The 125,457-nt window shown below is 47.3% G+C and overlaps 1 protein-coding gene across 1 annotated transcript; it reads left to right on the forward strand.

Annotated features, from left to right (window-relative positions):
• Window positions 1-30,946: 30,946 nt before the first annotated feature.
• Window positions 30,947-107,191, forward strand: LOC138520542 (E3 ubiquitin-protein ligase TRIM11-like). Its single transcript, XM_069632886.1, has 4 exons — window positions 30,947-31,670; window positions 73,902-73,997; window positions 105,961-106,299; window positions 106,973-107,191. Exons 1-4 carry the CDS (start codon window positions 31,257-31,259, stop codon window positions 107,189-107,191), a joined length of 1,068 nt encoding a protein of 355 aa, XP_069488987.1. The 5' UTR covers window positions 30,947-31,256.
• Window positions 107,192-125,457: the final 18,266 nt, after the last annotated feature.

Below are 125,457 nucleotides of genomic sequence, written 5' to 3' on the forward strand. Positions count from 1 at the left end.
TGGAGGGCTGAGAGGGTGTAAGAGAAGGTGTACGGCACACGTGTAAGCAATGATGATGGAAGGTTGAGAGGGTGTAAGGCATGTGTGTAAGCAATGATGATGGAGGGTTTAGAGGGTGCAAGGCACACATGTAAGCACTGATGATAGAAGGTTGAGAGGGAGTAAGGCACGCGTGTAAGCACTGATGATTGAGGGTTGAGAGGGTGTAAGGCACGCGTGTAAGCACTGATGATGGAGGGTTGAGAGGGTGTAAGGCACGCGTGCAAGCACTGATGATGGAGGGTTGAGGTGCTCTGGGCCTCTTTAGGCCACGGGCCACTGGTATCATTGTATGGGGGCAGTGAGGGAGGAGGCGGGAGTTGTGGCCTTTGCTCCCCTGCTTAGCAGACATTGGAAGGGCACTTTCGACAAAACTGCTCAGTCCTTTGTCATTTGTGGCGCAGAGCTGCCATCTAGTGGCTCTTTTACAGATGGCTGGATCCTTGAGTCTAACCGGAAGAAAATGTGCTTTAAAAACGATCTACTTTTTCTGAGTTTTAGTTTGGATTTGACATGGTCTGGGATTTTAGGGGGGCGGTGCATGGGTGTGGTTTCTGCCGGCTATTATGCCCAGCAATCATGCTTGCCTAATGTTTCTAGTGTAGTTCTTTGCCTAATGTTTCTAGTGTATTTCAAGTTGAAAATATCATCAACAATCTCAAACCCTCCAACTGCCAGGGTGATTTATGTCCAGCCCCAATCATCAAGGAGGCCTCACATAACTTAGCCCCATTCATCAACACCTTTATAAACTAATCATTTAGCTCAGGTATTGTCCCAAATAACTTGAAGTATGCGTGGGCCATCCTGGACCTTCTCAAAAAACCTACATTAGATGCAAGCATACCTACAAACTACAGGCCTATCACCACTGTGCCTTTCCTGCTAAAAATCTTGGATCGAGCAGCCTACCTGCAGATCCAAGACTATCTGGAAACTAACAAACTCTTGGGCCTCAGACAATCTGGCTTCCGTCCCCGTCCCGGTACCGAAACCGCCCTTATTGACCTAAAAACCCAGATTGAAGACCTAAAAGACAAGGGCAAGTTGGCCATTCTACTCCTTGATTTATCAGCAGCATTCAACCTGGTAAATCACCAAATCCTCTGTCGACACCTCAAATTAGCTGCCCACTTCTCAGACAAAGCTACTGCATGGATCAGTTAAATCCTGGATAACAGATCCATGAGGGCCTTCTGCCCCACTGCTGCTGAACCTTCACCGGTTCCTTGCGGGGTACCACAAGGATCGTGCGTTTTCCCCTACACTCTACAATGTGTTTTCGAAACCACTGTTCGATATATTGGATTATCTGGGTGTCACCTACATGAATTACGCGGATGACACCCAGATCCTCATCCCCCTTACCGGTGACCACACAGCTGCCACACTAGCCGTAAATACTATCTACCAAGTCATCCAACACCAACTCTGTCTCAATGACAAAAAGACAGAGCTTCTCATCTTGGGCTCTCATCAGAGACTCAACAAACTAGACCCCTCTTTCAAATAATTCGTCATTGATGGTAACATCATTAAAGTTACGAACAACACCAAAACATTAGGTATATATCTCGACTCCACCCTATCCCTCTCTAGACAAACTAATGCAGTATCCTCGGCCGCAGCTTACACCTGCAAGCCAATCACAGCCTGCCGACTCTTCCTCACACCTGCCAACTGTACTACCCTAGCCACTACCCTGGTTATGTCCATAATCGATTACTGTAACGCCCTCTATTTAGGCACAAACCAATGTAATCTCAACAAATTACAGATTATCCAAAATAATGCCATTAGAGCCGCATTAAACATCCCCAGGAACCATCACATTTCTTCGTTGGCTTCCAGTATCACAAAGAGCCTCACTCAAAACACTCACTTTGATGCACAAATGCCTTGCTAACCAAGCTCCCAACTACCTGGCCTGCAGATTTGCTTACAATACTTCCAACAGACCTCTCAGAACTGCCCAGGCCAATTGCCTCTCCCTACCTCGCTTTAAATGACAAAGATCAGGTGGGGTTAGCTTCCCAGTCCTTGCTGCAAAACTATGGAGCTCACTTCCAAACCCTCTTAGAGCTGAACCTTCGTTCCTTGCTTTCAAGAGCAAGGCCAAAGCATGGCTGTCTTGTCTGTATGCAATCCAGGAGTGTTGTGCCGCCAACAACCTCTGTCTTAATGCCAGTAAGACAGAGATGCTCCTCATCGGCACACACCTGCACCTTCCTTTCTTGTCACTCTCTGGCCGGCCTCCCTTGGCACTCTTCCTGCTCCCGCCTGTGAGGCTAAGAACCTCAGGGTCATCTTCCACTCCACACTTTCCTTTTCTCCTCACATCTCTGACGTCTCAAAGAAGTCAAACTACCAACGGCACCTCCTCAGAGGTATTCTTCCTTTCCTCACCTTCCCCCAGAAGCTCACTGTCTCCAGTGCTCTGGTTCGCTCTAGGCTGGACTACTACAACAGCCTCTTTCTAAAACTGCCTGCTTACACTCTCTGACCTTTGCAACTCATCCAAAACGGGACTGCAAGACTTGTCCTTGTCCTTAAACCCAGGTATCGTATCTCTCCAGCCCTGAAATCTCTTCATTGGCTCCCAGTGGCTGCAAGGACCAAGTTCATGACCCTCTGCATTGTCCACAAGGCCTTCTGGGGCCTGGGTCCGCAATACCTTCAACTCTCCCTTCAGAAATACCTTCCTACTCAAACTCTTCGCTTCAGGGTCAGTCGCTTCTCCAAGCAACGAGTTGGTGGCAGATCTCTCTCTTCGGCTGGGGTCTCCCTCTGGAACAGCCTCCCTGCCTCTCTGAAACTTGAGAAAAACCATCTCCGGTTCCGGAAGCACCTCAAGACCTTCCTCTTTGGGAAGGGAAAGGGATCTACACATGGGGAGATGTATATGAGGAGGGGGCCTTCTGGGAATTTAGCTCAATACAGGAGAAAGAAGGGATCCCGGGTGGACAGTTCCTCTGGTACCAACAAATCCAGAAGGTGGCAAAGGGCAGATGGCAGGGCTGGCTGGAAGAACCACAACCGGAACCAATGCTCATGCTAATGTACAACTTGGGCGATGGCTGGCAACCTGTTTCAAGGCTGTACAGCATGTTAATAGATACACCCAAACAGCACAAAATTAAAACAGCAGTGGGAGGCAGACCCGGGCACGGTACTAACTGAAAAGGAATGGTAAAGGATACTGGGTTACCCCAAGGCACTTTCGCGAAATCATTGCTTCAAACTGATACAACTAAATGTCCTATATCGCACCTTCATGACTCCGCAAAGGGTAGCCGCATTCAACAAGAATGCCAGGTCACTGTACCCATGGCGTGGAGGCGATGGAGCCGACATGATACACATGTTCTGGGAGTGTGGGCATGTGCAGGGTCTCTGGGCAAGCGTAGAACAAGCCTGCAGAGCGGCTGGTGTGGTGAGTTTTGAATGGTCGCCAAAGAAATGCCTGCTCGGTGCCTACCCCAGGGACAGCAAACACAAACATGTGTTTAAATTCATGGACCTGGCATGTGTCCTGGCAAAAAGAACCATCGCCATGATCTGGAAGAAGGCTGGGGGGCCACAATACACACAATGGCACAGGGAATTTGAGAGGTGGGCGGAGGCGGAAACCAAGGTGTGGATGGATGGGGTTAACAGAACGGAACCGGATGGCAATGACAAATGGGCCACATTGAAGGCACTGGTGTGTGACATGTTGCACCCATCTGATGATAAAGCCCCCTGAATGAGTTGCACATACGGATCTATCCGCCGCATAAAGCGCGACCCCCCAACCACACCTAATCATAAAGACCGCTGGTGACACCTGGAGAGCGTGTGTATGGACTGGACCCCGGGCACCTGAGTGCCTACCCCGACGAACTATGCATCACATCGTAAACTTGTGTGGGAAAATGTTTGTTTGTTGTTTATAAGTTAAAGTTAAAATTGGGCATAAACGCGTGACTTGTTCAGAAGGCGAAATACTGAGATGCTTGGTTGTACTGAATGAAATGCCAATAAAAATAACTAAAAATAAATAAGACCTTCCTCTTTGCTTCTGCCTTCTCTCTTCCTCTCCCCTGCTGATCTCTTTCTGCTACTGCACTGGTCACCTGGCTACCTTCTGAATTCGGGCCCAGGTCCCTGCCCACCCAGCTGCATACCCGCACTACCTCTTGGCAACCCCTGCACTTGGGTCTGTATCTATCTGCAACACTACAGTCCCCTTACCTGCACTTATAGACACGCATTGTCTGCACTTAAATCTTGCACTTGTCACCTGTTGGCCGCACTACTTGTTGTTTGATCCCATTTTCAGCACTTTCACTCCTCCCCTGCCCTCTGCACTTTCTCCCTTTCCTCTCATCTGCACTTGCGCGATCTCAATGTCACTGGGCCTAGAAAGATTGTTGTCTTGTCCTTCCTTGTTCCCCTCCCTTGCCTCGTTGTGCCTTGAAACACTTGTGTATGGGCGCTATAAATAAAATATCATATCATATCAATAAGTGGGTCACGTTTCAAATGGGACTGTAGGGAAGGGAGCACTGGAGAGTCGGTGCAATATCAACCCTCAAATTGAGCAAATCTCACACTACAAACCACCCCTTGAAGTAGATCTTTTGATCACCCCGGAGTATTTCTTTGTTTCTCTCCTCTGAATCCAGCTCCAGAAAAGGAAGTCTGGGGCCACCAAGCCCTTTGGCCAAGAGTAGCCGAGACAAGGCTAGTGTACCCAGCAAGGGATGACCCAGAGGCTACCCCCCTTGTGGGCAGTGGTCTGGTCCTCTCGTCTGGCTGGTACTAAGGGCACAAGCGCATCTTTAGCTTCGCTTTGAAACCTCCTGACCTGGCAGGGGTCACTGTGCGCCTGGGTGAATTAATATATGCCCAAGGGAACTTGTGACCAAACCCCCTTCCACTTACTAGGCCGCAGACTAGAGAGTGTCCCTGGAGGCCCTACAGAAAGTTTTAATGAGGGTGTTTTGGTGACTCCCGGGGGACAGCCCTGGGCCGAGCTTCCTGGCAGCCCTTGAGGCTTGCTCGAAGAAAGTCCTTGGAGAAGCCCACCTAAATTATTTGGGATTAACCAAACTCGGCACTGGACAAGACGAGTTGGAAGTATTGGGCCATGGAATGGTCCCCTTTGAACCAAAGTGAGTCCTTTGCTTAATTTCCCCGGCTGTTTTTAAGGAGCAGTTTCTTTCATGGCAGTGGACTCCACCTTCCTGAAATGGTGGCACTTGTCTCGCTAAAATGGCTGCCGCAGATATAGAGTGATGGAGCAGCTGTGTAGTTTGGGCTGACTGGTGGCGTAACCACATCTGGTCTTGTAGCTGGTGGAGGGTTAAAGGGATGGACTGGAGGCTGCGCTGCATGGCGGAGGTAGGTGCATGCCTCGGCAATACCTGTTTCTAATCTGCTGTTAACCCTTTCCTTCTAGGCCGACGTGTAAGCCTTTTCTCACTTAACTTGCTGCATATCGTGCTTCATAGACATGGATAGTGCATAGAAAATGAAAGATTAATGTGAGAAGCGCTAAGAATGCAGAGTTACAGAACCCAGGAAAACATGACGACAGAACCCTTTTTTTCACAACCTATGTGATATGCAGGAGATGGCTACACTGCCACTGTAGTGGCTTACCTGAATTCTTTCTTATAGGTGTCGCTGTCATTCGTGTGGCCCTTGGCAAATTGCAGCACAAAATGAAGGCAACATCCTGCACCAATAACAGTTGGAAAAACCTCAAATTAATTGATGAAAATATAAACTTAGATTTCTACAGCTCCACCTGAAATATAAAGAAAGATTAAACCAACAGGAAAGCAGAGACTCTGGTGCAAATAATACTAATAACACATGTAGATTTTAAGCACCCCCAAAAAAGGGGATCCTTTGTATATTGCATATTAACCAACCACATCATACTTCAACTAGGAACATTTACATGAACAAAAAAAATCTCTCCATCGTCATCATTTTTAACTTTCCCAAACAACCTCCCAGTAATAATGGACTTTGTCTGAAAATACAACTGTGTTGAACATACAGCCTTTAGAACCATTGCTAATCAGTCAGTTCAAAACATAACATGAGTACTTGCCCACCTGACTCATATAATGCAGCAAACCTATGGCAGCTGCAGTCTGCCAAGAATATAAACCAATGTGGGGCCCTGATAAGACAAACATGAGTTTTCGTGCTTACTGGTGTCCCTTCCACATATCCCAGTCACTGAATGCTTCTTTTTTTGAATAATTTCTTTGCACCCGCTCTGCCGCGGGTGGCTCTGATGATAGGGTTTCCTCTCATGATCTCATGATGGAGGAGAATGAGGCAGGTCTCCCAGAATGTGAGGCGTTGAACTTATTTTAGGTTCCTTTTGAATGTGGACACCAGCTGACTGCAGATGGCTTTGATAGGGTTTCTCGCAGGCTCTCTTGAGGGAGGGCCTAGAAACAGATCTCCCTGAGGGGGAGAGGAAGAGCAAAGAATTCTAAACCTCTGTACTTGGTTAGATACCCATTGCAGTGGTCGGCGTTGAGCATCCTGGGGTCTCACTGTGGGGGAGCTGAAGAACACATACTGCGTTGCTTTATTTTGAGGGAAGCAACTATGGGCCACCTTGGTTCTTCTTCTTTTGTCACCTTTTTGCTTCCTTGCTTTCTGTGTTTGTCTTCATTTAACATATCCCCGCAAACCGCAGGTGGAATTGGGTCACATTAGGATTCCTGTGGCTGTGTATGGTCCAATCTCTTTCTTCACTTTTACTGCTGCATAGGAGGTGCTGCATGAGCCTAGATCAGGCCCCTTCACTTCCTTCTAAGCACACATTGTCCCAACAGACACACCAGGGATCGTTAACTCCGTCTTTGCTTTTATTCATAACACTTGGGAGATACTCAACAAGTTCCATTTCAGATTTTTTCTTGCATTGGCATCTAGTACTTTTCTTCAGCTCAGAAAGTTCTCTTCCTGAGTTAAATGACGTTTTTTTTTCATACTCTCTTTCACCTTTCATTAATTATTTTCTTCCTGTAGGGCGTATGTGGCACAAAGGGCTCTGTTTTCTTATTGACATGTCTTTTTCATGTGGGAAAGGCAGAACGCATGGGGTCTCTTTTCTCTCCCTAGCCACACAAGATCACGCAGCTATAGAAACGTAGTGGCCCTCTTTTTTCAAGCATCGGTTCACTGCACAGCCAGGAAACTCACATACAGGGTTAGAAAGGGTTTACTTTTGGTGGTTCTCTTTTTGGTGAGCTGCTTGCCTTGCATTGTCCATGCCCCGAAGCTAGACGTTTTATTTCTTACTGTCCCCACATATAATAACTAATCCCCCTCACTAGCGTGAAAAGGGGGTTTAGATTCTATTAAAGACAAGGAGGCGAGTATTATGCATTACAATCTTTACCCTGAAACCACAGCAGCAAAGAAAAAACTTTTAAAAACAAAAACGTTTGAAACACAGAACTGAATAGAGTTCATGTCAATGTAAGGGGAAACTCCCCAATCCATCAATGAGGACAGGTCATGCCCTGCAGGAGACCAATGGGCAGGGACCCTCCTCTATATAAGTCCTTTACTCCAATCCCAACTCCTCTTTCTGTAGCTGTCTTGAACCAGACATCCAATGCACAGACCAGATGATAACACAATCCAGCGAAGCTCTCGGATCACGCACTCTCCACATCTTGCAACTGTTAGTAACGTTCCTCAACAGAACATCTCAGCCCGAAGCTGTAAGAACAACAAACAAAGAAGGGTGGGTGGATGAGAAGAACAACAAACTAAAGAATGTTCTCTCTTGAAACACCTGTGTATAGGCGCGCTATAAATGCCATATCATATCAAGGGTGGGTGGGTGGGATAATACTCGCCTCCTTGTCTTTAATAGAATCTAAACCCCCTTCTCACGCTAGTGAGGGGCATTAGTTATTCTATGGCAAGACAGGAGGCTCCTATTATGCAAGTGTGAAGCCCTTGCATCAAATTAATTACAACATGATCAATACAATAGTGACAATACCATAATAATACTAATAGGAGAAGAAGTGTTTTAAATGTTTCTATTTTGACCAATCAACTGATTGCAAAAGTATTCCCCCAGGCAAAGCTGCCTCAATAACTGTCCTAAGGCAGAGCAGTCTTAACTGCAAAGAACTAGGAAGATGTGCCAATTCCAGCGTTCCTCACCGGCCACCAAAACCAACTGGTTAAAAAGAGGGGGTGGGGAGGGGGCACCAGACAAAAGTCTTCCTATAGTAATAGGCAGGAGAAAACATAGGACTAATAAGCTCCTTTGTCTTCAACATCAAACATTTAAAACACTTAAAGTCATACCAATTCATGGTACCTAGACAATAAACAAAAGAAGTTAAACACTTAATTCTCCTGAGATAAAAAATGTTACCCCCCACCCCCCACCAGAGGGGTGAAAGGATTGTTGGTTCCATCCCATGTGTAGATGAAAGGAATCATAATAGAAACAAAACACATCACATCACTACTCTGGAGAAACAGAATTGGAACAGCAAACCTTTGGTAGAAGACCCAAGCGGAAGTCAAAGGGACACCCTATTAAGATGTTATAGGACCACCTAGCTTAGGTGGAGCTAAAAAGCAAAAGACTTGAGGGCCTTGTGCACCCAGAAGAGTGTACCCCAAGTCCTGTCCTTAAGTACACCATTGTATACCAATAAATCTTTCTAAACCCAGAAAAGATTATGTCTTCTGGAGGCAGAAGCAGGATTGAAGAGAGGGGCCACACCTGAAACCCAGCAGGTAGGTGTTAAATAACATCCTTACTAAGAAGAGCCCAACCAGGTGACACTGATGACAGAGATATTCCCCAAATCCTTGAAGAAACCCTAGGAAGAGCTAAATTAGTCAAACAAACAACGTAGACCCTCAGACCCACTGAACTCCTGAAAAAAGGAACTCTGCTATCATGACCATAGGGAGATATTTACATAAACCTGACCCTTAAGAGACAAATTTGGCAAAGAGAAACTTATCTTACATCCAATTGCTCCCATCCTAGTGATGCCTCAACTCCCTGCTAGAAGCGCTAGGTGCTTGGACCTATCCCCTCACCCATGGTTGATAAAACCCGTAGGGGAACATAAAGCAACAGAAGGAGGACCCACTAAACACCAAGTCTTGAGAAAGACTCTAGACTGCAAAGAAAACTGATCACTAAACAGTTAATATGAAGATGCTTTACGGAGGAGGACTAGCCTTCGTCTTAGTAAATCTGAACTATCTAGACACCCCTATCACTGTGCTAGCACGTTATTGCAGAACAATCTCCAGAGGGAACCAAAAAAGGTCTACCTGCTATGCAGACGGCTAAGTGAACCCAGTCACTAACGAAGTGTCTCCTTGAGCAATCGTACTGACAGACACTTGCGGGGATGGCTAATGCTGAGTTGCTGAAACGCCCAGTGACAGAGAGGCCGTAATAACATGAATGGAAAAGAACACCCCTCCCAGACCCCTCTATGCCACTGAGGGAGATTCTCCCTTCCTAGGGAAAAGATAAACTTCCTCCACTTACCTAGGAAAACCCCCCCAGAAGAGAGACCTTACCTCTCTTCAATATATAATCTTGCACATAAAACCAACCCCCATGACTGTAAGAGAGGGGCCCCATTAACTCCACTGGACACTGGAAAAACGGAGAAAACTTAACCAGAAACAAAAACAAGCATCATCCGGACCTCTTAGGACCTGAGGTGAGCCTGCAGTGGCTCTGCTAAGTTAGTGAAATAACAGGAAACTGGTGAAGTGGAAAGGGAACAGACGGGAAGCAAATTGTCCAGCGCGAGCTCCACACTGGTCATGAACGAGAACCTCTGCTAAAGGGAAAACAGAAAAACCATCAGGAGTTTCTCCCAGAGGTGTAACCTTAGTAGGCAATCCCCCCCTAAATAGGTAGCGGGGGAGGGGGTGTGGACGAGGGGCAGGGGCATGGGAAAATTATTGAGCTCAGTAATTGAAACTGGGAAGGAATACTGGGACCACCGTCCCTTCCAAATTGAGGTCTGGACCTCTGCGTGCCTGAAAGTCTGAACAGCTTCTCCAGAGATCAGGGGAAAGGATCAAGGAGAAAAACTGTCAAGGGAAAGAGAATGAAAATAAACAGCCATCTATAAACTGCAACGAGAAACACCCACCTTGAGATCACCAATTATTTGTATAAGGAAATGGGGACTGAGCTGGCAATTATTATTGTGAAAGAAATGCCTAAGGAAAAAGGACTGAGTTGTCCTGTAACTAAACTATGGGCCGACAGAATTTTACTAAAAGACTTAGGTTAGCACGTGAGGGTAAAAAACTGTGCTTGAACTCCTCGAGCAGAGGAGAATCTCTATACACCGCTAGACAAATTAGCGGAATAGGCAAAGTCTTGGGGGAAAAAAGGCTATAGGGGCGGTGCTATAACTTTATTATTATTAGGTCATCTTACCTCCCATATCAGCCAGTGTTTCCTAAACACTGCATCAGGGTAAGACCCTGGGTTGCTCCACATTGTGTTGCTTACAAGACTAAACAGTTGCCTTTGAGCTGACCTTGTCCCCGCCAACATTTTTTAATATTGGCTCGTTTAATGACATATTGGGACAAATAGAAAGGGAAAACACGCCACCCTTTAAGGACTGGAAACGGTGTTGCCGAGCAGGCAAGCCCCATGCGCACATCATGCCCCACAGCCTGTGCACATCATTAGGGAAATTAGTGGGTATTTCTCTCTGCAGCTAGTCAAGAGAAAAAACTCAGTAACCCAAAACAACACACGGTACAATCCTTCTAGACTTCATCTATCCCCCTTTTGGGGGTCTTTCCCTTTTCTGGGCAAAGAAGGATACCATGACTGTCTAATATTTTAATGCCTTATGAAGGCGAGTAGGTGATGGCTAGAGAGGAAGGTAGGCCCCCCTATAGGTCTGTTAACGACCCTCCAAACACTCTTTTCTTTGAAGAACTAAATAAATAAATAAATAAACATAAAAATAAATATAAAATACAAGCTAATACCCCTAGAAAATGGTGTTACGTTCCAACAGGGGTCCGAACTCAGGCCCCTTATAAAAGCTGATGCTTATTGAGCCATTCGGGCTACTGCCAATAGGAACGTTAATGTGCTTCATGCACAGCTTAAAATATTGTTTATCAAAAGAGTACACTGAGCAAGTGTACCTCAAACTGCTCACCCTAGCAGGGTGTGGCAACCAGCAGTACACGAGGGGCAACCTCGCAGTAGAACACAGGCAAAGCCTGCCAACGAGCAGGTTATGGCACACCTACAGTGAAGGAAATCACCAACGCAATATGCAGCACTTAAACCAAGCTGCCGACTGGCAGTGCATTAGGTGCTGGTATTTTAATATTTCTTAGCAGTATTCAAACCCCTGTTCCTCTGCGTGGTCTTGCTTCAAAGAAAGGCGTATTGCCAATAAGCCACTTACAAAATTCTTATTAAAATATTAAATTTAAATATATTATTTTCTTTTAAAACATATATAAATAAATATGTAATGAACATGAGGGGAAACAAACCCAGGTTTTCCTGCCTGGTAACCATGATGCTCTATTATTGAGCCACCCTGTCTCTGTAGTGTAGTGCAGAAGGTTTGTTACATAAACTATTCACTTGAAAACACAGGGCCCGTGCGCAATAAAGGGCAGGCAAGCCCACTACAGCACCTGGAATCCCAGGCATTTTAAAAATAAACAAACACATATGCTCCTGCGTCCCGGGGCTGAAGATTTAGCAGCTTTCTTCATACCGGCGCGCACCGCCCTGAAAACCAATTATTCATTTTAAGCATGTTTGCCCTTTTATACAGGGATTAAAAGGTAACACTTCACAAGGCTGGGAAGTAAGAGGAAGGAGTACGGCACTGGCCATGGGGGAGTCTAGCAGCACACACAATTCTCGCTGGGAGCCAAGCAACAAGACTGTTTTAGTCAAGATTTATGGAAGTGAGGTTTGAAGGGGTACTGATGATCATGTATATTTTTTGTTTAAAATAATATAAACACAGAGGAACATGCACCGAACCATCACAGGGAAGGCAAGCCCTGCCAGGCGACCTCTAAATCAAAGAGAGACCTGTGGTTAAAGAAAACAAACAGTAAACGCTCACCAGAAGCTCCATGCGAACAGCTGCTACCATAATGACACAAACACATTAATTAAAGCAAAGGCTGCACGCGGCCACCCAGATACAGTGTTAAAGCAGAACAACTTCCCTTATACAATAAAGGAACCAATATATATATTAACTTTACACAATTTACGGCCTTAATGTACTGATAAGGCCTAGCACTACTGACTAACATGCCAGACACAACGAAAGGAGTTACTTAGCTGTGGTGTCAGCAGCAAAGAAAGAGGAGTTAGGATTGGAGTAAAGGACTTATATAGAGGAGGGTCGCTGCCCATTGGTCTCCTGCAGGGCATGACCTGTCCTCCATGATGGATTGGGGAGTTTCCCCTTACATTGACATGAACTCTAGTTCAGTGTTTCAAACTTTTTTGTTTGTAAAAGTTTTTTTCTTTGCTGCTGTGGTTTCAGAGTAAAGATTGTAATGCATAATAGGAGCCTCCTGTCTTGACATAGAATTTGTTTCTAGTGTAGTTCACCACCATAGTAGTTGCCGAGCACCGAGACTTGTCTGAAAAGTGGTGTATTGTGCCCCCTGCCAGGACTTTCCAGGCCGTAGTTTGGAGGAATGGGACCAGGGATTGTAGGAAAGGAATGTGAGGGGGGTGGAGGGAGGTGGGGGAATGGACTGATGAACAGGTAAAGGCATATATAGCAGTATATTAGGCTGACCAGATTTAAAAAGTGAAACACCGGGACAGGGCAGCTAACAAAAGTTGGTCTAACTCTTGAAAGTGGCTTTCAAGGCACTACACTTCAATAGCGGTTGGAGGAGAAGGGGGTTTAAGTGTTACTGTTCAAATAAACACATATTGTCATTAATGTATCACTTATCACAAACTAACACTATCTAAGTAATGCAGCATTTCTTCTGTGCGGATTGTGCATTCCTGGCTGCCAGCTATGAAGATCTATGTAACAAAGTGGAAGTCCGGATACCAAAGGTAAGTTTATGGAGCTTTATTGTCCTTGTCCTGTACTCCATCAGTAACACGGGGATTGTAGGGGACACAGATGACACAACATCATTAGGGAAACACCGGGCTCACCCCCCACACCCATATTCTCAGCTCTCTGCTTTCTCTCTCTGTCACTAATGTCCCCAGTAGAACCTTCAACACTAACATTCCACAAGCTCATGACATCACACCCAGCTGCTCTCTAAGCCAGATTACAACAATCTACTCCCAAAAACCGGGACCGCTGCAGGTTCCAATGGGAACATAATCTCGAGAAAGGGGTAACAGAGCACCAAATACCGGGACAGTCCCGGGAAACACGGGACCTCTGGTCACCCTACACCTACAGTATGTGGAGTGGGTGAAGTGTTGCAGTTTTAGGGCATAATGCGCCAATAGCGGCTCACATTTTATATGGGACTATAGGGAAGGGAGCACTGGAGGGCTGGTGTAATAACGCTCATTAAGCAGATCTCGCACTTCAACATCCCTTGAAGTAGAGCTTTTGATCACCCCGGGGTATTTTTTGGTTTCTCTCCCCTGAATCCAGCTCCAGAACAGGAAGTCTGGGGCCACCAAGCCCTTTGGCCAAGAGTAGCCAAGATCAGGGTAGTGTACCCAGCAAGGGATGGCCCAGAGGCCGGCCCCCTTGTGTGCAGGGGTCTGGTCCTCTCGTCGGGCTGGTACTACACGAGTGCATTTTTGGCTTGGCTTTTAAACCTCCCGGCTTGGCTGGGGCATCACTGTGCACCGGGGTGTATTAATACATGCACGAGGGAACTGGTGCGCAAACCCCCTTCCACTTACTAGGCTGTGCAGACAAGTGTTATAGAGCGAATCCCTGGAGGTGTTACAGCAACGAGGGTGTGTTAGTGACTCCGGGGGAACAGCCCTGGGCCGAGCTTCCTGGCAGCCCGTGAGGCTGGCTTGCAGAAAGTCCTTGGAGCAGCCCACCTAAATAACTTGGAATGAACCGAACTAGGCACTGGACTGGGGAGTTGGAAGTATTAGGCCATGGAATGCCCCCCCCCCCTTTGAACCAAAGTGAGTCCTTTGCTTAATTTACCCAGCTGTTTTTTAGGAGCAGTTTCTTTCATGGCAGTGCATGGACTCCACCTTCCTGAAATGGCGGCACATATCTCGCTAAAATGGCGGCCGCAGGTATAGAGTGATAGGGCAGCTGTGTGGTTTCGGGTTGACTGGTGGCGTAATCACATCTGGTCTTGTAGCTGGTGGAGGGTTCAGGAGATGGACTGGGGGTGGGTGCAAGCCTCGCCAATGCTTGTTCCTAATTTGCTGTTAACCCTTTCCTTCTCGTCCCTTTTCTATAGGATAGGATTCCCTCTGGGCCATACCCGCCTAAGCTCCGGATTTTTCCCAGAGACTCAGGAATTTTAACCATTTCTCCGGGTCTCCGGGAAAGATCCTGGAATCTCAGAAATGTTGGTGGGGGACACATTTCACTGATTGTTTTTTTTTGTTTTGTTATTCTTGCAGGACTGCGCCGCCTCGGACTCCCTGCCCCAGTGTGGGTTTATCTGCAGCAATGACTGTAAGGCTTCCAGCACATTGGCAAAAAGAATGCAGGTGAAGCAAAATAATGCGTGTTTATTTTGCTTCACCTTTCATTCTTTTTTGCCGACTTTCAAGGCGAACGCGCGTTACTTTTGCTTTTGTTCTTTTTGCCCAGGTTAGGGTGGACTCTGCCCCATTGAACCACAGCCATCAGGTTTGCAGGCTGGACAACTCACCACTGCACTAAATAACCTGATGAAAAACTACTAAGGTGAAATGTCCAATTTCGGTACTGCAAAATTCATGGAAAACCTTTGTATTGGTTCTTGGAGTTTACATGTGCACATTTTAACGTGTTGATTTTATGGAAGGCGAATGCCTTTTGTCCTATGCAATGTGGGTGGTTGTGAAAAGGCAATTTAATGAAATGTGCATATTTCAATTTGAACTGCACATTTCTGACGTCACATCACATTACAACAGAGTTTACCTTTTTGACATGTGGGCGGAGTCAGGGACGTCATTTAGGGGTCGCCAGAGGTCCCAACTGCGACCTCTGAGGTCTGCCTTGCGACCTCTGTGGTCTCTCCTGCGACCTCTAAAAAAAAGAAACATTTTTTTGTTTGTTGTTGTTGTAATGCAAGTTCCTGGCCTGTGGTCTTTACTTCTGCGGGTGGCTGGCTTTCTTGTTCAGGCCCCTTAATAAAAGAAGAAAAATAAGAACAGGAGTGCCACAAGTCTAACACTTTCAGCACTGACCCTAAATAAGAAAGAATAGGAATACAAATAATGTGTCTTTCTGGAATTCTGTACAATAACTGCTAGACTCATTAAAGGTTTATTTTGGGCACACTTCAGGGGGTGAGTCACTGATTTAGTCTGTTCTTAAACGCCTCAGTCAGCCTTTCATCCTTCTCAGGTCGATAAATGAGTACCAACACAGGTTGAGTGATATTGGGTGTATATTTTTTCTATATAAAGCGCCTAAGCGTAAGTGCTATATAATAACACATCATTATCATTTGGTCATGGACGTCTGCTTGCATTCACAGTAATTTGGTATTATGGGCCTATACACTGATCTTAATGATACATATGGCAATCCATTCTTGTATGAAATGTACATCACATTATACTGATATCGTAACTATATTTTTCGTAGTGTACAATGCTATGTGATGCCACTTCCTGTTTTGTCAGGGTGAAATGTCGTGTTCCATCACTACCCGGGGTATCACTTTGGGGTGGGGGTCAAATGACATCACTTCCTGTGATGTCATCAGGGGTCAAGGGTTGTGTGATGTCACTTCCACTACCCCTGGCATTTTGGTGAAATGAAGTCCCTGGGCGGAGTCATGTAAAAATGGGCGGAGTTTTGTGTGACTGTGGGCGGAGCATAAATCTCACGAATTTGGATTTTTAAATGTAGGCAGGTATGCTCTGGGCAGATGGGTCTGAACAAAACAATGTGCAACACCCAGCACAACAAAACCGTAGCCTTTGTCGAGTATCAGGTGAAGTACACCTGCTGTGACACAGACCTGTGCGAGGCTGCGAGCCTGGCTCCGCGACCTCCGCCTGGCTCTCCTTGCTGGCCGGCCTGTCTGCTGTGGCCGTGCTGTGCTTCGCCATCTAAACCGGCTGCCTGGGTGGGGATGGAGCGTTAGGGGGCATCTTTTGACTAGGCACAGGAATAGTGTGAATGTTCCTTCTCTTGCCAGCTGGGGGAGGGGGGGACTGGCCCCAGGTCTCTAGGTCTTTCGAAGGCACAGGCCTGTCTGGGAATGGTCCCAGGCCAGTCCACCGAGTATAGGCCTAGTATGGAAGGGCAGGGTAGGTGGGCTGGGTAAGTGCTCCAGGCGCCTGTATGCAATGGCCTCATTCCCCAGCTGGAAAGTTCCAGAGGGTGGAAGTCAAACAAATTAATATTTTGTTATGTCTTGTTAAATTACAATGCAGTTTTTTCCCCCCTGAACTGCTGCCAGGCCTTACCCGATGGCCACTCTGTGATTGGCGCAGTTGGGTGCTGAGGGCATCGTAGGACTGGCGCCATGAGGACTGCCCAGTGGCCTGGCTGTGCTGGGAGAGGAAAGGCCTGCATCTGTGAGGAGGGGGGGGAGCTGACTGATTGGACGGGTGTTCATATATCTGTACCATCTAGTCGTTTTTCACCTAAATAAAATGGTTATTGTTTCTTAATTTAGCTGGGGGGGGGGCTCTGCGCCTCCGGTGGTGGTTGGTGTAAGGGTTGTGGGGAGGGCTCCATGTCGTCCTTTGCTGAGAACACGTTGGGTGCACTGGATGGAGGTGGTGGGGTGCACTGGATGGAAGTGGTGGGGTGCACTGGATGGAGGTGGTGGGGTGCACTGGATGGAGGTGGTGGGGTGCAATGGATGGAGGTGGTGGGGTGCCCTGGATGGAGGTGGTGGGGTGCACTGGATGGAGGTGGTGGGGTGCCCTGGATGGAGGTGGTGGGGTGCACTGGATGGAGGTGGTGGGTTTGCACTGAATGGAGGTGGTGGGGTGCACTGGATGGAGGTGGTGGGGTGCCCTGGATGGAGGTGGTGGGGTGCACTGGATGGAGGTGGTGGGGTGCCCTGGATGGAGGTGGTGGGGTGCACTGGATGGAGGTGGTGGGGTGCCCTGGATGGAGGTGGTGGGGTGCACTGGATGGAGGTGGTGGGGTGCCCTGGATGGAGGTGGTGGGGTGCACTGGATGGAGGTGGTGGGGTGCACTGGATGGAGGTGGTGGGGGTGTCTTGGAAGAAGTGAAGCTTGAAATGGAAGACTTTGTGTGGTGGGAGCAGTTGAGCTCACTTTGCTGGTGATGGCTGCTCCCTCTGCAAAGAAGGGGGTGGGGGGGGGCATGAGCTCTTCTTGAAGGAACTAGTAGCTTCTGTTTATTCATTGTATTTACATTGCTTACGGGGTTAAAATCTCGAACGGACAGGGCAAAAGTTTCTTTAAAAAAAGTGCATCACAACTCAAAGCGGTCAAATTTGCTGAGTCCTGCGTTTAGCATAAGGTTCCGCCTCTACATGATCTGGAAAGGTTCTAGAGCCTTTTGGAGTGATCTGGAAAGGTTCTAGAGCCCAGTGAAGTGATCTGGAAAGGTTCTAGAGCCTATTAAAGTGATCTGGAAAGGTTATAGAGCCGATTGAAGTGATCTGGAAAGGTTCCGCCTCTACACAATCTGGAAAGGTTCTAGACTAGAGCATACTGAAGTGATCGGGGAAGGTTCTGGAGCCTCTTGAAGTTATCAGGACAGGTTCTAGAGCCTAGTGAAGTGATCTGGAAAGGGTCAAGAGCCTAATGAAGTGATCTGTAAAGGTTCTAGAGCCTAGTGAAGTGATCTGGAAAGGTTCCACCTCTATGCGATCTGGAAAGGTTCTAGAGCCTATTGAATTGATCTGGAAAGGTTCTAGACCCTCTTGAAGTGATCTGAAAAGGTTCTAGAGCAGGGGTCTCCAACCTTTACATTAGCTAGAGCTACTTGTAGTGGATGCCAACAGTGGAGAGCTACTAGCGGACGATATCGGGGTGGGGATATTTATAAGCCTCAGAATTTTTACCAATATTTTTTTGGCTCGATTATTTCCCCTCTATAAACAGATGGAATAACCTATGCCTTCACGAATATATTAAGAACTTAAAACCTCTTTGTTGTATTATTATTTATTAGTAGCTGTCTCAAAAAGACAGATATTTGTTGGACTACCATACAAATATCCTGTAATTTTTGTGCCCCTTCCTTTGCGTTTTATGCAGGCTTTCTACATGCTAGGCACACTATTATTTTCCAAATTAAAAAAAAGTAATTTCCAAATTGAAAAATGTTGCTTGCGTTCAAAAGTTTTCTTTGAAATGTTTTTTTTTTGTCAGACACCACACATACTCTGTTATTTGCCAGTAAGATAGCTCAGCGGGTTGAGCGCTCGCTACTGCTATCTGAGCGTGATCTGCAGGTCGCAGGTTAAAATCCCGGCAAGGCCAACTCAGCCTTTCATCCTTCTGAGGTCGATACACGTACCAATTTCAGTTGGGTGATATTGCATGTAAATATGTGCTCTGTAAAGCGCTTTGGATTAAGGCGCTATATAAATAACACATCATAATTTGTGTGCCCCTCTGTGTTTTAGCACAAGTTATATTTATAAAGATGTTATATGCTTGTCAAACTGATTAATCACAAATGCTTCTGTTATGCTGACAGCAGTTTTTAGGAAATTAAACTGTGGGTTCATGGGTGCCAACTTTTGATTTTCACAGGGGCATAAATATCCTCACCTCAGCCCTGAATATAAGCAAGCAACCAGCCCAACCCATACCCTGGCCAAACACATTGTATAGCACTTTTTTTATAATGCATTGCAAAAAGTCATACCTGTAGTTTTGAATATATAACATCTCAGCATCGGTCTGTCAACCTGCTGAACTACCCTGGTAGGCTTCTACTGTACAGCGTGTCTATGGATTGCTTAATGTACTAAAAGTGTGTGTACTTGTGTCATGGATGTGATTTAAAGTGGAAATGTACGGTGTGGAATTTGGAAAGAAATTGCACCATTTTTTAAAATATTATTTTGAACATTTCCAGGCGAGCAGCCGTGCTACTGTGATATTTTCATTGCGTGGTCACAATGATCCTGATCCTGCCCCAGCCCCTCCAACATCTCTGGCAAACAAGAGCAGCTTGCTTAAGAAAGACTGTCGTGGGGGTGCACAAGGCCAACTGTGGTACTACAGGCGGCCTGCAGAAGCATAATTTGTCAGTGGATTTACAAGCAGTTCCAAGAGGCACAGTAGCCAAGCTCTCTGCCTGCAATTGGGCCGACTAGGAACATGGCTGCAAAAATCACCATTAAATAATATAACTTAGGATAAATGTTTATTTTTTGGTATCTTCAGCGCGGGATCGACTGTTTGGCGACCTCTGTTCTAGAGCCTATTGATGTGATCTGTCATCTGGAAAGGTTCTGGAGCCTCTTGATGTGATCTGGAAAGGTATTAAAGTGATCTGGAAAGATTCTGGAGCCTAGTGAAGTGATCTGGGAAGGTTCTAGAGCCTAGTAAAGTAAGTCTGTTCATGACTGTTTCATGGTCTCTTGGCCACTGGTTAGGATGTTGGTGCTCCTCTTGTGCTTGGACCTGTCTGGGGGCATTGCAGCCACAATTCCCTGGGTGGTGGTGTGCTTGCTATGCCCGTGACCACCAGGCTCGGGCTGGCCTATAGGGCAACAGGGCAATGCCCGAACCAAAAAAAGCAAGATGCTAGTGTGGGCCAGTTTGAGTTACTTCACTATGCGGCTAGTAGTTCTGACCATTGTTACTGAATAAATATTCTTTAAATTGGACAATTTGCATCACACTTTATCAAAAACCTCCTCCTTGAAACAGTGTCACAAAGGGAATGAATTGCCGTTTGCAATTCTGGGGCCACTGTTTGCTGGTGACTGAGACTTTATGCCTCAGCCCGACCCTGCACCCTCCTACACCCCAACTCCCACCAGGAAGTACTCCAGTGGTTAGAGCAGCACACCTGAGGGCTTTGGTGCACCCTACACTAGGCTGTGAACCCCAAATCTGTGGTCCTAATGAAACGTGTCATGTGAGCACTGAATGTTGCTGACTATGCCGGAAGCCAAGTTACCCAGAAACTCTGCCCATGACATGTTACTCGCTAAGCCATCGCGGGCAGGGGTAAAAATGGCACATGGTGGCAGTTCTCACTGGAGGACTTAATGCTGCTTAAGGCCTCCTCAAGGTGCTCTGACATCAATTGCCCTTTAACCCAAACAGATGCAGAGAGTTTCAGGGCTTGGCGCAGAGAACCGACAAATATCTAAGCCTTTTAATGTAAAATAAGCTTTGTGTTCAAAATTCATCCAAACGTGGATCGTTAGGTAAGAAATATTACCACAGGCATGTGTCTCGACTCCCCTAACTTGTAGCCCCCCCACCGCCCCCGCTCTATGGCCTTCATGAACTCAATGCAAGTTATTTAGAGTGGGATTCATGAGCTTCTGAGATGCTTAAGACCATTTAAAGATGGCTGCTGTGGCTGTTGATGTCCAATCCATTGCCAGGATGCAAGTGGTGATGTGCAACGATACTATGCATGTCCTGTCTTACCTGCTCTGCAAAGACCTTGACTAAGTGTGTATCCAGTGTGCACACCATTTTCACTAAAGGTGAAACATCCCTCATGGCTTTAACTGTTTCTTGGACTCGCGTATACATTATGTGTGTAGCGCAGGCCATGCTGTGTCCCTGTGCTTTGTAGCCATGGGTTCAGCAAGGGCCCAGGCAGGGGAGTATCCAGCACTGCACCCCCAAATTGCAGTGCACACATTTCTATATGGTCTCATTTACCCCCCTCTCCCTGCCCACCAAACCTCCCACCTCTGCCCAATCGACAGAGGGAGACCGGGTGAGTGACAGAGGAGCATGGGCAGAAACATAACCAGGAAGACACAAATGGAAAGACAGAGACAGCCATACAGGAGAGAGAGATAGACAGACAGACTGAGACAGACTGAGACAGAGGAGGGAATACAGGCCTGCAAAGGGGAGAGACACTAGGAAAAGACAGAGGAGGGCGGAAGAACAGAGAACATGGACTCAAGAGAAGCAGAGAAAGAAAACATGGAGAAAAGGTGAGTGGGAGAGGAAGACATAGGGGCAGGGGAGTATCCAGCATTGCAAGAGCGGGGGGGGGGATGGGAGGGGAGAGCCTGAAAAACGTCCTGCTACCTTTCCCCCAAATGCAGTGCGCACAATTCCATATGGTCTCACTCCCACCCACAAACCACCCACCCCGGCCCCAATCTACTTTTTTGGTAACATTAGTGGTAGATGGCATTTTACCACATAACAAATAATAAATAAAACTGCAGAATCATTACAGATGCAGGAAACCCATCTGTTAGAGCTCTCTCCAGGCTCTGGGGCAAAGTACATGCAAACCTCCTAATGTGCATATGGACTGCACCAACAGGAGTGACTTCACAGAAAAGCACATCGCAAGCAGCATCAGCAGTCTCTGATACCTGGAGGCCCCATGGAGCGACTTCAGAATAAGTTGCCATAAGTAAGCCAAGTGGCAAATAACTTTGTGGTGCAAAATACCTAAATTGCACTATTATATATGGAGCAACTCTATACTCTTTAGGATTTTCTTTGTAATTGCATGATATATTTACATATGCTATGAACGTACAGGGCTGCAGTTAAGACAGTGCAATTACATGATTTGCCCAGGATCACACACTTTGTTAAATCGGTGAAACCGTGATGTGGACAATTTAAGAAACTGTGTACATCTTCCCAGGTTCAGTTGATAAAGATTTTCCAAAAGTTAGCAGGTGCCCCTCTCTAGAAATGATAACCTGTTCTGTGGTTTTTTTCCCACTTTGAGAGTGCAGCCATCGCTTTCGGCTCACTGTACCTTTCACAGATGGGAAATATCTATTTGCATATCAGTCTTTGTCCCACCCACATGGGCAGTCCAGCACCGAAATGCTATGGCAATTCCCTTCTGAACAAGAGTACCAACAGCAACCCCATACACGTGTTTCAGCCTTGTTGGGCCTCATCAGTGAGGTGGAGCTGTGCCTCTCTGAGCACAGTGAGCAGGGAGTCCACGTCTGGGTTGCCCCAGGTAACTCAGGGTGATCAACCTGAAGTTGCTTGCAAAATATTTTCAAAAAGGTAGCAGTTGATAAAGATATTTGCTTTGCATTTCATGTGATTAAATAATACTGTATTTATAGCTATGTCTTGGATGCAAACCAATACATAATAAACTAGACTTTCATAGCAAACTAACTATACACTATATACATTGTCATAGAAATATGTTGAGCAATAAGAGTATGGCGTTAGTTTTATTCTCCCCAACCTGCATGCAAAGTCACAATAGCATCATGCAGATTAATGTGAGCCTAACAAATCCACTTTGGGTAAAGCCATACTCATTATTTCATAAAGCATGCAACATTATGCACCCTTCACACTTCTGATAACTCCCTCCATTCACATATTTCCAAAGGGGACAAAAGTCCCTGCAAATAGTTCCTTCCCCCTCCCATCAGTGCCTAATAGCTCACATTGTAATGCTCGGACAGAGCATGATAGCCCCTCTGCTCCCTGGAGCTCATTGGGATATTGACCTGGCAGCGAGACACTGCTGTGGGGTGCATTCAAAGGCCCCAAAACGGCTTGATGTGTATTTGCAGTTTAAATGTGAAAAATGTACCACTGCTAACAGGAAAAATGGGAGGGAAAAAGACATGGGGCCTCATTACGACCCTGGCATTGGACCATGGTGCTAATAGCACCATGGTCCATGCCGGTAACTTACTGACTCTGCCATGGCAGAATGGGGAATTACCGCCCCATTCCGAGGTTGGCGGGGCGGTAATTCCCCATGCCGCCATGGCCCTTCTCCATTCCCATTTTTGCCCCATAGGGCTCAATGGGAATGGGGAAGGCGCTAAGTACGGCACCGTACTTAGCACCAAGGTCCCTTTGCAGGTTGGTTTTTAACGCCTGCTAAAAGCAGGCGTTAAAGTCTCCAACCCGCAAAGGGACCTCGTAATCAGGCGCTAAGGGATTATCGGTACGGGTACCCTTACCGGTACCGGTAATCCCTTAGCGCCAGGGTCGTAATGAGGCCCATGGTGCGTGTCGACTAAGTAATGTATATCATGTTTTGCATACAAAATAACAGTGACCTTTGAAAAGCTGCTTTGTTTTCCATGGGGAAAGTTCTGTAGGCCAGAGGCAAACTCTTTTGCTGACTTTTGGATACATGTCACAAGGACCTTCAGTAATGGAAGGCTGGCATCCTAGTGTTCACAACTGAAATAAAATGTGGCTTACTCTGGAAGGTGTGGAAAACAGTGTTCTTTAGGCAGGCTGTCTCTGCAGGACCATTTCACCTGGCTGATGCATGACCACAATGTAGACAGTAGGTGTGAAGAGGGGAGCTCTGAAGACAATTCAATTAAGGGGGCCTGAAACTCCAACTTCAAACACTTCAGAGAGACTGATAAAGAAAAACTCTGGTCACAGATTGGCCCAGGGAGACCGATGGCTAGAGGAAGCAGAGCTCCCATTTTCTGACATACAGATTTACAATTAATTTAAAAGCACTATTCTCCCAGCAACCATAAGGCAGAATTTCTTCATTTATGTACCACTTTTTTAGGTAATTTCCATGCAGTTTTGGATATATAAAATTCATGCACCTACAGGTTAGGGAACTGTAATGGCCAGTTAAACTAGGTTCCTGATCTGAAAAAAAAAGAAAAAAAAAGAGTTGGTGAAGGGTAAAATTGGGAATATGTGTAGGAATTTACATGTTCATAACTGTTATGCTTTCTGTGAAAACGGCGGAAAATTGCCAACGGCCGTGCAAAATGGTGTGGACTTGGCTGTCGTCTACTCAATCCCCCATGATTAACTGAATCAGAAAAGATGTATATAATGGAAGTTATTAGTAAAACTATAAAGTTTTGCCACACCTAGTTTTTGCCAAACATTTCACACGAGAACAAACAGGGCTTGTAAATTAAGCTGCCATATGTCTGCTCCAGACTTTTAAACCAATCCGTAGAGAGGGGCTGGAGTGGAGAGGAGAAAGAAGGGTAACTGTCCAATCCTATTTGTGTGACCTCTTGCAGGGTACTCCGCCAGAGATTGTAAAATTGGTGGTGCCATTGTTGCTATATAAGGGGGACTGCACTAGGAGCAAGGGACAGAGCTCCTAATATTTGCCATCAAGAGTACTGCTGCAATTTACAATCCTACAGCTGCAAGGGAACAGCAGAGGATATTGCGGAGTGCAGCTTGGTGGAGAGGTCTATTGCAAGGAAGGCCTCAAAGCTGACTGGGTCCAATGGTGGAGAGCGAGAGGCCATCCTTGAGAGTGGAGTGACCAGACCCCTGCCCTATCTTTCCAGAGGGTCCTGACATGCAGCTGGCTGTCCTGAACTTTAAACAGAAGCGTTCTATGTAGGTAGAACTGGGCTCTGGGAAAAGGCAGGGTCTGCTTGCCTTAAATCTTTTCTCTTTATAGTGGGCGGGTGGGGGGGGGGCAAAACTGTGTAGATCCTCAGCCTACTTAACTAAAAAGATTCATTTAATTACCCATTTGGCAGAACACTACAGGGTGATTTTTGCTAAAATTTGAATTCAACTAAGTTCACTTCCCATTGTGTGCTGAAACTATAGCCTCAAATTTAAATTGGCAATCCTTTTTGTCCTGCTACTTTCAGGAAGAGGAGTGTCTTTGTTCTTAAATCAGTCCAATCTAACTTCCCCTAACACAGGCCTTCCAGTGGAGGGTGGGTCTGAAATCCCAAATTCCCCAAATCATTCCAATTGTTCTGCCTGACTTTTCCCAACACAGATCAAAGTAGGGCAGGGGGGTGGGGTCTGAATAACAAACCACTAAGTCACCCTGTGCTTATTTAAAACCAAAAGTGTGGGTGAAATCATAACTGACATGTATTTGTACCAATCTTGAAATCCTACTGATAGCCTTTTAAGCCCATGGGAAAATCAAAATTGCACAGCACTACATTTATAATTGTTCTGGTTATTGATCATGAAATGTGTAGGAAGTAAAGAATTGTGATCTGTGTTCTTTTCAACTCACTTTTGGGATTTACTTATGTTGAGAGACGTTTATTGTGTTGTGCCACCGATAAAGTGGTGTTTGACATTGTCGTGCACATTTCTATTACTTTTAATTTAAATAAATACAGTGTGTGGGTTGGTCCTGTGTTGACCAGGGGTTGCTGGGCACGTCAAACTAGATATTGAAATCCCCCAGTAGGGTGAGTGCTAGGTGGCTGAGTAGCATAGGGTGTTGTTGAAGTGTATGTCATATCCGGGGGGCCTGTAGATGAGTAGGAAACTGTGGGAGAGAGTGAGCGGGAGAGAGAGTTTGACTGGTAGGGATTTGCAGTTAGCTGTGCAAGGATGTGTTTTGGTGAACGTGATGGAATTGTGGTTCGTGGAGGATGGCTACTCCGCCTCCTCGAGAGTCTGTTGTGGATGAATTGTCAGGTGGAAATGCTTTGTTTGCGATCGGTTTGAAATCATCCACGTTTCAGTGAGGAATGAGATCAGGGTTTTCAGAGGTTAGGAGGTCATAGATGCAGTGTCTGTTTTTGGCCACAGAGCGGGCATTGATAAGAGGGCAGGTGATTATGTGGGAAGGGGCGACGCTTCCCCTGGGTGTCCGGGGCTGGCAGGACTGGGTTGGTCAGTGTGGCAGGTGTTAAGGCATTCATAACTGGGAAGGGCGTTGTGATTGGTCGGACTGGGTCGGTCTGACTGGAGGGATGGTGTTGGTCAGAGGGTGGGATTCTGTTGGAGCTGACTGTGTGGGTGGTCGATTGGGAGTGGGAAGAGGGAGCGGGAGGTCATAGGCCTTCTGAAGAGGACTGGCCTGGGGTGGGTGTTTGGGTCGGAAGTGAATGGCTTGGAGGTCGGGTGAGGTGGCAAGAAGGGTGGGGGCATATGGAGGTGGTGGGCTAGGTGCTGATTGGGTTTGGTGACCAGAGGGTGGGTGGTGGTGTTGTGGGTGGTTGGAGATGGCGAGGGAAGAGTTGTGTTGAAAGAGGGAGGTGGAAGGCATAGGCGACCGAGAGGCAGGAAAGGATAATATATAAACTGACGTATGGCTGGAGAGGCATGTAGAGCTGATGGCGAGGGGTGGTCCGTGCCTTTGTGTATTCTGTGTTTGGGTGTGAGAGGTGTGTGAGAGAGGCTGGGGGGGCAGAGAAGGGGCTTGAGGCAATGGTTCAGGAAAGGGCAAGACGTGCTATACTGAGGGAGGGTAAAGAAGTGGCAGGGGCTGCTCTTGTGATGGTGGTCAGGAGGGTGGAAGGGGTTAAGTGGTCAAGGGGCCATGTTTGTCCAGGGAGGTGTGGACTGGCCAGGGGAAATGGATGCTCGGCCGGTTTGTTGGTGGGAGTAGGGGTGGTGAGGAGTGGGAGTGGGCATTGGCAGTCACTGTGCCGCCAGGATTCCTTGGACGGGGATTGGAGAGGGTGTGGGATGGGTTGGAGGTGAACAGGAAAGAGGGTATGAAGTCGGAGGGTGGAAGAGGTGCATGGAGTTTTTTGGAATTACGGGGTACTTCGCTTGTATGGGAGTTTGACAATGTGTGATGAGAGGAGGTCCATGGAGTACTGGCTATGGGGGAGAGGGATGGGAGTGGGGGACGGATGTGGATGGTGAGTTACTGAAAGATGGCGCAAGGAATGTGCTGGTGGCGGGCGGTTGTGTTTTTGGAGCGCCATAGGGCTCCTCTGGTCTGAGAGTTGGAAGCTGTGCAGTGTGTGGCTGTCAGTGGGTGTAAGTCTACTGGTCTGGTAGGAGGGAAGGGGTGGGGGATGGAGAGGGTGTGGGCAGAGGTGGTTTAGTAGGGGGCAGGTTTGGGGTACTCGGCATGCCAGAGCTCCTCAGAGTTGGAGGGTGTGTTGAGGGGGAGGTGGCCGGGGCTCAGTCTAGGGGTGGGGTTATGGTGGATGGGTTGGTGATGAAACAGTATTGTGGAATGTCTTCAGGCTGCCCGAATGAGGGTGTGAGGGTAAAGGAGGCAGAGCGGCTGGGGAGTCTTTTGGACTGCCATAGAGCTCCTCTTGATTGTGAGATGGAGGGTGTGTGGGAGTGTGAATCTGGGCGAGTGTGGTTCTGATGGCCAATACACAGTGGTAATGGGAAGAATCCTAGGTTTGGAACACAACTGTATTTGAAAACACCAAGAATTGAAGCACAACAATAGTGGGAGGGGTTCCTTGGGGGAGACACAATGGTAATGGGACAGATACCCAGATTTGAAGCACACCAGTATTTGAAGGAACCCATAGAAATGTGCGAACTCTTAGAGTGTAGGCAACAGTGGTAATGGGACAGAAACTTAGGTTTGGAATGCACAAGTATTTGAACCACCTAGGTTTGGTGCGCATAGGTATTTGAAAACACCTAGGTTTGGAACATACAAGTTTTGGAACAGCACCTAGGTTTTGCAACACATGTTTTGAAATACACCTAGATTTGGGGTGCAGGAGTATATGGACACCATCTAGATGTGGAACGCACAGGTATTGTACATTTTGAAAGTTCTGTCCCTCTCTCATCTGCTGTAGTATCAGATGACTGAGATGATGCGAATTACACCTGCCAACACTGTCTGCTACTACACAGTACTCTGGTTAACCATTCTGAGCCATGCACTGACACCCTGCTATTCCACGGAGGGTGGGGTGGGGGTGTGGGGGGGTTCACTGTCTCCCTGCAACCCAGTGCCAACACTTTGCACATGACTGATGAACTTTTCGCTGCACTGCCGTCATGTGCCGAGATTGACATCTGTACGTTTTGTTCATGTTGTTAGTTGAGTCCGTACACATGTACTGCACTGCATGCAAGCGCTTCTGAGCCATTTTTCACCAACATGCCTATTCACTGGTGTGATTTAAAAGTGACTTGGCATGTATGTATCCATGTGCCTCCCATAACTGTATCTCAGTGCACTAGCGTTGTTGAGTCCTGTGACACGTGCATTTGATTTTTATATTGAGTTTCTTGTACTACATGTTGACATGCATTTTACATGTGTCATGGCCAGTTCGATTTAACTGACTGCTGTGGCTATTTGTGAATCCTGCCATGGCTATGCTATGTGCCATCTCTCCATTGACATCTGTCATTTTCTGCTAAAATCTTTGCCTGCAAGAAGGTAGTGTGTGATGCATGTGATATGCAACATGCAGTACATGTGTAGGTTTCACACACATCCATTTCACACACATCCATTTCAGCTTTCAGCGTCCCCTTCCATTTCATTGCCACTGCATGCATGCCGGAGTTTGTGTCATGTGTGACATGGAGGCTTCCTGTGTTGGCTTTCAATTTTGTGGTGTCTATGTGTGTGATATGTGCTGCTGACATGTGTTTTTTAATTTTGTTATAGGTGATGAGGCACTGGAAGCAGAGGAGGAGGAGGAGATGCCAGACGGCTCAGGGCAGACATTCTGTACATGAAACTGTCATTGGTGGACCCTGGATAGTTTGCATAGACAGAGGTGATGATTCCCTTGGCATCACATACAACCTGCACGTTGATGGAATGCCAGTGCTTGCGGTTGTGGTAGATATGCTCAGTGGCCCTAGGTGGACGTAGGGCCACATGTGTGCAATCAATGGCACTGAGCACTTTGGGGAAGTGTGCCACACTGTAGAAGTCCTGGACCACGGCCTGACTTTCTGCGTGTGTTCTGGGCATGTATATGTGCCTGCAGACTGAGGGGCGCATAGTCATGATTGCCAACACCTGGTGTAGGCAGCGTGACTGTGTGGGTTGTGAGACACCACCTACAATGGCAGTTGTCCGCTGAAATGACCCAGTGGCCAAAAAATTCAGGCCATTGATCACCTTTTCCAAGGTGCTCAGTGCTTGGGAGCACAGGGTGGGTGATGTGAGGTCATCCTCCCACTCAGTGACTAGGTCTAGGATGCTATGAGGCGGAAACCTATACCTGGCATAGACCTGATCATCAGGCATCCCAAAAAGGCTGGTCCTGGGTAAAGAAAAAGTGCGGGGCCTGTCTATCCACCTCCTCCTGCGGTGTCTCACGATCACTGCTGCGAGAAATGGGACATTCATCGTAGCTGTATATGCTTGTTTGTTGCACACTTTTATGCTGCGTGGGGGTGCTTTCGCCTGCTTTTGCATGGCAGACGTGTTTACGCCTGTGCGCGTCTTTTGGCGTGCGCGGGTTTGCCTTCTTCAATTCCATGAATACGTGTTGTTAGCGCGCGTGTGGGTGTTGCGGGGATTTCGCAACTGTGCTTCCCCTGTTAAGCCCACATTTTCGCGTGTTGTTCCCCATTCCACGTGTTCCGCTCCCTTTTTAGGTGTGTACGCTGGACGCTGTGCGCCTTCACAGGGCGTCTCACACCCAGCGTTCGGGATGTTGCAGTGATGTGTGAGGTGAGCGTGGTATCGGCGCAGCTCCCAGGTAAGCCATGCGCAGTGCCATCCATGAATCGCTTGCGTGCGTTTTGCACACGTGCGCTGCCTTTTTCACGCTTGCGCCACCGATTTCAGCGCACAATCATTCAATGAATTACCCTGTAAATGTCTGTGGCATGTAGAGCACTGGGATCGCTGCTTCGCTTTGCATTCCTGTTGCAGGTAAAATGAATGTCTGTAGCGCACAGACTTCTGGGATAGCCACTTCGGTGTCAGACAGCGGCACAGTCCTGGTTAAGGTAAAATGCATGTCTGTGTCGCGTAGAGCACTGGAATTATTACTCTGATGCGTGGAATGCTCGGACAGAAGGGAGTACTCTACTCCCTATTTGTGTGAATAAAAAGATTTTTTAGGATGTAAAAAAGTAATTCCCATTCACAGCGGGGGTATTTTTCAAGCAGAGAAAGTGCTTCGTCTTGTAATCCATACTGGTTTGAACCTAATAGTTCATGCAGTTATAAGGTGTATTTTTACCTGACATTTGCACTTCAGATCCGGCTGTAATAATATTACAGCTCCGTCCTGTGGCCCTGCTCTGCTGGGGCCCCTGATTCAGACATATCCGTGGATCTGTGTGGGGTCACTCTTCCATATCTTTCGTTAGGAGTATTTGTGCTCCCTATCTTATACTTTTGGGAGTATTTGCCTATTTTTAGGGAGTAAAGGTGGAAGGTACGCTGCATATCTGCAAGGCTTATGCATTTGCATCTATAATGTATTTTCTTTATATTCTGTTCCAGTCATTCTTTGTGTATTTGCTTTCATCTTTTTCTTATTTCTCTTCTATCTTTCCTTCCTCCCCTCTTGCTTTCCTGGTATTTTTCTTTTTTCATTTACACTGAAGCTTTCTCTGCCTCTTTTGCTCACACTCGGCGCCGCCATTTTGTTTTCTCCACTATCTTCCTTTCAGTTGCCCTCTGTCCTGTTTGCTCGTACTCGCCTCTTCCTTGGGACCTTATCTTTATTAGTGCTGGAGCCACTCCTACCCCGTGGCACCTGCAGTATGTGGGGACTTTGCACAGACCTCCCTCTCCCTGGCACCGAGTGGGGCTTGTTCTCTGATAGACGTCCCTTTCACTGTGTTGGTCTCTAGACTGTGGCGCAGCACAGGATTGGCTGCTAAGCGTCCTCTGACAGACCTCCCCTTCCCTGACACAGAGTGGGTCTCTAGACTGTAGCTCAGCACAGGACAGGAGTGGCTGCTAAGCGTCCTCTGACAGCTGACCTCCCCTTCCCTGACACAGAGTGGGTCTCCAGACTGTAGCTCAGCACAGGAGTGGCTGCTAAGCGTCCTCTGACAGACCTCCATTTCCGTGACACAGAGTGGGTCTCTAGACTGTAGCTCAGCACAGGAGTGGCTGCTAAGCGTCCTCTGACAGCTGACCTCCTCTTCCCTGACACAGAGTGGGTCTCTAGACTGTAGCTCAGCGCAGGAGTGGCTGCTAAGCGTCCTCTGACAGACCCCCCTTTCCCTGACACAGAGTAGGACTGCAGCACAGCTCAGCACAGCAATGGCGGCTCGTCATCCTATCACAGACCTCCGGCAAGATGCGCTCTGTTCCATCTGCCAGGAGTTTTACAAGGACCCCGTGATTATAGACTGCGGGCATAACTTCTGCCGCGCCTGTCTCACCAAATACATGGAACAGCCGGATTTAACCATATCCTGTCCAGAATGCAAACAGAAATTCAACAAGAAGAATCTAAAGCCAAACAAGAGCTTGGCAAGCATGGCCGAAAGCGTTCAGCGGCTGGAAGAGGAGTTTGGACGCCTTCTAGAAGGAAGTCTCTGTGGGGAACACGGAGAGGCCCTGCGACTCTTCTGTGACACGGATGAGACACTCATCTGCCTGGTGTGCAGGGAATCCCGTGAACACAAGGAACACCGTGTGCGTCCCATCAAGGAGGCCCATGAGGACTACAAGGTAAGAGGGTGGCGAGGGGGCAAGCTACAACAGGGGGCTATTCAACCTGTGGCTCTCCAGATGTTTTGGACCATTAGGCTGAGTAGTGTGGGTTCACCTTGCTGCTCTTACAAGATTCCTACCTAATAATAAATTACAGACAACTTTGTGTGTATGGAAAATTTGTAGGCCGTAGGCATTTTATTTTTCTTACAGAAAATCCATTATAACAAAACATTACATATACATATGCTTTTGGGCACATTGTGTCCAGTGCCGAAGCCGCTCAAGGCTCCTTCTGAGTCTTTGTTATCCCTGAGCCTTCGTTCCTGGGCACATGCCGCCTACGACGTTTCTTGGACCGTGTACCGAAAGAGTACTCGGCGTTCTTTCCTCTTGTTTTATTCCTTCTTTCCTTAGACCGTGTACCGAAAGAGTACTCGGCGTTCTTTCCTCTTGATCTATTCCTTCTTTCCTTAGACCGTGTACCGAAAGAGTACTCGGCGTTCTTTCTTCCACTTTTGCCCCATCTTGTACCGTGTACCGAAGGAGTACTCGTCGTCCTGGCTCCTGCCTGCACACCCCCACCTCTTCCGTTTCATTTGCAGGGTGGGTTGGGTGGCAACGTTTTTCCTTTCCCTTCTCCAGGTACCAAGAGCCTACCCGAGAGAGGTGAGCTCTTACCTGGTTTGTGCCGTCTCTCCTTTTCCAGGCTTACTTATACCCCCCGGCCTTTTGATCCTTCCTGGGGGCGGCCGGGTTACCCCCTGACCTCCTGTTACATTTCGCACCTACCCAGGTGCTGCTTCCTGCCCTTCCTGGGCCTTTGTTTCTTGTGGTGCCATTCGGACGCCCCTCCCCATGCTTTGCGCCGTTTTCCCCCCACCCCGCGCCTAAACTCCCAGACCCTCTATCGTTCCGCATTTCATGCGGCCCGGGGCCTGGGTCATAGGCTGAGTAGTGTGGGTTCACCTTGCTGCTCTTACCAGATTCCTACCTAATAATAAATTACAGACAACTTTGTGTGTATGGAAAATTTGTAGGCTGTAGGCATTTTATTTTTCTTACAGAAAATCCATTATAACAAAACATTACATATACATATGCTTTTGGGCACATTGTGTCCAGTGCCGAAGCCGCTCAAGGCTCCTTCTGAGTCTTTGTTATCCCTGAGCCTTCGTTCCTGGGCACATGCCGCCACACCTGAGTGGGTGTCCTTTACACCCACTCAGGTCCCCCCAAAAGCCCCCTGCCTACAGCCTCTTGCTCAGAGTGCCTAAAAAATGTTGTCGGTAAAACCCCCATCCCAACCTTTGATGGGCGCGCTCCATCTTGGTGAAACATATCCGGGTTGCTCCGGTGTAAACTATGTCTTGTGACATGTAGACCTGTACTCTTGCAGTACTCCTCTACTGATTTATTTCGCTTTTCTCTCGCTGTCTCGATCGCATGTCTCTTTTGTGCCCCCTGCCAGGTCCTTCTAGGTATTATCTCTGACATAAAAATATCTGTTTTTCCACCAGCCGCGACCCAAGCTATGCAGTGACTCGCAGATCTCTCTTTGCAATTTCCCCCTGTCTGCGCTCGTCAGATCGTTCCCCCCTAAATGTATAACCATGTACTTGGGGGGGGTTCCCTGTAACCTACCAGGTCTGGTAGCCTGTCGTGGATGTCCGCCCAGTGCATCCCCGGGAGGCCCCACCATGACGTGATTGTGTTCCTGACATGTAGCCTTCATTCACCTCTGTATCTCTTAACATATTGTGATTTCCCTCCCCTGTTTGGTCTGTCTTGGATTACCTTAGTATTATTGATATACCCTTGTCGCCCATACTGATATCTTTCCTTGCCAGCCCGTCTCCTGCTGTCATATTCCTGACCACCAGTTCCCCTATTCTGAAAGCCCCGTAGTACGCCAGCACGAATGCTGCCCTGAACAGCCCAGTTTCGTATGTGCTGCTGCATATATTAATTAGCCCATTATCAATTTCCCCAAACTCGACCGGCCTTCTGCCATCTGGCTTCTTCCCCTCTAGCTTTGCCCATCCCCTCATCGCATATTTTATCTTATCGCTGTCCGCCACTTTTGCGGTATATGCCACTGCCGCCAGATGCGCTGCTGCCCAGCTTTTTCTTTTTACCCTTGGCAAATGCCCCTTCTAGGAATTCCCCAATTCTTTCCGCTGATATTTCATCCACCACTTTTACACCTGTTTCCAACAACACATCTTTTACCATCTTTCCGTTGATATTTCATCCACCACTTTTACACCTGTTTCCAACAACACATCTTTTACCATCTTTGCGTACCGCTTACCCGACTTGTATGTCAGGGCATTCTTGGTCGGCCCGTCGCTGCCCCTTTCTTTTTTCCCACTCTTTTTCCACCACTTTTGAGTCGACCTTGAGGCCAACCGTGCTTTCCTTTTTTCCAACAACCCATCTTTTACCATCTTTCCATTGATTTTTTTATCCACCACTTTTACACCTGTTTCCAACAACACATCTTTTACCATCTTTCCGTTGATATTTCATCCACCACTTTTACACCTGTTTTTAACAACACATCTTTTACCATCTTTGCGTACCGCTTACCCGTCTTGTATGTCAGGGCATTCCTGGTCAGCCTGTCGCTGCCCCTTTCTTCTTTCCCACTCTTTTTCCACCACTTTTGATTCGCCCTTGAGGCCAACCCTGCTTTCCTTTCTAGTGCCTTCAACGGGACCCATGCCTTTCGTGGCGTGGGCGTCTTTCCCTTGTCGGCGTCCGGTCTCTGCTCTCTGCATCTCTCCCACTGAACACGCGAGATTGCATCAGCCACCATATTTCCCTCTCCTGCGATATGCCTCGCCCTTATGCATGTATTTTAACATCAGGCTTTCCAATGTGATTGCCCTCCTCAATTCCAATACTAACATGCATGATGCACTTCCCTTGTTTAACACATGCACTAATGCCATGTTGACCGACCATACCGCCAACTCCTTATTGCCTAGCTCCTTCCCCCATGCCCATAACGCGACCCATATCGGGAAGAGCTCTAGTAGCGTTATGTTCTTTGTCGATTCCGCCACCTGCCATGATTCCGGTCACTCATCTGCACACCTTTTTCTCCCCAGTATTGCTCCCGAACCAAAACCACCGGCTGCGTCAGTGAATAACACTCTTCTACCTTCCTCCTTCACTGGCGAGCGTCATATCATTTTAACCCTTGAAGTTCACCAAACGTTCAAGCCAGACTTCTAGTCTCTCTTGATTCCTCCTCCTCGCCTGACCCTGTGGTGCCCTTTGGTAGCACCTCTTGTCTTCGGCTCGATCCTTCTCTGGAACACTTTTCCCTGCGGTATGCCTCTCCCTGCGCAGTTCAGTTTCCCTGCCCGTGCTTGTAACTCCTTCACGGTTGTCTTGTTTCTTCCTCGTAGCTCCTGTATTGTTTTGCTTAGCTCCGTCACTTTGTCCTCTAGGATCCTACACCTCCCCTTGTTTGAGTTGTTCTCTATGCCTAGATACTGGATCACCTGTGTTTGGCCCCCACCGTTTTCTCATCTGCCAGAGGAATGCCCCACTCCCTCGTTATTTTACGCATTTGCCCAATGTTACCTTGCCCATGTCTGCCTCTTTGGGGCCGACCAATAAAAAATCATCTAGGTAATGCACCATCATGGACTCCCTCATTCCTGGGAGTGTCTCGCGCTCCCTGGCCGGTGAACGGGATGTTGAACCCCGCACTAAAGCCTCGCCTAATCTGCTCTGCCGCTACTTGGTTGGGGTAATCTCGGAGCAACTTTTTCATTCTCTCGATCTTTACCGGCACGACCCCCTTTCCTGCTCCAGTTCTTATTTCCATGTCTCGTCTCTTCAGCCGCTCGGAGCTGCAGCCCTCGTACACCTGGAACTGCTGTGGTCTCCCTTGCATTTCTCACATTTGTGGCTGAATTTGCATTTCCAACCCCAGCTGCATGGTACCCCTTTTTCGAAGCTCCTGCATTGCCCTGGTTCTGTCCGAGCCGTACCCGGGCTCCCACTGCCCCCCCCCCCTTGGGTTGTTGGGGCCAGGCTGCTCTGCCATCCTCTCTGTGGCCCGAAATTTCAGTTCCGAAAACTCTGTTCCCTGTATCTGTCGTAGCTGGAATCGTATCTTCGGTTACTATATCTGTAATCTGTCTTGTAATTGCTCTGCCAGTACTGCCTTCTCTCCTGACTGCCTGTATTCCGCTCCTTGGAATCCCATTTTTCTTTCAGCACATTAAAGATGTAAAGGTTGAAATTTTCTTCGTCCCAGCCCATGTCCGGGAAGCAGTCCATCCCCTTTCGGAACTCATGGTCGTACTCTAGCCATGCGTCCCCCCCAAACGCTGCGTGGACCTTCAGCACCCTCTGCTGGTAAGCAACTAACGCTACCCCATCTTCCGGGAATTTCTGTAATATGATTGTCGACATTATAGTAAAGGCCGACATCCAATTATCGAAGTTCCTAACTACTGGCCCCCTTTTGAGTAAACTCTTTTCATCTTCTTTCATGTCTTCGACTGCCACATTCATCCCCCTCTTTTGACAATCTAATAATGTAAATATATCGATCAATTCCTTTCTCCAAATTTTTTCCCTTTACTTTGTCATTTATGTACCAAGCCATCGCTTTCATCGACATGCCCTGTGCGTCCTTACCCATGGTTGGTCTACCATACTTCTTCATGAGCGGTGCCCCGTTCTCTACTGTTACCGCCGTTGTTGGTGCCCCCGCCCCTATGTTTGGGCCTACCGTCGTGCTTTGTAGCGTCGCTACAACCGGCGCTCCTTGTGACACTGGGATTACTGGTGTCCCTTGCGGTGTCGGGACCGGAACTTCCTTGGGCTCAACTGGTGCCCCCTGTGGGGTATGGACCGGGGCCTCCTCGGGTTCTATCCCTGCCCCCCCTACCCCACTCCGCTTTTCCTTGCTCACCACTCTTTTCCACTTTACCCAAGCTTTTAGATGATCCCTTTCTTCATCCTCACTGCTGGATTCCTCTGACGAATTTCCCAACCATTCTTCCCTGTTTTTCTTCCCCCGTCTGCTCTTTTTGTCGTTGGTTCTGGGCGACTTACCCGAAACCGTGACGCAATTTTTTAACATCTTTACTATTTTATTCCCAACATTATTATTCACAGAACCTTTCTTTTTATCTTTTCTCTTTCTCTTGCCCACCGTCTCCGTCTCCTCCTCCGTTCTCACCGACTCCGTTCTCCCCCTCTTCTGTCCTTGTGGCACATCTTCCTCGCCCTCACTGCTGCTGTGTTCGATGAACAGTAGGGGTGATGTTGCCTTCGCCCTTTCTTCTTTCTGCATTACTTCTAGCACCCATTGGGCTCCATACTCTTTCTCTGCTTTTCTTGCCCAATCTGAGAATTCCCAGGCCCTCTTCGCTCTCCCATCCGCCATCTTTCTCGTCTGAATTCTGTTGGTTCTGGCAACTGCCACGACTCTCCCTCTTGCTCGTTCCGGTGATGTCTCGGTTGTCGTGCTATTCTCTAGCGCCGCAAGAGCTCCGCTTCTTGAAGGGTCGAAAGCGCATGAGCCCGCAAGAGCAACGTTTTTCCTTTCCCTTCTCCAGGTACCAAGAGCCTACCCGAGAGAGGTGAGCTCTTACCTGGTTTGTGCCGTCTCTCCTTTTCCAGGCTTACTTATACCCCCCGGGCCTTTTGATCCTTCCTGGGGGCGGCCGGGTTACCCCCTGACCTCCTGTTACATTTCGCACCTACCCAGGTGCTGCTTCCTGCCCTTCCTGGGCCTTTGTTTCTTGTGGCGCCATTCGGACGCCCCTCCCCATGCTTTGCGCCGTTTTCCCCCCACCCCGCGCCTAAACTCCCAGACCCTCTATCGTTCCGCATTTCATGCGGCCCGGGGCCTGGGTCAAACTCCCTCCCTTTGGCCCTAGGCAGCAGAGTCAATGGTAATGCAGGATGGGACGAGTAGTGCAAGGCATCTGCTGAGCTGGAGGATGCAGGCCCCTTATCTACTGCAAGGGCGCAGGTGGGAAGAAGGTCCAGACACAAGCTTCTGTGGTAGGGCTGTAGGGTGCACCTGGGGCCTCAGGCAGCCACACCTGTTCTGCTCTCTGTATACACAGCGGTGGCCCCTGCCCCTGCCTGCATGACACTTCAGACTCTTCAAATGAACCCTCTTCTGGGGATCAAGCACCACCAGGAGTGGGGAAATGGTCTCTGCTGTGCCCCGTGGTGGCCCCTGCTCCTGCCTGCATGACACTTGAGAGTCTTAGAATGAACCCTCTTCTGGGGATCAGGAACCACCAGGAGTGGGGAAATGGTCTCTGCTGTGCCCCCTTAAGCTCCCATAGGAACCGGCCGTGTGTATGCAGGGGGGGCTATTTCTGATTTTAAGGTGCCACCATCTTATGATGTGCACTCCCCTTATCCCGCGGATGTGGAAAGGGGTGAGTGGGCTTGCATAAGACCTTCATTTATCACAGTAAACAAGTCGCTTTACTATTTATGATCTCTATGTTTAATCTAACAATTTGAAAAACCTAACTGGCAGATGTTTCCAAACATTCAAATGGTCTCCACCTGGTATTTGGGCACTATTTGAATACTTTTTCTCAAATTATAGCGCATTTTGAAATGGTGATGCTACCTTCCAGGAATGAGCTGCAATTTGACAAAGTGCTCTTAAACAAAGTCCACATACCCCGTAAGCACCTTTTACTACTGATAAAGGCATGCAAGGCGAGGTTTCCATGCCATTATATTATGCATAGACGTAGTATAAATACCTATTGTTGGCCGCAGTGAAGAGAAGTCTTTTTACCTTGTCTATGAATAGAATGTTGGGGCAAAGCCATCACCGCTGTGTACTTCCACAGGCAAATGCTGGCATCCTTTTGGGGCATAACTGCTTTGTCCTTGCAGGGGAACATTCTGTCATTTGGGGGCAAAGCCTTCACAGTTGTGGCGTCGCAGGGGTAAATGCTGGCAATATTTGGGCAACACCATCATGGATGTACCCTGACAGCAGCAAGACTGCCATTATTTATTTGTTGGTCTCTATACAGAACTGACATCATTACTATAATTTTACTCTCTTTTTTGTACTGCCAGTCTGGCAGCTGTTTGCTTTTCTGCATGCCCACTGCATGATTATTATTTGAGGAGTTACATGTCTCTAGTTGCCCTTGTTTTTCGCAGCACTGGCACATCCTTTGGCGGAAGACATTGCGCCCTATGAATGACTAGAAATTGCAAAACCGAACAATTCTAAACTATAATATTTATGTATTTATGTTGGCACCTTCCAGTGGCATTGTCACTTGATTTGGCTCTCCTGAAACCTGATTCCATGGATATCCTAGGTGGAACCGGTTGTTAGTCCGCTGCTCCATGAGGGAATGAAGTGCTTGTGATGAGTCTATTGCATGCAGGATTGTGTGTGGAGTCGGGCACAAGCTTCACTTCTCCAGGAGGGAATGGAGTGCTTGTGATGAGTCTATTGCATGCAGGATTGTGTATGGAGTCAGGCACAAGCTTTGCTGATCCAGGAGGGAATAGAGTGCTTGTGATGAGTGTATTGCATGCAGGATTGTGTGTGGAGTCAGGCACAAGCTTTGCTTGTGATGAGTCTATTGCATGCAGGATTGTGTGTGGAGTTGGGCACAAGATTCGCTGCTCCAGGAGGGAATAGAGTGCTTGTGATGAGTCTATTGCATGCAGGATTGTGTGTGGAGTCGGGCACAAGCTTCACTGCTACAGGAGGGAATAGAGTGCTTGTGATGAGTCTATTGCATGCAGGATTATGTGTGGAGTCAGCTACAAGCTTTGCTTGTGATGAGTCTATTGCATGCAGGATTGTGTGTGGAGTCGGGCACAAGCTTCACTTCTCCAGGAGGGAATGGAGTGCTTGTGATGAGTCTATTGCATGCAGGATTGTGTGTGGAGTCAGGCACAAGCTTCGCTGCTCCAGGAGGGAATAGAGTGCTTGTGATGAGTCTATTGCATGCAGGATTGTGTGTGGAGTCAGACACAAGCTTCACTGCTACAGGAGGGAATAGAGTGCTTGTGATGAGTCTATTGCATGCAGGATTGTGTGTGGAGTCAGGCACAAGCTTTGCTTGTGATGAGTCTATTGCATGCAGGATTGTGTGTGGAGTCGGGCAGAAGCTTCACTGCTCCAGGAGGGAATGGAGTGCTTGTGATGAGTCTATTGCATGCAGGATTGTGTGTGGAGTCAGGCACAAGGTTTGCTTGTGATGAGTCTATTGCATGCAGGATTGTGTGTGGAGTCGGGCACACGATTCGCTGCTCCAGGAGGGAATAGAGTGCTTGTGATGAGTCTATTGCATGCAGGATTGTGTGTGGAGTCGGGCACAAGCTTCACTGCTACAGGAGGGAATAGAGTGCTTGTGATGAGTCTATTGCATGCAGGATTATGTGTGGAGTCAGGCACAAGCTTTGCTTGTGATGAGTCTATTGCATGCAGGATTGTGTGTGGAGTCGGGCACAAGCTTCACTTCTCCAGGAGGGAATGGAGTGCTTGTGATGAGTCTATTGCATGCAGGATTGTGTGTGTTTTCAGGCACAAGCTTTGCTTGTGATGAGTCTATTGCTTGCAGGATTGTGTGTGGAGTCAGGCACAAGCTTCGCTGCTCCAGGAGGGAATACAGTGCTTGTGATGAGTCTGTTACATGCAGGATTGTGTGTGGAGTCAGGCACAAGCTTCGCTGCTCCAGGAGGGAATGGAGTGCTTGTGATGAGTCTATTGCATGCAGGATTGTGTGTGGAGTCAGGCACAAGCTTTGCTGCTCCAGGAGGGAATAGAGTGCTTGTGGTGAGTCTATGCATGCAGAATTGTGTGTGGAGTCAGGCACAAGCTTCGCCTGTGATGAGTCTATTGCATGCAGGATTGTGTGAGGAGTCAGGCACAAGCTTTGCTGCTCCAGGAGGGAATAGAGTGCTTGTGGTGAGTCTATTGCATGCAGGATTGTGTGTGTTTTCAGGCACAAGCTTTGCTTGTGATGAGTCTATTGCATGCAGGATTGTGTGTGGAGTCAGGCACAAGCTTCGCTGCTCCAGGAGGGAATACAGTGCTTGTGATGAGTCTGTTACATGCAGGATTGTGTGTGGAGTCAGGCACAAGCTTCGCTGCTCCAGGAGGGAATGGAGTGCTTGTGATGAGTCTATTGCATGCAGGATTGTGTGTGGAGTCAGGCACAAACTTTGCTGCTCCAGGAGGGAATAGAGTGCTTGTGATGAGTCTATTGCATGCAGGATTGTGTGTGGAGTCAGGCACAAGCTTCGCTGCTCCAGGAGGGAATAGAGTGCTTGTGATGAGTCTATTGCATGCAGGATTGTGTGTGTAGTCAGACTCAAGCTTCTGTCGTCCCCGTCTTGGAGGTCATGGGTACACCGTTGATAGTGGCTGCCCCTTCTCCTTGGCAAGGTCGCCATGAGCAAGTTGTCAAGTTGCTTTTGAATGGTGCGGCACTGCTGGCTGATCTTCTCTCGCTTATAAGCTAAGCATGTCCCACAAATCCACGTTCAACCCCTTAACTCCACTCCTTCTCCTCTTTCAGCCAATGACTTTGCTAGCTTCTTCTCCTACAAGATATGCAAGGTATGCGAGACCCCAACTGTCTGGCTTTCTCCCCCTCGCTTCTGTTCTACATCACACCATTGCCACCCACACTGTCCCTCTATTGTGAACTTCCCTCCCACCTCTCTGGATGAACTGGTATCCCACTGCTGGTGTGACATCCCATCCTTTGCTTCTACTGTCCCCATTACCCCACAGATATTCAAGGAATTGGCTTCCTGGAGTGCTCCTGTCGTCTCCCTTCAACCTGTCTCTTTCCATTGTCAACATCCCAGGCTGTTTTAATATGGTTACTGTCAGACCTATCTTGAAGTCTACTGCCGATCTCAACAAGCATATCCTCATATCAGCCTTCCACCCACTGCTCCAATGCCCTGCAACTGCGTCACTGAATACGTAGAAGCTAATGGACACAGCTACACCCTCCGATCTGGCTCCTGTAGCTAAATCTACCTGCAAATGGAGCTCGTCCCCAACCCCTGCGTTATCACCTCTACTCCTGATGCCGTTCACTCTCACCCTCCACATTCTCTTATGAATGTAATGCTGTCAATCACTCACCTCTCCACCAGACTTCCTCCCATCTGGGTTTCCAGGAGGCCTTCCTGTCTGAGAACATCTACTTCATCTCCTGGAACTCTGCACTTCTTTGCCCCCTACCCTGTAGGGTCCCTCAAGGGTCTGTCTTCTGCTTCTTCCACTTCCCCTTGTATGTCGCCTCTCTTGGCGAATGACCTCCTCCATCGGCTTCTCATGTCATCTTTCTGCCGATGAAATATTCACCTTCTCCTTCTTCATCCCAGAACCACCTGCTTACATTACCATCTATGTCTCTCTGCCATTTCAATGTGATCTATCGCTTGGTCTCCCACATCACACCTCCGCTCAGATTTCCACCTGATCACCGTACCCCATCCCCCTTGGCTTGCAATGTGGGGTTCCCTTTTGACAGCAACTTCAAACTTCAAACATTCATTGCTGCCACAACCACGACTGCATGGCCCCATCTGCTGAACATCTGGAAAACCCATCCCCATCATACCTTCTACTCCACTAAACACTTACCTCCACTCTACGCGTCAGTAGGGTGGATTGCTGCTTCAGGGTCCGCGTGGGTTTACACGGTCCTACATTGCTCCTCTTAACAAAGCAGTAAGCTTTGCTTCCTGCACAACCTCCCCCATTCCTCACCCACCCCCTGTATATGTTTATCATGTAAGTGTCTTCCATCGCTTCTCCGTATATATCCACATGTTCTGGCTCCATCGCCCACTCCGTGACATCCTGTTCCCAAGAAAGATGTATTTAGGGGACTATGTACAAATAAGGGCCACATGCAAAAGGGGAACTTCCCAGAAGAAATTATCAGTAGAATGAGAACACATGTCATGATGGTCTCCTCCCAAGGAACTGTCTTTTCCCGCTGAGTGGGAGTTTCAGCATCCGGCCCCCCCTGAAGCAAAGGTTTGAGTCTGTGCATTTCTTCGGGGGTTGCTTTGTATCCCCACTTTGGTGTTGTTGGTTTATGGGGCTCCCAAACGTCTTCTCCTGTGATTGAGGGATTCCCAGGTCTCGTTGCCCAAGACTCACTCTGGAACCAAGTTCTGCAAGTGGACTGGTCCACGGTCACTACCAGCCGGGAGCTGGAGAGAAGTCTCTGGGTTGGACTGGCCACACTCTAGACTGTTTTTCTTTTCCCTTCTCTAAGGTAACAGTAACCTCCCTGCTCAGGTCTTGCTTCTCCTTCCACCATCTGGGCCAGCCTAGGGCCGACCTGGCCTGCCGACCCTTCCTAAGCTCGCTCTCTAGGTCCTGGAGTCTATCTCTCTCTCTTTTTCTCTCTCCATCTTTGCCCTTCTTTGTGGCCTTCCTACCAACTGTGTGCCAATCTCTCCATCTGACCTGACTGTTTATATGTCACTCTTGGACCTTTGAGTGTGCACTAGTCCCTGGTACATAGGGTCTTCCTCATCCTCTCCACTTCTGATTTTCGCCACTTCCTCTCTGTGTGGAACCTGGCAATGGGCCTCATCATGAGTTGGGCTGTAGCCCTTAAATGCGGTGGTAACGCTATCACCGCCGCATTGAAGGGTCTGCCCAATCATGAGTTGGGTGTTAAGTAGGAGTTTTACCTCCAGCTTCTTGCTGGAGGTAAACATTTCCCCTTACTGCCTATTTTCGGCGCTAATAGCGCCATATGACCCCCATTGGGTCCAATCAACCCAATGGGGAATTACAGCCAGACTGCAACTCGTGATCCAGCACTAATAGCACCGGACCGAGTAATGGTTATGCTATTTGCGTTGGGCGGTATCCCGGTGCAATTACTGCCGGGATACCGCCCAACTCATGATGAGGCCCAATGCCACTCACTCCAATTCCTAGACTTTCCCAGCTACCACCTTTTTCTGTTTCCTTTCCGCTTTTGAGTTTCCCACCGCCTCCGTATGTCCAATTTCCACTCTCAATGCTGTAATGTTGTCCTGGGGCTCCCCTATTACCGCCACGCCCTTCGATTCACACTCTCCTCCTCATGTTATAACCTCCTTTCAGATCCCTCCTGATTCCCCAACCTACTTCTATTTGCTCTCCTTCCCTTATGTACTACTTCCTCTTGGATCTGTACTACTGCTGCCACCACCTCCTTCTTCTCCCCCTCCTTCCCTTAGGTTACGCCTGGGTCTTGGATCTGTACTGCAGCTGCCACCACCTCCTCCTGCTTGCTCGCCTTCCCTTATGTACGACTTCCTCTTGGATCTGTACTGCTGCTGCAACCACCTCCTCCTGCTCGCTTTCCTTCCCTTATGTACGACTTCCTCTTGGATCTGTACTGCTGCTGCCACCACCTCCTCCTGCTCGCTCTCCTTGCCTTATGAACAACTTCCTCATAGATCTGTACTGCTGCTGCCACCACCTCCTTCGTCTCACCCTCCTTCCCTTATGTTGCGACTTCCTCATAGATCTGTACTGCTGCTACCACCATCCCCTCCTGCTCGCTCTCCTTCCCTTATGTTATAACTTCCTCTTGGAGCTGTACTGCTGCTGCCACACCTCCTCCTGCTCGCTCTCCTTCCCTTATGTTAGGACATCCTCTTGGATCTGTACTGCTGCTGCCACCACATCCTCCTGCTCGCTCTCCTTCCCTTATGTACGACTTCCTCTTGGATCTGTACTGCTGCTGCCACCACCCCTTCCTGCTCATTCTTCTTTCCTTATGTTATGACTTTCTCTTGGATCTCTGCTGCTGCCACCACCCCCTCCTGCTCGCTCTCCTTCCCTTATGACTTCCTCTTGGATCTGTACTGCTGCTGCAACCACCTCCTCCCACTTGCTTTCCTTCCCTTATGTACGACTTCCTCTTGGATCTGTACTGCTGCTGCCACCACCCCCTCCTGCTCACTCTCCTCCCCTTTTGTTACGACTTCCTCTTGGATCTCTACTGCTGCTGCAAACACCTCCTCCCTCTCCTTGCCTTATGTACGACTTCCTCTTGGATCTTTACTGCTGCTGCCGCCACCACCTCCTCCGGCTCGCTCTCCTTCCCTTATGAACTACTTCCTCTTGGATCTGTACTGCTGCTGCCACCACCTCCTCCTGCTCGCTCTCCTTCCCTTATGAATGACTTCCTCTTGGATCTGTACTGCTTCTGCCACCACCTCCTCCTGCTCACTCTGCTTCCCTTATGTTACGGCTTCCTCTTGGATCTGTATTGCTGCTGCATCCCCCTCCTCCTGCTTGCTTTCCTTACTTATGTACGACTTCCTCTTGGATCTGTACTGCTGCTGCCACCACCCCCTCCTGCTCACTCTCCTCCCCTTATGTTACGACTTCTACTTGGATCTGTACTGCTGCTGCCACCACCTCCTCCTGCTTGCTCTCCTTCCCTTATGTACGACTTCCTCTTGGATCTGTACTGCTGCTGCAACCACCTCCTCTTGCTTGCTTTCCTTCCCTTATGTACAACTTCCTCTTGGATCTGTATTGCTGCTGCAACCACCTCCTCCTGCTCACTCTCCTTCCCTTATGTTACGACTTCCTCTTGGATCTGTACTGCTGCTGCCACCACCTCCTCCTGCTGGCTTTCCTTCCCTTATTTATGACTTCCTCTTGGATCTGTACTGCTGCTGCAACCACCTCCTCCTGCTCATTCTCCTTCCCTTATGTACGACTTCCTCTTGGATCTGTACTGCTACTGCAACCACCTCCTCTTGCTTGCTTTCCTTCCCTTATGTACGACTTCCTCTTGGATCTGTACTGCTGCTGCCACCACCCCCTCCTGCTCACTCTCCTCCCCTTATGTTACGACTTCTACTTGGATCTGTACTGCTGCTGCCACCACCTCCTCCTGCTTGCTCTCCTTCCCTTATGTACTACTTCCTCTTGGATCTGTACTGCTGCTGCCACCACCCCCTCCTGCTCACTCTCCTCCCCTTTTGTTACGACTTCCTCTTGGATCTGTACTGCTGCTGCAAACACCTCCTCCCTCTCCTTGCCTTATGTACGACTTCCTCTTGGATCTTTACTGCTGCTGCCGCCACCACCTCCTCCGGCTCGCTCTCCTTCCCTTATGAACTACTTCCTCTTGGATCTGTACTGCTGCCGCCACCACCTCCTCCTGCTCACTCTCCTTCCCTTATACTTCCTATTGGATCTGTACTGCTGCTGCAACCACCTCCTCCTGCCCATTCTCCTTCCCTTATGTACGACTTCCTCTTGGATCTGAACTGCTGCTGCCACCACCTCCTCCTACTCGCTTTCCGTCCATTATGTTACAACTTCCTATTGGATCTGTACTGCTGCTGCCACCACCTCCTCCTGCTCGCTCTCCTTCCATTATGTTACAACGTCCTATTGGATCTGTACTGCTGCTGCCAACACCTCCTCCTGCTCACTCTCCTTCCCTTATACTTCCTCTTGGATCTGTACTGCTGCTGCCACCACCTGCTCATGCTCACTCTACTTCCCTTATACTTCCTCTTGGATCTGTACTGCTGCTGCCACCACCTCCTCCTGCTCACTCTCCTTCCCTTATACTTCCTATTGGATCTGTACTGCTGCTGCAACCACCTCCTCCTGCCCATTCTCCTTCCCTTATGTACGACTTCCTCTTGGATCTGAACTGCTGCTGCCACCACCTCCTCCTGCTCGCTCGCCTTCCCTTAAGTACGACTTCCTCTTGGATCTCTACTGCTGCTGCCACGACCTGCTCCTGCTCACTCTCCTTCCCTTATGTTACGACTTCCTCTTGGATCTGTGCTGCCACCACCTGCTCCTGCTCACTCTTCATTCTTGATGTTACCACCTCACATGTATCTGCACTGTCCCACTACCACCACCTACCCCTGCTCACTTTCCATCACTCTTGTGATCACCTACTCCAAGATCTGCCCCAGGACCACCATCTTCTGTTTGGTCTCTGCCACTCATTGTATCACTCCCTCCTGGATCTGTCCCGCTATGATCACCTCATTCTGCTCATTCTCCACCACTCTTGTTTTCACCCCCTGTTGCATCACTCCCGCTACCACCATATACTTCTGCTCTCCACCTATCAACCATGATGTTATCACTGCCTCTTGCACTCTATGGCCACCATCTCTCCAGAATCATCTGCCTCTTCAGTCTCTAGTTCTCCCTTTGCTCTCACATTTCCGTCCTCCTCCAAAGTTGAGCCTCTGGGCCGACTGTACTTATACCGACTTACCTCTGCTCTCAAGAGTGGGTCTTATTTATTTATTTATTTGGATTTGTATAGCGCACATCTGCCCATGGGCATCGTGGCGCTGAAAGCAAACTTACTTGTTACAGGCATACATGGAGTAAATACAGATACAGTGCAGAGCATTCATGCATATATACTTACAGTTGTGCTTAATTAAGTACAGTAGGATAGGATAGAGTTAGTTAAACAGCGTGGTTTTAAGTACTTTACGGAAGGCTTGGTATGAGTTTTCGTTCCTTAGCGCGGTAGGGAGTGCGTTCCAATTTTTAGGTGCTAGGTGTTGAAAGCTAGACCCACCGGCTTTGCTTCTTTTGAATGTGGGTACATATATCTGGTTCGTCAAATGTGACCTGGTGGGTCTGATGGATGAGTTAAGAGTGATTCTTTCAGAAAGATAGGGGGGAGCCTTGGCAGAGATGCATCTGTGGGTGATGGCCATGGATTTGAATAGTATCCTTTCTTTTATGGGTAGCCAGTGAGCTTCTTTCCTGGCTTGAGAGATGTGCTCCCTTTTAGGGATGCTTAGGGCTGCTCTTAGGGCATTGTTTTGTGTTACTTGCATTGTTTTTAGGTTTTGTGCAGACGTACCTCGGAAGAGAGCGTTGCAGTAATCCAATTTGGTGCCTACTGTGGCTCTGGCTATGGCCAGGAAGTTTTTAGTGGATAGGAAGGGTTTGACAGCGTTGATTACTTTGGTGGTATGTGCAGCAGAGGAGGCTATGGCATTGACTTGTCGTGTCATGGAAAGAGTGGAGTCAAGGTATACTACTAATGTTTTAACTGCAGTGGAGACTGTGATGGTGGAGTTGTCTATGTTGAAGGATTTGTACCGCAGTGGGAGTTTGTTTAGAGTTTCTTTGTTGCCAACTAGTAGGATCTCTGTTTTGTCCCCGTTTAGGCAGAGGCCGTTGGCTGCCATCCAGGTTTGGATGGCTTTATAGATCTTGGTTAATGCTGCTGCGTCATGTTCATAGATCCCTGTGAGAGGGAGCAGGACTTACGTGTCATCAGCATAATTTGTGTAAGCTATGTGACGACAGTCCAGGTCATTGAACAGTGGGAGGGTGAAGATGTTGTATAAGGTAGGGGCGGTGCAGGACCCTTGTGGGACGCCACAATGGATAGTGGTAGGGTTAGCGCTGGCCGAGTCAGAAAAGACCTTCATGAGTCGACCTTCGAGGAATGATTTGACCCATGAGATGGCTTCTGGTGAGAAGTGGGCTTCATTTTTGAGTTGCGTGCCTAGAATATCGTGATTGACCAAGTCAAAGGTGGCAGATAGGTCTAGCAGGAGCAGGAGTGCAGGTTTGCCTTTGTCCATGATGTCATTTAGTTGGATTTTGAGATCTAGTAGGGCCGATTCGGTCCCATGTCCCAGGCGGAAATCCGATTGCCTTTTTCCTAATATGCGATTTTCTTCCAGGTAATGCTGTATTTGTGTGTAGGCAATTTTGTGGAGGATCATAAGCAGGAAGGCAACGGTTGTGATGGGTCTATAGTTGTTGGCGTTTTCAGGATCTAGAGTGGGTTTTATGAGAAGAGGGCGCACCCAGGCTTCTTTTAGGCTGGTCGGGACTGAGTTTGTATTGAAGGATGCATTGATGAAGGTTTTGAGAAATGGGGCTAATGTTTCTACGCAGTCTTTAATTAGTTTAGCGGGGCAGGCGTCGCCTTTGCAATTAGAGGGTTTGATTCTGTTAACAATATCGACTACCTCTTTTTCTGAGACTTCTCTAAATTTGAATGGAGTAAAGGGATTTGTCTTTTTATTCTCAGTCATAGTTTCCGTATGGGAAGCTAATAAGATATGCTGAGTGAGATTTGTGTGATGGTCTAGGATTTTTGCTTGTAGGAGTTCAATTTTGTTTATGAGGGCGCACTGTATGGTGTTACACCAGGCTTGGTCCTTAACAATCTCTTGAGACTTGGTGGCCGGCGTGGATAGTTCCTTGAAGATGGCGAAAAGCTCTTTAGATTCTGAAGTGGCGTTAGCGATTCTTTCATTGTAGGATGTGGATTTGGCTGCTATAATACTTTTTTTGTATTGGGTGGCCAGTGATTTGTAGGCGGATAGTGATGCTGCGTTAGGCGCACTTTGCCATAAGTTTAGGGCTTTGCGTTTTTTGGTTCGTAATTCTTTTAGTTCTGCTGAGAACCAAGTATTTGAGTGTTTGGTATTTTTTGATTTTTTCTTTTGTAGAGGTGCAATGATGTCTAAGGCAGTGCTAATGGTGTATTTGTACTTATCCGCCAGAGCAGCAGGGTCTGGTGTGGCATGGAGTTTGGTAGTGAGGGCCTCTAAGTAAGGGGCAATGTTTTCTTTGGTGAGGTTCTTGGCGCTTCTGGCTAAGTCTGGTGGTGCAGGCTTGAGTTTTTTTATCGAGTTGTTGGGTGTGGGGATGAGGAAATGAATGAGAAAGTGGTCGGACCAGGGGGTGGGTGTGACGGAGCTGATGTCGATGCCACAGTTATGGTCGACTATCCAGTCAAGAGTACGTCCTTTGTTGTGGGTAGGATGGAGTACTTTTTTTTCAAAGCCCATTTCTTGGAGAGCTTGTGCTAATGTAATGGATGGTCTATCTTTCAGGTCGTGGAGTCCCAAATTAAGGTCTCCTAAGTCTTTGTAGTAGTTTTAAGGTTTTCCCCCAGCAGATGTGAGAGGTTATCCTGGAAGTCCAGTATAGGGCCTGGCGGGCGATATACTAGATTAAAGGTGATGGTGGTATTGGGAGAGAGTGCGATCTTGGCCGATAGAGCGTCTACGTTCTCCCCTAGTTTGGGGGAGAGTTGTCTTATTTCTAGGTGATCTTTGACTATGAGGGCTACCCCCCCACCTATGGACAGTGTTCTGTCCTGTCTAAGGATGGAATATCCTGATGGGATCGCTAGGGAGATAGCTGGCCCTGCGGCATTGTGTAGCCAAGTTTCGATGATTGCGAGAATGTCAAGGTCGAGGTTGGTAAGAAGGTCATGAATTTCTCTGACGTGGGCAGGGAGGGATCTGGCATTAATTAGCGCACATTGTAGGTCTGGGCGTGGCGGTGGGGTGGTAGTCCACCCTTTGGCTGCCTTCTTGGTATTGTTCATTTTGTGGTGTTTGGAGGTAGGTTTGTTTTCAGTCTTTGCTGGTGGGGTTTGTGGTGCGGGTCTGGAGCGGAGGCCTAGTATTTGATTTCTGGAGTTAGTGGCTCTAGGGCGCGTCGTGCGAGGGCTAATCTTGAGATAAGTGGGTTTGGTGAAGAAGGATGGAAGGAAAGGCGTGGGGGGATGAGTGTGGAGGGTGGGGGTGTGGTGTTGGCCATGGTGAGAGGGCACCGGGCAACAGTCAGCTATCAGTTTTGGGTAGGGCACCACTCATTTGGCTGGGCATATGCGATACAGTGGCTATGCATGGGCAACACAGTGGCTAGGTATAGGCAATAAAGGCTAGGCATGGGCAACACAGTGGCTAGGTATAGGCAACAAAGGCTGGGCATGGGCAACACAGTGGCTAGGTATAGGCAACAAAGGCTAGGCATGGGCAACACAGTGGCTAGGCACGGGCAACACAGTGGCTAGGTATAGGCAACAAAGGCTGGGCATGGGCAACACAGTGGCTAGGTATAGGCAACACAGGCTAGGCATGGGCAACACAGTGGCTAGGTATAGGCAATAAAGGCTAGGCATGGGCAACACAGTGGCTAGGTATAGGCAACAAAGGCTAGGCATGGGCAACACAGTGGCTAGGCATGGGCAACACAGTGGCTAGGTATAGGCAACAATGGCTAGGCATGGGCAGCACAGTGGCTAGGTATAGGCAACAATGGCTAGGCATGGGCAACACTGTTGAGTGACAAGCAGTGGCTGGGTGTAGTTTTTAAGTAATTATCAAGCATTGGTTTCCAGAGTGCACTCCAATCAGTTAAGAGTGGAATAGCAGTCTATGCTGGTGTAGTTAACAGGGCAGTTATAGAGAAACTGCAAGGGGCACCTCATTTTCTATGAATCCTTTTGTTTGAGCATGTCAGGTGCACCAGTGGCACGTAGAGTGGCTCAGCAGTCTTTCTCCTGATTGACAGTGTGCATTTTACTTACAGTTCACGTCAAGGACTTCCTGGGGCTGGCGGTGAAATATGGTATATTGCCTTCCAAAGTTTATTGCGGTTCCCTTGCGGGACCGCCGCGGACAGGCGCAGACAGGCCCTTAATGTTGCGGCCCTTGCTGGAGCGGCCGGCTTCCGCCTCCGGTTCAGGTCTGCAACAAAAATAATGGCGCGTGGCCAATCAGCTGTGCTGGGCGGGGAGTGGAGGGAACAGCTGTTCTCCGATGAGAACATGGCGGCCATCTTTGTATGGCTGCTGCGGGCCTCTTATCCGGGTGCTGCGGCCGTGGTGCACGGGATCGGGTCGAGGGAGAGTAACTTTCCTGGATGAAGGGAAGGCTTCTTCCCGTGCTTGTGCTGAGGTGCACCGCTGCGAGGCTTCGTGCGCGGAGATGAGCGCGCGTTGGTCCAGGTGGTGCCACGGGTGAGGGGGGGCTCCTCCTCTCTTAGTCTGAGAGTCAGCACCTGTCAGTGCTGATTGAGTCAGGGCTGGGATTGTCTAACTTCCCTGAGCACATCTAGGACTGGAGTGTGGGTTTCTGTACGGGTGTCTCCACACAGAGAGAGTTGCCGCCTTGACACAAGGTTTTCGGAGAACCGTGGTGTTCGCTGCAGACATTCGTAGAGTTGTGTTGGTGTACCCGGCAAACTAGATATAGTAGCACTGCTCTTACTAACCTTTGTTGACCGTATGGAAACGTGCTTCCTTAAAGGTAAATGTACTGATACCGGCACTCTGTCCAGCGGTGTAACTGCTGGATTACAAGTGCCGGTGTTGGTGGTAAATCCCCATTCCATGGAGTCCCATTGGACTCCATGGGGGAGATTTGCCAGTATTACTGGCACCAGTAATATGGGTGCCGGTAATTCCTCCACCCTACCGGCAAACTTTTAGTTGGCCGGTGCGGTAAGGTGCCGGTATATGTTAATAGCGGCATATTATTACTGCACCAGCCAATGTATAATGAGGCCCAATGGGTAACCTGCCGGTGCTACCGGTGGGTTGCCGCTGGAGTCGTAACATTGTTTCCACTGCCTGACATCCCGGTACCACCAGGACATAACAAGTCTCGGCATCCCGGGATGTCAGGCGGCGTAAAGTGTAAATCCCCATTCTCGTGCAGTCCCATAGGACTCCACGGGAATGGGGGCATGGAAGCAGTGGCACCGTTGCCAACAGTGCCAGTGCTTCCGTGAGAGACATGCCGGTAGGGGCAAGATTTCCTGGGAGATCAGACCTGCCGGGAGATCCATCCCCCTACCGGCATTCTCATAGTGTGGAGGTCCGGAAAGGGTGCTGGTACATTGCTACCAGCACCCTTATTTCTGGACCGCCATACTTGTAATGAGGCCCAATGTATTTCATTTGCATGTGGGAGACTTGGGTCTCTGTAAGTTGAGCTTTATACTCTCTCTCTGATGAAGCGGAAGTCGTTCTATTGGCATATAGATTATTGTGAAGGTCTAGATCAGAGGCCGGGTGGCCTTATCCACATGGGTCAATGGGGTACGCCAGGAGAGGAGCTTATGACAGCACTGTTGTGAGACAATGAGCCTCATCAGGTGTTGAGTGGAGCGGCACAAATGCAGCAGTAACGCTATTTCTGTCGCATTACCACTCTGCCCAATCCCGAGTTTGGGCAGAAAGTGGGAGGTTTACCTCCAGCTTTTTTGCTGGAGGTAAAATTCTCCCCTTTCCACCCATTTGTGGCACTATTACCGTGGCACTAATACTACCGACTATGGAGTCTACAAAAAATGGGGAGTAACAGCTTTACCACACATTGGGATCTGGAGCTAATAGCGCCGGACCGAGTTGCAGTAACGCTATTTGTGTTAGCGGTATCCCAGCGCATTTACTGGCAGGATACGCCAAGGCTGTGATGAGGCCCAATGTGACTGTCCTCTGCCAAGTGCTGGGGCCCAGGGCCAAGTTACCAGGGGACCCTCCCCCTACTGCCACTGGGTCCAACCAGGCTGGGGATCCTGTCACAGTACCAACAATTAGTATTGCCCTGTACCAATATATGCTTCATGTATAGTACTTCGGGGTGAAGCTGTCTTCTCCACAATTTAATGAATGCAAATAAAGAAATACTGCCCCAGTCAGGAACCTTCTGTCACGATCTGGCTGGCAGTGCAGAACAACTTGTGAAGTCCCAGAGCCTTACTGAAGTTGAGGGTCACCCTCCTGTTATGATACCTTTAAATGCAATCAGGCATCAGAATTTGCATCGCTGCTGTCACATTTAAAAACAAGCATTGGAAATGCCAATAGTTTTGGCGTTTACTGGTGTTCTTTGCATTATGCACTTATAGGCACTAGGGTGCAAAGAGGAGAGTGCAAAGTTTCAAAGGAGGATGCGGTGAGAATTGTAAACAAGGGCTTATATTTTCCTTGGAAGATTATACAGACGATTGAAACCTTGCAGCTAGTCATTTACAATAATGTTGGATAATCTCTTCTGCATTAAAAGCGACTGGGTAATATTAAGAGCACTCAGAGTGCTCACCTTTGGATTCAGGTAAAGGCTGTGTGATATCCCTTTGTGATGTCCTTGGGCATGAACGAGCCTTTGACATCACTTCTGCGCCTCTTGTGATTTGGGTGAAATGGTGCCACTGGCAGTGCAAGGATTCTTTCACCGCCACACTGCGTGCATTGAGCTTGCCCAGACAGGTGATAATGCAGCTGCCTGCGTTAATCATTGGCCTCCTCTTATCATGGAACATAGCACACTTGCACCATAGATACACACTTCAGCCTGACCTGCCTCACTGCTAGACACAGCTGCAGGGGATCCAACAAAGGGGCTTCCAAAACAATTGTGTTTTGGAACAGACAGCACTCCAACAGGAGTTTAAGCACACACAAAGAAACTCTTGTGTCCATGCATGCATGTGTATTTGCGTGCGTGCACGTATGTGTGTGCACGCATGCATGCACATATGTGTCTAAGTGTATGTGTGCATGCATGCATGCGCTTATATGTGCTGTGTATCAGCGAGCATCAAACCTCTGGGATGTGTCAGAATAGCACCCCTCCCCAACACGCCGCCTCTCCCCCTAATAGAAGGATAGCTTGTAAAGCTATGTTTGATGGCTCTTAATTTGGAGAATTGTTTTGGTGGTCAAAGCTAAAGTAGGAAAGCTTGTTACCCTTGCCTCATATTTAAGGGGAAAATCACAGGTTTTGGGAAAGCTGGAACATATTTCTGGGGGTTTTTCGTTTTTGGTGATCTTATAATTGTGACGATTGTTTCCAAGGCTCTAACCATTTTGAAAGGCAGCCAGTGCGCCACGTGAGAACTTTTTGGGGCCAGCCATTTTAGCGCAGCACTTTGGCCGCAGAGCCCGTTTCGGCACCGGCCAGGGTGGCGCGAAAGTCAATTCAGCGCCAGTCATTTGGTGCGAGGGCCATTTAGATGTGGCTCACATTGCAGCGTATGTGTAAACGGCCCTTGTGCCGAATATCATTACCTCCACCTCCACTCTTCCTCATCCCAGCACTTATCAATGAGATGTCCCACCTCTTTACAGTAACCCTCTTTCTACTTCTAAATCCATCAGGCACCGCCCCCTCCACCTCCGGGCATAACAGCCCACCTTCCCCGAGACCCAACAGTTCGGGTTTTTTCCTGCCTTTGCGCAATGACTCTGTATGCTTCTGACTGCCCGGTATAGCCGGGGGGGGGGGGGGGGATTCTGGTCCTTTTCCCACATTATGTCAGGCACAGTAGGCGTTTGATTGTTTCTGTCCGGACCACGGCTTCTTGGTGTTGGTCGCCATGGGGAAGCGCACTTCCAAGTCTAGGCATGTCGACCCTCGGTCACCTTCGCGGCGGGGGAGTAGGGTGCCAGAGGACAGGCTCCTGCACATTTTTAAGAAGGCCCTGCAGGAGGAGGGGATCCAGACTCATCATAGCAGGGGGGTGTGCCCTTCCTCTTCCTCCTGCTCAGACGCCTCTTTCTACAGCCTGGGCGATTCCCAGCGGTCGACTGACTTCAGGGGCAAGTACTTGGACAAGCAAGCCACAGCGGATGTTCTTCTTCAGGTGTCCCATTATATGAGGTTTCTGGACTCTTAGCCCCCGTCTACTCTGGCTGGGGGGGTTTCGGCCCCCTCTGCCCCGGTTCAAGCGCATCTCAAGAATGGACTCCTACTTCTCCCTGACATAAAGACTGAGATTTTGAGGGAGTGGATTGATCCGAACAAGTCAGCGGTCCCCAGGTTCCTTGCCAAGCGGTATCCCTTGCAGGGGAGGAGATGGCCCTGCCGCAGGTGGGTCTGGTAGATGACATCATTCTCAGTCTGTTGGGGAGGTCGTCCTTGGCCTCAGACAGGGTCTGAAGTCCACCCTGAAGGTGGCCGAGGGCTCGGATCCTGAACCCCCTTCTACGAGCAATCAAGACTCAGGTGGAGTTTTTGTCAGACTTGGCGTATGATGGTGTGAAGGTGGCCACCATGCCCCTGGGTTCCATCGTGGTGGGTCGTCAGCACGTTCTTACCAGGGATTGGAAGAAGGACGCCCGACAGAAGTCTACTGCCATGAAAATTCCCTTTGAAGGGCGGATGCTGTTTGGGGATTCCCTGGAGGACAAGGTCCATAAGGTCTTCAAGGTGGACAAACATGCTGGCCAACTACGTAGAAAGTCTGTCCCTACCCACCAGAGTTTTGTCGGGGCGGCCCTTCACCAGTGGGCTCGGCCCCGCCCTAGGGGTAGGGCTCGGCCTGTGCCTGGGCAGAAATGGCGCTCGGGTCTGGTTTCTTCCCGTCACGAGCAATAGTCCTGAAGCCAGGCCTGTTGGGGGCCACCTGACATTATTTTGGAAGCAATGGTCCCAGCTCTCGGGGGATGCCTGGGTCAATCGTCTGGTGAGGTGGGGGTACCAGTTGGAATTGGTCTCCCCTCTGTTCTGTCTGGTCTATTACGGATGCCCCTTCCCAGGCTCCCAGTTTGAGCAAAAAAGGAAAATTTGTGATGGGATGATAATTCCCAGCTTTAAATTGATCTAAGCTGTTCTTCTTGAGAAGTGGCGTAATCCAGGCCTCCTTCTGAAACTGAGGTACCAGGCCTTCGGGAAAAAATAAGTTCACCAACTTATTAACCAACTTATTAACCCACGGGACTAAGATGTCTGAGCAATCTTTAAACACCCTGATTACACAGTGTCGGAGTTCAAAATAAAAAAATTAACCGCCAAGCTGGCACAAGCTGGCACAAAATGCACAGATTGGAGATTGTATGCCTCTGTCAAGGTTAGGGGTGTCACGGTATTCGTTTTATGACGGTACAATAACCTTCTTGCCATATGACGGTATATCATGGTTATCGCGGTATAGCAGGTGGAGTTAACTGATCTTAACAAATATTTTCTAAAAGGTCATAAATTGACAGATGTATCATCACAAACAAAACCAGGCACCCAGGGCCAGAATTGAGCTTTTCAACATACTTTCCACTGAAATGCCACCCCTTGCTTGCACCAAACACAAACGCACGTGTGGAGAGGAGGGGGTGGGGTGGAGGCCTGCTGCAACTGGCAAAGCAAACTGAATAGCTTTTCTTAAGTGGTCATTTAGGCTTTTTGCTTCCCCACTGGCTACTGGTGAAGATGAACATGTTGCCATCTTGATAACCTGCATGCCACAGATCAATGGAGGCTGATGGTAGTATACGCTTGTGCACATATACACACACACACACACACACACATTTTTTTTCATGGTGTATGAACCTGGCGCCATAGGCGCCAGGACTGGCACCATGAGGGCTTTTGAAGAGGATGCCAGGCTCTAGAGGCCCGAGTCATGACTCCACCTGGCCAATGGGTTTGCCAGAGGGGGTTTTGGGCAAGGGCCGTGACAGCACTCCCCCCTAAGGCCCCTCCCATGGTGTTCCTTCTGTCTGGCCCAAGTTTGGTTGGGAAGTTCTGATGGAATGTCCTGATTAGACACACACACACACACACACACACACACACACACACGCACTCTCTCTTTATGTTACGGCCTTTAGTTTACTTGCGGGCCAAAAGAGGTGTTCAGTAATCACTGACATGTTACCCTTTGGTATGGCAGCAGGGAATACCCACAGAGATGAGTGAATTTCGCAGTGTGACTTATTATATGTAAATTCAATGATAGAACCAGGGAAATCCCCCATCGCCATATGTTTAGAGAACATTATCCATTATAAATATATAAACCCCAAAGCCGCCACCCCAAAGTAAACCCTTTTCCTTCTTGGCACTGTATCTATTCTTCCTATTGCTAACATATTGATTTTGTGTAATGCACGTGTGGTTTATGGAATGGCATTAAAAACTGCTCCAACTGAAACTACTTGGCAGAGGCACATCCAACAGTGCAAAACCAAGACTGCGCAGCAATTGCTTACTGCAGCCTTTCCAAATCAGATTGAAAAGCACACTTAACGGTATGAACGTTATAACGGTATAAACAATGTGACGGTTATTATTGTTCAATGAAGTGGTTCACGGTATCTTTAACGGTATACCGTTATACCGTTACATCCCTAGTCAAGGTACAGGGTCAATCGGCATTATAAGCTGGGCATTATAAGCGCTGGTGTATACTGGATCCCAAGCCACCCTCCTGTCAAAAAAGGCCTATGACCAAATAAACTCAGGAAGGTGGAGAGTCACCAAATTCCCCTCACACCTCTTCCTAGACAAATCAAAAACTACGATGGAAATGATATTTCCATCGAGGGGACTGCGGATCTGGAGATCAAAATTGGCCGACATAGGGTGAAATAGCCGGTGATAGTCATCACTCCAGAAGGCACACTTTGTCTACTGGGGAATGACCTCCTTTGGACGTTATCACCCCTGATTGGCTGCGTGAACAAAGTCTCTGGACTCAGACTAACAGGTCAATCAAATTGAAACATAGTACAAATTGCGTGAGTTTAAATGGCATGTGCCACATGATTGAACAACGATTTGATAAAATAGAATTCCACTTTAGGAACAATCAAGTCCCAGACATCACAGTCATCTCTGTAGGAGAACAAACTGGTGATGGGAACTCTTCTCCATTTTAGAAAATTAACCTTCCTCCCAGTTTTAAGTGGCATTCCACACTGGAAGGAAATACTCATAAATGTTATACCGATCCACAATCTGAAGAAAACCCAAATCCCGTGATAAAAAAGATGATGAAAAACCAGCTCAAAGTTTGACCGACATCCAGAAAAAGGGTGAACAGCTGTTTTTCCCCATTCAGGTAAATGAGGGGGAGGGCTGTTCTTGCCAGAGTATGCCTGAATATATAATTCATCAGCGAAGCATTATTCAGGAAACTCCCAAAAGATCAGACCATTCCAATGTTTTAATTGATTGATAAGTGGGAAATGGGCCTGGAAACTCCAAATTCCAAGGTGCATGCCAAAAAGGTCCATTGGCAACAAAAGCACATAAACCTAATTGTCGAGTTGTGAGAGATGTCCCCTCCGCCTTTTACTTAGGCAGTGACATTTTCGATCGATTTGCAATTAATTTGGACCTAATTAATTATAAAGCATGGTCTCGACTGGGGGGTAGCCCCATGGCCTTTGACAACACTGAGAAAGCATTTCGGTCAGCTCAATTGCTGCCGTATGCGGTCGAAGTTCAAATAGGCGATCCGGCCACCATCCCAGGACAGGTACGACAATTCACAATTCCCCTAAAAATTAAGCGAGGACAGAACCTCAAAAACAAGGACGCTTATATACATTTGAATTACCACCTCTAACAGCAAGGCTTGTATTTACGTCCGACACCCCTAGTTGACCTAGAACATGACACCATTTGAATATTGGTGGATAACAGGGACCCTTGAATTATCACTTTGGGCGCAGACACCTTTATTGGAATGGCGGTTCATGGCCAACATTATTCTATTGATTTAGGTAATGAGATCATGGGACCAATTCCAAACGACTGCTATAATTTTGACATCGATATCCCTCTGGAAAAGATTTTCACCCGGCAAGGGGGGAATTTCTTGGTGTACTCCTCCTGCCCTTATGGTGGGGAAGAGGTAACCTGTGACATCATGAAGGCTGAGGTGGTATATCAAGTCAACAGTGACTAACTCCTATCCTTGAAAACTCATGTCCAGGCCAGCACCATAACAAGAGATCTCTCCACCCAACTGGAGAATACCACCGAAATTGCAAAACCCAAGGTATATCCAGGCTTTAAGCAGATAGTTCAAGAACAAATCAATCTTGCTGATGCCTGTGAGATGGAGGAGCAAAAGCAGAAGCTGAAACAGGTGTTTTTGGAAATCTTTGCTGTGGATTTGTATGACTGTGGGCGCACAGAGAACATTCAACCTCCATATCAATGGACCGAGATGGCTCTCATATTTGTGAAGCAATACTGGCTGCCTCTCGCGTCTATGGAGTCACTCAGAGAGATTATTAAAAACTTAGAATCCTGTTGGATAATTTGTCCCACCCACAGTAACTTTAACAACCTGATACTGAGGATACTCAAACCCAATGGCCAATGGAGACTTTGTGCAGACCTTAGGGAGTTAAATAAACAGTTCCACATGTCAAGATGGCCCCTTCGCTACATCGAACAGGGACTGGTCCAGAACCAAGGGTCAAAGGTGTATACCGCCATTGAACTGACCAATGGTTACTGGACAGTACCCATGAGTAGGGAAGACCAGTACAAACTTGCCTTTACCTTCAGGGGGACAGCAATACACGTGGACCCGAACCCCCTTTGGTTACATAACTCTGCCAACAAATTTAACATCTTCCTGCATAAGGCCATGCCCGACTTGGGCGAAAGGGGACACCTAGCCTATGTAGATGATGTTTTAATCAAGAGCTCAACTGTGGAGGAACATATAGCTGAAATACGCTATGTTCTGACCCAGTTGCAAAAAGCCAGAGTCAAACTGTCCTTTCAGAAGGCACAGTGGTGTAAGACCCGCATGAACTTCTTAGGGCATGAAATCAACCCTTAGGGTCTCAGTCCGCAGGCAAAAAAGGTGGAAGCCTTATTGAAATTAAAAGACCCTAGTACTCTGCGAGAACTACAAAGTCTTCTTGGACTCACAAATTATAGTAGAAAGTTCATAAAAGACTATGCAGAGGTCACATGACCCTTGGACCATTTATTAAAGGCCGGGGTGAAGTGGGAGTGGGGTCCAGAACAGTCAGAGGCAGTAAAACAACTAAAGAGAAAACTTTCCCAAACACCTTATTTGGCTAACCCCCATAAAAAACAAGGAGTTCTTCTTGAAGACGGGGTTCTCAAATACTTGCTTAACAGCAGTATTAAACCAAAAGAATGACAAGGTCAGCAAAGCAATCTCGTAGGTGAGCAAGACTTTCTCCTCCGAGGAGAAAAAATTTGACGATTGCAAAAAGGCATCCTGTCAACTTTGTGGGCGTTGAAGAATTACCGCCTGTTCATCCAGAGGGAGCACATCACTGTCGAGACTCCTCGTCAGCTCTTGCAATATCTCCAAAGTGACTGAATTCGATCAGGGAACGTGAGTATTTCCAGAATTACTTCCTGGATTCTGTCCATGCATGGCTTTCCTGTGGAGGTCAGATCTGGCCAAAACAAGAAGAGTACCCTAGCGCAAGGTTTGGCTGACTTGCATGACTGTGCTCTAGAAAACTGTCTCAAGGACGAAAGTCTAAAGACTGAAGACAACATGGAGGTGTACCTTACTTACCTGCACAAAGTCTATGAGGAAGACACGTGCCAGGGGATACCCACAGTTTATGTGGATGCGTGCCCATACCATGTTGATAATCACAGGGAAAAAGAACTAATGGCAGGCATTGGGCCTGCCTGGGTGAATGATGCCCCAGAGCCCCCTGCTGGGTACAAGATAGGTCCCCGAAGTAGTCAGGTGGCAGAGTTGATGGCAGTACATCAAGCCATCCTCACTGACGTGCAACACCAACTCAAAGAACTGGTCATAATCACTGATTCCGATTATGTCAGGAGTGGAGCACCTGATTAATTGGAAAAATCGAGGCATGCTGTGTGCAAATAACAAACCACTCAAGCATGGGAAATTAATCCAAGCAATTGATGATCTGCTCACCTCGAATGAGAAGACAATTTATTGGAAAAAGATCAAAGGTCACTCCAGAATAGAGAGACCAGACAAAACTGGAAATTACTTGGCTGACAAGTTGGCCAAAACCGGAGCCATCCACGGGGATCTCATAGTAACCGAATCCTTTTGGTGGGAAATCCAGGTCGCTGCTGTCACCAGGTCCCAAACACATGCCCAAAATGAACTCTCAGCTGCCCAGTGGAGTAAAGAAACCCCAGATGCTGATTTGATTAATACACAAAAAGGGGACCCTATTATTGAGAAATGTTATCAACACATTGAAGACCCCGTGAATTTTCCTCTGACCGAATCCGATTATATCGGGAAAGAGGATCTCTGGGTGTTGGTGACATTTTCCAAAATGTTCAGAATCCAAGACGGTTTGTTGGTACAGAGATCAATATCTGGATGTGACCTGGGGTGGTACCTAACTCGTTCCGAAGCCTGATGTTAAGTTACACCCATGACACGGCCACTGCTGGTCATAGGGGGTTTCATACAACTTTAGAAACCTTGCAAGAGGTTGCATACTGGCCACACATGGGTCAGGACCTTGACCTATACTTAAAGGGGTGTCTTTTGTGTGCTCAGTTTCAGTCAAGTTCCCTCACACACAGAGCTCCTCTACAAAAAAGGGAAATGACATTGCCTTGGTCGGACTTGCAAGTCAATTTCATTGGGCCCTTGATTCGCTCCTCTAGAGCAGTACATGTTGACCGTGACATGCTTGTTTACCAAGTGGGTGAAATGTCTTCCAGCCCCAAATTGCAAGGCAGAGACAGCTGCCGCCCTAATGATCAATCACATCTTCTCTCATTTCGTCCTTTCCCAGAGGATTGAGTAGGACCGAGGAGGTCATTTTACCAGTGAGGTGATGACAAAAATGTGGGAGATACTAGGAGTAAAGAGAAAACTCCACATTGCCTATGCATAGCTTTGAGTGGGGGAGTTGAGAGGTACAATAAAACAATTGTGGGCATCTTGAAAAAGTTTGTGGCAGACTCTGGACCTAGTTGGGACATTCGATTACCACTTGTCATGATGGCTTTCATGCTTTTGAAATTGTTGATAAAATCTTACCTGTTGCCTATAAGATGTGTATCCCTAAAGGAGAATAGATGGAAGAGAAATGGGTTCACATTAATCAGTTTAAAAGCTGTCATCCCAGACAGAACTTGCGACTGATTGAAGAAACCAGTGAGGGTAGAGCCCAGGACCCATCTGAAGAATAATAGTGAAGAATGGAAACCCAGATAGAGAAAATCACACATTTACAGGCAGTAGAACCACTTATACTTATTAGGATTGAGTGTAATTGTCATGTCCAGAATAGTGATGCCATGAAAAATGTGATATGTAACTTGTTGTTTTGTTATCTTTTTGCACGTAAATCCCAGGGAAATCAGTACTGTATGAAATACTTAACCTCTCTTTTATTCTCGGAAGATTAAATAACTCCTTGCCTCTACAGCCTGTACTTGGAGATACCGGAAAGGGAGGGGCCTAGGCCCCAACACCTAAAATCCGAAAAGAGTGGAGTGAATACCAGAGCGCCATTCTCTGAGGACCAGGAAAAGAGCAGATGTGGTCCCAGAGAAATCCCTGGGACGAAACCAGGCCACAAGGAAACGGACACCCCACTCTCTCCTTGCTCTTCTCTCTGTCTATTGGAATCAAAGAGCCTGGAGGGGGGACTTTATGAGGTAAAATATAGCCCCTGGATGCCAGAAATAAAGAGGCCAGAGTCATTTGTGAACACTCACCAAAATAAAAGGGCGGCGCAGAAATGATGTCGGACATAAGGCCTAGTGAACCTAAATCACAAAGGAAAGAAAGTGGGCCTCAATCCCAAAATGCAAAGATATGCAAAATGCATTTCATGAAGGAAAGGAAAGACATGTGGCATTGATGTTTTGATAAATCCATGGACTCATGCACTCACACATATGAAACAGCAGTGCACAGAATCTTCAATGGGATACCAGAATTATGCTCCAAGCAGCTGAAGTGAAACAGAGACTTACATGTTAATTAAATAAAAGAATGTCATTTTTGTTTTTCCCTCCAAATTGACAATATGCTAAGAGAAATTCAAAGTGTGAACGTGTTGTTCTCAGATATGGCATTATACAAATGACAGTTTAAACGTGACACTCATATGTGCTGAAATTGGGTGCCTTATAAGATGTCATTTAAAAGCAATTTTGTGTGAGTTTAAAAGACCATGCGCTGCTGGTCATTTCTCCCAATGTGAAACTAAGCTCCAGGACCACCCTCTGCTGCCCTGAAGAGAGGCCTGGGTGCCATAATCAATCAGAGCTCTTCCTTAAAAATGCAAGAAAGAATATACTTTTAGATTAAAAACACAGTGAAGACCAGATAAGCCATGTCTGTTCTGGCAGCACTTAGGTCACAAGTCCCATAAAAATGGCCATTAGGCATTGGAGGGGGAGGCAGAATCTAAACACAGGCATCTCTGTTAAGTCACATGCCTAAGAAGAGAAATGAAACTTTAAACAAGGTGGGGAGGCAGGGGTGAAACTGCACCTTGATTTCATTGGGAGAAATACATTGTATTGCATAAAATGGATAGCGTACACCGCACAGCGGTCATTTCAGATTTGTACTAAAGGTGACCATGTTAAAATGATTTTGGTGTGATAAACATAACTAAAGTTATTAATGAAAATGTGATTTGGGCCTTCCCTTGTTACTGAGAGAGGGAAAGTTGGTAGGTGCGTGCAAGTCATCATTAACATAGGGGCTGTGGAGTGGCATATTTTTCACTGATATGGTTCCTGAGCAAATGAAGAAAAACTGTATCTCTGTATAGAAAGGGAGTGCAGATTTCAGACTAGTCTTTTATCATTCGGTTTAAAATGTAGTTCTCAATAATATATTCATACATGTAAAGGTTTGAAAATTCAGGGTACTTGCCATGTTGAGATATTTTGTGAGCTCAATGTAGACCGAGCCCATCTGTCAAAGTGAGATGATGAAGTTTTCTCCTCCCACAGCTATCCCAAATCACTCCCCCATCCCCTTGTCCTATAAGCACAAAGGGGGGAGGTGGGTAGTGAACATTAGCCAATCCCTTTCGCGGGAATCATGACAAGTTAGTGATGTCATTTGCCCTATAAATAAACCAGTTTGCATGAGAACTGGTCTGCTTCCAGTAATTCCAAGAGGCGACCTTCTGCCAGAATCTGCTGAGAAACATCCCAGCAGAGAGGCCTAAATCTTGCAGTGGAGACAGGAGCCAGGAGACATAGAAGCTGACTGGGACCCCTTGGAGCAAAGAGAAGAGATCCTTGACTGACCCCCTTGCTGTCCCAGCGGTGTGTCTTGATGATATGATATGATCATTTATTTATATAGCACCTACACACAATGGGCCTCATTACGAGGGTGGAGGTAACCATGCCGCAATTTGCAGCATGGTTACATCCTTACCGCATACCGGGTCCGGGTTCCTCAAATGAGGATTACCGGGCCATTCCAACCTTGGAGGACCCGGTAATTCCTCATTCGAGGAACCCAGACCCGGTACATCCCCATTCCCATTCGAGCCCCATAGGACCCAATGGGAATGGGGAGGGAGCTAACAACGGGCCTGTTAATAACAGGCCCGTTGTTAGCTCCCTGGTCTCCTTGCGGGACCCACTAAGGATGCCGGGTTTTACCAGGCGCCCTTTGTGGGTCCCGCGAGCAGACCTTGTAATAGGGCGGTAAGGGGTTAATGGCACCGGCACCATTACCGCCCACCTCATAATGAGGCCCAATGTGTTTCAAAGCACTTCAAGGCAAGGGAGGGAAACAAGGGAAAATACATTACATTCTTAAGGCCATGAACAGTAAAGATGTGAAATTAACTATCATACTCGGCATGATGACATTTCAGATAGTGCAATAGCTAAAACATAAATAAGGAGGGGAGGAGGAGAATGGGAAGGAAATGGAAACAGACACGTGACTACCGTACTAGGTCTGACGACATTTCTGGTAGAGCCAGAGAAAAACAAAAGGTCAGGGAGAGGGGTTCTTTAAGGGAGGGGAGGAACAAAACAAGCAACTATCGTACTAGGCCTGACAACATTTCAGATAGTACTGGAGGGGGTAGAGCAAGAAACAAGTAAGGAGAGGGGGAGGAGACAGACGAGGTTGCTATCATACTAGGTCCAGGGACAATTCTGATAGAGTAAGTGGATAGAAAAAAGTAAGGGGAGGAGATAGAGGAAGGAAGAGGAGGAGAAAACAGAGAGTAAGCAGTCAAAAACAGTGGAGAAGCAATAGGGGAGAGCGAATACAATTGCAGAGTCAGTAGTAACACATAATGTTGCAAGCCAGGATACAAGATGAAGATGGGAACAGCATGATTCAGGGCCACCATGAGTACAAGATGCAAATGAAGTCCAGCATGAGAGTTGAGAAAGGATGACGCACCATGAATCAATGAAATCCATAAAAGTTAAATCCAGCATTGGCCACAAGACGGTGATGGTGAAACCAGAATGTATCAGGACAGACTCCTGCAGAAGTAGCCTGGAAGAGGAGGGGGAGCAGGGTAGAAGAAACAAGCAAGACAGGCAACACCTGTGTGCGAGAAGGGGGGCAAAAGGGAACATCACAGGGGGACCATAGGGGTTGGGGATGTCCTGTGGGGACAGAGGGATTAAACACATGTTGGTGCATGCTTACCTGCTGTCTGAGCAGGGGGTCAGGCCCTGGGCTCACCTGGTCCAAACAGGTCCAAACAGGAATTGCCCTTTTCTTTGTCGACCCTTCACTTCGGACCCTGGGCGAGAGACGCCCTTGATCTAAGAGTTAAGAGCAGGAAGGAAGAGGCAGGGCTAAGAAGGTGGGTGGTGCTTAGGCCAGGTGACCCAGATCCACTCGCACCTGCTCCCCATCTGCAAAGTAAAAGAGGCTGGAGGGCTCCTTAAGTAGGGAAAAGAGCGTCAACCAGGAAGGCACCAGGTGCGTCGGGCTTGCTAAGTGGAGAAAAGAGCGGCAACCTGGAAGGCACCAAGTGGGTGGGGCGTCGGCCAGGTGACCTAGATCCACTTGCACCTGCTCCACATTTGCCCCCTGATGCCCAGTTCTAGGCCTTTCCTGTAAGTAAAACTACCCCAAAGCCATAGGTAGTGTAAGCCCTATATTTTTCCAGCATTGTTTTAGTCGTTCCCCAAAGAAAGATGTCCTGTTTGTCTGTGTAGATCCCTAGCATATCTAATCAAAGTAAATCAATTAATTCCCCTATTGTCATGATGCATGTCCCCAGTCTTCAGGGCCAAACCAGCCTTCCCAAGTTGCAGGCTTCCAATGGGGCTTTAAAGACCACAACATGTTATCAGAGGCTCTCCTGTAGCCAGTCCTGGCGCCTTTGGCACCAGGCTCATACTATTTGACCACATGGAATGAGGTTCCAGTGAACATGGGGACACACATAGCCCAGTCCTGAAGAATTGAACTATGCAGTCTAGTTTCTAGGCTGTGGCTGGGCTTGGAACTACTTTACCTGGGTCTACTTTACCTGGGCTATTTAAACCACAACCAAAGAACAGAACACACTTGCAGAAAGGAGACAAGAAGGGAAAACGAAACCTTACCCGGAGGCATCAGTCATCTCAGGATTCCATCGAAGTGATCTACACGGTTGCTGCTGCGGAGCATCACCACACCAGCAGAGGAAGGGAAAAGAGACACCAGGTTAGCCGTGCAATAGAAAAAAACACATTTTAAAATCCATTTTGACGCTGTGCTCTCGCGCTAACACCTACCTGCATAAATTTTGCTCAGCGCTGCATTTAGGAGTCTATTGCTTAACCTGGCACCTCCAAGACTGCTCGTGCTAAATAATAAGGACAATAGTGAAACTTTGGCAACAAGAAGAAACACTTTAAGCAAAACAGTTACCAAGAACCAATTGGTACCAAGACTTACTGACTTAGTCACAGCTGGTCTAGATTCCACTTACAGGCCGTAGGATCAGTGAAGGAACTAGATCCAGTAAAAGTCCCTAAGAACATTAAAGCACCCCTGCATTCAAACGCAGGACGGAAAGCCCATAGTTAAGATACCTAAAGTGAGACATTAGCACAGAGGGAAGTGGTTGGAGGTTTTAGGGAGGTAGGAGTCTTGCCCATCCTATGCAGCAAGTTAACTTCCCCGTTCATCATTTTAGGATAGCGCCCAAGCATGAGTGAAAGAGTGGGACAGGAAGAGACGCACGCAGACGTTCACCGCTCTGCTTCGTGCAACGCCCCGTGGAGACCAGGTGAGCGTAACACCTATACAAATCACGGGTGGTGTTTGTTGGCATTCGAAACTAACAAACTCTTCTCAGTGTGTTGTGAGCCGGCATAGTCATAAAGATGTTCCAAAAGAATTAACCGCAAAGCCCTATTGCGCAGGGTGTAAAAACAAAATTCCCCATTGATCCCTTTCATTTTAAATCAGGAGTGGGAAGCCTAGTAGTGCTTGTGTATATGCAAGGTGTAAAACGAAATTGCCTGTGCTCCCATTGTGCTCTGCAAAACAAATTTCCCCTTGCTTTTAATTCTTTCAAATTGCAGCTGTGCTTCTATCCCAAAACCAATTTTCTCATTGTGCTCTGCAAAACACATTTTACGGAAGTTATTTTGTTCTTGTGTTGCCACAGTATTGGTGGCTGATGTTCCTCTATTTGTGATATTTAATTCAAATAAATAAATAAATCTATATTCTTAATACACACCGGCCTGGCTCCTAGTCCATTGTGGCACCGGGTATTTGTTGGGGGTGGGTGCGAGATGGGTTGGAGGCCTCACCAAAAAGAACCTGAATGAAAAACTGAAAGTGCTTTATTGTGCGCCACATTCATTGTCGGGAAAGGAGCTCCCTGTCTTGGGTGTGACCGCATAATAAACCACGACAGAATGTTCAAAGTTCAATGTTCAATTGGTGCACAGTAAAAAACAGTATGCTGATAACAAGCGCTCATGCACAGTTTCACAAGATGCAGACGCCCTCACACAGGAACCGACAGAACGCAAACACAATATCAAAGTGCTTTGGCTGAGACAAGGGCTTATGTACCGGTGAGAACCGGCCTGTAGATGGTGCCTCTACATTGGTTATGACCATATTAAACATAAAACAGCATGACCACTTGTGTCATTGTGAGTTAACCCCAGGGAGGCAGGGTATGCAAATTAACATAGGTGTGTTCAGGCCATGATAACCTGCACCCACAAAATCAAAAGGTATAGGGGTGTCCAGGGAGGGGCTAGATCATGCCCTTACATCGGTTAGGACCAGAGTAAACATAAAACAGGATGACCACTTGTGTTAGTGTGAGTTAACCCCAGGTAGACAGGGGATGCAAATTACCATAGGTGCGTTCAGGCCATGATATCTTGCACCCCCTCAATCAAAAGGTATGGAGGGGTCCCGGGAGGGGCTAAATGGTGCCTCTACTTCGTTTGGGACCAGAGTAAATCTGAAACGGGATGACCACTTGTGTTAGTGTGAGTTAACCCCAGGGTGGCAAGGGATGCGAATTACCATAGGTGCGTTCAAGCAATGATATGATATGATATGATATGGCATTTGTAACGCGCCTCTACACAAGTGTTTCAAGGAAGGGGGAACAGAGGGAGGACAGAGACAACAATCTTACTTTGTCATTGAGATCATGCAAGTGCAGGGGAGAGGGGAGGGGAAAAGTGCCAGGGGAAAGAGGAGGGGCAGTAAAAAAAAAAGATGCACAAATATGTTCAAGCGTGACAAAGGAAATCATACCCTCACAGGTGGAGACCTTATAGCCTTCAACCCAGCCAGTCAAGTTCTTTAAGGAATCAGTAACACAGGAAACCCAAGTGTTACCTTCTTTCTTCTTGGGCTCTCTAAACCTCTTCAAGTATTGGGCAGGAGTCTTCCCAAACTTTAAGATGAGAGTCTGCTTTAATGTTGCAAAGTCTACTCTTTCAGCCTTTGACATTTCCATAATAGCACTGCAGCCAGAATGGGGTAGTCAACTGAGCAACCATGCAATCTTGTCAGCATCCACAACTTCTTATACTTCACATGCATACTCAAATGCAGTCAACCAGTCCATAATGTAATTCTTCTCATCATATACACTGAGAAGATCTTTAGGAAACCTTGGATGAGAGGAGGACCCAGACCCATGTCCAGATCCCTTGGATGAGCCATTTGAAACCTAACGCTTGGCCAGTTCCAACTGGTGATCCCTGTCCTTCTGTTTTTCTACCTGCTCTACTTTCAGCTTTGCCATGTTGAATTAAATCTCATTCCGCTTAAACAGCAGTTCTTGCTTCTTGAATTCTAACATGGCCTCAGCATCAGAGCTGTCAGAGGAAACTTGGGACATCACATCATCTCTGTCATCATGGGTACCATGGACAAGTGCAGCGACACAACCGTCAGTTCTGTCAATGAGAGCAGCCCCACCTCCTTCTGCACTGTCATCTGAGGTAATGGCATTGAGTTGTGACTCTTGCCAATCCATGATCCTTTGGATCATTTCACTTTTTGTACCTTGAGCAAAACCTCTCTCAGTACACAGCATTCTCAATGTTTCCGATCTAGAAGCATTTAAGTTTATGTTTGTAACTTTTTCCATATTTTAAGATAGGTTGTTTGGCCTTAACAGTACTTTACTACTAAGGTCACTATGTGTCCTGGGTAAGTGTAACCTGAGTACCTTCACCAGTGTGCAACGCTGGTTACCTTCGATCCTATCCCACCGCTGTACACCAATTTGTTAAGATGTATTTCTGAACTCTGACCTGGTTTTCCGAGGTTCAGAAGGCCAGCCTAGTTTCTTGGAACAGGGTTACCTTCTGGACAAGCCAGACCAATCAAGGTAGCATTGGAGGAGGTCAAGACTAGGCTTCAGGAGGGGTGAGGGTGATCAAAAGGCCACGATGAGCACACACAGTGAAGGACACTACAAATTACTCTCTCTGCTGCATATCAAAAATGGTGTCCAGTCATTTGGTCGAAGAAAAACTGGTCGAATGACATTTGGTCGACGCAATTTGGTCGAAAACCAAATGGTCGAATTTTTTTTTTTATTATATATTTATTTTTTGGGTTTTCGTTTTTTAAAAAAAGGTTTTTTTTAGAAAAAAAGGGGGTTGGGGGGGACCCCCCCCAAAAAAAAAAAAAAAGTGAAAATAAAAAAATAAAAAAATCGACCATGTGGTTTTCGACCAAATTGGTTCGACCATTTGTCTGGTCGACCAATTTTTTTCGACCAAATGTCTGGTAACCATCAAAAATACATATACATTTATTAAAGGCCTTTTAAATCAAACACAAGCAAATATCAGTAGCAATACTTAAACCTACACAACACTACTGTAGAACATATACACAGTTACATTTGGCCTAAAGGAATGGCACACAGTAACAGTCCACAACCTGTAAGGGAAAGTGGCATACAGTGCGAATATACTTTAGACAATACATCACTTATCAAATCCTAACTCAGAGGCAGCCCAGTCCCTACGAAGAGTGGAGCCTAGCGCTCAAAAGTACTTTCGGTGTAGACACACGCGATTGTGCGGTAGAGCGAAAAACTTGCAGGGGCTGTAGGGACTCAGGAAGTTGGGTGAGGCAGGGAAGAATAAGTTCCCACTATTCGAGGAGGGTCCCCCCATCTGGGCAGAACAGGTTCCTTGAGTTGGGAATGGGACATAGCAGAGGGTACCTCGAGAAAGATGAGTGACCCTCCAGGGACACTCGTGCGTAAAAACTGATGGATGCGCCACAGGCCACCGGTAAAGGTTGCAAGTGCACACCGACCCAAAGCGCACTCCAGACCAAACTTCGTCAGTCGAGTCCACTTTGGTTGCGGGTTCAAATGCTGCAATTGTACTACCTTATAAGATTTCAGCGGCCGAGTTCCAGGAATGATTCTGTGGCGGTACAGTGATGATTTCTCCTCTACTTGTGAAGGGATCAGCTCGATTTCACTGCAGCAGGTCTCAGGGCAGAGGGGGGCACAGCAGCAGTGCACCCTCGAAGTTCGTCACCACAGCTGGGCGACACAGTGACCGCCTGCACTCGGTTCAGGTGTACTCTCCTAATTCCAGACCTAGGGTGCCTAGGTGTATGAAACTCAGCAGGAGAGTGCCTTGGACCCAGTGCTTACAGTCTAAAAAAAGTCTCAAGTGTGAACTCGAGACAGCGACGGTTCCAGAGCAAAGGTCCTGTGCAAGCTGGTTACTTCGCTGGTTGGCTCAGGATCACTTCTGAGAAGGCTTGCTTGCAGGTTAGGATGGAGGTGCCGTGAATAGTTGGTCCAGCCATTCAAATGAGTCGAAGTGCCTCTGCAGACCTTCTAAGTTCGATCAGAGGCAGAGGGGTTCTGCGGGACAACAGCGGCTCAGGGTGCCAAACCTTCCAGCGGGTCAGCAGCAGTTCCTCGACTCGGTTTCAGGATGCTTGCATCCTATCCTAGGTTCAGTGAGAACTCAAGAGATCGATCTGGTATGAGTGTTTGGAGCCTTCTCTTATCCAGAATCTCCTTTGCGCCAAAACGAAGAGGACCCAATAGGAGATCTGCTCACATACAGGCACACCAGACTTGGACCAATCACGGACCGCAGTGGTCCCAGTCATTCCCAGCACACCAGAATCTCTGGCACCCAGGATGTGTATTGGAACTAGACAGTCCAGCCCACATCCTGGAGGCACACACACAAGGCAGAAGCCTGCATAAGCTTTGGGTTTCGTAGGAAAGTGCATGACCAAACAAAGGTTTTCCCGGGTCTGCTCGACCTGGGAAGGCAAAGGGACAAGATGGCCAAAGGACAGAACAAATGACCTTGTGGAATGGCCATTTTGGGGCTGAGCCACTGCCCAAGGCCAAATGTGGTAAATGCAAAATGGAACCCAAGAAAGGGTTAAGCATCTATGAAAAATAACAGCTGCCACCAGCTCTGTCCAAGGCACATCTGTGCTCTATCAAAAATTCCCTTGAGGGTGTCCAGGGTCTTTGGAAACGAAAGGAAGACCCCAGCGCACTAAACTGTAAGGTACTTTGTGCACTGGTAACATGTTGCAAAGAAATTGCAACAATGGGAAGGACTAAGGGAAATAAAGTCTCCCAGTACTGACTGTCTTTAAGGGCATGTCAGTTTCCCCATAATAAAGTGAGCGAAAGCCCAGCGGAATGCAGCAGAAGGCTGGGCTCCACTGGCAAAAGTCAGGCTAGGATGGTCAGACAACAGCAAGAAGTTGGGGGGTTCACAACTGGAGGGAAAATTGCACATAAATGGTAATCTTTCCGAACACAGCCTATGGGAGCAGCTGGGAGTCTGAGGGAGCCTTCTTTATAGACTGTCCATCAGCCTATGGGATAAGCTGGGAGTCTGAGGGACCAATTTTTATTGACTGTCCATTAGCCTATGGGAGCAGCTGGGAGTCTGAGGGAGCATACATTATAGACTGTCCATTAGCCTATGGGAGCAGCTGGGAGTCTGAGAGAGCATTCTTTATAGAATGTCCATTAGCCTATGGGAGCAGCTGGGAGTCTGAGGGAGCATTCTTTATCTTTATAGACTGTACATTAGCGTATGGGAGCAGAAAGGAGTCTGATAGAGCATTCTTTATAGACTGTCCATTAGCTTATGGGAGCAGCTGGGAGTCTGAGGGAGCGTACATTATACACTGCTCGTTAGCCTATGGGAGCAGCTGGGAGTATGAGGGAGCATTCTTTATAGACTGTCCATTAGCCTATGGGAGCAGCTGGGAGTCTGAGGGAGCATTCTTTATAGACTGTACATTAGCCTATGGGAGCCGCTGGGAGTCTGAGGGAGCCTTCTTTATAGACTGTCCCTTAGCCTATGGGATAAGCTGGGAGTCTGAGGGAGCAATTTTTATTGACTGTCCATTAGCCTATGGGAGCAGCTGGGAGTCTGAGGGAGCATACATTATAGACTGTCCATTAGCCTATGGGAGCAGCTGGGAGTCTGAGGGAGCATTCTTTATAGACTGTCCATTAGCCTATGGGAGCAGCTGGGAGTCTGAGGGAGCATTCTTTATAGGCTGTACATTAGCGTATGGGAGCAGAAAGGAGTCTGATAGAGCATTCTTTATAGACTGTCCATTAGCCTATGGGAGCAGCTGGGAGTCTGAGGGAGCGTACATTATACACTGCTCGTTAGCCTATGGGAGCAGCTGGGAGTATGAGGGAGCATTCTTTATAGACTGTCCATTAGCCTATGGGAGCAGCTGGGAGTCTGAGGGAGCATTCTTTATAGACTGTACATTAGCCTATGGGAGCCGCTGGGAGTCTGAGGGAGCCTTCTTTATAGACTGTCCCTTAGCCTATGGGAGCAGCAAGGAGTCTGAGGGAGCATATGTTGTAGACTGTACATTATCCCATGGGATCAGCTGGGAGTCTGAGGGAGTATTCTTTATAGACTGTACATTAGCGTATGGGAGCAGAAAGGAGTCTGAGGGAGTATTCTTTATAGAGTGTCCATTAACCTATGGGAGCAGCTGGGCATCTGAGGGAGCATTCTTTATAGACTGTCCATTTGCCTATGGGAGCAGATGAGAGCCTGAGGGAGCATATATTGTAGACTGTAAGTGAGTTTAAGAGAGCATATTCTTTATATACTATGTACAAGCATAGGGAACCAGCTAGGATGTCCTGGGAGCCTTCTGTCTTCTTCTGTGTAGATTATTCATTTGCAGGAAATCTTTTGACTAACAAACTGGTTTTATTCTTTTAGGATAAACTTTACAGCCACATGGAGCGTCTGAAAAAAGAGCTGAAGGACCTGCTGGAGTGGGTAGCGGAAGAAAGCAGGAAAGCATCTGAGCTCAAGGTGAGAACAATGGTTTCATATATGTGTACAGAGGCTCAGGGCAGAGAGGCTCGAGGGTCGATGGAGCAGTGCTGTGTGACGGAGATACGAGACATCCCGAGAGTACAGAGCGCAGAGCTGGAGGGGAGAGATACGAGACATCCCGAGAGTACAGAGAGAAGAGCTGGAAGGGAGAGATACGAGACATCCCCTGAGAGTACAGAGAGCAGAGCTGGAGGGAAGAGATATGAGACATCCCCTGAGAGTCCATGGAGCAGTGCTGGGTGGGAGAATTACAAGACATCCCCTGAGAGAAAAGATAGCAGAGCTGGAGGGGAGAGATACGAGACATCCCCTGAGAGTCCATGGAGCGGTGCTGGGTGGGAGAGATACGAGACATCCCCTTAGAGTACAGAGAGCAGAGCTGGAGGGGAGAGATATGAGACATCCCCTGAGAGAACAGAGAGCAGTGCTGGAGGGGAGAGATATGAGACATCCCCTGAAAGTACAGCGAGCAGAGCTGGATGGGACAGATATGAGACATCCCCTAAGAGAGCAGAGCTGGAGGGGAGAGATACGAGACATCTCCTGAGAGTCCATGGAGCAGTGCTGGGTGGGTGAGATACGAGACATCCAGAGAGTACAGAGCGCAGAACTGGATGGGAGAGATACGAGACATCCCCTGAGAGTCCATAGAGCAGTGCTGGGTGGGTGAGATACGAGACATCCCCTGAGTACAGGGAGAAGAGCTCAAATCAAATTCTTTAATGTGATATAGGTTGAAAATAAATTCAAACTTTACACATATTTCATTTTCAAACATAACATAAAAATAAAATCACAAATATTAAATCCAAATCAAAATCAGAAATTCATCAAGCTACAATACATATGAAATTTAAAATATAATAAACAAATGACTAGGCAGTTACAATTCAGATCTAATTAGAGACCTAAGCCTACTTCAATCTGTTGCCAGACATTATAAAGTGCTATGAATAGGTGCATGTTGCAAGTGTTGGTACAATAATGCCAGAACAACAGTTCGTGGATAGCTAGTAGATCATGCACAAATTCACCCAAAAAGTTTATAATCGGCTCCTTCATAGCCTGGCATTGGGTCAAGAGATGCCTAGCTGTCTCTAGGCACAACAAAGATTTACAAAGCCGACATGTCCGCTCATCGGCAGGGATATTTTTCCAAGCTCCTCTATTGGATAGAGTAGGCAATTGTTCTAACCGAAACAGAATGATAAATCGTCGGAGTCTTCTGGTAGGGCAGAGATATAAAGAGGCCTGTGGTTTCATAAACTGATATATTCGGTATTTCACAAAATGATATGACTTGAGACTGCTTAAATGGGAAAAATGTTCTAACCAATCCCAAAGTTCTACTTTTTTCTCAAGTGCATTTAAAGTTTCATTAGAGACACAAGCCCCTCTATGAGTCCAGCCAATGTCGGCAAAGGATTTGCTCATATCTTTATAGAAAGATGAAGTAGTATGTTTTTTAGTCAGTTCCTGCTGAATAACCGACAATACTGGATTAGAGGAGCCACTTATCATCTTCAGGTAAAACCCAGCTCTTCTTTTCAATATCAACGCTTTCAATGAGGGAAGGCCCAATTCCAATCTTATCACAGCCATCGGCACACCCGGGGGAAGACCCAACATACGTCTCCAAAACTTGCCCTTGATCACTTGAAGCCACTCTAAGTCAACTGTTAACAGTAACTCGAGACCATATATGACCATGGGGACAAAGACTTGCATATAGAGATGGCGAGTCCCCCATAAAGTGAAACCGCCCTGCTTGTTAGTAAAAGATGAGACTAATGAAATGACTTGTGATGCACGAATGGTCCGCCCCTGTTTGCATAATGTATAATCACCTAGTGGTTCTATTTCCACTCCTAAATAACGGTAAGAAGGGGCATAGAGGATAAGATTTTTATGTACCACCAGGTTCACACGAGCTACCCTTTTCCTGGTAAATCTAAGTACTTTAGTTTTATCCAGGTTGATAGACAAACCATTAGTCCTAGCATAGTCCCAAAGAATATGTGCTGAGCGCCTAAGGCCACCTATGGTATTATCTAGGACTACCAGATCGTCAGCATAAGCCAAAACAACACACAGTACATCCCCCAATTTTGGTGGGCAATTGTCCACATCTGTAAGTGCCGCGGGGATGTCATAAACATATAAGTTATAAATAAGAGGTGCTGTAACACAGCCCTGCTTAACCCCCCTATTTAGAGGCACATTTCTAGTCGTATTGCCCTCTTGGTTAAGTCTGAGGCACACCGAAGTATCATGATGGAGTAATCTGAGATAGTATAATAATCCTGATGGGCATCCCATTGTTTCCAACTTGGCCCAGAGCCGCTCACGAGGGATGGAATCAAAGGCGGCCTTGAAGTCAATATAGAGGGCATACAATGGGGGCTGTCCTCTGCTAAGCGCTCTAGTGCGTAATATATCCATTACCAGGAGATTATGCGATGTAGAGAAATCCCGTCTAAAACCGCATTGAAATCTGCTAAGTATACTAGTGTTATCTACCCATTTTTGCAACTCAGTTAACAGTAAGGAGGCGAAAGGTTTCCCTGTGATATCTAACATAGATAAAAGCCTGTAATTGTTGGGGTCTGAGCGCCTACCTTTTTTGAATACTGGAATAAGAATGGCAGTTTGCCAGGAACAGGGGATAGTTTCCTGGGCTAGGATCTTGTTAAAGAGTAAGGAAAATAACTCCGCCCAGAATACAGAATTATTTTTGATCACAATATTCGCTAGCCCATTTGGGCCAGGAGCTCTCGAAGACTTGAGGGAGGCAATTTTATTGAGAATTGCCTCCGAAGAGACATCAAAAGGGGGAAGAATAGGGGCCTTCTCAATAGATATGCTCCAGGACTCCTCTTCTTTCATATTACGATTTAATAGGAACTCTACCCAAGTATTCCCATCAATTGGGTTGACCATAGGGCCTTTGACTTTCCCTCTATTCTCATTGAGAAGTGCCCAAATGCTGCGAGAATTTCTAGAACAAATCGTAGTTATGAGTCGCTGGTCATAGTTATTTCGCTCTATTCTCTTAATATTTTTGATCTCAGCTTATATCGAATTTTAGCAGTTCTTAGTTTCTCACGGTACTGGGTTTCAGAAAGGTTCAAAGATTTTAAACCACAAATCACTCTTCTGAGCCCTCTCTTGGCATCTCTGATTTCTCTGTTAAAAGGGGGTAGAGTGCCACCAGTTTTTAACATACGGCCCTTTTTGGCTGAAGCATGTTGACCTGAGAAGCCCAATATCCAGTTTTCAAATTCATTTACTGTCATATCGTGAAAATCATAAAGGCCCTGTATGGAGGTTTGAGAGCTTCAGATGCTGCTCTGATGTTTTTCTCTGACCATATAATTCTAGTTCCTGAACAATTGGATTGAATACCTCCAATATTCGCTAAGGGGGTGAGGGGTGTCGGTATAAATATTGAGCAATGCAGTGCAGCATGGTCACTCCATCCATTAGACTTAACCCACATATCCCTTACTTTGGACTACATCTCAGGGCTCATAAATATATAGTCTAGTGTACTAAGTGTACTAAGTGATGATCCATTTGACCAAGTATGCTTCCCTGGTCTGTCCCCAAAAGTGCGGCCATTGATCATCGCCAAGTCCCAAGTTTCGAACAATTGTAACCACCCGAGTCCTTCATTCTCCCTCTTACTATGGGTCATCAAACATTTAGCACTGAGACCTGAATTGGTGGATATAAGAATATTGTCAGACATGTGGCAATTAAAATCCCCCACAACAGTGATATTGACATTACTAGTTCTTAATGTCCAGGTAGACAGTAAATCCTGTATGGCCTCTTGTAAGGTGTCCCTTGCTACTGCTCCGGGAGGGTTATACAGATTAATTAATAGAAACCTGATACAGCCACTTTCAGTAGGGTATTCTACTTCCACAGCCAATAACTGGTCTTCAGCCCTACACTGGATTTTCCGGGACTTGATAGTGTTGATAACCCCCGTCAGTAGGCCGCCAAAAGGGCGACCCTTACAGCCTCGTTTCGCAGGTGATTGATGTGTAACAAAACCATCTAACACTAAGGAGTCCAATGACCATGTCTCCTGCAAATAAATATAACTATGTTGCGATAGAAAGACAGAAGAACCATCTGTCTTCAGAAGATGCGAGAAACCTCTGCAGTTCCATGAAAGTAATGATAGACATCAATGATTCTGTAACAGCTGGGGTAAGGAGTCTAACAAAGACTTGAGTGCTAGTTGTACTTCCACCAATAGGGGACTGTCCCCTGCTCCTATGTTGCACTCATTTCCAGAAGATGATATCCCAACGGATTCCTCAGAGATAGCAGAGAGATCCTTCTCCTGCGGGTCCACGTCAATGTCAATATCCACCGCTCTCAGTTCTTCTTTGTATTTTCTCAGTAATTGCGCAGTATTCAAAAAAGTACAATGTAGGGCAGGTACATTAGGATTAGGACCCGACAGGGGTTCAATGAAAAGAAAGTCATCAGATTTTAAGACACAGAGTTGCGGAATGTGGTGAACCCGAGTTAATAGCTCAGAGCGTGCCAGCCAAGAATTCTTGTTCCTAGGGTACAGATTCTTAATGAAGCATATGCGATTAGTCTTGATTTCAGGCACTAGCTTCTGCTGTTCCAAGAGAACATGCTCAGTCGAATCCTCCAAGGACCGTGTCTCCGGAGCTGGCTCAAGGTGGGAGGGCGTACTAACTTCACAGACAAGCACTGAGTCCTCCAATGCAATTTCCTCTAGGTCCATGACCTGGGACTTATCTTCAGGAATCAGCCAATCTGTGAGAGGACCTTTTTTCGTTGCTGTCCGCAAGGCGGCTCTCGTCAGTCTTTTCCTGGCTTTTTTTTGAACGAGTTTCGAATATAGGTCCTGGCCCTGCGTTAGGAGGTGGGGCACGCGTTACAGCTGACTTGTTTTTGAGGGCCTTTCTGGCCAGTCTACGTTGTTTACGTGTGAGGGGGGCTTGGGGGCGATGTTCCAGATCTTGTTCCTCTGTCTCTGTGGGAGTGTCTTCAATTAAGATGTTACTATGAGGTGTCCCTTGCGCCGTGTCCCTCACCTTCTCGTCTTATTCTTCCATCTCCTCAGCTATTTGGAGAGCATCCGATAAATTGACTTCGGCTTCTTCTCGCAGAATATCCTTCAAGTTTAATGTCGTGGAAATGGAATTGGTGTTAGATAGGATACGTCCCGTCATCTGTAACAGTATCTTCAGAGCAAATTGGAGGGAAGCTACAGACGTTTGGAGCTCAGCTAGCTGTGTAGCATTGGGATGGGAACCAGTACTCTCCACCATCTTGTGGTCCGGCTTGTCCTCCATTGAGGCCATTGCAAGGTTCGGGGAGGTGGATAGACGTTCCCTACTTCCAACTATATTGTGTCCCCCTAAATCAATATTCATGTTATTTTCTTTCTGGGGCGAAAAAACTTTGGATGTTGTCTGTGGCGTATGTGTCTGCATCCCTCTCTGTATCGTCAAACACAGATCCAAAAGAGAATTATTATCAATGTCATCAAAGTTGGAGGAATTTAGAGAGGTGCCTCCTGTATTTTCCGGTTCAGCCGTTTCCTCAATTGTAGTTGAGTTGGTCTCTGGGGGGGGATTCACAGGGAAGAACTCCGTAATAGCTCCCTGTGCCACAAGTAGAGCATATTTGGTGTTTTTCTTAGCTTTACCTCCCTTTCTGTGGGTCTCCTTGGGCTCCTTTATAGCAGGGGTCCTGTTTTTCCGTAAGTTATAGATCGAATGCTGCGCTCTTTTCCCCCGCTGCATCTCTGCGTTGTCTCACTCTTTCAAATGGCTAAATGCTGAGCCGGCTAGGAAGGCACTACCCAGCAAGATTAGGGCCGAATAGGGGAAAGAGCTGCTATCGCCCGGTCCAAGCCTGCAGTGTGGAGGGGGAGGGTTTGTCCAACGTTACCCCCAACCCTCCTATAAGGGGGAAACCGTTAGCAGTAAATACCGGGTCAAAGGCCGTAGCCTGCAGTCCCCGGCGTGTGCACCCTTTTCACTTCTTAGTCAGGGCGTAAAAAAGGGAACTTATGGATATAAGAACCAAATATCAATCCCACAGCGCACCCCAACAGGCTCGTACACGGAGGATTACGTCAAACAGACAACACCGGAGCCCAACAAGGAGGCTGAACGGGAGGGAGCAACGATAGTCCTCCACCCCCACCCTCCGCTCACCCCCTCCTTACATCTGGGGTATCACCCACAAGAACACAATGAGGCAGGTAAATCCCTGCACTCACTAGAAGGGGACACCAACAAGGCAAAAAGGGGGAGGGGTCGCCCACAGGAGCACAATGAGGCAGGTCAATCCCTGCACTCACTAGATGGGGACACCAACAAGGCAAAAAGGGGAGGGGCCGCCCCCACGCCAGGCACCTCCAAGGCCCCGCCTGGCTGCAAAGCCTCCTCACCTAATCGGTGCTCTGAACAGCTCTGTCCAGCTCTGCCCAGCTCGTTGCGGCCCTTCCTCTGCGCCGCACACTGAAAGGACCGCTCCCTCCTCGCGTCGTCCTACTGAGAGCCGGCAACACCTAGAGCGGGGTGCACAAAGCAGAGGGCTCCCTGTTCCCTGTTCCACGGAGCTCTACTCCTTCTGCTCCTTCGGCTCGAGGGCACATCCAGTTAGAGAAAAGGACCCTCGCTCCTGCTCCTGCTCTGTGCATACGACGCACACAACGTACATGTCAAGCCGCACCTCTGCTCGTCAGCATCAGTACGTATTAGAGGCCGCTTCCGACACCGATGGGAGAAGAGCTGGAGGGGAGAGATATGAGACATCCCCTGAGTACAGGGAGCAGAGCATGAGGGGTGAGATACGAGACATTCCCTGAGAGTACAGAGAGCAGAGCTGGAGGGGAGAGATACGAGACATCCCCTAAGAGTAGAGGGAACAGAGCTGGAGGGGAGAGATACGAGTCATCCCCTTAGAGTACAGGGAGCAGTGCTGGAGGGAAGAGATACGAGACATCCCCTGAGAGTACAGAGAGCAGAGCTGGAGGGGATACGAGACATCCCCTGAGAGTACTGGGAGCAGCGATGGATGGGAGGGATACGAGACATCCCTTGAGAGTACGGGGAGCAGAGCTGGAGGGGAGAGATACGAGACATCCCCTGACAGTATGGGGAGTCGAGCTGGATGTGTGAGATAGGAGACATCCCCTGAGAGTACAGAGAGCAGAGCTGGAGGGGAGAGATACAAGACATCCCCTGAGAATACAGAGAGCAGAGCTGGAGGGCAGAGATACGAGACATCCCCTGACAGTATGGGGAGCCGAGCTGGAGGGGAGAGATAGGAGACATCCCCTGAGAGTACAGAGAGCAGAGCTGGACGGGAGAGATACAAGACATCCACTAAGAGTAGAGGGAGCAGAGCTGGATGGGAGAGATACGAGACATCCCCTGAGAGTACAGAGAGCAGAGCTGGAGGGGAGATATACGAGACATCACCTGAGAGTACAGGGAGCAGAGCTGGAGGGAGAGATACGAGACATTCGCTGAGAGTACAGAGAGCAGAGCTGGAGGGGAGAGATTTATTTTATTTTTTATTTTTATTTATGTGCTTATAGTGTGCCAAAAGCCTGCAGGCATCGGGGTGCGTGAAACACGGAACAGAGACAGCCTAAGGACAAACAACACGAAAGTATCTGACGATATTGAATCTGGACATTCGCTAGAATAACAACGACTTATTTAAACCGATGAGTTTTAAGATGTTTCTTAAAAGTCTGCAAATTTTTTTCTAGCTGGAGGGTTGGGGGCAATTTATTACAATTTTGCCCCAAGCCTGTTGCTCTACCAAAACGTGGCACAATCAGCCCTCCCCGATCTTCTGATCTTAAAGATCTTGATGGAATATATCTGGAGAAATGTTTCTTTAGATACATAGGGGCCGTGCCGTGTAGGCATCTGTGGGCTATGGTCATGGATTTGAATGTCATTCTGTGCTCTATTCTTAACCAGTGCAGTGATTTCCTTCCTTCCGTTATGGGCTCTCTGTTCTTTATCCTTTTGATGATGCAGACAGCGTTGTTTTCCATAACTTGGTATTTCTCAATTTCTTTCTTTGGGGCCCCTAGCAGCAAAGCATTGCCATAGTCCAATCATGATAGAATAATGGCCCTGGCTATCGTGGGTGTGTTTTCCTTGTTTAGGGAAAGACAGATGGCTCTCAGTAGGCGCAGGTAGTAAGCGTTGTTCTTATGAAGGTATTTAACCTGTACCTCAGACCCCACTGATGCCTCCACCATCATCCCAAGCGTTTTGACCTGCGACATTAGTGGGATGATTGCTTCCTTAATAACAAAGGCTTTAAATTCTATGCAACAAGTAATGGATAAAGAGATAATGATGGAAGAAGTACAAGAGGCAATTAAGAGCTTAAAATCCCGACTGAATTTTAGACATACATGGGAGACAAGGTGGTCAAGCCAATGTGGGACATGTTCATGGAAAGATGTGCACAAGGCACTCTCCCACGAGACATGAGAATGGCTACAATAGTGATAATACACAAAAAAGGTAAACCCACCGATAAATGTGCCTCGTACCGTCCCATATCTTTGCTGAATGGAGAGGCAAAGGTCCTAGCCAAGATACTAGCAACATGGCTAGTAGGGGTAATAAGCAAGCTAATGAACTCGGGTCAATGTGGTTTTGTTCCAGGAAGAGCAAAAAGGTTTTTTTTAAATATATTTTATTTCTCAAGATATAACAAGTTATTTGCATTTTCCTACTCCAATATTTTGCATACAAACATCTCTTAATTCCCTCCCCCATCCCAACTCCCTCCCTAACCCCAATACAAACTGTAACTGTAAGCACGGTATATGACTTTACGAGAGTCTGAATCTCTTCAGTCATTGTAGCCTCTGCTAGGGTGAGAAGTACATGGCTTTATTCACACATGTCCATCCATGATCAATTATGAGTGTTAATCTGAGGGTGCTGGTTTCAGGGGGGGTTTGTCATCTGGTGAAGGGAACAGTTCTTGTACGAGTGTGTTCCATGATATGACATCTTCAGAGCTTTCTCGTCTGCCTGTTTGAGGTGCTTCATACTATACGGCTGCCTCTGCCATGGACCACCTTTCCAGATCATTCCACCACGCCTCCATACTCTACCCCTTTTTAGTCTTCCATGTCATTGCTATTCTCCTTCTGGCCTGATCTATCATCTTCCTGCTGCTCTATCTCTTCCGGGGTATTGGTAGATCCTTAGGAGACATGCTTCTGCTCTCCATTCCTGGCACTTTATCTAAAATGTTTATTGTGGTCATTTCTTGACACTCTCGGCCACTCAACTATAAGCTGTTCTTCTGCTAAGTTACAAAGCTCCTTGGTGCACATTTAAATGATTGATCATGAAATCAGACCTGTTTTTCTTTAGTTTTTTCTACCATGTGATTGATCTTGAATGTAGAAGTCAGGCCTGTCTTTCTTTAGTTTTTTCTACCATGTGATTGATCATGAATGTAGAAATCAGGCCTGCCTTTCTTTAGTTTTTTCTACCATGGGATTGATCATGAATGTAGAATCAGACCTGTTTTCCTTTAGTTTTTTTCTGCCATGCTGAAAATGTTCTCTGTACTTTTGAAGTCCTCCTCCGGCTAGCGTGGGACCGTGGTCTTCTTCTGTCTTTGCTGTGCTTTATTCTGTTGAGGCATAATTGATATTTTCATCGTCCTACCTACTCTAATCTTGCCTACCCATGTTACTGGAACCCCAGTATTCATTCCACTAAGTGCATGCAAGTGTATCATATAGGCATACATCATTTTACCTATCCTCAAAGCCTTATTCATTTGCCAAATATACAGAGTTGACACTTTTTACTAGAATCAAAAAAGGTTATTCCACCTTCTAGCCAAAGTCTTCTTCGAATTTTCTGTTAGATATGGTCATACTTGTATATCTTATGCTGTGCTATGCTCACACCTGTTTGCACCTATCTTGGGAAAATTCTATTTATTTGAAAGACTGTATCCCTTATTGCCTTTCTTATGTACTCACCTGGGTCCTCTTGCTCCTAATAATGATCAATAGTTTGTTTCACACACTTGCTGTGTGAACCGGTACTTACCTCTTCTATCTCTACTTGTCCACTAGCACTTACCTCTGTCACAATATAAAGTTTCTCCCCATTATCTTTGCTATACTCTGCTAGACCATGTAGACATTCCTCCCGCGCTCAACAATGACAATAATTTTCATCTCTAAAACATAAATCAACACCATCACATACATATAAATAATGTTTTTGTTACTTACTCCCATATGTTCTTTGATGTAGTTCTAAAGAATCATCTCATATTACCAGATTAATCATGGCCATCCATACCCCTTTGGCCTTTCATTAATCATATTTTATTTTTATTAAACTACACTACACTACTCAATTATAACCAGCAACATCAGTCGCTTATTGTTTACAAATCTAAATATCTTATCTACCTGTGTTTTCCACTGCTTTAATATCCATTCATTGATTCATTTTTATTTATTTATTTATTTCACCCCAGAATTGTCATCAATCTCTTTATTTTGAACTTTTTACTTCTGCGCTTTTATCCTTATCTATTTATGATTATCTTACATTAATTAGTCTAATTACAACGCAAACCCTCTTATGTTTCATATTATAATCCCTTTCATAATACTTGTTTATTTTGTTCTCCTGTTTGTTTCAATAGACCCATGTTATAAGGGCCTGTGGTCCACGGCATATTTGGCACTCTCTCCAAGTCTTCCTGAAAATATACTGAGCGCTGCCGCATTTTCATCATTCGCTGTAGGATTTCCCCTTCTCTCTATTTGTATCCAGTATGTGGTGCTCCTAAAGAACCACTACTTCATCATCTGCTAAGTCCTCTCTAAATATGTCGTCCTCCGTGACGTCAATCAACCTAGACCCTTCCTCAAGAGCTATTACTGTCCTCCATTGTCTACTCTTATTGTCCATTCCTTTGAGCATTGCCATTTCCACTCGTACTATGGCTTCTTTTAATTTTATAGGGATAGTCTGTCCCCACTCTTTATCCATAGATATCTATGGTCTGAGAAAAAAACACATCAAATTATCCTCAGAGTCCTCCCCACTAAGCCAGGTAGCCATGTTAATAAAATGCTTACCCCATGCTAAGAAAAACCTTCTGGCTCCACTGAAACAGCTTGCAGAGCCATTTGCCCTGTTTAATGCCAATATAAATTAATCCACGTTTTGAATAGTGTGTTGCAAGAGTGGAACACGCTATCCCTTGGTCCGTAAATAAAATCATCATGTTAAGGTTTGTCATCCAATCCCTTCCAACTAGTGTCTGTCGCAAATGTAACAAGGATCAGTCATGTCAGACTCTCCTGTTAAAGACTGGAAATTCATCAATAAAAAGGGAACTCAATTTATAGCTCCACAGAACCCTTAATTATTTATGGCTATTTTCACCATTGAATATTTTTCCTCCCGTGTACATGAATGTACAGTCCCAGTGTCTACTAACAAACCAAAGGTTTCACCTCCTACCGTCACATTAACCCTTGGCTCCTCCTGGGGGTCTAATATCACTGGAAATTCTGAACACATCAAGTCGTCCTGTGAGCTGCCCTATTGTGGGTGCATTCATACCCCTGTTCCTGCGAAAGGATTTCCTCCTACCATAGTGGCACCTCCTATCCTGGGTGTCAATACCTGTCCTGTGTTTGCATATTACTGAACCTGCATGGGGGCTCGCTGCAATTGCCCCTGTTGTGAATATCATTTTGCACTTGCTCTAGCTGATGTACCCATTGCACTCTCAGTGCTCATGTCTGATACAATGGGCCTCATTACGACCCTTGCGGAAATCGGAAAACGATGGCGGAGATGCAATACCGCCATCGAATAGCGCTCGGTGCGACTATGACCCGCCACCGCAAAGTACGAAGTCATTAGCGACACCGTAGTGAACGCCAACGCTAACTGCACCAAGTACGCGCGCGCGCGCCATGCCAAACCGTAAATACCACCATGGCGCAAGGGTACGCGAATTCCGACCCTAGCGGACATGCACCTAACGCCATCAAGCATGGCGGAAAGCACCATTCCGCCATGGTGAGAAGTACGGCATCGCGAATCAACCGTAAACGGCCCCACTGAGTGCCTGTACACCGCTCCCTGCCCACAAAGCACAACTCCTCGTAGGTGCAATGAAGTCACAATGCTACCAGTGAAATGTACAAGTCACCCATGCATGCCAACGAACAAAAGATCCACAAGAGGGGCCAATGGGAGCTGCAGGGCACAGATGGCACGAATACAGAAGCCATTCCAATGGACATGACCACATTCCCCCCCCGAAACGCACGCAAACACAGGCACCTGTGACCAGCAATATCACGAAACTCACAACATTCCACCAGTCCACCTGGCTGACCGTCGTCTGTTACACAAAACCCAATCCCCCGCCCCTGAGCATGACAACATCCAAACAGTCATATTGGCATCCCCCATCCCTGACCTCACTGGGCTCCGTAGGCAAACGCGCCCAGCACAGTACCACGCGACCATACTCCGAAACCGGAACCCAATGCAGATCTCCTCACAAAACATCGCTCCCCAAATAGGAATATGCCACATCACTCGCAAAGAAGAACGCTACACGGGCCATATCAGAATAGAAATTCAATGCACAACTAAATCACCAAGCCCATACAGCCATCAGTCCATGAACTCCAAAACACATATCACCATTGTGGGCTGCATCCGCAAGGAATGACCAGCTACTACTTGTGTGACGCCCTGTCCCATCATGGTACACAGAGCCACATTCACGTACGAAAAGGCATCTGTGGCCGTTTGAAATCACAAATTAATCCAGCTAGTGCAGCTGTGTGTGAAAATGTCAACTGCCATCACCCACTAATGGGACGCCCCGCCCGTCGTTGCAACCCTGTACAGTGATGCATGCGGGCCCACCGTTACTCGAGTACTACGTTCCACTGACCCATCACAAGTCTGTTCGCGACTGCAAAGATTGTATGTAAAACAATGGGACCATAGCCGAATGTACATATCAACAAATGTTACACGGCCATCGGGTACAAATACATGATTGCAACAGCAAGATGCCGTTCCACGATTAGCAGCGTTGTGTGCGGGACGTGCTCGGCCAAAGGGGAGAGCAGCTTGCACAGGTGGAATGAATCACCACAGGTGGAGGCCATACAGCCTGAAAACACATAAAGTGCACACCCAGTCTCCTCCCACAACCACACCCACTCCGAAATGCTACCGGCAGGACTCGCGATGTTGGCCCTGGGGGACCTGATAGCACTGCAAGTACTCCAACTCCAAGAAGAAGACGAACACCAACTACAACCGGCCGCACGGAGGAGACGCAGGAGGAGGAGGAGGCCAAGGCAGGGCCCGCAAGGGCCGCCAGCACAGCCACTACCACCACGCAGGCAGCCCGCAATCCCACGCCTCCGAGCACATCCGTCCAACCTCACTGATGAGCAGATCCACGCCCTCTACCGTTTGGACCGGAACACCATAGCCGCAATAGTGGACATGACACAGGCTGACCTTGTCAGCATGATAGACAGCCCAACCGCCATCCCACCCCTACTGAAGGTGGTGTCTGTACTCCACTTCCTGGCCACAGGCACCTACCAGCACACAGTCGGACAGTTGCATGGCATATCACAGCCACTGTTCTCACGGACACCATTGCAAGTGCTCGATGCCCTCCTGAAGCACGCAGACGACTACATCTCTCTACCACGCTCGGAGCAGGACATTACCAACACCAAAGTGGGATTCCATGCACTTGCCGGCATACTGGGTTGCATTGGTGCCATCGACTGCACCCATGTGGAATTGGTCGTCCCACATGCCATGGAGGCCCAGTACCGCAACCGAAAACAATATCATTCCCTGAATGCACAGATGGTGTGTGACTCCAACAGGATCATTACACATTGTTGTGCCAGATTCCCTGGATCAACCCATGATTCTATGGTCTTGAGGAACTCTACTATACCACGCTACATGGAGCGACACGCAGGGAACAGATCCTGGCTACTCGGTGAGTCTCTTTTCATGCATGATGATGTGGGGTATGTGATGCGGCAATGACCTGGCAGGAAGGGGGGGGGGTGCGTACGTAGCAATGGCATCCCACATCATACGTTTATCGTCCACATACAGGTGATGCTGGGTATCCACTGAAGAGATGGCTCCTCACACCAGTCCGGAACCCACGGGACCAGCATGAGGAGGACTACAACCATGCCCACTCATGTACCCGTGTAGTCATTGAACAGGCATTCGGCCTACTGAAGACTCGTTTCCGCTGCCTCAGCAGGTCTGGCGGGGCACTCCTGTACCGCCATGAGAAGGTTGCAAAGATGGTCATGGCATGTGTCATGCTCCACAACATGTGTGTACGTAGAAATGTGCCCATGCCCCCTGACGCAGAACTGCATGCACCTGAAGATGGTCAGGATGAGGGTGGGGATGTGGCAGCACCTCAAGGAGTCTGCGAGGCGCCGGAGGGCCGTGACATTCGTCAGCATGTCATTGATGCATGCTTCTAGCACTCACGCCTGGTGGCTGATACATGGACACGGGACTCGTGGCACTGTGTGTGTCTGGTACATGCACAATATGGACTATACGCCTAGGATGGCCTAGTACATAATGATCATCGTCGACACATCTCATTGGTTGATCGTGCACTTGTCCATGGCATATGTGATATCATGGTGAACACCCTATCGACCCGCCACCCAAGTGAGCCCAACACACCCCCTCCACCCTCCTACCTCCCCCCCGAACACCAGTGTCCAAAGATGCTCATTGTCAGTGGGCTGTCGCTATTGCAAGCCCCCTCTGCGGGTATCAGGGGCACCCCTGCCTGTGGAGCGCAGGTTCCTCCCAGATCTACGTTGGGGGCTGCCCTGGACGGAACTTGCAACGGATGATGTCTCTGCCTGCTCACGTCCATGCATGTCCCTAAGGGTTTGTGAGAGCTCAGTGAGCACACGGCGCACTGCGGCAAGTTCGGCACATACGTCTTTGGACGTCGCATGCAGTTCCCCCCTCAGGCTCTCGGTGCTTCTCTCCATTTGTACTCTCAGGCTCTCGGTGCTACTCTCCATTTGTGCCCTTAGTGTCTCTGTACTTCTCTCCATTTGTGCCCTTAGTGTCTCTGTACTTCTCTCCATTTCTGCCCTAAGTGTCTCAGTTGCTGTTTCTATGTCTGCCTTAGTGCCCCCACATTCATCGGCATGGTCCATGAGGAGCATGGCCAGTTGCTGCTGTTGCCCGATTAACTTGTCGAGGGACTGTTGCCTCTGCTGGGCCATGGCCATTTGCGGGGGGGTCACAGAGGGGCTGTTGACCTCATGTTGCCTTGCCACAGGGCTTGGGGGGGATGGCCAGTCGTCGTCTTGTGGGTGCCCCTGCGTGGTATTCTCATGTTGTACGGGATGGGACAGACAGGGGGATTGGGACAGGTCATGGATGGATCTGACTTCGACATCTCCGTCTTCCGTGTCGGAGCATGCTGCCATCATTGGGGTGTCACCTATGGTGCTGCTGCCACCAGAGCCAGTGCCTTCTGTGGCATCCGTTGGGGGGACCTGTGGTGGTGGTGTAGTGGGCATGCTGGCTGCTGGGGTGCCTGTTGATGTTCCCTCCTCTGTGCTGCCACCTGATTCGTGCTGCTGCCGTGTCTTGATGCGTGCAGCTGAGGTGGAGGGTCTTTGGCCGTTGGTCTTGGCCCTCTTTGCAGGTGTGCTGGTAGGGGTGTCCTGATGCTCGTCGTTTGGATCGGACCCTGTGGTGGAGTAAAGGAGGGCGAGGGTTATTAATGGGTCTGTGGGTATTGGAATGGCATTGTATCTCATGCATTGGGGTGGTACATGAGGGTGATTTGGGTCGGGGCCTTAGTGGTGCTTTCATTTGTGTGTGGGGTGAGGGTGCAGTTGTTTGGCAGCCTGCAGTTAGGGTGTGCCTGCTGGACGTGTGGTGGGTGTTTTAGGTGTTTTTAATTATTTATGTATTTATTGTGGTTTTAAGGTGCGCTATGAGGGCGATGTGTGTGGACGTTCTCCTGGACATGTGTTCCTGTTGCACTATGTGGACACATGGTGCTTCACATGATTGGACATTGTGGTTTTAGCATTATTTTATCTGGCCCACCTACCTGATTCTTCTGATGTCTGCACTCCTTTCTCCATCCCTCCGACTCCCTCAATGCTCTCCATTCCGATGGTGGAGGCACAGATTTCTTCCCGGGGGGTCAACTTGATGGGTGATTCAGGACCTCCCCCGGTGGCTGTGGCAATGTTGCGGTTGGCAGAGAGTATGCTACGGACGCGTATCCGCAGGTCGTCCCATTGCTTTCTGCATTGCTGTGGGTTGCGGGGTGCGGTCCCCACCGCACTTACCCGCTGTGCCACCAGGGCCCATATGGCCTTCTTGTTCGCAAGTGCCGTCCTGGTCATTTGCGTGGAGAGGACGACGGCACCATTCTCCTGGAGGGTCTCTGTTAGCACGGTGAGTTCCTCGCGGGAGAAGTGGACCTGCCGCTTGCGGTCGCACGCTTTCTTCGCTGCTTTTCCCATTTTACTTGGTTTCGCTAGGGTGGATGACGGGTTGGGGTGTGTCTCAGGGTTGTGTTTTTAGTGGTAGTGTGGTTTTAGTGGTTTTATAGGTGTACGGCGGGTTGTTTCCCGTTCCGGGCCCATGTTTTTGCTTCCGTTTCCGTATATTTCCGGTCACCGTACTTTCCGGTAGGCGCACTCTGCGATGTCCGCTGTGATGGGTGGCGGTATTGCACCTAGGGCGACGTACGGCGGCGGTGTGGGCCGTTTTGGGGCCATTTGCGCCATCGCGGACTTTGCACTTCCGCCATGGCGTGGTGCTCGTGCCCGATGGGTCGGAATGGACCGCTCTTTGCTCCTTCGTGCAATGGCGGAAACGCTATTTACGCTGTTGCGGTCCGGTCAGTCACTTTCCGCAAGGGTCGTAATGAGGCCCAATGTCTGATCCTGGGCAAACCCATCCATAGTTTGTGAGCTATATATTAGAGGAAAAGCTGTCCCCCCTCTTGACAATTGTCCATCTTGTGCATATCCTTGACTCCTGTATGTGCGTGCAATGTGCTCTGTCATCCCACATATCCAATACACAGGAGGAGCCCCTCTGACTAGTCCCCCTTGGTTAAATGGTCCTTGCGCACTCTGATTATCATTCTGCATATTCTGAAACCGACCTTGGTTATTTTGAATGCCACCCCTTCCTCTGTAGGCCATTCCTCTACCTCGTGGCATAAACCCATTCCCTCCTTGGTCCATCTGGCATTGATTATTCGGCTTTAATGCACCCACTGATTGCTATATTCCCAGTCCATCTCCGCTTTGTCACTACCGCCCCTTCTATGGCGTATTTTGACAATTTCTTCTGAACTAACTTGGCTTCCTCAAGTTTTCTAGCATCTTCCTTCTTTTTATCCTTCTCCTGTAACAGCCGGCAATGAGTGCACTAAAGTCACTGTATCAGAGGTTACGGTTTCACTTCCATTCCCACTTGGTTCCCAAGTGCCTCTGTACCTGCCTTGGCAATCCCTGACATAACATGTGATAAAATATTGCCACTGTTTTCAGACCCGCTTGTGTGCTTCAAGAATTCAGTGCTCCTGAATATAAGCAATGGGATCCCCATCCTCTCTAAAAAGGAAATCTAACTTCCTTCACATCATATTTTTAGCAAAACATAATATCCCTAACTGCTGTTTTTAATGTAAACCAAAAGCATCCTGTGTGTGTGTGTGTGTGTGTTCTTATTGCAATATTGAATTCCTTCTTCTGACTACCTGTGTCTGTTTCATGTGCATTGAGCCTGCAATACATTGATTGCCTATACTTCCAAAAGATCAGGTGTGCATATGTGTATGTATGTGCATGCATGTGTGTGCATGCATGTGCGTGCCTGTGCATGCATGTGTGTATGCATGTGCATGTGTGCATGTGTGTGTATGCATGTGTGGGCCTGTGCTTGCATGTGTGTGTGCATGGGTGTGCATGTGCATGCATGTGTGTGTGCATGGGTGTGTGCGTGTATGTGCGCGTGTGTGCATGCATGTCTGTGTGTGCATGCGTGTGTATGGATGTGTGTGTGTGCATGTGTGTGTGTGCATGCATGTGCGTATGCATGTGTGTGCATGTGCATGCACGTGCATCTGTGTGTGTGCATGAATGTATGCATGTGTGTGTCACTCCCCATTTTCTTGTAATCGTATCATGACAGAGATTCTATCCTTAATCATCTCTATTTTTTCCCCAATAAATCACTTCATCACGTATAATAATAATCCATGCTGTGCTCAATAATTGTACCAAACCTTCCTCATTCTTCCTTGTCAGTGCCTCAGCCTGCATGTACTTTTTTCATAAATACATTTTACTTGAACAAACCCCACAAAAATCTAAATAATGCACTCCTTTTCTTGAAAATCATACTAATCAAGGTGTGTGCATCTATACAAAATACTCCTTTGACCTAATGTTTTCTCAATACATTTGTTTAAATATATCATGCCCCTTGTCCATATTGTGTGTGACCTTAGCCGTGCTGTGCTTTGCAAGCGCTTCCACTCATTACCCACTGCTTCCACATTCTAAATACAACCTTTTTACATCTTTACATGCTCTTCCAATATTTTTCCCCAAAAATGTTTTTGTCTCATTTATCCTTGCTATTCCCTATAAATATTCACTGTGCTTAGTTTAATATCATCCACTATTTCATCAGCCTACTTTTTAATGTAGTCTGCTCTCATAATTGCATTTTTACTCTCTGCGCCATACTTCACAATTCGTGTGATCCTGGACACAGTCATAATATTTTTTCTCCAAATACCCCTATATTGCATAGGTATACTGTATGGTGAGGGAAACATTGTTCCCCTTCTTGGCACCTATCCAATCTGCTCTGGCCTTGGTGTTCATGCCTAACCCTGCAAGTATAACACTTCATGACTCTACATTGTAATGCAATGCATATCCCATGGCTTCTCTCTATTCCCAATTACCAATATTCTCACCATTCTAGTTATCTACAGCACTCTTTTGTGCTTTCATTTTGCACTCTGTCTTTCTTTTCAAAGCGCACTAAAAACCTTTTAGCAAACATTGGTCCTCTCTCCCTCATCTATACAATTAGCCCATGTATGCTTTGTGATCTATACTCTGTCAAACAAATGTCCCATCCTTCATCAACAAGGAACGGCTACTTGCCCAACATAAAATCAACAAATCAGGGGCAATCCACTGTGTGCCGAACAGAAAAGCATCCACCACCAATCCCAGAAACAACCAACAACTCCCTCCATAATGGGAAGCGACCCGTGTAACCCCAAAGAGTGACCCAATGAGGCCTCCCCAGCCCACACACATTTACAATAACTGTGGAGCAGTCTTCTAAGTGCAAATAATTAGAATACAGTTCAACTACATCAGGTTATCCTGGCAAAAATGAACAAATCTTCAAAATATACACCCTCGCTTGACTGCACAACCAGGGGTCTAATTACCCCATAATATATTAATCCAATCCAGCACTTTCTCTTAGAATTTGTTTTTAATAATTGTGCACTAATGCCATTGGAAAAATGCTGTTTCTCAAGACCTACTTATTTGCCAATTTACTCTGGGGGTGTCAACCAAATCAACCCCTAACTGAGCGTCCCTACTGTAAAGCACAAACAATATACATATAAACCATAAACCTGGCACCAAAATAACGCATTTTTAAAAACTACACAAATAAACCACTAAAGATTTTTTTTTACATTCTTATACATATGTCAGTTTTAACCTTACTGATTTTGGTGACATTTCCATAAACCTTCATTCATTTTTCTGTTTTAATCACGCACACACATTTTGTCATTCCTGCCAACACAAACAACAAACTGCTCTTTGTATGTATAAAGTTTAGCTCACAGCTTTGCTTTTGCGTTTTTATAAAAATATTGTCAACAGCATATGCTGCTTCTTCTGCGCAAGCTGTTTTACCTACATTAACTCACAGGGCTATCCCTGTTTCTAACTGTAAAGCAGCCCTGTTTCTTCCCGCAATCATGAATTACTCTCCTGACTCTGACAACTGTTTATCTCGCAGCCTTGAACAGACATTCTGGCTGCTCCCCGCAGCGCGGCCTGATCATACATTTTCATTATGCACTGTCAGTGCTAGCCTTTGTTTAGCTTCGTATCATATCCAAAAGTAGTCATCTCTCCGTGAGATTTTATTTTTGAAACATGGTATATATCCCATTCCCTTCCCTCCTTGCTGGGGAGGGGGAATCTGATGTTGGATGTAGTGTCAATTTGCTTTAAAACCCCTATTTAGACCACCTTCCTAACTGCGTAGTTGCCCGCCCGAAGGACAATTCATTTCTCTCACATGTCCTATTTTATCTATTCTTCGTTTGCATAATGCACTTTGCAAATTTTTACCATTCAAAACATTTCGGTATCTTAAATCTTTCAACTATGAAGTTATCTAAAAATGAACCCCCTAGCTACCGGCACCCTCCCGCTACAAGGGTGCAAAGTAGCCACACTTTTTTACTGCAATTCATTATTTTGCCTGATTCTTTCTCCATGTCATTTCAGATAGCGCATATGAGCGTTTCCAACAATGGTTTGTTCAAACGTTTACCTTTTTCACTGATCCCTGCCTATTATTAGATTGGTGCAGATCAACTTTCGTAAATAAATAATATAATTTCTTGATTTTTATCTCAATTTTGTACACCCATTGTCACTCTTCGACATCTTAATCTAAAACAGACACATAACAAACGGACCAACTAGTCGACTTTTCTCATTAATCTTCAGAGCTCTTTGCTCTATCTCTGCCCATATAATACTCTAATTGGAGTTTGAGTCATTCCCTCTCATAGACCTGTCTATGTGCTGCCTAATTTTACCCGCTTGGGTTTTGAAATGACTCCTTCTAAGTTCCTTGAACTAGGAAAACCGGGCTGTCAGACGCTCCTCGTCTTTCAGACGCTCCTTGTCTTTTCTAAACAACCCCCAATTACCTTTATACACCCAATTACACATCTAAACTGCCTGTTGCTTTTCTAACTTACCACAAACCCCTTAATTATATACATAATACATGCTTTTATTTCCCCCCTTTATCCCTGCCCCCCACAATACATAACATAATCCATAGATGTCAAAGTGAGCCATCATCATATGCTGACAGTCATAAAGAGACCCCATCAAGGTATGAGAAAGCATACTGCAGTGTTGCCACTCACCGTCTCTCGTAGGTATCTCACCATCTCCGTCAGCATAGGAGCTTGGGTTCTTATCCCTGAAAGATCTTTAGGGTCGCTTTGTACGGTTGCCAAGTGTAAAGGGGTACCCTCTGCATCCCTATATCAACTTTTGACATCTGCAGACTCAGGCACTGGAGACAGTATAAAGCAGAGACAGGCGCCTGTTCACAAATTCACAGTCATCTTTAATACAGGTTCAGAAGACACTAGAAGAAGCAGCCAGTTCCTACAATCACCTTGCCTTTTATACTCTTTTCAGGATGACACAACATTTCATACAATTTCAGAATACATATCTGATTGGTCCCTTCAGCCACAAACAAACCTCTTCTTGTTTTTGATTGGTTGGCTTAACTGCCACTCACCAATTCCACATTAGCTCATCTTGGCACACTCCGTCTGACTGACACATTGGGCCTCATTATGAGGCTGGAGGTAGCCATGGCGCTATTAGCGCCATGACAACCCCCTTACCGCGTACCAGGTCTGGGTTCCCTGAATGGGGAATTACCGGGCCATTCCAACCTTGGAGGACCCGATAATTCCTCATTCAAGGAACCCGGACCCTGTAAATCCCCTTTCCCTTTCGAGCCCCCATAGGGCTCAATGGGAATGCGGCCATGCTAACAACGGGCCCGTTGTTAGCATGCTGGTCCTTTAGCGGCTCCCGCTAAGGGTGCCTGGTAAAACCAGCCGCCCTTAGCGGGACCCGCTAAAGGACCTCGTAATGCTGCGGTAAGGGGTTAATGGCACCGGCACCCTTACCGGCGCCGTTAACCCCTTACCGCCAGGGTCGTAATGAGGCCCATATACTGATTAGCCCATTACAGTCTCAGCTAAACATAGTTATTAATGCTTCAAATCCTGCCAAGAAAAAGGTCTTATCTACTCTTCGAGGACCTTCCAAATTTACTTGCCAGCTCATACTGTGAGAAACTTCATGGGCTCATCTTATTTGTTGCTAAATAAGCAGCTGTTCCATCTAATTGGTAGCTTTCCCAGGCGTTTATCTGATCTACTATCTATCACTGTCTGCTTTTCTTGACAAGGTTTCTAAATATACCATCCCAGAGTGACTATCTCACATTGAAATTTCTTCAAAGAATATTCCACATCAGAATGAGTCAGCCCTTCTGACACCTGTTTGCAAGACACCATTTTGTATTTGGCATACATATTAGAATCTATCTCAGTCTGTCCAGCCTAGATGTTCAGCCTTGCTTACCAAACGGCAAACCAATTTACCTTTTTTTTATTTGAACTTTTACTTATTTACAATAAGTTTTATCAAAATTTCCCCTCATCTGCAGCCGAAAGAAAAGAGAAAAAAACTTCACCAACTACATAAACCTCCCACACTAACTGGTACGTAGCAGTGGCTGTTATATGAGAACAAGGAACTAAAAAATAGCCTTTTGAAATCGACGCCCTACGCCACACCACCCTCGGGCCCTTGGCGATTTATCTGTTCGAATGCGAGTTCGAGTAGTTTGACCAGTGCAATGGTCCATCTCGTTTTTTCGCCAGAGATGAGTCTGTTCCACATATTGTCAGATTTGAATATCCATAGGCTCTCCACCAGCGATGGGAGGTAGATGTTTCTGTTTGCGTTGGTTTTAGAGCAATCAATCACCAGGTGTTTAAGTGTTTCAACAGATGAATCCTCCTTACATAGGCAACATCTCTTGTCGGTTATGGTTCCTCAAGTTGCTATGATCTCTCGGGTCAACAAAAGGTTCAATCTCGCTTTCATGGCATATATTCTCATCTTCTTGTCCGGAAATTTTTGGCAGTAGTTCATCGGTTTTCTCAGTTTATTAAAAGCCGGTGGCAGGTGTTTTAAGAGTTTGTTCCCCACTGCTTTCTCTATTGTCAGGATCCAGTCCATCTCTTCCATTTTTCTTTTGATTCGATCTGGGTTTTCCTTCAGCTCTACTTCTGTACATGCTATTAGTGCTAGATCGGCCTTTCTGGCCTTGACCCATTTTTTCAAAACCTCACAATTGCCTGTTTCAATTTCTTCCTTCATGAAGTTAAAAATGGTTAATGTATCCAACATGATTATTCTCCTGTACAGTCTCATGGTGCTTTGATCTACCATCGACGCTAGTGAGACTAGCCCCAGCTCTCTCCTGATGGCCAGCATGGCAGTTGATTTCGTAAGGCCCAAAAGTGTTTTCCAAACATAGCCCTCTAGTTTGTTCCAGAGATGGCGTGGTATATACAAAGAAGCTTCCATTCCATATGTCATTGCGGGAATGACTTTAGCCTTGTAGAAGGTTATCGCTGGTATTAAGGAGAACTTTCCAAACTTGGAGTCAACCACTCTTGTCTGGGAGGTTAGACATCTCACTTTTTCCCACAGTTGGTTTTGCGCACTCATGTCTGTTATTGAACTGTCCATCTGGACCCCTAGATATTTGATATTTTTGACAATTTCAATTTTGGTCTTGTCGAGAAACCAATTTAGTTTTTTCATTGCTTTGTTCGTTACTTTTTCAATTACCAAAATTTTGGTCTTTGTTTTATTTATCTCCAATTGGTTTTCAGTTATGTATTTCTACAGGTTTACTAGTTTTCTTTGAAGCCCCACTTTGGTCTGATCTATTAAGATGACGTCATCGGCGTACAGAAGACGTGGGATTTCCATTTTCCAGATTTTAGGAGGAAAAGATCTTATTTTACTTTCTGAGAGCTGGTAATCACCTAGAAATGCTATGAACAAGGCCGGGGCCAAAGGGCACCCCTTCTTGACCCCCCTTCACCACTATCTCCTCGGAAAGTGCACCTTGGAGGTTTAGTTTAACTCTGATTTTTGTGTGCGAATGAAGAGCTTTTATGGGGTCGAGTATTTTTTTCGGACAATTTCAACCTTGAAGTTTCAACCACAATCTGTTCCTGTCGATCCTATCAAAAGCTTTCCAAAGGTCAACAAAAGCCAAGTAGATCTTTGGTGCACCTTCTTTGACTTTGGCTTTCAAGATGTTTATTATCATTAGGTTGATTGTTGTACAGCCATTTTTTTGAAAGCCCGTTTGTAGATGGTCTTTTGAAGGGCCGTCTTTTTGCCAAATTCGGAAGTGAGCTAGCAGGAGGGTTGCATAGATTTTCCCTATTATGTCCAATAGGGCTATTGGCCTGTAACTCTCAGGTTCGTTTCAAACTCCTTTTTTGTAAATCGGGACTATCACCGCTTTCTGCCATGACTCAGGGATCATCTTTGTTCTACCGCATTCAGCGAAAATCTTGCTAAGCATTTCCGACCATTGCTTTGAGAACATTTTTAAGTCCACATTCGTCAACCCATCAGGACCTGGGGCTCTCGATGTTTTAAGTTTCCTTATGGCTACTTCGATGTTTTCTGCGTTCGAGAGGTCTTCCCAGGGTGTGTTGAAAACCTGGTTGATCATTGCTGGGTCTTGATTTACGCCTTCAAATTCCGTTGTAAAATAGTTGATCCACCTTACTTCCGCCACGGCATTACACTGGACTGCACTTTGAGGGCTATTCTTTGCTTTTATCAGAGTCCAGAATTCATTGGATTTTTTTGTTTGAAGTTTGCTCATTATATTCTCGGCATCGTTTTGATATTGAGCTGCTCTTCGTTGTTTGCGCCAGGTGTTGTAGCTTTTCACTTCCAGTTGCCATTTTTCCCAATCCTCAGGGGCATTTGATTTCTTCGCTATTCTTTTCAATCTGTGGCCCACCTTTCTTTTCGCAACCCAGTCTTTGTCATAGGTATGGTTCGTATCCTCAGGTTTCGTTAATTTCGTCTTGCCCCTTACTTGGAATGACAATAGTGAAGGCAGGTAGTTCGGTCTATCCTTCGTTGCATTCAAGATGTCGCCGTTGACCCTCTGCTCCCAGGCCTGTTTAATTAGCATGATATCTTGTTCAGTCAATCGTAGCCGGGTCTGTTGGAGATTTGTTTCAATGGCCAGATCGTAAGAGCTTGGCTTCAAAATTCTTGTTTGCCACATACACATCAATAAGTTATGATCACTGTGCACCGTTTTTTGCACCTTGAAGCCCATCTGGTCTTGAATCAACCCGTTAGAGACAAAAATATAATCAAGAGTTGCTTTTGAAGAATCACGCTCCCATGTAGGGATGTTCACTTGGTTTGGGAACAAGGAGGCGACATTTTGGATGTTTCTTGGGGCAATAACTTCGTTCCACGCCATGCCTCTCTCAATGGTACGATCAGAGCCTTCCTGTGGTTGGACGGGTCTTTGTTGGTCGACTGCCGTCACCGAGCATTTGCCGTTGAAATCACCACAGATGATAAGCTCAATTTTGTCAAATTCAACGTAAAGCTGGTCTATCATTGCACTCATGTTGGAACAGAATGTTTTTATCGACATCCGCTGTGGATTCCAATAGCAATTAGCTATACCCAAGGGATTTCGCAGACCGTTTTGGTTCTTGTCGTTCAATTCTGGCTGCGAGGTCAGAATGACCAGCATTTCATAGGACTCTTTCCACTTTATGGGTTCACCCAGACCCGTTCCTGTTTTGATAACAGTTAAAAGACCCGATGATGGTCTACCTAACAGGCCTTTCACTGCTGGTGATATCGTCACTGTGTAGCCATCGAGAGCCGGTTGGTTCAACAACCAGGTCTCTTCCAGACAAACTATGTCGAAAAGACCCAGATTGACGTCTCCAGGTGTTGTGAGGTGAACATGTCCTCTCGTATTCCATGAGCCCAGACTATACTTTTCCTTTACGGGTCGATTTCTCTCTGGCAGATGTTGTTGTCGAGTCGGGCTAACCCTTGTTGTTGCTATTTGCCAGTATTTTTGTTCCAATTTGACATTAGCCACTTCCAGGGCCCTTTAGGTTGTCTCGATCCTGATGTCTCTTGAATATGTCCATATGAATTTTTCTTCTTTTCTGAGTATTTGGGACCTAATTCTGTACAGGGAGAGGGCTGCTGGTGTTGCTCTCTTTGGGATCTAGGTCCCTTGCAACCCGATTCAGGATGCTCCTGGTTGCTGGGGTTTTGCCTTCATTTTTTTTTTGGAGAGTCCCTCTTAGTTGCCTCAAACCAACGCTTCTCTGCCCCACCCTTCCAATGAGATCTTCTGCTGGATTCATCAGACTCCTGAGACCTGTACCATCGATTATTGCGGTACAGATCCTCCATTTTTGATTGGTAGTGCTTTTGGATTTTGTTTCTTTTTTTTCAACTTCATAATCTTGTCTATCAATCTTCCTTTTTATTTCCATCAGACGGAAGCCCAAAAATTCAAGCTCTTCATAGGCGGACTCATCAATATATTGAATGCCTGCCGATTTCATATGTAGAAAGGCTTTTGCCTTCATTTCTCTGTGGTATGGTTCCACAAGCTCAAAGTCCTCTGTTCTGATTTTTTTCAATGTTATTGTTTTCCGTGTTATTTGCAATACTGTCGGTCTATTCAGTATTAGGAAGTTTTTATCTGCTTCCAATTGCTCCAATTTAAAAACTCGTGTCACTTTGTTCCATTTTTTTTTGATGGTTCTCCACTTCAACCCTTTCAGCTCGGTATTTCCACGAGCTTCCTTGTTTGTCTGCCTCCTTTCGTTCATATCGGGGTTTCGATGGACTCCTTCTTGCTCTACCCTCATAGCTTTTATCCTGCTTTTCTTCACAGCTTTGGTGTGGTTTGGTTTTGAGCCGGGCCTCATTTGAATCCGGCTGGGAGGGACCACTCTTGTTATTCCAGACGGCTCCCTCTTTGGCCACTTTATCCGTGTCTATAAAGGAAACATCCTGGTCCTTGCGCCTTCTTTTTTCGTTACCTTCTGTTCGGTCCTCCTTGATCGCCTCCCTCTCCTGTAGAGATATATTCTTTAAGTCCGAGCAGACTAAAAATTCTTATGCTGTTCCTGGCGATCTGGGTGCGCTATTTTCTTCAGGCTGTATCAGTGGCTCAAGTTGGTTAACCTTTATTAGGGGCACTCCAGTTCTACCGTCTGATTTAACCAACGTTTCAATGGTGTTCTTGAAATTAGCGTTTCTCTCAATCTGGGGGGTTATAGGCAGCGGGGTCTTTTTTGGTTTTGCGGAATGGCTCCCTTCATTTGACACTTGAGGGAGCGTTGGCACGCTTTTATCCTTTCCCTTTGGCCGCACCTGAACCTCTTGAACCATTTCCTCGTGCACCATTGTTGTTGATTTTTTAATTCTGTTTTGTGTATCCATAAATTTGATCTTTTTTTCCAGAGCTAAAATGTTCCTTTCCCAACAGGTTTTCTGACAAAGCGCTTTATCGTCAATTGCAGTTATATAACTTTCTACGTTGGCTAATTTCCCTATTATATTCGAAAGGATTGCAGTGTTGTCATGCACATTTTCTTTTATAGCTTCCTATAATTTTCAGAAGGGTGCTAACACGATGGTCATGGCCGACATGATAGCTATCATGTCCGGTTTTTTATTTGGCGATTCATTTTGCATAGCCACTGCGATGTCACTAAATCGTCTCTTTTTTGGCGATACTTGGGTTTTTTCGGATCGCCTTGCGGGTATTGATGAGTCCAAAACCAAGCCTTCCACTGGGGATCTTATGTTCTAATCCGAATTCACCCGGTTTCTTACTGGTCCATTTTTTAAATGAGGGTTGTCCCAATTTGCTTTTAACTCTTGTCCTTTCGAAGTCGGAGAAGAGATCAAATGGCCCGTGGACAGATGGGGCTTTGTCCATGCAAGACGGAGCTCTTTTTCCGGCTGAGTGATGGACTCACGATTCGAGTCCCGGGCTATTTGTTCAAATTTCTCCCTTTCCTCCTCCCGTTCATCCTCCAGTATCTCAATCTCCTCTATAGTTGCCGGAACCCCCTTCGATGCGTTTTGAGTCTGGGGGGTAGGGGCCATCCCTCTTGATAGGCTTTTTAGACTCAGTCCCAACGTACCCAGTGCCGATGTATCCTGACTCCCTGCCGCCGTTGGCTTTTCTGTATCACTGCTCAGTCCTTTAGTAGCTGTATTCTTTTTCTCCTTGGGGCTACCGGCTTCTCGCCCTTGATTGTTAGTTGTCAGTGTTGCCGTTTCAGTTTTCCTCTGCTTTAGAGCTGGCTATGTTTCATTTGCTATTTCAAGCATTTCCGCATTTGATACTTCCGTCTCTATACTCTGTTTCCTTTTATGTTGTCGGGTAAAATACGCCTTTAACGGGCAAGACAGAAGTGGATTAGGCAGTCCTTTAGATGTCTGCCCCGTCTTCTGATGCTTTTTTTCCATTCGATTCTCCCATGGAAAGTTTATTCAGGGCTCTCATTTTTGCCGTGTTTTTTGTCCCTTGCTGCCTTGCTTTGGCCGGGGTATTGCTTTTGTTTCTCTTTTTTCTTTTCACTGCACAACCAGTTTTAAGTTGCTCCCCACCCGTTTCCTTATTCGAGTCCTCCGGCTCTCCCTCTGTTTGTTTTTCACTTTCCGAGCCAAATTCATCTGATTCCTCCTCTTTGCTTAGGTCAGCGTTCCTCTCATTATCACTGATCTCTATAACGGGTCTGGAGACCCTTGATTGTCTTTTACCCTGCCTTTGTATGAGATCATCGCCTTCACGGTATGTATCATGGAGCATAACTTGGATGCGCACCGTATTTGGCTCTAATTCGCTGTCTTCAGCTCTACCTGGCGGATTAGTCAGCACTTCTACTTCGGTGCTATGCTGACGGGACAGCCCCTCTCCTGCCAAACGCTGTTCTGGTGTCTCGGATGTTTCAAGACCTGCTGCCGACTCTATGGTCCCCAGTTCGAACCTGCTGCGCGGGTCCCGTGCCCGGGTGGACACCGCACCGTTTCCAGCTGGTTTCTCCAAGGGTATGCGTGCCTCCTGATCCTCCGGTCCCTCTAGTTCGGGACTCTCCTCAACTCTGCCGCCCAGCGGCCGCGTTGAGTCGGGCGGCCGCGTTGAGTTGGGCGGGCGCCATCCTCCGACCGCACCCGGATGAACTCCACTCACCACCTCCGGTGATGGCGGACCGCTCCCAGCTTGGTGTACTATAGCCGAGGTAGGCGGGCGCGGCCCCTCCTGAGCCCCCTCCGCCTCCTCCCGCTCCTCTGCCGATGCCGTGGACTTCTTCACTCCAGCGGACTCCCGCCCATTACTTCGTGGTTCAGGTAGGATATTATTTTCTTTTTTGATTCTTTTGCCGAGTCCATGAACCGGTACCTGTGGACACGTCCGTACGGGCGCTATCGATAGAAGGTCCACCATTGTTGATGTTAAAGACAGTCTTGGTACCGAATCCGATTTACTCCTCCTCCTGTCGGTTGATCCCAGGGCCATCGCCCCCTTCAGTTTGGTTATTTTGGTCGACGGCGAATTTCTTAGGAGTCGTCTCAAGAGTGGTTTCAGTGAATTTAGAGGTCGAACCACCGGCTCCATATGACTCCGACTTTGCGTCTGCAGCGGAGGTCTGCAGACTGGTTCTCCACCTCAGGCTCTCCAACTCCGCTCACCACTCCGCGGTGTATTGAGGCACTTATAGGCACCTCCTGCACAATAGCGTGGATGGGCTGCACAACGCTGCAAACTGGCTCTCCACCTCAGGCTCTCCAACTCCGCTCACCGCTCGGCGGTGTATTGAGGCACTTATAGGCACCTCCTGCACAATAGCGTGGATGGGCTGCACAACGCTGCAGACTGGCTCTCCACCTCAGGCTCTCCAACTCTCTAACTACCTTTGAGCATAACTAATTTTCTATCCAGTTTCCGGACTATATTTTTACATATTCATGATACATGAGTAATACTGGAGACACCCTTTACTTCCTGAGTCATTCTGACCCTAACAATATATGTTGCCCTATATGCACTCTTTTCCTTCAAGAAGCACTATAATTCTGATTTTTACAATAATGGAACCATTTATCAGCCTATCATGTTACATGTATTCAGTTTGAGGGGGGGAGGGGTCTAGGATCTCTAATACAAACCAATAAATCGCAGTCTACGAGAAGACGCTAAACATTGGGCTAACCTACCTATAACACTGCTAGGAAGGGTCAATTTATTAAAAATGATGGCACTGCCCAGACTGCTATATGTCTTGCAGAACTCTTAGGTGAAAATACCCAAGATACAGTTCACGAGGATCAAAGCTATAATTAGAAGGCTATTATGGGTAACATGAATCCATGCATAGCGCTGCGGACGCTCACAAAAGCGGTATGGGATGGATGGGTAGGACTGCCGGATATATGGAAATACTACTGGGCGGCCCATCTGGTGGTACCAAATGATTGGGTATTTGGAGGGGGAAATCAAGCTCACACAAGACTGAAACTGTTGCAAATGGAAGGCCGAACCCCCTTAAAGATACTGTACGGAAGCCGGGGGAAGGGTGCTCTCCCCCCAGCAGGACCGAGATTGGTGCAGATCTGGAAGGAAGTCACACACACACAATCGGATGGAAGGAGAACACTACCAGACAGTACCCACTGTGGGAAAATCCCAATTTTAAAGAGATAGAAAAGCTAGGGAGGCAGCCACATTGGGTGGAAAGGGAAGTATGCAGACTGGGAGATGTAGTGGATAATAAAGAGATAACTCATTCCGAACAATGCAGGAAAAATATGGACTGGGCCAGGAAGAATTCTTCACATACATGAGACTAAAACAAGCTGTAGAAGCTCAGTTTGGAGGGGAATTGGACTTCCCGGAACACATGACCATGGAGATTAATCTATTCAGAGAGAAAATAGAGGGGAAAGGGATAACAACACTATATCAAGTCATAAATAAAACACCCCCCCCCCCATGACACACCTGAAAGGGAGATGGGAAAGAGACACGGGAACAATAGAGGAGGAAAAATGGATAGAAGCGGTAGTGGCGAGGTTAATGTATCATCTAGGATGAGGCTCATACAATACAACATTCTGCACAGAGTACACTATTCCAGAGATAGACTGCATAAAAGGGAAGTAGGAACATTCCTAAAACAATGTTACTGCATATAGGAGGGGAGTTTGAAGGAAGTAGAGGGGATGAGACACTGATACGCATACCATCGATGGTGGTAAAAAGAGACCTAGTGGCAAAATGGGGGACCTAGGGAATGCCCACATTGGGAACATGAGAGATTGGAATGGACCTTTGCAGCAGAATGGAGGAGATCACGTACAGGAATAAGGGGGGTCCATGAGGAAATGAGGAAGTATCAGAAGAGATGGTGCAAATGGGACATGGATGCCTGGGAGAAGGGGCACATCGGTACGAGATACTACAGGAGGGGGAGGCAGGGGATAAAGGGAAAGGGAAGGAAGGGGGTAAAATTAGGAAGAGGAAGGAGGAATGGGATAAGACAAATGCTCAACACTAACAGAAATGTGTATTTGAGCAAGGATATGATGAATAATGTTGTAATATGGAAACAAACTTAATAAAAACTGGTTTATAAAAAGAAATTATTGTCAGTCAGTAATTCACATGTGTTGGGTTTTTGATTTTAAGAGTTATTGAGAGGGAACCACTACAGATATTACATGTAAGATATTTTATGATAGTTAATATAATAATCAGATGTGTAATATGTGTCTATTGTTTGTTTAAATCTATTTTCTAAGGGAAACATTATGAAGCAGAGAGAGACAATTCTTAGTACATTCGATCGCTTGAAACAGTTTCTGGAGCAGGAGAAATGGCAGCAGCTCAGCAGACTGGAGATGGGCCAAGAGGAGAAGATGAAGAAGATTCAGGAGAAACTGACCCGAATGGAGGAACAGCAAAGCACCCACAGGGACCTGATCACAGAGCTGGAGAGCAAGTGCCAGCAACAGGACGTGGATCTACTGAAGGTGAGAGGGTTTCAGCGAACTGTAGAACTAGAGCAGCAATCTACCCACAGGGGCCTGATCCCAGAGATAGAACAGTGGTGTCAGCAGCAGGACAGGGAGCTACAGATGGTGAGACAGGAATCTATAGACCTGTAGGAGCAGCGATCCACTGCCAGGACTCGATCACAGAGCTGGAGAGGAAGTGCCAGCAACAGGACATGGATCTACTGAAGGTGAGAGGGGATCAGACATCTATTGAACTAGATCAGCAATCCACCCACAAAGGCCTGATCTCAGAGATAGAACAGAGATATCGGCAGCAGGACAGAGAGCTACTGAAGGTGAGACTGGAATCTATAGACCTTTAGGGGCAACGATCCACTACCAGGGACCTGACCATAGAGGTGGCAGGGAAGTGGGAACAGCAGGACGTGGATCTGCTGAAGGTGAGAGGGGATCAGAAACCTACAGAACTAGAGCAGCAATCCACCCACAGGGGCCTGATCCCAGAGATAGAACAGAGGTATCAGCAGCAGGACACAGAGCTATAGAGGGTGAGCTGGGATCAGGGACCTATGGACCTGTAGGAGCAGCAATCCACTGCCAGGGACCTGATCCCAGAGACAGAACAGAGGTATCAGCAGAAGGACAGGAGCTACTAAAGGTGAGACAGGATCAGGGATCTATGGACCTGTAGTAACAGCAATCCACTGCCAGGGACCTGATCCCATAGATATAATGGAGGTATCAGTAGCAGGACAGAGAGCTTCTGAAGGTGAAGCTGGAATCTATAGACCTGTAGGAGCAGCGATCCACTGCCAGAGACCTGACCACAGAGCTGGAGAGGAAGTGCCAGCAACAGGACGTGGATCTACTGAACGTGAGAGGGGTTCAGAAACCTATAGAACTAGATCAGCAATCCACCCACAGGGGCCTGATCACAGAGATAGAACAGAGGTATCAGCAGCAGGAAACAGAGCTACAGAGGGTGAGGCGGGATCAGGGATCTGTGGACCTGTAGAAGCAGCAACCCACTGCCCAGGACCTGATCACAGAGATATAACAGAGGTATCAGTAGCAGGACAGAGAGCAACTGAAGGTGAGGTGGGAATCTATAGACCTGGAGGAGCAGTGATCCACTGCCAGAGACCTGGCCACAGAGCTGGATAGGAAGTGCCAGCAACAGAACATGGATCTACTGAATGTGAGAGGGGATCAGAAACCTATAGAACTAGATCAGCAATCTACCCACAGGGGCCTGATCCCAGAGAAAGAACAGAGGTGCCAGCAGCAGGACAGGGAGTTACTAAAGGTGAGAGGGAATCAGAAATCTGTAAACCTGTAAGTGCAGCAATCCACTGCCAGGGACCTGATCCCAGAGATGGAACAGAGGTATCAGCAGCAGGACAGGGAGCTACTGAGGATGAGACAGGAATCTATAGACCTGTAGGAGCGTCAATCCATTGCCAGGGACCTGACCACAGAGCTGGCGAGGAAGTGTTAGCAACAGGACGTGGATTTACTGAAGGTGAGAGGGGATCAGAAACCTATAGAACTAGCACAGCAATCCACTGACTGAGGCCTGATCCAACAGCTGGAAGTGTTAGCAGCAGGACATGTATATGCTGAAGGTGAGACAGGATCAGGGATCTGTAGACATGTAGGAGCAGCAATCCAGTGCCAGGGACCTGATCCCAGAGATAGAACAAAGGTTTCAGCAGCAGGACAGGGAGCTACTGAAGGTGAGACAGGAATCTATAGACCTGTAGGAGCATCAATCCACTGCCAGGGACCTGATCACAGAGCTGAAGAGGAAGTGCCAGCAACAGGACATGGATCTACTGAAGGTGAGAGGGGATCAGAAACCTATAGAACTAGCGCAGCAATCCACTGACTGAGGCCTGATCCAACAGCTGGAAGTGTTAGCAGCAGGACATGTATATGCTGAAGGTGAGACAGGATCAGGGATCTGTAGACATGTAGGAGCAGCAATCCAGTACCAGGGACCTGATCCCAGAGATAGAACAAAGGTTTCAGCAGCAGGACAGGGAGCTACTGAAGGTGAGACAGGAATCTATAGACCTGTAGGAGCATCAATCCACTGCCAGGGACCTGATCACAGAGCTGGAGAGGAAGTGCCAGCAACAGGACGTGGATCTAATGAAGGTGAGAGGGGATCAGAAACCTAAAGAACTAGAGCAGCAATCCACCCACAGGGCCTGATCCCAGAGATAGAACAGAGGTATTGGCAGGAGGACAGGGAGTTACTAAAGGTGAGAGGGAATCAGAGATCTGTAAACCTGTAACAGCAGAGATCTACTGCCAGGGACCTGATCACAGCTGGCGAGGTAGTGTCAGCAACAGGACGTGGATCTACTGAAGGTGAAAGGGAACTGGGGATCTATAAACCTGTAAGTGCAGCGATCCACCCACGGGACCTGATCACAGAGTTAGCAGCAGGAAGAGGATTTGCTGTAGGTGTAGGGCCATCATATCAGTACTATAGGGGAAGTGTCAACAGCACGACGATACGAAAAGACCACCACTTGAACTTTCTTGATAGCAACTTGGTTGAAGTACAAAATTCCATCTGTTGGCAACTTGATCCAGAAGAAAGCATTTGGAATGTATACCAGAGCACTGCCTTTAAATGAAGAACTCACAACTGCAGAGGATAATTGCAGCAGGGCTGGCATATCTCACTCGCTCCATGGCAGCTTCTACTAAACACAGCTGTGGCTTTTGGACAGTGAGATATTTGAAGGAAAATATATATGTATGTAATTTTCTATATCGAGATATTAACAATAACATAAAAAATGTAATCAATACAATATAATCACCACTAGAATTTCCTTCATAGCAATTCAGGAGATGCTCAAAAAGTCCATTGTTAGTAAATTGATAAAATGGCAAATGGTTTCTACTGGTCCTACTTGCTGACATACAATATCATATATAAAATGCTTAGGATGTCAGTGCAAATTCAGTTCACACTTTCACCAGCAGATGGCAGAAAAGTGTAATGGTGATGGTCTGTGATGCTATGAGCAAGAGACTGATGTAGGAGGGCAAGTCCAGTTTCTATTAACGCTATACTCACTGTTAGTACCCTGGTCCCACCTCTCATCGGTCTCTCTTGTCCCTCTGGTCCTGCAGTGCCTTGGACCGCCCAAGGGTAGCACTGCAATGGGTCTCATCTCACTATTGGTCTCCTGATGCAGGACACCTCTCATCCTCTCCAGACTTTCGTCTACATGCAGGATGTAAGGGTGCTGGGGATCTTCGTAGGCCACGGCTGGTGCTGTGGTGAGGTTCCACTTGAGCTCCTCAAAGGTCTGCTGACATCAGTCTATCCATCTCTCACCAAAGGTGCCCCAAGGATGATGATAATGTTGTGGGACTGATGATACTCCTTTTGCTCTTCTGGGTAGACTAATATCCCTTGGTGAGGTCCCCAAGTGGTCGAGTGATTTTTGGCAAATCTTTCCACAAACCTCCAGTAGTAGTTGCAGAACTAGAGGAAACGCTGCAGCTTGCAGTGAGGGCTCTCACTTCTGATGATGTGGGTATGCCCAGACGTGGGTCCCTTGCTCGCTATGCCATAGGGAACCAGGCTGCACCTCACTGAGGAGGCACAGCGAGGCCAAAACATGTCTGGGGTTGCTTGTGTTTCCATGCAGAGGGGACCTGGCCTAGCAGTTGGGGCTGGGCTGCTACCATTGGTGGCAGTACCGGACTGATTTGCAAATGGCTGGACCCCTTTTGCAATGGCGCAGACGGGCTAAAAAACAGTGGTGTTCAAGGTTGCCCAGAGCATTGCCAGTGGTTCAGATTCATTCAACACCTTCCACCAATTACTTTTTTGGTTTTTATTATAAAGAAGAAGCAGTGCAGAGTAAGTGTTTTACAAAGGTCTGTAGCACAGTTGAGTTTCCCATTGGAAAAACAACCAGGAGAATGCCTCCCTTCTCCTGGTTCACACAGTTCCACCTTCACAGGATGGTTCGTAGTTCTACTCCACAGTCTTTCACAATCCACAAATCTTCTTTGCGTGACCAGTAATGCCAATCTCCCTGGCGCAACAAAACAACCTTTTACTTTAGCTTCTGAATTAACAGTGATAGTAACCAGGAGAATGACTCCCTTCACCTGGCATCACAAGTCCTGATGAGAAATGACAGTCTCCAATAGCCTGGTAGCAACTTGAAGTAAACAAGTCTCTTCTTATGCTGATCCTTCTTTCAGACTTGATGCTGTATTCTGTTGCTTTAGTGTCTGATTTACCAGCCAGGAGAATTACTCCCTTCACATGGTATCACAAGTTCTGGTAAAAATGTGTCATGATCCATGCCCCTGACCCCCTCAGGTATAACAGCCCGCTGGCAGCAATGGGGCTAAAGCCCTTCACACTGGCCCCAAGGGCCTTAAAACTCCATCAGAAACATACATGGAGTCAGTCCTGGCACCTTCGGCGCCAGGCTCATTATCAGGAATAAAGCAATACCAGTTTTAGACCTTAATCCAACATGGAGGCCTATTACACAGCTCAGTTCTTTAGAGCGAAGCCATGCGGTCTAGTGTTTTGGGTTTGGCTGGGGCTGGAACTACTTGGCCTGGAACTACTTTACCTGGGCTATTTAAACCACACCCAAACAGGAGAACACGCTTCGAGTTATTCTGAGCTCCTGCAGCGTAACGCTCACTGTGTCCAGCTCCTGCTCATCTGCTTCTCCGACGGCCCAATCCTGAAACCCTAGAGTCGGATTCCATTAATAACCTGGAAGAACAAGAACAACATTAGCAAGCAAGAACACTTACCTGTGAAGTAACCGGCCCTGAATCCATCCTGCACTTCGCTTACCTCGCCCATCTCCGGAGTTCGCCGCAACCTGCAAAGGTAAAGAAACAAGGACAGCATTAATAACAATTCTTACCTGGGCAAGCAGCGAGTCCTGGCAGCACCCTGCGCTTCTCTTACCTCGCCCATCTCCGGGTTTCACCACAACCTGCAAGGGAGAAGGAACAAGGTCAGCATTAACAAAGCACTTACCTGGGCAAGCAGCGCTTCGATCGCTCATCACTTCGGAACATCACTGCAACCTGTCCAAAGAAGAGAAGAGAACACAGGTTAGCAATTAGCACCAATAAACAGCGCAGCGCTCCGCGCATCAATAACTCACTGTGGTCTTCACCATCAGCGCGGCAACTCTGAGATCGCAACCATCCCTGTGAAAACAAAAAGGGACATTGTTAGGGAACAGCGTAGTGGAGCAAGACGCCGAGAAGACAGAGAAAACGGAGGGAAAGAAAGAGACAGAATAAAGACGGAAAAGACATTATAACTCACCTGGAAGACAGCAAGCAGAGTCGGAGTCACAGCCGGTCTGGACCCGACATAAGGGCACATGGACCAGTGAAGCAACTAGGTCCACGGAACGCCCGCAGCAACCATGCCCCTGCACAGAAACGCAGGACGGAGAGTTCAACGCACAAAAACCTAAGGTGAGCAATAACCCCAAGGGAGGGGATTTGGATTAGAGGAAGGTGGGAGTCCACCCATCACAGAGCCAGTATCTTAACCCTCCATTCTCCTGTTATAGGCACTATCCAACATCTAGCACATAACCAAGCAGAGAGGGGTCCGGGATAGCGCTTAGACCTCCATCCAGTATCGTGTGGCGCCCCTGTGGATACCAGGTGAGCGTAACAAAATGACAGTCTCCAATAGACTGGTAGCAACTTGAAGTAAACAAGACTCTTCTTACCCATATCCTTCTTTCTGGCTTGATGCTGTATTCTGTTGCTCTAGTGTCTGATTTACCAGGCAGCAGAATGACTCCCTTCTCCTGGTATCGCAAGTTCTGATGAGAAATGACAGTCTCCAATACATTGGTAGCAACTTGAAGTAAACAAGTCTCTTCTTATCCTGATCCTTCTTTCAGGCTTGATGCTGTATTCTGTTGCTTTAGTGTCTGATTTATCAGCCAGGAGAATGACTCCCTTCTCCTGGTATTGCAAGTTCTGATGAGAAATGCCAGTCTCCAATTGACTGGTAGCAACTTGAAGTAAACAAGACCCTTCTTATCCTGATCCTTCTTTCAGGCTTGATGCTGTATTCTGTTGCTTTAGTGTCTGATTTACCAGCCAGGAGAATGACTCCCTTCTCCTGGTGTAATGTAACCTTTCTTCAAGATCAAACAACGCTTTTTAGCAGCCCTCGTAGCTCCTCCTGAAATCCTGTCAGGGTAAACTTAAACTTCTCCTCTTTCTGTTTCCTTACCCCCTGAGGAGAATTAATCACTTTGTCTTTTAGCACTTCAATATCTCTCAAACAACTACTGAGATTAAGAAGGCCACTCCTGATGTGGTCTTCTTCCTTCCAACTCTTGAGGATGATTCTTAGGCCAGGGAGACCATTCCCGTTACTTCCTGTATCTTTCTCTCTTTTGCCACACTCACTGAGAGAAGGGAGATCCATCCCAATGATTTTAGTAGTTGTATGTTTGTGACAATAGTGTCTCAAATGAGGACGATCACTCCTGAGGCTTCCCAAACTTATTTGGTTTCTATTACCATCACTGAGACTAGGGAGATTACTCCTGAGACTTCTCACATTTATATTGCTTCTGCAAGTGTCACCGAGACGAGGGAGGTCACTCCTGAAGCTTCTCACATTTATAATGTTTCTGCAAGTCTCACTGAGAAGAGGGATATTACTCCTGATGCTTCTTCCACTCTTCCCCGCTCCCTCACCGGGTCGCCTGTGACTCCCATTACCAGAATTGTGGTTGGAGCACGTCATTGGTTCTTCCAAGGGAAGTGGTTCTCAGCGTTCTTAGCGTTCCCCACAGACACTCTTCAAGTTTCTTCTGTCCGGCATTGGTGTACAGCGTAGCCACAGCAGGGACTCCAGCGAGGTGGTATTGGCGTAGTTATTGGAACGCTCAGTCTGCCACCTTGAGGTCACGTCACCGTCTCCCAGCTCCCAGGTAGGCCTACGCTCGGTTGGGCTGCAGCCGACTCCCTTGGTTCACTACCGGCATCCTCAGCAGTGTGGATCAGGTTCTTCAGCGTTCCGTCTTCTCACCCGTTTTGAACCTCCTGGGCTCTCCAGGCTTCACATTGGGTGCTCTCACTCTCACAGTAAGGCCATATTCTCTTCTTATACTGTTAAGCTGGGCCCTCCTCAGCAGAGTTTCATAGTCCTTGGTCTGTCTCAGTTGGTCAATCCTTATGTCTCTTAGTGGCCACCACTTCTAAGTACTTAGCAGGCGAGCCTTCTGCATCACTCCTTTGTTATTCTTCTTCTTCCCAGTACTTGGCAAGTGAACATTCGGCATCACTCCTTGTGTATTCTTCTTCCCAGTTCTTAATGTTAATGTTAAAGGTATTTGTACCGCGCACCATCACCACTGGAGTTGTCCTCAGGCGCTCTGATGGATCTGAAAAGGAGAGTGTGAAAAGGGGGGGGTAAAGGAGGGGTTAGTAGGGTATAGTGGGAATAGGAAAGTGAGAGTTATGATGTCCTGTTGGCTGCTTCAGTTCGGTGTGCACCGTTCGCTGAGCTTAAGTGCGGTTTTCAGGTCAGTGCCATATTCCCATGTGCTGTTGTGCCGGGCTATGTGATGTTAGTCTGTTGTTGCAGTGTGGTGAAGTGCGTGCGGATTGCTGTGCAGAGAGGTGATTGTGTGAGTTTCTGTATGAGGGGTCTATGCAGAAAGTTTAGGTTATAGGGTCGGGTTAAATAGATTTTGTAAAAGATATTGCCATCGATTTCTTACCTCTTTCCGTTTCTGAGCCCAACCTCTATGGTTATCCTGTGTGTTTGGTACTGTGGTTTGTCTGCGTAGTTGGCAAGCATGTTGAGGAGTGGGAGCTCTCCTCTGTGTGACTCCAGTGGTGTGTGTATCTAGCCGGTTTCCACTAGTTCCCCTGCCCTACGGCTGACAATGTTTTGGTCAGAGGACTCTGGTTCCTCTCTGCCCATCCGGTTGGGTGTCCCCACCTATCCAAGTTCCCTTTAGGATTGGCGTTGTGTGGACATGGGTTGGTGTGCACACCCCCCCCACACTTTTGATAACGGAGGACCAAGTTAGGGTCACGGTTTCCTCCAGGGGATTCATGTTTCCCTTTGGGTGTATGCTTCCTAGACGTTTCCTCCTGTTTCTGGAGCAAAGAGCCAAGTTTTGAGTAGTTTCAGAACTCCATATGATCCCTTGTGTTGCGTATGTTTTTTGGTAGGTCATTCCAGGTTATAGCTGCCAGGTGAGAAAAAGATGATCCTCCAAATTGTCTTTTATTGTACGCTTAGGTTCTAAGCGATTGTCATTGCTTTATCTGAGTAATCTTGTCAAATGGTAAATGATTATTTTCTCCTTTAGAAACTCTGCTCCTTGGCCGTGGACTGCTCTGTGTGTTATGCACATTGTTTCGACCTTTATTTGCTGTTTTGTTGGTAGCCAGTGTAGCATTTTCAGCACTGGGATAATGTGTTCTCTTCGTGGTAGTTTGAGCAAGAGTCTGGCTGCAGCGTTTTGGATGCGCTGAGGTTTCTGGCATTCCTAGGTATAGGCTGTTGGCGTAGTCTACTCTGGACACAAGTGCGATGATGGTGAGTGTTTTGTGGGTGAAAGAGAGGAATGGTAGGATCCTTTTTACTGCGTGCAGCAGGAAGAAATGTTTCTTGAGTATGGTGTTTACTTGTGGTTCAAGTGTTAGATCGTTGTCCATCAAGACTCCCAGGTCCTTTACTATTGTTGATGGATTTGGTGCTTTTCCCAGTTCCGTCGGCCATGGGATGTGGTGGTTGGCTTCCCCGCTTTTAGCTATGATCATTATTTCTGTTTTGCCCGGGTTGAGTTTGAGGCTATTTGTGTTCATCCAGCTGTAGAGCTCTTGTATGCATTCTTCCAGGGTTGTGTTTCCTTCCTGTGTGTCTTGTATTTTGTAAATGATCTGTGTGTCATCAGGGTAATTGTAGCAAGTGAGGCCATGTTTTTTAATGAGCTTGATTATAGGCACCAGGTATATGTTGAAGAGCAGTGGGGAGAAGGAGGATCCATGTGGTACTCCACAGGTGGATTCCCTTTTAGTGGATTTGAAAGGCTGGATCCATACGGTGTCTGTTCTGTTTGTTAGGGAGGATTTAATCCATAGTAGGGCTAGGTCAGTGATTCCTATTTCTTCCAATCTCCCGATGAGGATTTCATGGTTGACTGTGTCAAATGCGGCATAGAGATCCAGAAGTATTACAGCAGTGCTTTTGTCTGAGTCTGCAATAGTCTTTTTTTTAAAATGTTTTATTAGCCTTTGCTTTACATCTTAAACCTTTGCTACATAAAACAACCTTAAAACAGAGAAGAATATCAATCAAATGAATCCATTACATCTGGAGCCTGATTAAATAAACAACAGGCCCCAGGACTCCATCGGTCAACTTAAAAAAGAAACAAATCAGTCAATGGCATGTGGGTAGGTGCCATCTGGTCGAGGAAAAACAAGTTGAGTGTAGGCCACCATTTAGGTTATGTACTTTTTTATTTTATTTTATTTCATCGTTTTTTATGCAATCCTTCGACTCCGCTGGCCAATCCATTCTGGATCGATTTCCTCTCCATTAAGTCAAAAAGCTCTTTCAAGAAGGCCAGCAAGGGTAAAGTCAACGAAGTTTGCACACTTGACATCAGCCTTCCGTACCAATCTTCATCTGACAGAGTTGTGAATTTAGTGAAGTGTTTAGCCAACCACTTTGTCCAAATATCACTAGCGCCGGGGCCATTTAAAATCAAATGAATTAATGTTTCTCGGTCACAGCAACACATCCTACCAGTAAAGTCCTGTAAGTCCGGGGGTTTCCTAACCTCGATTACTTCCTTAGTCAGGTATAAGTGCATTCTCACCCGTAGGAAGTTGTCACGTTTGTATTTGGAAGGGAATTTAGAGATGTATGGTGGTAGTTAACCCCTTGCTCTCGTGTCCTTAAAGTTGCTGCCATGGATCGCTGAATTGGCTCGCACTGCTAGCGCTTGGATCCAGTCGAGGTCGTACAGCTTTTGTTTGACTCGAGCTGGATGTAGCCATAGCGAATCAACTGATTCCCCCAAGTCATACAAAATATCTTTACATATTGAGCTCCAAGTGGACAGAAGGACCTCAGAGGTTTTTGTCATTGCTAGGCCAATTGCGGCGAGGCCTTCTTCCGTTCCCGTGGCAGAGCATTTTCTGTACAGTGAAAGGGATTTCCAGACTGTGGTGGTGTAAAGGGATGTCAACCCCAATTCCACCCTGATGATCTCGATTGGAACACAGTTAGGCAGGTGTAGCACCTTTCTCCAAAACAGCCCTTCCAACTTCCCACATATTAGTGCTGATAAGGAGAAGGATGTTTCTGCCTCTTAGGTCAAGATCGGGGTCACTTTTAAATGGAAAAAATCAATTATCAGGACCTTGGAGAACTTGCAATACCTGTACATAATAATTCTTGCTTGTGAAGCTAGATTCTTCGTCTTGTTTCGAAGTGAAGATTCCCTTTGGGCATCTACAGCGCTGTCATTTAGGCAGAGCCCTAGGTAGGTGAGTTCCGATACTTCTGAGATTATTTCACCTTTAATAGACCTCGCTTTACTGGCCCCACCTTTCTTCCTCCTTCTACATCCGAAAATGAGTATTCTTGACTTTTTGGCATTGATTTTCAGTCCATTAGCTTCCACGTACTTCTCCATGGTATCTAACTGCCTTTGCAGACCGACTTTAGCTTGATCAAGCAAAATTAAGTCGTTGGCAAAGAGGAGTCTTCCGATAGGAACCCCGGCCAACGAGGGGGGAAAACATCTAACCAGTTCAAAAGCTGACTCTATGTCCGAGATGAACAGGTTAAAAGTTGCTGGGGCCAGCGGACAACCTTGTTTTAAACCGTTGAAGGTTTTAATTGGATTGGTCATATGGCCCTTGCGGTCCAATCTTACTCGTAGCGTGGTGTGAGAGTGCAAGAGGATAGAGCTTCTCGTATGTCTCGGGGACACCCCCACTTTTCCAATATTTTCCAAAGAATCTGACGATTTATGGTATGAAAGGCTTGCGCCAAATCGATTGAGGCAACATGCAGTTCTTGATCCTTTTTTGCCTTAGCCTTTGATTTGAAGATGTTTAAGATAAAAAGGTTCACTGACGTCCCCACGCCTCTTATGAAGCCTGTTTGCCAGGGATCATAATGGTAGGATGAAGTGGCCAGTTTGAAAGGGCTTTGAGAAGCAAGGATCCGAAGATTTTTCTGCTCGCGTCCAAAAGGGCGATGGGCCTATAATTGCCCGGATCCGCCCTGTTGCCATTTTTGTAGATAGTGTCAAACGGGAAATCACATTATGTCCCCTTTTGATTTATGTTGGCTTAAGCCCAATTGCTCTGCGAAGAAAACTGCGTTGCAATGTCCGGTTTTGGATCGACTTCGCCGCCATTTTAAGTTCATCCGCCATTTTGATTTCTATTTGAATGAATCTCTGTTCTAAAATGGTGGACTGTGTTTCTAACTTGCAAACAAGCCTGCTGACCTTTGAGCTTTGTTAATGGTTAGACTGTCCGAGCGAGGGCCGACTGTTTAGACTAGGTAATGAGACCTTGTACTGTGAATGAACTGTTGTCCCAGGATTGTCTGCGCTAACAAACCTCATCCATGAATACACATCGGCGACAATGTTAAGCAAACGCCAACCGTGGAAACTGGCTGAACTACATTGTGAAGGGATATGGCTAAGGCTTATTGATGGATCTAAGAACATACATTGCCATTGTAACTTGATGGAAATGCAAACTTGTGTAATCCTTCTGTATATTATTGTATGAGCTATATGTGAACTTGGCACAAACTCTAGACCACAGATTATTAACCTGTAGAGGGGCTGGACAATATTGTAAGAAATGTATAAAAATGCGAATGTTCAGATGTTCAGCACTCTCCCTCCTCACTCTGACGGGCTGGTACTCATTGCAGGGTGTTGAGAGCCAGATAGCTATGTGTACCTTTGTTTCTTTGTAAACTGCTTAGTATTAAAGATCTGTGAATCTTTATAAGCCTGTGTTCGGTGTATTTCCTTTTGTGGTACTCAGCCTTGATATTTCCTTGTTTTTACAATAGGTACGATGGATGAGCATGTCCATGACGCTGGACTTTTTTTTATCTATCTTAATTTGCTCAACCCAGAGACCTAATTTAATGGACCAATAGTTTGGGTCTTCTTTCAGGTGACAATTTGACATCCCATCTGGGCCAGCCACTCTTGAGTTCCTAGCCCTGAGGATCTGGTCATATATTTCACTTGGTGTCGTGGAGAAAGTCCACGGGCCTACCAGGCCCTTGGTTACTTGTGACTGGATATCGTCTGGACTCGCAAATAGAAGCTCAAAATGGTGCCTCCAGGTTTCCTCTGGGATTGGATTGAGCAAGAGGGCACCTTGTGGCGCCGACAAGTGGTTTAAGAGTCTCCACATTTCTGCTATATTTTTCTGTGATATCTGATGACCTCAGAATCGTATTTATGTCGTATATTAAAACCTCTTTAATGGATTTATTAAATTATTCTTTTAAATATATTATGGTTTTTAAACACTGTTAAAAGTACATTTGTACTGTGAATCACAATTAAAAAAAACAAACAAAAAAATTAAAACCTCCTTTGTTCAATATTGGGCTTGTCGGATCATAGGCTATAAATGGAACTTGCAGCTGGTTTTAGGTGATTTCAGAGTTCGTCAGATCTGCCGGTTGTGGCAGTCGCGTCCTCAGCTTGTTTCTGCCTGGTTCAATTTCTAGGTTGAGGGATTGGCACTTGCGTTTCTTTGCCGGCCATTTATCTAATACAATGACTACAATGTTGTGGTCACTCTTGGGGGTTCCTCTAACCGCTATACCAACAATGTCATTGAATAGTGTTTCTGAGGCAAAAACGTAGTCCAAGACATTTGAGTCAGCCCCCCTCTTCCAAGTTGGTGTCGGGGGACAATCTCCTCCATATGAGTCCTCTCACCACTTGGCAAGAAGCTGAGGGAAGAATATCTTCGATAAGAGATTGTGAATTGTCAAAGCAATGAATGTTCAGGTCACCACACACCAAAACCTCAAGATTAATATGAGTGGCCCTAGCTTCATCGATAAGGTAGAGTACTGTGCTCTAAAAGTTCTCGCTCCATTTAGATGCCGTGTTCCAGTACAGATTAACCACTAGAATCTTCTTTGTAGTTTTAGCTGGTACCGAGCCCATCCGGATTATAACAGCGAGAATCAATGGGGAAGGTTTATGTTCAGAGATGATTTCGTAGCCCCTATCTACAGGAAGGGCTATGAGCAAGCCGGCCTTGGGTCTCCCATTCTGGCCTTTTTCCGCCAGATTGAAAACTATCGAAAACCCATCCAAGAGAGGGGGAGACCTCAGCCATGTCTCCTGGAGACAGATTATATCTAACTCTTGGAGGTTCGGAAGGCCCTCCCCAAACAGGTGAAGAAACCCATGTGTGTTCCAGCTACACATTTTTGCTTGTTCATTCATTTCCTGGAACTGCTCACCCCCACCCCGAGAAGCCCAGCTATGGACTGGAGTCAAAGCCTCTGCCAACCAGTCATCCATCCCTTGATTATTGCGAGTCGACTGTCGGGCTCTCTGGGCATTGTTGATCCTGGGGTTGTGGTCCTGGTTCAGGTTTTGGGGCGCTCGACGATGTATAAGAACTAGATCTGGGTGGAGGACTAGGGTCGACGCCCTCTTTCTTAAGTAGCGAACAGAGGTGTTTTGAGATTGAACAACCCCCTCGCCTTGAAGGTCTTCACTTGATTGCGTAAGGGGGCATTGAGCAGAGTCCTTAGTACTGTCGTCGTAATCCAGTAATCTAAAGCCAAGTGGTAACAACTTCGCCCCATGATTCAACAAAGTGTCTTTCGTGCTCTCTGATGACAAGTGGAGTAAGATTTTATCCAGGCGATACTCGTCCGAAAATTCCACCAAGAGTAAATCTTTAGATTTTGCTGGTTGAGGGCCGGGATGGTATTCATCAGTCGCATGACATTAGAACTATTCAGGATCAAGTTGTCTTTGATTAGTAATGTCCTCTCCAACCAGAGTATATTGTCTCTTGGCCCTGCATTGAGTGCACCTCTTGGAGGATGAGTAGGTGGGCGGTCAACCCTTGCCATCGGGAGGTGGAATTTGACTTGTCGCCAGGGTGTTTGGTTGTTATTAGTTGGCCCCAGTTTTGTCTAAGTATTCGATCGTAATACTTTTTCTTCCATTGTTTTGAAAGTTAAGGCAACCCCAGCTTTGATTCATTTGCGTTTGTTAGCTTGTCTAGAGAGTTGTCTAAGTAACTGTAGTCCTCCAAGCCTTTAACAGAGAAGGTGGTTCTTATTACCCGTGAAGAGGCAGAAGCAGACCATGCTTCCCCTGGAGGGTCTCGGCCTGCCGACCACTCGTCTCAGGAATGGCCTCTAGGGGGCCGGCGACGCCCTGTACTATATTTTGGCCTCAGGGCCTGTTAGTTGTGTGATTGCCGTTCTCGGGACTTGAAAATTGGTCCTCTTCCATCGAGTACGTAGAAAGATTTATTAAGTCAATAGATGAATCATTGCAGGAACTTTCCAGCTGTTCAACCTCTGGTGTAGAACACTCAAGGTTCAGTGTAGGTGCCCCCCTTTCCTGGACAGTCTGTCCTATTGGTGCCCCCGAAACTCTATTCACCTTCTTGTCAACTGGTAGTAAGTTCCTGATGAACTGCTGGGGCTCTCCTGGACGGAAGGTCCTCGTAAGCATTTCTTCAGAGCCGCCCCTTGGCGCTGGCTTTTCCTTGGCCAGTCTCTTCTTTAGTATCAGTCTCTTTGCCTGCGGAGACAGGTTATTAGCCCTGTCGGCCGCTAATAGTTTTGAAAACATTTCATATTTTTTTTTGAGTGGGAGTTCGAGCCAAGGCCTCAGTGAGGATTATATCGTCTGTACTACCATCACACTCTACGACAGGTGTCATTTGCGGCTCCCCAAACATGGGCTGGGGGCCTGCCGTTGGTAGGGCCATGGCGAGCAAAGCTGGAACATTGCCCGCCTCCTGCAGGCTTATTGGTGTCGGCCCTATAGAGGGTCTAGCCACTTGGTCCTTTTGGATGAGGGTCTTGCCGTCAACAACTTTTTCTACTTCCTGTAGTGGAGCCATCAACAGTGTTAGGTTTGTAGTTGCCGACTTAATGGGAGACCTCTGAGAAATTTCACTCCTCCTTTTGTTCTTTTGTTTTGTAGCAGTAGTAATAATTATGTGGAGGGTACTTGTAATTTCTTCTTTGTTTGTTTCCAAACATCCTTGGATACCAGTCACGAAACCCTCTAAGAATATTAGTTTGGTGTGCAACATTGCAATCAGGGTAGACTGATCTCTGAGCTGGTCGTTCATTGTTTCGTGGAGCTTGATAAAGGGGGCCAAGGTTAGAGTCAAGGCCGCTATCGCGCCGGCATCGATCGAGGGAGATCGGGAAGCCTGGATTTCAACCTGTGCCGCGGATAGGTCCAGCAAAAGGTCTTCGTTGGAAATAGGGGGGTCTCGGGGAAGCGGCTGAGGTCGCTGGCTTTTTTGAGGGGCTGATTGAGTTGAGGCAAGTAGACCTATTTCCCCAGGTCACACTTGAGTCTGCATGCCTACAGCCCCTAAGGGTATCAGCTTTGTTTTTTTTTATAGCGCAAGACCTGGCGTCCTTGTGGGGTCCCCTCTCCTTTTAAGGTGCAAACTGGCCTCCCTTTCACCCTCAATAGAGCTCAATTCCTCCCCACCCCCATTAACATGGAAATTGCTTTTCACAAGCTTCCCCCATCTGGCCCCTCATGGGTCCCTCGTTTGTGTTACTCCCACGTCAGGACTTTGGGGAACATGCTACTAGATAACAAGCCCCTAAGGGCCAACCCCGAGGGACTACCGGACGGCCCTACCGGGACCTCCGGGGAGGCCACTACTGTTTTCTGGTAAGCACATCATGTGATAGCTGAAATGGTTTCCAGCAACAGCCCTCTCGGTTGCCAACATGCTTTCATTAGAGGTTGGGTCTGGGTCTTCCCCAATGAAGGGCCTGAGGCTTTAGAAAATCTGTAAATTCTTAGGGGGAACAGATTGACACCAGTCCCAGACATCGTACGTAGAGTCCTTGGTGGTCAGTCAGATGATGACCTGTCTCCGACGTGGATGGTGGGCTGGGATTTTGAAAGGGGTGACCGAAATACCATCGCCTGGGGAGTGGGGGCTACCACCTGCTCTATCAGTGGAGACCCTGCTCTGCTGGTACATGTTTTTCAGAAAGGCCCCCCCTGCTTTCCTCAGCTAGGGCTGACAGGGATGTGAAGCTTGATTTGCCCTCTCCCTCCTGATTGATCATAGTGGAGGGAAGTAGCCCTGGGGGAGCACAGTCAAGTGGATGGTGTAGCCTCTCAAAGGTATTCACCGCTGAGTCAGTTGTAGCCGTAACGTAAACCTGTACTTCCAGCGGTAGTCCCTTAGCTCTCTGGGGCTCTCTGTCTCTCAGAGACGTCTTGACAAGCAAAGGGTCCATATTGAGGCTTTCCTTGGGATTCACTCCGTCCTGCTTGTGGGCACTCAAGACCCTGAGCTGTCCTTCCTGGGCGCCCTCGAGCACACCATTGGCGTCCGCCTCTGGAATATGTAACTGGACCAGCATTATTTTCCCCAGCGGGGGTGGCACCGCCGAGGGTAAGATGTGCGGTAAGATGTGCAGACCTTGTATCCCGGAAAGTCAAAAAGTCACAAAGTTGCAAGTTGCAAGAAAGTTGCCAGAAACAGAGTCAAGTCGGGGTGGGAGCTGGATGTCTGTGTAGCTGGATAGAATCATCACTAATCACCAATTGTTGCCCTCTGGATCTGCACTACGCCTAAGACACGTTTTCGGCAGGAGGTAGGCCCAAGAAACGTACCAAATTAAAGCCACACAAAAAAAGGTTTCGAGCGGTGTAGCAGTAGTGTAGTGGAGCAATATCCCCTTGGCTGCCCCCCTCCAGTGGACACACCACTAGAGCACTGGAGTACTGCGGCCGCCAAGCTCCGACTGCTCACCTCACCTCCTCACCTTCGATACTTAATTTCCATGGCACCATGGCTACCATGGCAGCCTCTGGTCGTCCTCTGGAATTGTACACCGAACTCCGTGTGCCGTGTCTGAGGAGTTGCAACCTTCCTCCACCTCCTCCTCCTCGATCGTTCAATGCTAGAGGAAGGGACCCAAAACCAAGTGACCAACAAGTGTCAAGCCGCAGTGCAGAGTGTCTCCTGTAACACCGTAACCGCCAAAACACCTAGTCTTTAGATCGTCCCAGATTGAAAGCAGTGCCGTTTCTGTTGCCCTCATGGATCTGAAACCTACTTGGACCAATAGTTGGTGTTTTTCTATGAATTCTTGTGTTTTGTGTTATTGTATAGACTTATATCTCGAGTAGTTTCGCTGGGTAGGGGATGTTGGATATGGGTCTGTAGTTGGAGAGATCCTCCACGTTTCCTGCTGTGTCCTTGAGGAGCCGCTTGATGTATGCCAATTTGAATGATTGAGGTATTTTCCCTGTTGAAAGTGATTGGTTGGAAAGGTTTCTGTAGTATTCCATGGGCGTTCCTTGAGCGAGGATTGATTTGCGTACATCTCTGGGGCATGGGTCCATGGGTGAGCCTGCTTTGTTGTTATTGCTTATTGTGAGGGGCTGCAGCGTGGCTAGGGAGCTTTGTCTCCAGGGAGCCAGAGCGAGGCAGCCTGTATCCTGCCTGTGGTGTTCAGGGATATGCTTGCTCCCTTGGGACGTGTACCAGTCCCAGTGGTATCTGACCTGCTTGCTGGCACCACTCACCTATTGGTGAGTTTCATGTGACTGATAGAAACTCAGTAGCGTGCGGGTGGGGGGAGCAGGAGCGTTGTTGAAAGAAGAGCCCGGTGAGCGAAAGCAGGACAAAAGAAAGCCAAGCCTAAGTTGTAAAGCGGTGAAAGAAAGCAAAGTGGAATGACAGAAAATGTGTGCTGGCGAGGTGCATAAGTAATGAAAGACAGCAAAGTGCACTGGCGATGCGGAAACAGCCAAAAGTGGGTGCGAGAGACCTGTAAGTAAGGAGAGGGGTGAAAGCGACCCGAAACCGAGAGGGACAGCAAAGAGACAGTGAGAAGGAAAACAGACAGTCAAGAGAGGGTTCAAGCGACCAGAAAGAAATACAGAGTGTGCAAGAGGCACGTTAAAGGGCAAATTAAAGTGCAAGAGAGCACAGTGAGAAATTGAAGGTTCAAGAGAGCAAACTGAAAAGTAAGGAGAAGTGTGCAAGAGGCACAGAAAGGTGGCAAGAAGGTGCACGTGTGCATGACAGAAAAGGGTGTGCAGGAAGCACAGTAAAGTGGAACAGGACAGAGTGAAAGATGCACAGAAGAGGAAAAGGTAACAGAGAATAAGGGAGGGGTTAGGGATCATAGGGGTTGTGCCTGGCGGAGCAAAAAACCAGGCAATTTCGAAAGTCTCTGATAACTACCCGATGAAAGAACTGTACAGTGAAAGGTACATCCTGAAAAGAGGAACTTTTTGTTTGTTTGTTGAACTTTGTAAAGAGGGGCCTAGGCTTGAGGACGGGAACCCCTAGAGGCCTAACAGGAGCTATGTCATTTTGTTTGGAACTGGAAGGATCAAAGCTTGGGGAAGGGGACCCCAAGAGACCCAGAGGCATTGTGAACTCTATTGACTTACAGCAAGAGCCCTGTGTAGAAGGTTCCAAGGGCAACCCTTTTGAGTTGAACTATTTTGAAATGGCAGAACTACACCTATTGGTAAGACTGCCTGAAACCAGCTGTGGTTTACATTTCCTTTTTTTGAGTCACCTTTTCTCCTTTAAGAAAATCCCTATCACATTTGGTCTAAGAGTGAGTGCAAGCATAGGTTTGGACACAGACAAACTTTGGTTTTAAATTTACGGACATCGACGGCCCTTAAAAGCATCAGTTGATGGAACAATCCCCTTAGAGTTAGGGCCAGATAAGCATTACACCAACCCCACAAACTGTAATAATAAAGCTTTTCAAACTGTTACTTTTGAATCTGTGACTCTCTAGATACCATGCATGCCTAACATACGGTGTCAGCAGTGGGATGCAACTCAACCGAAACAGGTTAGGGGACCCTGAAATATGAAAAAACTGTCATGATTACTAGACAGGGGGTCTCCTTTAAACCTTTACACCCTTTTTGGGCAAGTGGAGGCAGGTGGGGAGATCATGTAGGGGCCAAGTGTGTAAAA

This window comes from Ambystoma mexicanum, chromosome 13, assembly GCF_040938575.1.
Source record: "Ambystoma mexicanum isolate Mex_15411 chromosome 13, UKY_AmexF1_1, whole genome shotgun sequence".
Taxonomy (NCBI): domain Eukaryota; kingdom Metazoa; phylum Chordata; class Amphibia; order Caudata; family Ambystomatidae; genus Ambystoma; species Ambystoma mexicanum.

Bases quoted from the DNA above. Each gene is read 5' to 3' on its own strand.
- LOC138520542 (XM_069632886.1), top strand. From the start codon at position 31,257: ATGGCGGCTCGTCATCCTATCACAGACCTCCGGCAAGATGCGCTCTGT. The intron at 31,671-73,901 runs GTAAGAGGGTGG...TTATTCTTTTAG, and splicing joins AGGCCCATGAGGACTACAAG to GATAAACTTTACAGCCACAT. The intron at 73,998-105,960 runs GTGAGAACAATG...CTATTTTCTAAG, and splicing joins GGAAAGCATCTGAGCTCAAG to GGAAACATTATGAAGCAGAG.